This window comes from Pelophylax lessonae (genome assembly GCF_965119305.1).
Source record: "Pelophylax lessonae genome assembly, chromosome: 9".
NCBI classification, from domain to species: Eukaryota; Metazoa; Chordata; class Amphibia; order Anura; family Ranidae; genus Pelophylax; species Pelophylax lessonae.
Genome location: NC_138776.1, coordinates 106,808,971 through 106,953,149, shown reverse-complemented (window position 1 = coordinate 106,953,149; position 144,179 = coordinate 106,808,971). Strand labels below are relative to the sequence as shown.

At 41.9% G+C, this 144,179-nt stretch overlaps 1 protein-coding gene across 1 annotated transcript; it reads left to right on the top strand.

The window, feature by feature from the left end:
- Nucleotides 1–68,832: 68,832 nt before the first annotated feature.
- On the top strand, nt 68,833–140,131 carry STYK1 (serine/threonine/tyrosine kinase 1). The gene is made up of 10 exons (XM_082266815.1): nt 68,833–68,984; nt 87,527–87,624; nt 90,508–90,636; nt 104,903–105,148; nt 105,428–105,609; nt 122,746–122,829; nt 124,130–124,338; nt 132,943–132,983; nt 139,114–139,210; nt 139,439–140,131. Exons 2-10 carry the CDS (start codon nt 87,555–87,557, stop codon nt 139,641–139,643), a joined length of 1,263 nt encoding a protein of 420 aa, XP_082122941.1. The 5' UTR covers nt 68,833–68,984; nt 87,527–87,554; the 3' UTR covers nt 139,644–140,131.
- The last annotated feature ends 4,048 nt before the right edge of the window (nt 140,132–144,179 follow it).

The window sequence follows — 144,179 nt, the reverse complement described above, 5'->3', positions numbered from 1 at the left end:
CAATAGCAGGAGACCCCAGTAGCAGACTGTCCGACTCCTTCCTACAGTAGTCTATGAGGCACAGCTCATACAATGTTCCATCATTCCGATACAGTGGAATTAATGTATCATAGGTTTCTTGAGGGATATTGTTAATAAATATTACTGTCCCATTTTAAGTAATCCAAACCACATTCTCAGTGTCCAATAAGTAGTTGTCCATCATTTTCTCCGTCTCCCTGTGCCCCTAATAGATACAGGGGGCCTAATTCACTATAGCATCTAGTCGGCAAATGGGTGAACAAATGGTCACAAGTGACCGAAATCCATAGCAAACAACTAAATCTAGTTAGAAAAGGTATTCACTATAGCATGCGGTTAATATAGAGTCACAAATCAAATTCACTAAAGGTCACATAAATCAGTGACCGTCTAAATTAGTAGTCGTGGTAGAAGCAGGTGAATTACACGTGGAAATAATGTTGCTATAGTGAATCCAGAAACATCTGAATGCCAAACCAGCGTGGATTTGTGGGAGCTAGCAAATTATGTACTATTTATATATAAATTGCAAGTGTCAACCATTGATTCTCATTGTATAACTGTTACTTCCAAAAAAACATACATTTTAATTTTGAGTTGAACTCTTTCATTCCAAAAATAAATTGTCCTTGCTGGATTTTTAGGCCCCATGCACATGGGGCGTTTTTAACGCCGCTGTAAGCAGCGTCAGGCGTTTTCTTTTTGCAGCCTAAAAACGCCCCTCCATGTTATTCTATGGCCTCATGCACACTCAGACGTTTTTGAGCTGTAAGTGGCCTAGGCGTTTTTAAGCTGCAACAAGAACCCACGACCTGCGCGTTCTGAGGACCAGCGTTAGAGCGTTAAAAACGCCTGACGCTGCTAAAAGCTGAATAACTTTGCTATAACGTGGCTTAACGTGCGTTAAGCCAAGGTATACGTTTTTTTTTTCTTCCATTCAAAATCAATGGTTCCCTATGGGAGCCTATTGATTTGAATGGAGGTCGCACCGCAACACCCCAAGTCGGATCCGACTTGCGGGGCGACTTGCGCTGTGGGAATCTTAAGGGGGAACTCCACGCCAAAATGGGAAAAAACGGCGTGGGGGTCCCCCCCAAGGTTCCAAACCAGGCCCTTCAGGTCTGGTTTGGAATTTGAGGGTAGCCCCATGCCGAAAAAACGGCGTGGGGTCCCCCCAAAATCCATACCAGACCCTTATCCGAGCATGCAGCCCGGCAGGCCAGGAAAGGGGAGGGGACGAGCGAGCGGCCCCACCCCCCCCTGGACCACACCAGGCCACATGCCCTCAACATGGGGGGGTGTTGGTGCTTTGGGGCAGGGGGAGCTCTGCACCCCCCACCTCAAAGCACCTTGCCCCCATGTTGATGAGGACAAGGGCCTCATCCCCACAACCCTGGCAGGTGGTTGTGGGGGTCTGCGGGCAGGTGGCTCATCGGAATCTGGAAGCCCCCTTTAACAAGGGGGCCCCCCAGATCCCGGACCCCCTCCCTATGTGAATGGGTATGGGGTACACTGTACCCCTACTCATTCACCACATAAAAGGCAGTGTATGGAAATAACGACAGGAGACGTTTTGGATAGTTTATTAAAAATCTTCATCCGACTCTTCTTGTCTTCTCCTCTCTGGGGGCAAGGTGCTTTGAGGTGGGGGGTGCAGAGCTCCCCCTGCCCCAAAGCACCAACAACCCCCCATGTTGAAGGGCATGTGACCTGGTGTGGTCCAAGATTCTCACAGTGCAAGTCGCCCCGCAAGTCGGATCCGACTTGCGGTGTTGCGGTGCGACCTCCATTCAAATCAATAGGCTTCCATAGGGAACCATTGATTTTGAATGGAAGAAAAAAAAACGCTGCTAAAAGCAACGTGGCAAAACGTGCAATAACGCCAATGGAAAAAGCTACTGAAAGCACGTTTTTTCAGCTGCTTTTTCCGGCGACAGAACTAACTTTGACGTACGTTTTTTCTAACGCCCCGTGTGCATGGGGCCTTAGTGCCGGTTCACACTTGTGCGAGTGCCGGGTTCGCATGTAATATCGGAGCGCACTGCTCCGACATTACATGCGATCGGCTGTGCGGTGCGAGTTTAGCCATACAGTTTGTATGGCTAAATTCGCATCGCACCCGCAGCAAACTCGCACAGGAGGCATTTTTGCAGCCGCATCAGGATCGGATCGCACAGCGGTTCACACTTGTGCGATCCGATCCTGTGCGAACTGCACGATCGCACTGCGATATGCGATCAAACTGGGGGTGTCGTTAAGATTACATTGACACCCCCAGCGTATCGCATATGGCAGTGTGAACTGCCGGGGGTGCGTGTGCGATGCGGGAACAGGCTGCGAATTCGCAGCCTTCCCGCATCGCATAAGTGTGAACCGGCACTTAATGTTGCTTCTCATTCCTTTTTTTTTTTTAGTAATGTTTTTCTGTTTTTGGAACAGATAGTATTCTCTCTCTCTCTACACAAATATATATATATATATATATATATATATATATATATATATATATATACACACTGGACAAAATCATAAACACAACCCTTGTTTTTGCCCCCCATTTTTCATGAGCTGAACTCAAAGATCTAAGACTTTTTCTATGTACACAAAAGGCCTATTTCTCTCAAATATTGTTCACAAATCTGTCTAAATCTGTGAGCACTTCTCCTTTGCCGAGATAATCCATCCACCTCACAGGTGTGGCATATCAAGATGCTGATTAGACAGCATGATTATTGTACAGGTGTGCCTTAGGCTGGCCACAATTAAAGGCCACTCTAAAATGTGCATTTTTTTTTCACACAGCACAATGCCACAGATGTCGCAAGTTTTGAGGGAGCGTGCAATTGGCATGCAGACTGCAGAAATGTCCACCAGAGCTGTTGCCCGTGAATTGAATGTTCATTTCTCAACCATAAGCCGTCTCCAAAGGCGTTTCAGAGAATTTGGCAGTACATCCAACTGGCATCACAACCGCAGACCACGTGTAACCACACCAGCCCAGGACCTGCACATCCAGCATCTTCACCTCCAAGATTGTCTGAGACCAGCCACCCGGACAGCTGCTGCAACAATTTATAAGTATGGTGGGATCCTGCACTCAGATTTAAATGTTGGATGCTGATGACAAATGGGCTTGTCAACAATTTATGTGAAGCAGCCCTCACAAAGTTGACATTTCCTGCTTTGCATAACCCTCCACATGCCTAACAACTTACAACTTGAATTGTTTTGTTTTTGGTATCACTGATCATGGCCAGAAACTGGGACATTTGACCTTTTCTATTATACACTGCACAGATACATATGATTATGCAGCTGATGCATTCTTTCATTTGCCAAGAGTGTGTGTTCCCGATCAACAGGTGTGAGTACTTTAGGGATACATGAAGAGACAGAATTAATTACACTGGTGTGTGTGTCCTTTACTGGGTGGGTGTAGGTGTACAATCAATCCAACCTATGTTATATAAAGGCCTGCACTAGTGTGGTTTGCTTTGCATGAGAAGAGGCCAGATTATTTGCGGGCAGGGTGCTATAGTGTGCATAATGACCCACACTGGCTGTGGTTTGATGAATGTTTTGTCTGTTTGCTGTAATTGTTTTGCATTTTGGCCCTCAAAAGTGGATTTTTGTGTGTCTTTGTCCTGTGTGACCATGCATTTCTTGTTTGTGAGCATCAGCTGACCCTTCTCTTTTGATTGTTACTTACAAATCTCACATGTTAGATAACTCCTAATGTTGATCCAGTTTCCTAAATTGATTTTTTTTAAAATGAAGCTTCCTGCTAACCCTAACCAGAAATGTATGCGTGAATGGTGAATGTGCGCTTCTATTTTTTTTCTCAAATTGTATATCTTGTCTGTGTTGTTTGTTTAATCCTGTACTTACCCTTTTGATGGGGGTGGGGTGGTGAGAGTTGGTATACCCTGAAATTTTTGACATGGTAAGTGATCGCCTTATTTTTGTCCTTGCTGTACACTATGAAATGTAAGGTGTGTCCAATTTAAGTGTTTCTTTTAGATGGTAAGCTCTTTAGAGAAGGGCGCTTCTAACCATATTGTAAAGTGCTGTGAAAAACGTTGCAACATAAAATGCCAGTTAATTTTGTGGGCAAAGTAACTGAACGAAAAAATGAAAAAAACAGTGTTCCTTATATTCCAAATAAAATGTAGAATCAGTTTTGAAGTTGTTTTTTTTTGAGGTTTAATAAAATATTTTAGAAGTGGAAGATCTTGTTAACACACCTTCCAAACTCTTTTAAATCTACTTTGCTACAAAATAATTTTATTCTGCACACATGCAAGTCAATAAATGGATAAAGTGTAATCCAAAACTAAAAGAGCAAGCTTTTAACAGCTCCAATGCTGACTTTCAGGTTCCAATGATTTTTTGCTATGGCCTAGGTAAACTATTGAAAATGTCAAATTAAGTATTCATTTTCTCTAATCACCAGTTGGCCATCCCATAAACACCATTTTTTAAATCATTATTTGTAAAATAAGCGTATTGTACACATGTAAGAAGATGTTAGCAAATATGAATTTATTGCGATCGCGCATATCTTTGGGCAATGGTACACAACTGGTTGCCCGGGCCGAGTCCGGGCCTGGAAATGCATCCTCATGTGTGTGGAAAGATGTTCGAATGCACTTGCAAGTGTTGGTGCTGCTCAGAGTTTTCAGCAAGTTAACATGGTAAGATCACTTTTTTTATCATGAGGAGATGTTGCGGTAAGTGTGGGAGATGTCTTGGTGCTCAAGGGGATGTAGTGTTGGAATTTTGTTTTTAGTGATCCTCAGAACACACATCACTTCCTGATTCTATGCACTGTAGGCTTCCTGCATTTGTATATGTTCCTGTAACTAGAGTGTGGAATGTGAGTAATCATTTTAGCAAGTGCTTCACAAACTGTTGGCTAAAATCAAATCCTGTATAGTCATAATGAACTCTATGCACATGTAACTTAGCTAGCATCTTTCTCCACCTCATACATACAGGTCTTGTTTTTGGTGGCCTCAGCCTGGTGATGTTCACATGTCACTCAATCAAAAGTTCACCATTCACAGAAAATGCCACAGATGAGTCATCTCTTGTCACATTTTAACAGTTTTCCCTCACAGCCAGGGCCGCCATCAGGGGCGTACAGGCAGTACTTCTGTATGGGGCCCCGGCACATAGGGGGGCCCGGACAGCAGTAAGATCGGTAGGATGACAGCATACCTCCCAACCTGGGCAGGACTGTCCCGCTGTACAGAGGCTTTGTCCGGCATAATTCTGGTGATAAATGTTACCTTCTAGCTCAGAAGGACCTGCAGCAGTGGGAACATTTAGAACAGCCAGGGATTGGCTAACAAACCAGCTGGGTGTGCACTATGGAGCCACAATGAGAGACTGCACCTGTCAAATTCATGCTGTGATGTCGGTAATTGGCGGGACTACTACTCAGACCCGCCCCCTGTGTCAAGCAACACGTGCATAGGGAAGAAGGAGAAGGAAGATATGGCAGCCAGCAACAGAAATGTATTTTAGAAAGGTAATCATGTGGAAGATGGGGGACCTTTGGAGAAGATAAGGGCAGAGGAGAGGTGTGTGTGTTGCAGAGGTTGTAGCAGCTGGGAAGAGGTGCAGTAAAGAGGCATTTACATACATTCGCTACTATGTACAGCTTGGTATGGCACTACTCCCGATTTTTAACCACTTGTCGACTGCCTAACGTCTATCTACGTCAGCAGTCAGCCCCTCACAGGCAAAGTGACGTAGATCTACGTCGCTAGCCTGTGAGGCTCTAGGGAGCGAGCGCGCACCACCGGAGGCGCGCTCCCGCTCCGGCTCGCTCAAGGACCCCCCCCGCGCCTGTGAGCGGCGGCCCTGATGTCCGCCGCTCACTCGCGATTGTCGGTTACACCGGGAGAAAGGCAGACGGCTAATGTAAACAAAACCGTCTCTCAATCTCCCTTGTGTAACAGCACAGATCATACGGTCCTGATATGTAGGACTGTAGATCTCTGCTGTTACATCACAAGCCACATCCAATCACAGTTAGAAGCATGCCCCTAGGGACACACTTAACCCCTCCTTCTCAAATAAAGTTAACCCCTTCCCTGCCAGTGTAATTTTTACAGTAACAGTGCATATGTATAGCACTGATTACTGTAGTAATGTCACTGGTACCCCCAAAAGTGTCAAAAATGTCAGTCAAGGGTCCGATCTGTCCGCCGCAATGTTGCATTCAGTCCCGCAAAAAAAATCGCAGATCGCCGCCATTACTCGTTAAAAAAAAAAAACAATAAAAACAATAAAAATGACAAAAATATTTCCCTTAGTTAGTAAACGCAATAACTTTTGCGCAAACCAATCAAAATACGCTTTTTGCGATTTTTTTTTTTACCAAAAATATGTAGCAGAAAACAAATTGGCCTAAAATGTTAAAAAATTTAGATTTTTAAATTTTTTTTTTTGGGGGGGGGGGGTGGATTTCATATAAAAAAATGTGAAAAATGTTGTTATTTTTGCAAAATTGACGCTTTTTTTTGTTTATAGCGCATGATCAAAAAATCCCACAGGTGATCAAATACCACCAAAAGAAAGCTCTGTATGTGGGAAAAAAGGACATCAATTTCATTTGGTTTCAGCGTCGCACGACCGCGCAATTGTCCGTTAAAGTCACGCAGTGCCGAATTGCAAAATAGGCCCTGGTCAGGAAGGGGGAAAAATCTTCCGGGGCTTAAGGGGTTAACATTGGCCTCAATGGAGAATCTTGGTCAACTTGGTATGGCACTGCTCCCTGTCTAACATTTGCATCTATGGGAAATCTTGGTCAGCTTAGTAAGGCACTACTCCCTATCTAGCACTCTCCTGAACCCTATGCATATTGCACTCCAGAACCCTGCATTCTGTATCTAGCATTCTCCTGAATGTACTCCTGACCCCTGCACTCTGGACTGTACGTAATGCATTCCTGACCCCTGCACTCTGTACGTACGGGGATGGGGTTGTGAATTTGTGGAGGGATTTGGCGGGTTGCGCTGTGAGCAGTGATTGGGAGGGATTTCTGCTAGGAAGAGGGATTGGGAGAGGGGGTGATAATATAATTTTGATATTTCCGGTGGGAAATAGGCTGAATGGGGCCCCAGGATTTCTAGCGGAAGCCCTGCTCACAGCAGAGTGTGTCTGCATATGCATCACTTAAAGGCTAAGTTCACTTGTCATTTTGCTAAATTCCAGCTCCTCCTCTATGTAACAATATACCTCTGTTGCAAAACAATACACAATTGCTTTAATTGAGATAAGGCCTTATCTGCGCTTTTGCTATATTTCCTTAGAATTCTTCACCTCTTGCTGGTATGTAGATAGATATAGAAGGCAGTAATGCTGGTCATACACACTAGGAAAATTGTTCAAACTTTAAATGAATCCGTTTTTTTGTTTGTTTTTTTCACATATACCTAATGCAAACAGTTTGGACGAGAAACACATTAACCTTTCAATTTATTCTTCCTTTCAAAACTTGTTTTTTGGGCTTAAAAATGTCACAAACCATTACCGATTTGTGCCCATTAACTGGGCGAAAAACAAATGAACTGTCCGAATTTCGGCCAATTTTTCATATAGTGTATGGCCACCATAAGACACAGGCAGGAATTCATCAGCTAAACTCATTAGCACACATCTGTGGCTGTGTTCCCTCCTTCCAACAGATCCCAACCACCCTGCACCTCTTGACCCCTGATCGTGATTAGGTCTATTGGAATTATTGTGGGATCCAAACCCTATGTGACCTCTATTCACGTCTCAATATAAACTCCCCTTGAGAATCTCCAAACTGAATATGCTCTAACACCCCTTGATATTTTAAATTATACTCGCATCCGTCTCTGCCTAAACCAGTGATGGCGAACCTTGGCAGTGGCACCCCAGATATTTTGGAACTACATTTCCCATAATGCTCAAATACACTGAAGAGTGCATGAGCATCATGAGAAATGTAGTTCCAAAACATCTGGGTGCCAAGGTTTGCCATCACTGCCCTATACCAATACTATATGAACCATTGTTACCCTAGGAAAGGAATCTCCCTGCTCTACTTATATCTCCTAACCAGAATGTACCCTTCAGAACACAGACTATGTCCAAATGGGAAATGCAACTAAGGAGAAACGTCCATGATCGGCAATGGAAAAGGGCCTACTATAACACAAGTACTACTTTACACTGTTCAAACCACTGTAAAGTATAACTTAAATGTATTCATTTCAGTTATACTTCCATATATAATTAGAATATTAAATTACATATATATTATTCATTAATAATAATTATTTAGCAGTCTTGCAAATCATTACGTTCATATTGAAATCAGGTTTTTCTTAATTTCTGATGTCCTGACCTACCCAGTTAGTCTCAGTCCCACTCTTGCTCTGCTCAGTGTTTGTCTGGAGAGACCCCCCCCCCCCCAGCTCTCGAACCATAGTTGTTCACCTATTAATAGCAGGGAAAACTTACCATCACTAGATTGTGGAAAACCTTTAATGCAACCAACCATATCCTCCACAATTAATGTTTTAAATTACCAATGTGAAATTGAGTGGTTGTTTGCGTACAAATATTTGACCTATACCAAATTCTTCTCAGCTCAGAGCCCTGTGGTTACACAACCCCAAATGTATTGTAGTATTATGATATAAAATGTAACATTCGAGTAAAACATATGTATGGGCTGGCTTCCTTTTGTTTATTCACCAAGTTTCTTGCCTACTGCTTTCCTCCCTCCTGTCAGGGATACCACATGCAGGCATCCAGCAAGGGTGATCAGTTCAGTTGGCTGCACTAAGGAATCGGGACCCAGACGGATAAGGTGTAAATACCTTTATTAAGATACAATAAATTACACACTCCAATAACAACACCAGTAGACCATAAACAAGTAAACAAAATTTAAATGTAACAGTGCAAAACCCCAATAGTAACCTAACTAACTATATACAAAAGGATGGAGCAAACAATAGCAAGACAGGACAGGGACAGGAGACAAGGAAATCAGGGAGCCAGGTATAGGAAGCAGGGTACAGGGAACAGGACTCAAGATCAGGATACAGGTTTCAGGATCAGAGTCAGACAGGGACATGGCTAGCAGAGAAGATACTGAAGCACTGAGCCTCAGTGAAGGGCGGGCTTATATTCCCTCAGCAGTCCTCCTCAGGTGCAGCCTAATTAAAAGCAAAGTCCAGCTGCTGGGAGACACCCGCTTGTGGGCCCTGAAACTGCGCCCCTCAGTTCCAGGAACAGCAGGGCCACCAGCAGGTGATCCATGTAATAACACTGATCCTGACAGTTCCCCCCCCCTTTGAGGAGCGGCCTCCGGCCGCTCCATTGTGCTTCTACCCAGAGAGGTCTCCTCTCCATTTCTCAGGACTTCCTTGCACTCTCAGCGGGCAGAGGCACATCAAGCTGGGCAGCGGGCACGGGACCATCAAGCTGGGCAGCGGGCACAGGACCATCAAGCTGGGCAGCATGCACTGGATAAGCAGCCTGGGCAGCAGGCACTGGATTAGCAGGCTAGGTAGCAGGCACCAGATCAGTAGGCTGGGTAGCAGGCACTGGATCAGTAGGCACTGGATAATTATGCTGGGAAGTAGGCACTGGATCAGCAGGCACCGGATTAACAGGCACCAGATCAGCAGGCACTGGATCAACATGCTGGGAAGTAGGCACTAGATCAGCAGGCTGAGTAGCAGGCACCGGATCAGCAGGCTGGGTAGCAGGCACCAAATCAGCAGGCACTGGATCAGCAGACTGGGCAGCAGGCACTGGATTAGCAGGCTAGGTAACAGGCACCAGATCAGTAGGCTGGGTAGCAGGCACCGGATCAGTAGGCGCTGGATAATTATGCTGGGAAGTAGGCAATGGATCAGCAGGCACCGGATTAACAGGCACCAAATCAGCAGGCACTGTATCATCATGCTGGGAAGTAGGCACTAGATCAGCAGGCTGAGTAGCAGGCATCAGATCAGCAGGCTGGGTAGCAGGCACTAGATCAGCAGGCACCGGATCAGCAGGCTGGGTAGAGGGCACTGGATCAGCAGGCAACGGATCAGCAGACACTGGATCAGCAGGCTGGGTAGCAGGCACCGGATCAGCAGGCACCAGATCAGCAGGCTGGGTAGCAGGCACCAGATCATCATGCTGGGAAGTAGGCACTGGATCAGCAGGCTGGGTAGCAGGTAGTACCATATAAGCAGGCATCAGATCAGCAGGCTGGGTAGCAGGCACCAGATCAGCAGGCACCGGATCAGCAGGCTGGGTAGAGGGCACTGGATCAGCAGGCACCGGATCAGCAGGCATCGGATCAGCAGGCTGGGTAGCAGGCACATAATTAGCAGGCACCAGATGAGCAGGCACTGGATCAGCAGGCCGGGTAGAGGGCACTGGATCAGCAGGCACCGGATCAGCAAAATTGGTAGCAGACACCGGATCAGCAGGCTGGACAGCAGATAAAATGTATGTGTTGGGAAGAATCTCCTTTTCTTTTTAGGTTTAGATACAGGAATCTTTCAAGTGATTGCAGGGCTATGAATAAATTGTGAAGTAGAGGGAAGCGTAATGGCAGTACTGGGAGATGGTGGAAACAGAGAGACAGTTACAGAGGAGAATTTCTAAGAGGTTGCTAGGGGCAACAGAGTAGTAGAGGACGTTTTCACTGGATTAAATGCAGGAAAATTACAGCTAGTTGGGCCAGGATATGGACATGCAATTGGAAGCAAACCATACAGAACTGCAGCTGTGGTTTCTACTGATAACGGAGAGGGGAAACTTTGAGTAAACCAGTGTTCAGAGGCAGAGGTGGATTGGTGTGAGTTAGCTGATGCTGAATTGGAAAGATCTGACGAGGTTTAGAGTAAGGGCTGAGCAAAACCTAATATTTCTGTTTACATAATTGAACATTATGACCGAGACATTTTTACTGAAATTTTCCAAATGTGAACTTATTGCTGTTCTTTTGTATTTGCAAACCTTCAATAAAAACATATTGAATAATAGATCGTGAGTTCAGCACAAAGCTGAGAGCCTTAAAATGTTACTAAACCCACAACAGTAAAAACAGCGTAAACAGTATATGCAGTAAAGCGCTCTTGTTATACTCAATGTGGATCCTAAGGGGTTAATCCTCTTCATTGTGTATAAAGGCTGTTTGATCTTGTCTTCTCTGATCCTCCTCTTCTTTAACTGACTCCAACCCATCTCCTGATAGAACAGAGCATTAGGAGTCACTCTGCACATGCCCAGTTTGGTGTGTATTGCTAGAGAGTTTTTTATTTTCCTGGGGGGGGGGGGGTGCATGTGATCAGTACAGGGCCCATCAGCACTGTCCAGACAGAGGATCAGGGGAGAATGAAAACTCCTCCTACAAGCTTTAAGCAGACACTGATACAAGTCACAAGACTGCTATAACGGTTGATGAGAAAAGGTATTTAGCAGATTATATTTACTAAAATAATTGCATTTCCATGTTCTGTGTACTGTGGTAGAACAGATACAGTGAATGCAGGTTCTGGGTTTAGTAACACTTAAGGCTCGGTTAACATTGGTGTGATGGAAGACTTTGCATGTGATTCGCACCACACTGCTGTGCAAATCACATGCAATGTCTGTGTGATGCAAATTCAGCCATTCAGTCCACACCAATGCGATCTGATTCCTGTCCGAATTGACAGTTCGCACTGCGATATGTGAACCAATCTGGGGTGTCATTAACTTTGTATTGACACTCCCAGCAGTTCGCATATGGCAGTGTGAATTGCCTGCGAGTCGCGCGCGATGTGGGAACCCCCAGTGGATTTGCAGGGTTTCCCGCATCTCACCAATGTGAACTGAGACTTAAAGAGTAACTCCACTTTTGTTGAGAAAAAAAAATTCCCCTCTGGGTAATCTCTGTACATTTCCGGGATTTTAACACACTTTGTTGCAGATTCCTACCTTTTGTTATTCTGAAGAAATCACTGTTTTTCTCTGTGCCTCTGTGCTGGGTGGGTCAAATGGGAGTGGTTTCAAAATGATCTATCAGCTGTGGCAGCTGCAAAGCACTAATGAGGAAAGCTGCTGAGCCTGTATCCCTTTAGACATGTTCCTATTGGGAGTATCTCACCAAAAAGGACATTTTTATTGCAGGGGATGCCATCTGACTTGTATCTTAGGCAGACTTCTGGGAAAATTGGTGAGCCAATCACACAAGCAGGAAATTATGTTTCTGGGGTGTGGTCAGTGTACAATCTGTGTACAGAACAGCTCCAGGTAGCCATATTGCATTGCTTTTTCAGAAAATTACAACAGCTGCAGATTGAAAAGGAAAGGCAATTTTTAATAACATTCAATCACAATATGATTTATGTCGCAATTGTATACGCTATATTGTTTTTTCTTTCTTTGATGATTTTTTTCCCCATGAAAGTGGAGTTACCTTTTAAAGTGACGCTAAACTCTGGTTTAAAAAAAAAAAAATTCAAGTATGTAATATTAACTCAGGCAAGTCCCTTCTGTTGCTCTCAGCTTCCTCCAAATCTCCAAATGTATTTTTCGTTGCTGTGATCTGATGTCCTGTTAGAGGATGGTTACATTTGTTCTTCATGGTCTCGCTGTGTGTAAGGACATAGCCACCCCTCTCTTGCTTGCTCCTAAAATGGACTATGGACTGTGGGGTTTGTAGTGTGCATAGAACAGTGCACATGACTACAACTAATGTGCACTGCTCATTAGGCCTCATTCACACAGGGCATATGAATCTGCCGTGTGAGGGCCATGTTTATGGGGATGCACAGGAGTTCTGTGCATCCCTTGCATGCAGTTTCACTGCTGTTAATAGGGACGCAGCAGCTTCACAGGCCCAACTGCTGCTCCCAACGTGACATTTGTGTGGGTGAACACGGCCCTCACATGGGGTATGAATTTATACACCCCATGTGAACGAGGACTTACCAACAAACAGAGGTGAGGGGGTAAAAGGAAAGGTTAGGAAGCTCACAGAGAATGTTAGAAGGAGGCAGAAAAACTCAAAAATGAATAAAAAAATTGACTACAGGGCCATTAAAGAGGAAGTAAACCCTCCTCTGTAACTTTTACCTATAGGTAAGCCTATATTAAGGCTTACCTATAGGTAATGTAAATATCTCCTAAACTTGCACCGTTTAGGAGATATTTACCTTACATGCTGCCAGTGACGTCACTGGCACATGCGCTCTGAAGGAACGGCCGCTGGTGCCGTTCCTTCAGAGTCCCGTGACGTGACCGTCGGCTCCCGCGCGCGTGCACGGGAGTGACGTCACCGCGGCTCCGACCAATCAGATGGCCGGATGCCGCGATCCCGGAAGACGGGCGACTGGACATGTCGCCCGTCATACAGGTGAGCGGGCGGCACGGCGGGGGCTCATTGTAAGGTAAGTATTTCATAATGAGCTAGTATGCGATGCATACTAGCTCATTATGTGTTTCTCTTTCAGGTTGTAAAAAAAAAAAAAAGTTAAACGAGTTTACAACCTCTTTAACCGGTTGCCGACCGCCGCACGACTATATACTGCGGCGGTCAGCCCCGGCCAGGCAGAGTGACGTATGGATACGTCACTCGCCTGTCACTGACTTGCGAGCCTATTGCGGGTGGGCGCGCGCCCGCCGAGGCGCGCGCCCGCCGCGGCTCGTTCACAGACAAGTCAGTGCGTGTGTCCGGCGGACTCGATGTCCGCCGGTCACACTACGATCGCTCCTGTGAAGGGAGAAAGGCGGAGCGGCTTATGTAAACAAGCCGCCCGTCATTCTCCCTGGTGTAAAAATGAAGATCTGACGGTTCTACTATGTAGAACCGTTGATCTTTGCTTTTACACCAATAGCCATGTCCCTGCACAGTTAGAAACACGCCCCTAGGACACACTTAACCCTTCCCTGTCCAATAAAGTTAACCCCTTCCCTGCCAGTGTCATTTTTGCAGTAACAGTGCATATATATAGCACTGATTACTGCAGTAATGTCACTGGTACCCCCAAAAGTGTCAAAAATGTCAGTCAAGGGTCCGATCTGTCCGCCGCAATGTCGCAGTACCGCAAAAAAAATCGCAGATCGCCGCCATTACTCGTTAAAAAAAAAAACACCAAAAATGACAAAAATCTTTCCCTTTGTTAGTAAACGCGATAACTTTTGCGCAAACCAATCAAAATACGCTTTTTGCGATTTTTTTTACCAAACATATGTAGCGTAAAACAATTTGGCCGAAAATTTAAAAAAATTTTGATTTTTACATTTTTTTGGGGGGGGAATTTCATATAAAAAAATGTGAAAAATATTGTTATTTTTGCAAAAATTACACTTTTTTTTGTTTATAGCGCATGATCAAAAAATCGCACAGGTGATCAAATACCACCAAAAGAAAGCTCTGTTTGTGGGAAAAAAAGGACGTGAAATTCGTTTAGGTACAGCGTCGCACAACCAATTGTCCGTCAAAGTCACGCAGTAAAAAATCGCAAAAAAACCCCTGGTCTTTTAGCAGTTAAATCCTCCGGGGCTTAAGTGGTTAAATAGCGGATGCATATAAATTATTTTTAGAGAATAAATATAGTGTTTAGTGTTACTTTAGGAAAGTCACACCCTCTTCACCAGAGGCATGCTATTGCATCCTGAAATCTAGCTATACTGGACTACAAAAAGACTCAGAGGTAAAGCTGACTGATATTAGCAGGCCTTCAATTAGTACTTGAAAATGCCATAAACGTAAATTTATTCACATTTATTAAGCTAGTTAAGACAATATGGAATGCATTCACACAAACACTTGTTGTATCTTGGAGCTGTGCCTAACACCTTGCTGCTACTGTCACATTTCAGCAGAGGTAATTAAAGAATTTTAAAGGCCAACTGGCATTAACATTACACTTTACTGGAATAACTTCCTGAAAGATCACTCCTGTGCTTACGCAGATGTGGCCAACAAGGATGTTTCCTCTTTCAAGGTGTATTTGTTGTTACTAGGTTCACCCATAACGTTCTGTATACAATTGAAGTGTATGGTAGGGCTAGTTTAACCCCTTCAGCCCCGGAAAGTTTACCCCCCCATCATGACCAGGCCAGTTTTTGCGATACAGCACTTCATTTCGATGATACAGTAGTACAATGCGATCCAGTTGCTGTGTGGTTTTTAAAAGTAGTGCATGAACTATTTTTGGTGCAGTCTTGCCAAATTTCAGCTCATTCAAATGAAAGGGCTGAAATCGTACTCCTAGATCATATGTGAATTGTACAGGAACGCACAGCGTGTTTCTGTGGGATTCATGGTATGAACTTGCAGAAAAAGGCAAGGTATTGTTGCAAGGCCTACTGTAGTTTATTAAGGCTGCAAGCTAAATGCTTTAAACGGGTTGTGGTACTGCAAGGTATAATTTTCTTTACAGGGAATTCGTGTTTAAAGTTTTTTAATCAAGTAAATATGAAATATGTCATAACAATGTTTAATATTTAACAATTTTCAGCCACAGGTGGAGCTCTTGTTTGCTTTTTATGTGTTTACCAAGGTAAAATATATGGTTTTGCTAATAAAAAACTTCTTGTTTACAAAGCTCAATAGCTGGAGCTTAAAGTCCCACATATGTACACCTTTGAAAGAGTCAGAGGAATGACTTTATCAAGCGCCTCCTGCCTTCTCTGTTCAAATGGCTCCATACAAACTTTCAACTAGAGAGAGGCAGTCGCAAAGCAATTACTGTAAGGTTCTGTGACAATAATTGTAAAATACACATTTATACAAATAATAAAACATTTTAAAATCTATAAATGTTTCACAATTATCTAGTTAGCCACATCTAGTTTAACCAATAGATACTGACACATGTGTTCATTTTACCATTGTGTACTTTGCACTGTGTAAACATGGGACAGTGTGCCAACTTATTTGTATGTATTTTAAGGTAAATTATAAAGGTTTGGGGTTACTGACAGATACTTGAGCAAAGCAGAAAATGTGTGCACAGAGGGCAAGATAAAGAAAAGATACATATGGGGGAGGGGGGTGTAGAGGAGTCTGTAGTTCTTTGCAGTTCAGGAAATGTACAGATAGGTTTCACATTTTTGCATTGTGGTAACACAACACAGATAATGAACAACATGTGACGTATTGTGGTTCTATTCGCTTTGAATAGTACAGAAGAGGGTGGCAACGGAGATAACGAGAGGACAATGAAAGCAAAAGAAGGGCGCTCTGACCTAGTGCAATTCCATTATAAACATTTATTAAAGAATAAAAAGTAACTCACATAATACTCACAAACGCATCAAGTATACACACATGTCAAAAACAATTACAAGACACGGCAAGGAGACCAGATGGCATCCGTGATGGCTTGGCTGACGCGTTTCCCTTCTCTTGTTTTCATTGTCTTTCAGTATATTTGCATACCCATGGTCCTGAGATGGCAGCAAGACCCTAATCTGTATCTATAAGGATTTATTACACGTTTTTCTCAAGCATAAAACCTATGCACAGGAGAGTTCATTTCTTAGATAATGAGGGGAGCCAGGGGCTCCTTGCAGCTCAGGAAACATAAAGACTGGATTCACATTTCTGCATTGCGGTAACACAACACAGATAAAGAACAGCATTTGATGTGTTGTGGTTCCATTCATTGTGAATGGTACAGAAGGGGGTGGTAAAGGGGGGGTGGTGACAGTGGTCACTGTTTTGAAGGGGGCACGCTGGTCACTGTTTTGAAGGGGGCACACTGGTCACTGTGCATTGAAAGGGGGCACGCTGGTCACTGTGCATTGAAAGGGGGGTCACTGTGCATTGAAAGGGGGCACGCTGGTCTCTCTGCATTGAAAGGGGGCACGCTGGTCTCTCTGGATTGAAAGGGGGCACGCTGGTCTCTCTGCATTGAAAGGGGGCACACTATACCTTAATTACTGAAGGCCCCTTTCACACTTTTGCGACCTCAAAGTCACGCAATTTTTTACAGCGTTTTTTTGCTGCAAAGCAATGCCTATTACATTTTTCTGTTTGCGCACCCCAAAAATTTTGAGCACCAGCCACCACTGGTGGTGAGAGGAGTTAGGGGACTCTTTGCTGTAGAGGAAACATAAGGACTGGGTTTATATTTCTGTACTGCGGTAACACAACACAGGTAACGCTTAACATGTGATGTGATACGGTTCCATTAACTTTGAATGGTACAGAGAAGAGTGTTGAGGGCTATAGTAAGAGGAGTCAGGGGGCGCTTTGCAGTTTCAGGAAACATAAAGACTGGATTCACATTGCAATAACACAACCCAGGTAATGCGCAACATGTGATGTGTTTCAGTTTCATTTATTTTCAATAGCACCACAATGCATTGTTACAGTGATGGGCAACATAGCCGCACTTATCACAAATTTACCCAAGCTAAAAAATCATTTTCTGACAAAGTCAAATAAAAGAGCACTGCATACTAAAGTCAATTTTACATTACAAAGAACATAGGCCACAGAGGATCGGTTCCCAGGTTAGAAGTGTGTTGATTCTGTGACTCATTGCTAGCTGACACACAGAACTGTTAGGTAATGGAGAAGCCTACAGATGATATTTGCTCATTAGACCAGTGCTAAATATAGTTGTTACATAAAGCAGGGTATACACACATAGTTTTTTTTCTTTGCTCAATCAGTAGATTAAACTAAAAAAACTCACAGATCCCTGCATCAACACAATGGTGTACAGTAGATGAAGGGATCTCTTCTACTAAGCCACACACACTGATCTGTGCTGCTGCCATTGGCTGCAAATGGTGACTGAATGCTGGTGTTGCAGCAGGACCATTGGAAAGAAGCCGGTTAGTCGACCATGGTACACGCTTCTTAAATTCGTCCAGTTTCTGCTGAACCGGGCCATTTTTGGGTATGTGTATAGCCAGCTTTAGACTTCAACTTTAAATAAAACAGTGCAAGTATTGAGTGCACACTTCTCTAAGTATGTGCATTGTAAATTAATATTTCTCTTCCACTTGGATTTCTGTAGATGAATTTGTATAGATAGTAAGTAGGGCCATGCCAGTGGCAAAAAAGGCCATCGTAGGTGGTGGTATTGCAGGCTCGGCATCACTGATTAAAAATCTCTGCCAGCCACTCCACCTGCCATATAGACAGGCACAGCAACCAAGCTTCTTCAGTAACATAGAGCCTGTAAACAGCGCAGGCTCAGTATCCGTGAGCATAGAGCTGCTGGTTAGCAGTTGTAGTTTCTACTCTACCCAGCAGGTGATGTCTTGCTGCTCCAGGGAAGGAGTGGAATCCTGCAGAGAAAGATGTTCCCCTACAGCCTGTGTAGGTGTTGGCCTGCCCCAATTTTTGCACCTACTCTCAAGAACCAAAGTGTAAATAGTTGATAGAATTAAATATATATTTATTAGTACTTTCAATAAAATCGATTTAAACAATAAGTAAACATTTTCTAACCAACTTCAGCTTGTTCAATGAATCTTTGACAACAAAAAAAACTGGAAGCTAATTGGTTTCCATGTAGTGCTGCACAAGATTTTGCACTCTCCAATCAACCCCCTAGTGTGCTGCTTCGTTAAGTTGGGTACCCTAGAGGTGGTCCAGCATAAATGCTGGCCACAGTGTTTGACAGGCCCAGTGGCCAGGCAGGGAGCTTCGTAATGCTGAGCCTATGATTCTATCAGGCTCAGCATTACTGAGCTGCACTAAGGACAGTATGTCCAGTAAAGACACTCTAGTTCATGATGGCGAACCTTGGCACCCCAGATGTTTTGGAACTACATTTCCCATGATGCTTAACTTCACAGGTTGAACTGGATGGACTGTTGTTTTTATTCAACCTCAACTACTATGAAACTACACTGCAGAGTGCATGAGCATCATGGGAAGTGTAGTTCCAAAATATCTTTGGTGTCAAGGTTCACCATTACTGCTCTAGTCTCAGTGCTGCATCCCACCCACCTTGCCTCCAGTAGCGCCGCCTAAGTTGACTTTTTCAGTTGCCCTCAATGGCAGCATGGCCCTGATAGTAGCATTTATTGCTGTGGATAAGTAAAAGGATTTTGACAAAATTGATTCCACATATAATTTTGCCTATATTTTTAAGGGTAGTTAATATTATTTAGTGTCCTTCATTTTTGTTTTTCACCTTTTGTGTATTTGGTTATTATATGTGTACCATTGCTTTTTCCACCGTCTTCTTTTTTCTCTTTATGTGAAAAGAAATCTAAGACAAATGAATTGCCATTATTTGGCACAAGATCAGGCCCAGGTTAGTTGAAAGGGGCTTCTGTAAACCTCAGGAACCATTTAAAACTCATTGTACCCTGATTTCAAGGGATTTTGCTAAAATGCTGAAAGGTCACCATAATCTGCCAGTTTTCACTGAAATTTAAGGAAAATTAACTCATCCTAGGTATTATTATTATAGAGGGAGTGCTACAGAGTCCTCACTTTCATTTTCCATTGAGATTTACAAAAGCTTGGATACTTCTGAAGGAGTTTTTCCTTTGCATTTTTTCATGATAAAAAATAAGTCAGGCCAGCTAACCTTTTCTAACTCTTGAAGTTTTATTTTTTAACTACATAAACAACTGTCAAAGAAAGCTCAATTGGCGAAAAAGAATGTATTTACTTTTTCTAATCCCTTATACGTCTTTGCGAATGTACGTGTGATGTTAATTGTAAGAAGCTTGCGTAGAAGACTATGTTCATAAATACGCTTCTTCTACTCTTATAGCCCTCTGTTGTTTATGGGCACTGTAGCCACTGGAAGCATATGTTATAAGCAAATAGCTGCCCACTTGTCAAAAAAAAAATAAAAAAAAAAAATAAATAAATAAAAAAAAAAAAAAATATATATATATATATATATATATATATATATATATATATATATATATATATATATATATATATATATATATACTGCTCAAAAAAATTAAAGGAACACTTTGAAGACACATCAGATCTCAATGAGGAAAAATATTATGCTGGATATCTATATTGATATGGACTGGGTAGTGTTAGGAATGAAAGGATGCCACATCATTTAATGAAAATTAACATTATCAACCTACAGAGGGCTGAATGCAAAGACACCCCTAAAATCAAAGTGAAAAAATGATGCAGCAGGCTAGTCCATTTTGCTAAAATTTCATTGCAGTAACTCAAAATGGTTTGTATGGCCCCTACGTGCTTGTATGCATGCCTGACAACGTCAGGGCTTGCTCCGAACAAGACGACGGATGGTGCCTTGGGGTATTTCCTCCCAGATCTGGACTGAGCTCCTGAACAGACTGAGGTGCAACCTGGTAGCGTTGGATTGACCGAAACATAATGTCTGAGAGGTGTTCTATTAGTTTTAGGTTAGACGATCTGCCAATTCTTGTGTTCAATGGCAAATGCCAATCAAGCACCATGGTACTGGGCAGTAAGCATCGGGCCCACAAGAGGATGTCGGCTCCTCAGGCCACCCTCATGAAGTCTGGTCTGGTTGTTTGGTCAGAGACATTTACACCAGTGGCATGCTGGAGGTTATTTTGTAGGGCTCTGGCAGTGCTCATCCTGTTCCTCCTTCCAAAAAGGAGCAGAAACTGGTCCGGCTGATGGGTTAAGGACCTTCTACGGCCCTGTACAGCTCTCCTAGAGTAACTGCCTATCTCCTGGAATCTCCTCTATGCACTCTAGTAATGGCACAAATTCATGTGCTATCCTGGAGGAGTTGGACTGACTGTGAAACCTCTATAGGGTGCAGGCATTGTCTCATGCTATCAGTACTTTCACTGACCCTAGCCAAATGCAAAACTAGTGAAAAACTGTCAGAAAAGATGAGTAGGGAAAAAAAATGTCAGTGGCCTCCACCTGTAAAACCATTCCTGTTTTGGAGGTCGTCTCATTGTTGCTCATCTAGTGCACCTGTTGTTAATTTCATTAACACCAAAGCAGCTGAAGCTGATTAACAACCCCTCTGCTACTTAACTGACCTGATAAATATCCTAGGAATTTAATTAACTTGATGCTATACTCTGATTAAAAAGTTTTTTTGAGCAGTGTATATAGACATACAATATATACGTATATATGTGATAGATAGATAGATAGATAGATAGATAGATAGATAGATAGATAGATAGATAGATAGATAGATAGATAGATAGATAGATAGATAGATAGATAGATAGATAGATAGATAGATAGAGAGATAGATATACAGTAGTTGTTTTGGTATTATTGTATTTATTTAGGATGTTGTCTGTTTTTTATGCACTATCTTTGCTCCACGCTTATGAAAACTAAAGTGGATCTTCACCCTGTGATGACGTGTGTCCCATACACTGGTGGATCTGTGGCCTATTGGGATTTGATGGTGGATGACTGATTTTTTTTTATGGACTTCAGTCACAGAGACTTTTTTTATAATATTTGATTTGATTATTTCTTGTCTTTGTAATTGCAGTTTTTTTTTTTTTTTAATCAAGTAATGTTTTATTGAAAAGTAAAGGCATAGAAATCAAATTTTCCAAACAATTCCAAGACAGTCAATACATTTTTTTGAACATATGCAGAAAGCCATTCACATAACGTAAAACAAACACATTAGCGTGAATCTAGCTTGCCTCTATCTTAAAAGGACAGCAGTCATATATGAACAATAGGATCAATGTCCTTTCGTCGCCTCACCCTCTATCCAATGTATCATAGAATTCACCTGTCAGACGAGAACAACTTGTTATTTTATCCCTTTTGTTTTTTTATGGTGTTTCCAATTTTTTGATGATTTGATTTCATGATTAATTTCACTTTAATGCTGCAATAGGTATGAACCAAGGGTAATTTGGGTTTACATGACATATATGACATGTTTTTGAAGCTATTTTTTTTTTTTTTGCGCTTAGCTTTTTGTTTACTATTAGTAAAGTATACCAGCTCTGTTCATGGAGTGGGACTTTGATGGGACTTTTAATGTGACTTTAGTGCCAGAGAGTGTAAAATCTCATCAAGTCACATCAAAAATGAACTCCATGAACAGCACTGTCATACTTTCCTATTAGCTAAAAAAACAAATGCACAATGCATCAAAAATACAACACTTGCGTTTTTGGTGTGGATCCGTTGAAGTCTATTAAACGCAAAATGCAATCTGCTGCAGAGAAAAAAGTCCCTGACCCTGTCCAAAAAACGCACCGGCTGAAAACGCACGAGTGTAAACTAGATCCATAGGAAACCATGTTAAATGGACTGTAGTTCATTTCTGAAAAATGCAATACACATCCAAAAAAACGCATAGGTATGAACAAAGGGTAATTAGGGTTTAGATTTACCCTTAAGGCTACATTCACACCTGAGCGTAGCGTTTTTCGCGCGTTTTTTACCGCGATTTTTGCGGCGTTTTTTACCGCGATTTTACCGCGATTTTTACCGCGATTTTTGTGCAGGCGTTTTTAGATTGAATAGAGATCAATGGAAAACGCCTGTAATCTGCCCAAAAAGAAGCTCATGTACTTTTTTGAGCGTTGGGCGTTTTGTAAACAGCGTCAAAACGCTCAGATGTGAACAGGGGCCATTGAAATGAATAGGATTTGTCTTGTTGGGCGTTTTGAGAGCTGATCCTAGAGCAGAGAAACGCCCCAAAAACGCCCCAAAACGCCTAGATGTGAACGGAGCCTAAGAGAATCTGTTATGAATTAAAGACTGTGAGAAGGATCTGATAAAAACAGCCAATAAAGGTCAAATAGTACACTTGTCATGCTTACCAAAAATGTTTTTTGTATATTTTCATAGATACTAGGGCCAATTTTAGACAATAGTAAATTTAGCGTGAGTGTTTCGGCCAGGATTTGATTGGACACCGGTCAGGCTTATGTTTGTTTCAGTACAGTACAGTACAGTACTCTGCTTCCTCTATACATTTTATACAAAAGGTAGTTCTTACTGTTTCAAGGAAATGAGCTTTCTATAAGTAATATTCTACAATGAGGTAATAATGTGTATAACACCTCCCTATATAAGTAAAGTCAAGTGACATACTAAGTGATATTTTAACAAAGTCTGGACGTTGCTTGTGTAGGTGCAGCCATGTTTGTCATTCCAGGAGACAGGTCTGACCGGATTGTTTTCCGTAGTTAATTAACAATAGATAACCGCACTGTATTAATAATCTGTATAATTAACCATGCATGCTTAATAATCTCCGGGCTTCAGAAAGATAAGGGCTATATACTGAAACTGACCTTTTGCTATAGTTTAAACTTTGATGATGTTTTCAGGTTCAAAAATCGGAATCATCCTAGTTCACACCATTGTGTTCAGTTCCACTGTTTAAAAAAAAAGAAAAGATAGCAGCATGCATTCTCTTTGCAGTAGAATGTGCGTAGATGCATGTAAACATACCAGAAAGCACATAAACTCAATCTTTTAAGTGAAAAAAAAAAGAAATGACAAGTGCAATAAAAATCTATGCAAGCAAAATAAAATGTATGTAAGCATGTGTAAATGCACAGCGAATTTGAGATTGTTGTGTAAAATAGCCCCAATTTTCTGAGATCTTAGGACCATCTTAAGAAAATGGCTTTGTTTAGTTGTCCATTTAGTAATAATTAGAAAGAAACCCTTTTTCACTATTATTTTCCCCATCGCTGTGAATAGGCTTTCACAATTAAAATGAGCATATCAAATATAGTCTAACTTTATAAAAGTAGGGCTTTTCTTTCAGCGGGAAGACATGGGGTGGGAGGGGGGCTGCAGTTCTGGCACCTCCAGGACTGACTGTATGTAATGGCAAGGGGTGCTGGGGTGTGCTGTAGGGTCTCTTGATGCTTGCTGCTGGGGGATCTATTGTCACTGGAGGGAATCTATTTTTGCAGGAGGGGGTCTGTTGTTGCTGGGGAGGTCTGTTGTTACTGGCAGGGGATCTATGGTTTCGGGGGGTTGTTGGCGTGTCAGTTGTTGCTGGGAGGGATCTACTGTTGAGAGATAAGGTTTATTGTTGCTGGCTGCTGGAAGATCTGTTGTTACTGCCTATTGTCCTGAGGGAGGGGGGTGGTATATTCTTGTAGATGGTCCAATATTGCTGGGGATCTATTGTTGCTGGGGGTCTATCAATGCTGGCTGTGAGGGTATCTGTTGTTGCTGCAGGGGGTCTATTGTTCCTGGGAAGAGGGGTATTTTGTTGTAGGTGGTCCATTGTTGCTGGGGGGGGGGGTCTATTGTTCCTGGCTGCAGGGGATCTATTTTACTGCTTTTCTTGTTATCATTAACAAGTTCTATACAAATTAGTACCAAAAATGTTACTGTACTGTAGTCTCTAAAAGTTGTGGTCCTGGGAGGTGGGTAGGGTGTGGAACCAAGAAACGGTATTCGGAGGTGGGTAGGGGAGCGGAGACAAGGGGTGGCTTGGGAAGGGGGAGTTCCTACACCTATTCTCTGAGAAAAAAAGCCCTGCATAAAAGTATCCCATAAGTAAAAAACCCTTAGCCCAGCAGTTATAAAATGACGGTATATTTATTGGCACTCTATAGCTAGCCATACACTATACAATCTGATTGTACAATCTCCTTTAGATCTACCATCAACTATATAGTGGAAGAGCCTGCCTGATTCAATACATGTTTCATTTTCAATTATTTTTATTCAGAAATTAATCAGAAGTATACAAATCCAGCAATTTCAGCTACAGGTATATCAATTAACATCTTGGCTGCAATCCCGGGGAAAAATCTTTACAACACATAAAAGTACAAATTTTCAATAAGCATAGTTTATCTTTAACCACATTATAGGAATACAGGATGAAAGAACAATATTGATTCAATATATATTTATTGTAGAACAAAAGGCAAAACATTTTTTTTTCACCTTGGATAGAATAAGGAAGGGTTATAAGCCCTGTCAGTTTTTCTTTTGCCCTCTGTGTCTCATTGGGGAGATTTCTCTTCATTTGTTTCCCATAGCCACAGCAGGAAATGAGAGGAAATACCTCCAAAGTAATGGAATCTCTGGTTGTCACCAGGGTCAAAAGAACTAGCATCTCTATTGGAAGATTTCTGCTCTATTCTGGTGACAACCCAAAATTTGAGCATAGACAAAGCCTTAAGACACATATCCGTATAATGTCTCTTAACCACTTTAGCCCCGGAGGATTTGGCTGCTCAAAGACCAGGCCCTATTTTGCGATTCGGCACTGCGTGAATTTAACAGACAATTGCACGGTCGTGCGATGCTGTACCCAATTGACGTCCTTTTTTTCCCACAAACAGATCTTTCTTTTGGTGGTATTTGATCACCTGTGCCATTTTTATTTTTTGCGCTATAAACAAAAAAAGAGCGACAATTTTGAAAAAATAACAATATTTTTCATATTTTTTTATATGAGATTCTCAAAAAAAATGAAAAAATCAAAATGTTTTAACATTTTAGGCCAATTGTTTTTCTGCTACATATTTTTGGTAAAAAACATCGCAATAAGCGTATTTTGATTGGTTTGCGCAAAAGTTATCGCGTTTACTAACAAAGGGAAAGATTTTTGTCATTTTTGGTGTTTTATTTTTTAACGAGTAATGGCGGCGATCTGCGATTTTTTTTTGCGGGACTGCAACATTGTGGCGGACAGATCGGACCCCTGACTGACATTTTTGACACTTTTGGGGGTAGCAGTGACGTTACTACAGTAATCAGTGCTATAAATATGCACTATTACTGTAAAAATGACACTGGCAGGGAAGGGGTTAACTTTATTGGTGATCAAGGGGTTAAGTGTGTCCCTAGGGGCGTGATTCTAACTGTTAGGGGGCGTGGCTAGTGAAGTAATCACAGAGACATACGATCCTACATAGCAGGATCGCATAGCCTCTGTCATTACTTCAGGGAGAATGACAGACGGCTGTGTTTACATCAGCCGTCTGTCTTTCTCCCTCTCCTGTGGGAGATCGCGAGTGGCCGGCGGACATCAGAGCCGCTGGTCACACGCGCTGGATAGGCAGGGAACGATCGGGAGCGGGCCGGCGGCGGCACACTTACCCCCTACAGGCTCGTGGGTGAGCGACTTAGTACTACGTCACTTTGCCCAGGAGAGGCTGACTGCCGCAGTAAAAAGTCGTGCGGCAGTCGTCAAGTGGTTAAACCCAGCTTCTCATTTGAGAAGTTAGCAAATTTCCTGCAAATAGCTTTACAAACATGATCATCACCTCGACCAGTGATGGCAAACCTTGGCACCCCAGATGTTTTGTAGCTACATTTCCCATGATGCTCAACTACCCTGCACAGTGCATGAGCATCATGGGAAATGTAGTTCAAAAAACATCTGGGGTGCCATGGTTCGCCATCATTGGTCTAGACACTAGTAAAAAGGAGTGGAGTTATATCTGGGAGGGGACTTTCTGTCTTTTTTTTTTTGCCCGTATCCAATCACCTGAAGGTGTCAGCACAATTTTATTGTTATGAATTTGAAGATGCTCTGTGTTCACGGGACGTACGAAAAAGAAAAGCGTTTTGCCTTTAGTTAATGTTTAATGGATTGTGTAAGTTTGTCCTTACATTACATATTAACTCTAAAAGGGAAATATAGGCTGGTTGTGTTAGATTTTTATGGCTAATCACTATTGTCTCCTTCAAGATTTATCCACCTCAGGAATATTTTTCTACTCTTCCAGTCCATAAGACTGGGAAAACAAAAACAAATTATACCTTCTTCTTCTGCTTGGATGTCATGATTGATACATTTGAGGTTTCACATTTCTTTAAAGCAGAGCTAAACTGCATCTAAGCAGCACACACTAAAAACTCTATTTGATTATTTTTTATTATTCAAAGCAAACTCCCCCATCCATTCATGTCTCCTGGCTTTATTTTGCTGAGAAAGCACATTGAAAAACACCCCTCTAGCATTCCTGGCAGCAGCCATCTTAAGTAAGGGCGGATGAATTTACTTCCTGGAATCTGTAATTCACCTGCCCTTGGCTCAGGCATGCAAGCAGGAGGGTGTGCTTAGCTGATAAAGCCCCTCCTTCCTCCCTGAAAACTCCTGGGATGTATGACATCATTTGCCTTGGTGTGGCAACTAGGAAGTAACAGAAGAAATATTAAAAAATGTTTTAAAAAAAAGTAAATATAATATACTTTCCTATCTATTTACTAATATAAGCAGCATAAGTATAATAAATATTCAGTGTTGATTGAGAGAGTGAAGTTCTGCTTTAAGGTAGAAGCACATACAGTATCTCACAAAAGTGTGTACACCCCTCACATTTTTGTAAATATTTTATTTTAACTTTTCATGTGACAACACTGAAGAAATTACACTTTGCTGCAATGTAAAGTAGTGAGTGTACAGCTTGTATAACCGTATTAATTTGCTGTCCCCTCAAAATAACTCAACACACAGCCATTCATGTCTAAACCGCTGGCAACAAAAGTGATTGCACCCCTATTTGGACCCAATTTGGACATTTTTCACTTAGGGGTGTACTCACTTTTGTTGGGGGATTTGTGGGGGGATTTGAGCACAGAGTGTGGGGGGATTTGAGCACAGAGGAGTGTGTGCACAAAGTGTGTGAGTGTGTGCACAAAGTGTGTGGGGGGGATTTGAGCACAGAGGAGAACTAGGGAGGGGAAATTCCCATTGTAACTGGAAAAGTGTATTTGTGGGGTAATTTAGATAGATAGAGGTGACCTGGGAAAGTGGGGGGGGGGGGGGTTTGTGCAGAGCAGAGAGCTGGGAAAGTCAAGGGGATTTGTGCAGAGCGTAGAGCTTGTAAAGTGGGGGGGATTTGTGCAGAACAGAGAGCTGGGAAAGTGGGGGGGGGGGGGGGGATTTGTGCAGAGAGGAGAGCTGGGGAAGTGGAGGGGAATTTTCACAGAGAGGAGAGCTGGGGGGAATTTTAGCAGAAAGGACAGCTGGGGGTCGTAATTTGTGAGAAGAGGAGAACTGGGAGGGGGGGGAGCTTTGTGCGGAGGTGAGATCTGCAGAGGGCCGAAGGCAGGTTGTGCAAAATTAGAGCTGTGAAGGGTGGGGCAGGTTGTGCCAAGTTGAGAGCTGTAGGGCAAGCTGGGGACAAAGAGGTGAAACTTGGGGGGTGGCAAAGGTGAGAGCTGTGGATTGGGGTGAGCTTTAGATGGGGGTGCAGAAGGCAGGCAGAGATAATATGGATGGGCATGCAGAGGCGAGTTGTGGACTGGGCATGTAAGCTGTGGTTAGAGGGGTGCAGAGGTGGAATGTTGATGGGGGGCAAAGGTTAGTTGTAGATGTGGGGGTGCTAAGGTGAATTGTGGATCAGGGTGCAGTGTGGAGCTGTGGACAGGGGAAAAAAGAGGTGAGCTGTGGATGGGGGACACAGAGGCAAGCAAAGAGATAAGCAGAGGTGAGGATTTGATGGTTACTTTTGGGCGATAACCAAGGAAATTTTCAGGGGGGCTGTAAAGTATACAGAGTTAGTGACCAAGAGTATGTAATGAATATCACAGCATGCAGGGTCCAGTGGGGGGACCCTGCATGCAGGGTCCAGAGATAAGCAGAGGTGAGGATTTGATGGTTACTTTTGGGGGATAACCAAGGAAATTTTCAGGGGGGCTGTAAAGTATACAGAGTTAGTGACCAAGAGTATGTAATGAATATCACAGCATGCAGGGTCCAGTGGTGAGAACTTTGTAACACCTTGTACATTACATATTCAGAACTGCTATACTCCGTATGCTGTGCTGTATGTTACATATTAAAGACCTCTGGATGATATGCTGTAATGCTTTACTCTGTGCAATGCATTTTGCCTTACATACTCCTGAGCCCTGCACTCTGTATGCTGGACTGCATATTACATACACTTTAGCATTGTTCTCTGTGTGCTGGACTCTATGTTACATATTCCTGATCTCTTCACTCTGTACACAGGGCTATATGCTTCATATTTCTAAGAAAAGGGGACACTTCACATTGAATGTGAAAGTACTATCCTGTTTGTTCTGTATTTTGTTACATATTCCTATACAATGCACCTTGTGTGATATGCAGTTCTAGGCCTTAACTTATTACAATCATTTGGCGCCGCTGTACTTCTGTCCTCTAAAGAAGGTGTGTCTGGGGGGGGTGGGATTTGGGCGTGGTTGGGGTAGGGTTAGGGTGTGGTTAGGGTGGGGTTAGGGCGGGGGTTTGTGTGTGGTTGGGGCGGGAATTTGGGGGGGAGAGTGAGTTCATGCACCTTTTTCCTGAGAAAAAAAGCCCTGTGCATATTTATTACATTGTATTGCAATGCCACCATTGCAGCCCATGGGAACAAAGATTTAGTGTCAAATAATATTAATCATGGCAAAAGATGAATTATGTAAGTGGTAAGCATACCGATTCTTCACTATAAAAACAGCTAATTGTACAGTGATTTATTATACTGTAGCTGTGGGCACACAAATGTTTTTAAAGCTGTAATAAAGTATGTCCCATGATGTGCAGGCTGCTGGATTCTGTAGAAATCTCCACTGCAGGGCTGCCCTATATTCTTGCCACTGCTGATCTTGTGGGATTAACAGCTTTGGGTCTCCAGGCTCAGCTGCACTAAAGATGATCCAAGGGAGTCACTCCCCCTCCTGCGCTCTCCTCCACTCCTCCATTGACAAAAGTTATTTCACTGATTACGTGGCATGTAACACGATCTGTTCATAGGGGAGAGAATCCTATGAATGATCAGACTCTCCTCCATTCACAGAGCGTGTTACAGGCAGTGTAATCAGTGAAAGAACTTTTTCGAATAAAGAAAAAGGCAGGAGGGGATGTCTTCCTGTCGGATCACTTTTTGTGCAGCTGAACCCTGAGAACCAAAGCCGTTAACCCCCTCTGCACTAGAAGTTCAGAAGCAGAAACTAGATAGGACAGCCGTCGAGGGAAAATTTCTTCAGAAACCAGTAACCTGAACATCATAGGACATTCTTCATTACAGGTAAGTAATGTAAATAAAGCCTGAAGGGTAAAATGTTTTTTAGCTAAAGCTCATGTAAAAAAAATTAAAACAAATATTTGACTACAAAAAAATGATACATGAAAGAAACAAAACCAGAGAAAAAAGACATATAAACAGTACAGTAAGTACAAAAATGCATGCAGATGATCAGTTTGAACAAAAATAAATATAAAAAAATCTGTTTAAAAATTACCCTAAGGGTAAAGGTCCACCAAAATATCAAAAGATTCCAGAAATATAAATGATAGAATGGTAAAAAAAATGATATATCATATAATAAATATAGATAAATATGTCTGGAAAAAAGCTTTTTGAGACAAACAAAAATTAAATCACAAATTACTGGGGGGTCCTATTTCATTGTAAAAAAAAAATCTTCTTAAATGATGGGTCTTCTATCTATCTATTTGTCATCTAATCGTAGAATACTTTAGAATTGTATCAAGGCATCCTAGAATCTTACAGTATTGCTAAAAGAGACAGTTGAGGGCTATCCCTGCCCTTTCGCAGAGAAAAAAAAGTAATACAATGTATTATAAAAAAAGAACTATATCATCTCTATGAAAAAGTGAATGCAATACTTCTTCACCTTTCTTCACAGGATATGATCATATTTCAAAGACTAACAAAGAGGTAAAAGTAGACAAAGCAACGATAAAGAAACACGACTATCTCTGTTATGTCCCAATATACATGTAACAATATGTTTTCCGCAAAGGAGTTTCATGCGGCATTACTTACCTGAAAAATGTCTATTTTTGAAATTGTTGATAAGATCACATCCTCTTCTCAGTTTAGCTATTTAATCACTTGCCGCCCAAGGACATCCGTGTACATCCCTGAGTTGTAGTGGTTATACTGGAATGAAGCCTAAAGCTACAGGCTTCATTCTGGTATCTTTTTTTTTTTTTTGGTTAGCCTTCCACTGCCTTCTTCTGCCTTCCTGTGCTCTCCCGTCCCACCAGGGAACCCAGAATTGCAGCCAGAGTTTCTGCCAGCTGACTATAGAGAAAATCAAGAACAGGAACATCCCCAATCACCTCTATGGCCTAAGAGCAGGGCCATCTTTAAGGCAGGGCAAAAGGGGCTGCTGCCCTGGGCCCCATCATTGTTGTGGGGCCCAAAGCAGCTGCCTCATACTTGCCAACTATCCCTGTTTAAATTCCCTTAAAGTTTTAGTCCCATAGCTGCCCAGCTCTGCCCTATTGACATGTACAGATGACTCCCCTGCAAACCCTGTGTTTACCTGTAAATAACCTGCAATGATATGTAAATTGTGTGTAAATAGCCACGGACCAGCTGCATTGATATGTTAATAGAGGCAGCATTCATATGTATATCATGACACCCTGAGGTCATATCCACTAGGGATGATCGAACGATTCGGGTCGACCATTGGTTCGACCCGAACATTGGGTGTTCGAAATTCGGCCGAATTCCAAACTTTTTGCGGTAAAAGTTCGGAATTCGGTCACCCGAACCGCCCAAAATGCAATGGGACAGGAAGTGGACTTTAAAAGCCTGTGATTGGCCCAGAAACGTCAGTAAAAGCCAATGAGGGGGCTAGGAATGTGATTGGAGTGACTACGGGGACCAGAGGCTAATCAGGAGTGAATACGCCCCCCAGTATATAACATAGCCCCGCCTAACCTCTAGCACTGTATTACAGAGGCTTTGGAAGAGAGTGGAAGCAGTTGTGTTTCTCCTGCTGTGTTAAACAACGTTTGCTGCATAGCCGATTGCTTGTAAAGCTTCAGATCAGCAGAAGAGCAGTCAGCTTACAGAAAGATTGTCAGTGTAGTTAGAAATACAGCGATTGTGCTGTTTGAGTTAGAAAAAAATAAAATAAAAAAATGTAAAGGGACAGTGTCAGTTAGAAATTATCTTCTGCTGTATGGAGCTGTTCTTTTAGTGTGAGGAAAGGGATATGCAGTGTAGTTAGGGTACCATATACCACTATAGTTAGATTCAATAATCTAGTTTTTGTAAGGATACTTTTAAGTGTCAGGGTTCCGTCTAGTGAGCACGTTGCACTGCTGATATATCTACAGCAGGTATACGTGCTTGCTAGTCAGCTATTGTGCAAAAAACATTTCAGCGATACACACATCTGCTGTATTTAGCGACAACTTTGGGTCGCATAGCAGTGTGCGTCTTGCAGGTGATTTTCACATCGCACAGTTGATAAAGCCTCAGTGACAACTATACATAAATTAAAATTCATCACAAAAAAAATGATTATTTTTCTTAGAATTTCAGTAGCGCAGGGATGGTGTTACCCTCCTTTTATAAAGTGCAAATAAATAAAGTGCAAAAAATTGCATAAATAATCCAAAACATCCAACTAAGCAAGAACAGAGTCCTTCAAAAGTCTTTGTTTATGTAGTGCCAGAGCAATACACAATGCCTTTAATGCAGGGTCATTGGTGTCAGTTATAGGAACCTCCGTACAATGTCACCACCACCAGCTCTGGCACTACATAAACAAAGACTTTTGAAGGACTCTGTTCTTGCTTAGTTGGATGTTTTGGATTATTTATGCAATTTATGCACTTTATTTATTTGCACTTTATGAAAGGAGGGTAACACCATCCCTGCGCTACTGAAATTCTAAGAAAAATAATCATTTTTTTTGTGATGAATTTTAATTTATGTATAGTTGTCACTGAGGCTTTATCAACTGTGCGATGTGAAAATCACCTGCAAAACGCACACTACTATGCGACCCAAATTTGTCGCTAAATAAAGCAGAAGTGCATCTACATACATCTTTTGACTTCTTGAAAACATTTGTTAATAATAGCCCCATTGTGAAAATACACCCGTTAATTATATCCACATTTAAAGAGACAGCACCTTTTCCAAAAAAAACTCTAATCTTGTTCCCAGTGCAATGCATTATGTCCCCATCATACACATTGGCTGTGCAGTTGATTACGAGCAAAAGAAAGGCACGGTTAAGCAAAAAAGTCATTTTTGAAGGTTTGGCATGCTATAATTCTGGTTCTTGACATGCGACGGAGCTGAAACAGGTACACTTTTAGACCCCCCAGGCACTAAATCCAAAGAAATCTAATTTTTTTTTTCAATAATTTTTTCAATAATTGGCTCTCTATCAAAAATGACAATTTTTAAGAACTTTTTTTTGCCTGATTGGGGCATGACCCAGAACCCTAGGCACTTTTTAGGGGCATTTATTAGGTTTTAGGGCTTCAAAATGGTGTTTTTTGATTCCCGAAGTTCGGGTCCCATTGACTTCAATTCTGGTCGAACCTAACTTTTCAAAAGTTCGATCATCCCTAATATCCACCTTCACTTCTTGTTAATGCTGCCCACTGGGGAGGTAAAGGCTTGAAAGTCCTGCCTACAACTGAGGTCATTAAGCCTACCATCAGCCTGTTCTGCAAAGGTGAGCAAATTGGAGGGGGAACCTTTTTTCAAAACACCACGGTGGCACAGCACCCTGAATTTTGGTGGATGTGAATACGCACATCTCAGCAGATGCGTGAAGGTGTCATTAACAATTAAGGCCACTGCTGTGTACCAGGCGAAGGGCAGCACATTTCTGTGGTGTCAGGAAAGCAATTTTGCATGTTTTCCTGACACAATAAATGTGAATGCAGTCTAAATGTCTCAGTTACATTGGTGGTCAGTGTAAATCTTCTCATTACATTGGGCTTGGTGAAAAATCCTTTCATTCACACTAGTGGTCAGTGTAAATGTCCCCCTTACTTTGGTTGTCAGTGTAACTTCTTCATTACATTGGTGATCAGTGTACATTTCCCTTTACAGTGGTGGTAAGTGCAGAATTGCCCATACATTGGTGGTCAGTACAAATCTCTTCAACAATGGTTGTCACGATCCCAGGAGTCCTAGTATCCCTAGGAATTTTCTATCCATTGATGGGTCCCCTCACTTCCCCAGTCCATGATGTGCACCAAGAAACCAATCAGTGGGCAGTAATGATGTGCATTAACCTCTTGCAACCAATTATTGATCGGTAAGGATGTGCAGTAACCTCTAGCAACCAATCAGTGAGCAGTAATAATATGCAGTAACCTCTAGTAACCAATTAGTGAGTGGTAAGGATGTTCAGTAACCTCTAGACACCAATCAGTGAGCAGTGTTATTGTACAGTGATCTCTAGAAACCAATCAACAAGCAGTAGTCACGTGCTGTAACCTCGAGCAAATAAACAGTGAACCATAGTGTGTGCTGTAACCTCTAGCAGTCAGTCAGTGAGCAGTAATAACACACTGTAACCTCTGGCAACCAATTGCAATTGCTGCCTGATCTGATTAAGTAAACTGATTTTGAGTCTAGCTGCTGTTTATTGTATGTCTCAGAGAAGGTGGCAAGCGAAATTGCATGGGGGGCCCAATAAAATATTTGCCCAGGGTCCAATCATTATTAAAGATGGCCCTGCCTAAGAGACCAGTAGCAACGAGTATTTTGGCCCTTCCAGTCTCGGTTTTGTGTTTCCTGACCAGTTACCGGCCAATAAAGCAGCCAATCAGACCAATCTGAGTGTTGTCAGAGTGCTCTCTGCTCTCCCCTGCTACTGCTGCTGGCTGAAACTGGGGAGATCAGGTGACCAGACTGGTGCTGCTTGAAAATAGGTAAGTATATACATCATTCTTACACAGGTTAGTTAGCATAGGTGTTAAGAGGGTGGAGAGGACAGTTTTAAAGTAATTGTAAACGTTTTTTATTTCTTTTTTTATTACTGTAGCGCTTTCCCCGCAGGACCTGCTTAAGTATAACGGGTCCCGCACTCTGCCTTTCAACCCCAAGAACAAGTTCTGCCCCACTGGCACACCTGGTAATTTGAAAGTGTATGCACCTTTAAGGAACACACAGACACAATATAAATGAGTTTTGCCCTTTTACTTAGTGAATAGACAGATATAATTATGTCAGTCAGCTGAATCCTACCTTAACCAGCAGGATTCAGCAGGACTGATGCAAAAAAACAACAAGAACAATGAGTTGCAATATCAAAGAACAATGTTAGAACAACACTCTATGATTTAGAATGGTAACTGATGATCTCTATGATAATGATGCAATACTCAGATTAAAGACAAACTCTGGACTATTTTTTGTACAATCAATGTCCTAACTAGCAATACTGCAACAAAATATAGTGTGTCCCCTTTAAGAAGTAGTTTACATCAATACCCCTCCCTTAGCAAGGCCTTACTGTATCTTCACCGGCAGTTGGAGCTCATTAAGACTTTCTAGGGTGATTATAAAATAGCAGGAGGATCAGTTGTTAATTTGTAATCCCATAGGAAGTGATGTATATTGCTGTGTCTGCAGTCAGTGTGTAGATGAAAAGGTTATACTTGCGGTCAGAACCCGACACAGGCACCCTCTCCCTTGGATGTCCGTCCGTGAAGGCCCTGTAAGATAGGCGGTGTGCTCTCCCCCACGCTCCGGCGTCTGGGAACAGGCCAAGCCCTGCCTTCTCAGGATGTCTGGTCGACCTCCACCCTCTTCCTCTTCAGCTATACTGTGACAGCGTCCACAGTATAGCTATCAGCATCCGCTCCGTTGAGGCTGGGTTCTGCAAGCAGGACAGGCCTCGTGCACTAGGCCACAGCTTCAGCCAGTCCTTCACACACACAGCAGGCTGATGTGTACTCACTGGGTCCCGGAAGCAAGAGAGCGTTCAAGCTGTGGGGCAGATAGGTTTATACCCTCTTCCATGGTCCTCCGCTCCCCCACTGCTCCTTGGGAAAATACTCCCCCCAGCAATCCAGATAATGGTCTGCTATCTGTCCAGAACATACATCTCCCACAATCCTGTTCTTCCACTTCCTGTGAGAGGTTGATCTCTTCTGAAAGCAGTCTTAAAGGGGCACAGAGACAGCCTGAAGGAGCAGAAGGTAAATCTGCATTATCAATGAAAGGCAGTCCTCTACATTATAAACATGCCTTTACTTACCTGCTCTGTGCAATGGTTTTGCACAGAGCAGCCTCGATCCTCTTCTTATGGGGTCCCCGCAGGCACTCCAGGCCCCTCCTCTTTATCGGGTGCCCCTACGGAAAGCTGCTGTCCACTGGGGCACCAATGCAGGCTCGCTCCTGAGTCCCTCTGCTGCGTCCTTTGACTCAGACAGCGTGATTCGGCCCCACCCCCCACTCCCATATCACAGCCTTTGATTGACAGCAGCGGGAGCCAACTATCAATCTGTCCAATGAGGAGAGCAACAGTGGCTTGAACCGCTGTGCTTGTGCACATTGCTGGTTTGGATTGAGTTCAGGTAAGAAAAAGGGGGAGTCTAGGGGGGAGCTGCAGCACAGAAGGTTTTTTCACCTTAATACATATAATGTTCTTCATCAGATAGAAGTCAAGGTAGCAGGCACAACTCCCCCAGGTGGGGCAGGGGAATGGGACACACCGGTACAAAGTGGCAGCAGGGATCAGGTCTCCTCTGGGCAAAAATGATTCCAGCAGGAAATGGGAAGTCTGTGCAGATAATAAAGTAGAAACAAGGGGACCCAGAGTTTCCACATCCGGGCCAACAAAGTTCAACTTCAAAGGGAAAAAAACAGCTTTGCCAACGGGGCAAAAGAGTAATCCACAGCGCACCCACAACACGGGTGAACATAGAAGAGCAACACCGTGGGTACTGCCATGTAAATTTAGATAGAGACATAGCATTCCAGTCAGAGCCAACCTGTCATAGCAAGAAAACAGTAATCGCCTCCGGGAAATCAATATGCACCCCAGCACAAATAGGTGAACATCAGGCTGGGTTGAAAGCATCTGAGACACCAGCCACTTCAAGTGTCCATCGCCTCACGCTGTCGGGCCCGCAGAGATGGCTCGTTAACATCCAGCCAGTCAGTGGCTTCTCTAGCAGTGTTGAAAACATAGGTTTGACCCAGCGCAGTAATTCGCAAATGGGCTGGGTATAGCATGGCATATGGTAGTTGAACCTTTTGTAAACGTTGTTTGACCTCATGAAATTTGGCCCATTTCTTCTGAACCTCCACCGAGAAGTCTGGGTAGATAGACACCCGAACCCCATTAAATTTAATCACGGCCTTCTCCCCGGCCAGCCGAAGTACCTTCTCGCGGTCACGGTAATGCAGCAAACTAACTAGGACCGACCGAGGTACATTGCCAGGAACGGCCCTTGTATGGGGTACGGTGGGCTCTTTCCACAGTGAAGAGGGGAGAGAACATCTCCCTGCCAAAGATATCAAGCAGCCAGCTCTCCACAAACTCAGTGGAGTCCCTGCCCTCCACCTTCTGAGGGAGCCCCACGATCCTGATGTTGTTCCACCTGCAGCGGTTTTCTATGTCATCTGCCTTGTCCTGTAGAGCCCGCGCCAGTGCAGAGGCAGCTTGGGAGTCACTAATAAGAGAAGGCAGCCTGTCCTCCACCTCACTAATGCGCCTCTTCACTGCAGTAGTGCGTTCCCGCATTTTTTGTAAATCATGCCACAGCAGGGAGACCTCCTCCATTAGCCCCCCCAGTCTCTCTTTCACAGTATTCATGGAGGCTGTACATTGCTGGACTGCAGCGAGAATCTGGCTTAGGGTAGGCTGAGGATCCCCCTCCTGCATGTCCTCCAGAGCATCTGGGAGTGTATCAGCCGGAGAGCTGGAAGGAGCAGGCTCTGCAGCATTGTCAGTGTTCATGTCCAGCAACGTGCCGCTCCCTGCCTCTCCATCATCCTGGGTACTGGTGACCTGGGCATAGGTAAGCTTCTGGGTGTAATAAAGCATGTCCTTAGGACCATCCCTGCAAGCAGTTTTGCCAGCCTTACCGCTCTGCTACTTGCTTTTGTCCGCACCGTGCATCATCCCCCTCTGTAGGCCCGCCGCGGCGCCATTTTGGGCCTCGGAGGCTGCGCCGTCCTCCCTGCCTTTCCAGGTCATCATGGCTCGCAGCGCGGGGAAAAAGGTATCCAGCGATTCCCCGGGGCACAAGGAGGCGAACGGTGGCTGTCACTAGCGGATCAGGAACAAGATTGAGGATCGGTGAAAGGGTTACAGGCGGGAGCTCCGTGCAGCGTGTCCGCTCACATGCCCTGCTCGGGCCACTCCCCCCCACATATAATGTATTAAGGTGAAAAACCTTAAGGCTTTACAACCACTTTAAGACTAGTTTTAAGACTAGCTGCAATTCCACTTTAATGCAATTACAAATGCCCCTCAGTCCTCACCTTCCATCCGTTGTCACCACCACCAAATCCATATGCCGTTCCCTGAGCTTCCAGGTTGTAGAGAAGACAGTGAGGGTAGGGACTCCTGCAACTTTATATCATTTTGCCGGGAGCAGTGAGCAGGTGAAAATCTTGCTGGGTGCTTTTTGTTTGAATGGATGCACACAGCCCCAGCTGGGAGTTTGCATGTATGGGTATCTCCTCAACAGGCAGCTAGCTAAAGGAGACACCCAATAACATGAAGGCATGAGCAGTGATTTGGAGACCAGCCAAACAAGAATAAGACTTTAAATAAAGAGGGAGGGATAGAGGAGTGTTATTTAGGTAATTGACACAAAGATAAGATGTGGTATTTTATTAATGTTTGTAATAATTGATTGCCTAGTATATAGACATTTCACAAGGTCCCTCCATTTAGATGAGGATTGTCCCTGGACTTCTTATCTTTAAAGCAATTACTTTAATAATACTCAGAGTCTTGATGTCTATCTCTATAGCCCAATGATGTAATATGCCAAGATTATAGTATAAATGTGAAGTTAGTTGAGTAACAAGACATTAGTAAACCTCAGTATTTCACGGCAAATAAAAGCATTAAACAAATGTTCAGACTAGGATGACTGTATTCATTGACAAAAAGACTAATGATTTTAAAGTATAACTAAGGCTAAAACTTTTTAGTTGTGGATAGAATGCAGAGGGATTAAAACACCTGGCAGATTTTAATTGCCAACTGTGTTCCTGTTGGAGAGATTTGACCTTCTTATTTGTCATCTTTACCGTTATCACTGAGAGTGAAAGTGAAAGAAAATCCCTAAATTAGGTTTTTTACCAGAACAGGAATAGAGGGGAAATGTTCCAATGGGGACACTAGTTCTGGTGACAACAAGGGATTTCCCCAATTTTGAGAGCTTTCCTTGTACTTCTTATTTTGGCTCTGAGACAGGAAGTAAAGGGGAATCTCCCCAGTGGAACACAGATAGCAAAAAAACAAAAAAACTGACAGAGGTTATCACCTTCCTTACTCTAGCCAAAATAAAAAAATTTTTAGACTTTAGCTCTACTTTAAACTCCTTTATGGGAGCAATAAAAACATACGTGTACGCCTTCTAACCTCAGCATAGTTGTTAGCAGATAGCGCTAGACAGAACTCTCAATGTAAGAGAACAGCAGGCCATAGATTTTATTTTTTTAGGCATAGTATGACTGTTTTAAGCTCTAGAATTCCTCAGCTTCTATAAACTTGGCTCAGATTTGTATGCTTGTATGATGTTAGAGTCTGTAAAAGACTTGAGACTTGAGCGGAGGTTCACCTTCCAGCAGGACAGCAACCCTAAACATACAGCCAGAGCTACAATGGAATGGTTTAGATCATGGGTCTCCAAACCAGTTTACTGTCGTTCAGACTTTAGGAGGGCTGGACTGTGGACATTGGGAGTATAAAATCCCCCAATATTGGTATCATAGGGAGTAACTGTGCCCCATCATTGATGTCATTGGGCCCCATTGTTGGTGTCATTGGAAGGACCTGTGCCCCATCATTCATGTCTTTGCAAAGAATTGAGCCTTATCGTTAGTGTCATTGGGAGGAACTGTACTCTTTATTGGTGTCAGTGAATAAAATAGTGCCCCAAGGGCTCGATAAAAGCAAGCAAAGGGTCGTATCTGGCCCCTGGGCTGCAGTTTGGGGACCACTGGTTTAAATCAAAGAATTATCATGTGTTAGAATGGCCCAGTCAAAGTCCAGACCTAAATCCAATTGAGAATCTGTGGAAAGACTTGAAAATTGCTGTGCACAGATGCTCCCCATCCAATCTGACAGCGCTTGAGCTATTTCGCAAAGCAGAATAGGCAAACATTTTACTCTCTAGATGTGCAAAGCTGGTAGAGACATATCCAAAAAGACTTGCAGCTGTAATTGCAGTGAAAGGTGGTTCTACAAAGTATTGACTCAGGGGGGCTGAATACAAATGCATGTCATACTTTTCAGATACTTATTTGTAAAAAATAGTGAAAAACATTTATCATTTTCCTTTCACTTCACAGTTATGTGCCACTTTGTGTTGGTCTATCACATAAAATCCCAATAAAATACATTTATGTTTTTGGTTGTAACATGACAAAATGTGGAACATTTCAAGGGGTATAAACACTTTTTCAAGGCACTGTAAATCCAAATATATTGCCCTTTTTGGACAATATATAGACAATATGGACAGTATAAAGACAATGGGTTTGAGTCACTAAAGTCACGGATCACAAACTAAGGGTGAGGGTCCTGATTCCCCTATATAGATCTAGGATGCATCACTAGAGGGATCACCAACAGAGGAAGAGGGTCCTGACTCCCCTATATAGATCTAGGATGCATCACTAGAGAGATCACCAACTAAGGAAGAGGGTACTGATTCCCCTATATAGATTTAGGATGCATCACTAGAGGGATCACCAACTAAGGAAGAGTATCCTGATTCCCCTATATAGATCTAGGATGCATCACTAGAGGGATCACCAACTAAGGAAGAGGGCTCTGATTCCCCTATATAGATCTAGAATGCATCACTAGAGGGATCACCAAAAAAGGAAGAGAGTCCTGATTCCCCTATATAGATCTAGGATGCATCACTAGAGGGATCACTGACCAAGGAAGAGGGTCCTGATTCCCCTATATAGATCTAGGATGCATCACTAGAGGGATCACCAACAGAGGAAGAGGGTCCTGATTTCCCTATATAGATCTAGGATGCATCACTAGAGAGATCACCAACTAAGGAAGAGGGTCCTGATTCCCCTATATAAATTTAGGATGCATCACTAGAGGGATCACCAACTAAGGAAGAGTGTCCTGATTCCCCTATATAGATCTAGGATGCATCACTAGAGGGATCACCAACTAAGGAAGAGGGCTCTGATTCCCCTATATAGATCTAGAATGCATCACTAGAGGGATCACCAAAAAAGGAAGAGAGTCCTGATTCCCCTATATAGATCTAGGATGCATCACTAGAGGGATCACTGACTAAGGAAGAGGGTCCTGATTCCCCTATATAGATCTAGGATGCATCACTAGAGGGATCACCAACAGAGGAAGAGGGTCCTGATTCCCCTATATAGATCTAGAATGCATCACTAGATAGATCACCAGCTAAGGAAGAGGGCCCTGATTCCCCTATATAGATCTAGAATGCATCACTAGAGGGATCACCAACTAAGGAAGAGGGTCCTGATTCCCCTATATAGATCTAGGATGCATCACTAGAGGGATCACCAACTAAGCAAGAGGGCCCTGATCCCCCTATATAGATCTAGCATGCATCACTAGAGGGATCACCCACTAAGGAAGAGGGTCCTGATTCCCCTATATAAATCTAGGATGCATCACTAGAGAGATCACCAACCAATGAAGATTGTCCGGATTCCCCTATATAGATCTAGAATGCATCACTAGAGGGATCACCAACTAAGGAAGAGGGTCCTGATTCCCCAATATAGATCTAGGATGCATCACTAGAGGGATCACCAACTAAGGAAGAGGGCCCTGATTCCCCTATATAGATCTAGAATGCATCACTAGAGGTATCACCAACTAAGGAAGAGGGTCCTGATTCCCCTATATAGATCTAGGATGCATTACTAGAGGGATCACCAACAGAGGAAGAGGGTCCTGATTCCCCTATATAGATCTAGAATGCATCACTAGAGGGATCACCAAATAAGGAAGAGGCTCCTGATTCCCCTATATAGATCTAGGATGCATCACTAGAGGGATCACCAACTAAGCAAGAGGGCCCTGATTCCCCTATATAGATCTAGAATGCATCACAAGAGGGATCACCCACTAAGGAAGAGGGTCCCGATTCCCCTATATAGATCTAGGATGCATCACTAGAGGGAACACCAACTAAGGAAGCGGGCCCTGATTCCTTTATATAGATCTAGAATGCATCACTAGAGGGATCACTAACTAAGGAAGAGGGTCCTGATTCCCGTATATAGATCTTGGATGCATCACTAGAGGGATTACCAACAGAGGAAGAGGGTCCTGATTCCCCTATATAGATCTAGGATGCATCACTAGAGAGATCACCAGCTAAGGAAGAGGGCCCTGATCCCCCTATATAGATCTAGAATGCATCACTAGAGGGATCACCACCTAAGGAAGAGTGTCCTGATTCCCCTATATAGATCTAGGATGCATCACTAGAGGGATTACCAACAGAGGAAGAGGGTCCTGATTCCCCTACATAGATCTAGGATGCATCACTAGAGAGATCACCAGCTAAGGAAGAGGGCCCTGATCCCCCTATATAGATCTAGAATGCATCACTAGAGGGATCACCAACTAAGGAAAAGTGTCCTGATTCCCCTATATAGATCTAGAATGCATCACTAGAGGGATCACCAACTAAGGAAGAGGGCTCTGATTCCCCTATATAGATCTAGAATGCATCACTAGAGGGATCACCAAAAAAGGAAGAGAGTACTGATTCCTCTATATAGATCTAGGATGCATCACTAGAGGGATCACTGACTAAGGAAGAGGGTCCTGATTCCCCTATATAGATCTAGGATGAATCACTAGAGAGATCACCAACTAAGGAAGAGGGTCCTGATTCCCCTATATAGATCTAGGATGCATCACTAGAGAGATCACCAGCTAAGGAAGAGGGCCCTGATTCCCCTATATAGATCTAGAATGCATCACTAGAGGGATCACCAACTAAGGAAGAGGGTCCTGATTCCCCTATATAGATCTAGGATGCATCACTAGAGCGATCACCAGCTAAGCAAGAGGGCCCTGATCCCCCTATATAGATCTAGAATGCATCACTAGAGGGATCACCAACTAAGAAAGAGGGTCCTGATTCCCCTAAGAGATGCAAGAAAGGAGAGAGCGGTGCCAGCTTAGTATAGTACAAGTTTATTTAACACTGTTAAAATTGGTGACTCACTGTCTGAGGTTGGGTGAGACCGGTACACGAAGACTGTTAGGGTCATCCATCTTCCTCTTCCAGGATAGTGGTCATAGGAGAAGGTGGTGAGGTTCCAGAGGTATAGCCGAGCCGCTGTGGGGCTGCTAGTTGTCACTGGCCGCGGCGGAGCATGCACAACAGGGCTCCGGCTGCCGACTTCTGATCCCTGATGACATCACTTCCTGGCAGGAGAAAAATAGGGGTTGCACGCGTTCGGAGCATCCGTGCTCATTCGTCAGGCGATGGGAGTGTCTCAGGTGGGGCAGGGAATTTATACCCTGTTGCCGGACTAATTGCAAAGACATCTGTCTGTGGGGGGGCGGAGCCAAAAGACTCTAAGAAAGTCATCTAAGTAAAAACACAATTGGGGATACATGTCTCTAGGAAATCCATAAAAGTACATAAAAATACATGATGGTATTACATAAAAGAGGACTTATAAGAATAAATCCCATAAAAACAATACTGACATGGCCATGAGGAAAATAGATCGGTAATGTGTGTATACATCTACATGAAAAAACGGTATTGGAGGGAAAAAATAAAAATAGAAATAAATGTAAAGATAAAAAAAAATATATAAAGATAAAAAAAATATATAAAGATAAAAAAAAATAAAAAAAAAAATTAAAAAAATAAACATAAAAATAAAAATATATAAATAAAAATAAAAATAAACATGAAAATAAAAGTAAAAATAAAGTAAAGATAAAAAAAATAAAAAAAATAAAAAAAAATAAAAATTAAAAAAAAAAATAAAGATAAAAATAAAAATAAAAATAAATATAAAAATGAAAATGAGAATAGAATACACACATATACATATACATATATATACACACACATACACATATAAAAACATATACATATATATATATATATATATATATATATATATATATATATATATATATAAACATATATATAAAAATATTGATGGGAAAAAAAATATATATATGTCACTGATAGGGAATGATGTGTGAATGTATGAGGTGTCACAAGTATATGTGCAATATTTTAGAGTGTGATATTGATTTCTAATCCCTCGTTTAGGCCTCCTGGCGCTAGAGTGTCCAGGGTATAAATCCAGTAGTTTTCTCTGGTACACAGTCGCTTGAACCGTTCAGCAGGGGGAAAGTGTGCAGGGATGGCTTCCAATACCCACACTTTGAGTCCATCGGAGCTCTTGGGATGATACTCAGTAAAGTGTCGGGGGACGCTATGTTTATTGGAACCTGTTTCAACAAGGTTCCGATGCTCTCCAAAGCGTTTGCGTAAGGTCCGTATAGTACGGCCTACATAAAGTAGGTTGCAGGGGCACACGAGGCAATAGATGACATATTCCGTCGAACAAGTGTAGAAGTCAGTGAGGTGATGGGTAGTGTTGAGCGAACACGGACTGTGTAATTGGATTTTTTGTACCCGAACACGGACACGGACACTTTACTGTATGTTCGGGTAAAAATCCGTGTTCGGTCGTTTTATTTCCGGGTTTTGCATGCTTTGGCGCTCTTTTCATGGCGGGCTTTCAACAGCCAATCAACAATCGTTTAACTGGTGTGCCTTAAGCCATCCCAGCCATGCCTGCAAATGTCTCAGTAGCTGTGATTGGCCGTCTGAAGCATGTGACCAAGTCTTTATAAGTTCGAGGCAGCCGCAGCGGCGTCATTATGCTGCTTAGATTCAGGGACAGAGCACACATCAACGTGCTGGCTGCTGATTAGGGAAAGATAGGCAGGAAAAAACCATTTGTGTCCGGATAGAATTGAGGGACAGGTCGGAGTGTTTAGGCAGGGCGAGTTGTAGGCATTTTAGGGATAGAGTCTGCTGAATTATATAGGGTCAGTGTCTTCTACAAACTACAATCGATATTGCTGTGTGGGGGGTGGGGTCTGCACTCAATCCTGATCTACGATCTCTTCTCAATCCTGTTAGGGACAGAGTCTGCTGAATTTTAGGGAAACTGTGTTCTACAAACTACAATCGATATTGCTGTGTGGTGTGGGATTGGAGATAGGCAGGTGTCAGTGATCCACATCCATTTTTCTGTGTGTGAGCTGCAGTGAACACAATCTTTTTGGGCTGCAGTGAACACAATCTTTTTGGGCTGCAGTGAACACAATCTTTTTGGGCTGCAGTGAACACAATCTTTTTGGGCTGCAGTGAACACAATCTTTTTGGGCTGCAGTGAACACAATCTTTTTGGGGTGCAGTGAACAAAATCTTTTTGGGGTGCAGTGAACACAATCCTTTTTGGTGTGCAGTGAACACAATCTTTGTGGGGTGCAGTGAACAAAAACCTTTGTGGGGTGCAGTGAACACAATCTTTTTGGGGTGCAGTGAACAAAATCCTTTTTGGGGTGCAGTGAACAACATCCTTTTTGGGGTGCAGTGAACACAATCTTTTTGGGGTGCAGTGAACAAAATCCTTTGTGGGGTGCAGTGAACACAATCTTTTTGGGGTGCAGTGAACACAATCTTTTTGGGGTGGAGTGAACAACATCCTTTTTGGGGTGCAGTGAACAAAATCCTTTTTGGGGTGCAGTGAACAAAATCATTTTTGGGGTGCAGTGAACACAATCTTTTTGGGGTGCAGTGAACACAATCTTTGTGGGGTGCAGTGAACACAATCTTTTTGGGGTGGAGTGAACAACATCCTTTTTGGGGTGCAGTGAACAACATCCTTTTTGGGGTGCAGTGAACACAATCTTTTTGGGGTGCAGTGAACACAATCTTTGTGGGGTACAGTGAACAGAATCTTTGTGGGGTGCAGTGAACACAATCTTTGGGGGGTACAGTGAACACAATCTTTGTGAGGTGCAGTGAACACAATCTTTGTGGGGTGCAGTGAACACAATCATTGTGGGGTGCAGTGAACTCAATCTTTGTGGGGTACAGTGAACACAATCTCATACTGAAGGTTTGAGGGTGCTGCCTGTTCCATACTCCCCCTACTCCTCATCTAGCCTTTTAGGGGTACAAACAATAGTAATTGGGGCCTAGTGTGGTTGTGTACGTGTGATATACATACACTTTTTTGGGATCATATTTTCTATTCCGCTATTTAATCAAAAACCTTTGGGGATCAGTTAAATTGGGGGATAGTCTGTGTTGGTACGTGTGAGAGAGATCCACCTTTCCAAGTTGTTGGGGTTCATCTCATACTTCTGAAGGTTTGAGGGTGCTGCCTGTTCCATACTCCCCCTACTCCTAGCCTTTTAGGGGTACAAACAATAGTAATTGGGGCCTAGTGTGGTTGTGTACGTGTGATATACATACACTTTTTTGGGATCATATTTTCTATTCCGCTATTTAATCAAAAACCTTTGGGGATCAGTTAAATTGGGGGATAGTCTGTGTTGGTACGTGTGAGAGAGATCCACCTTTCCAAGTTGTTGAGGTTCATCTCATACTTCTGAAGGTTTGAGGGTGCTGCCTGTTCCATACTCCCCCTACTCCTAGCCTTTTAGGGGTACAAACAATAGTAATTGGGGCCTAGTGTGGTTGTGTACGTGTGATATACATACACTTTTTTGGGATCATATTTTCTATTCCGCTATTTAATCAAAAACCTCTGGGGATCAGTTAAATTGGGGGATAGTCTGTGTTGGTACGTGTGAGAGAGATCCACCTTTCCAAGTTGTTGGGGTTCATCTCATACTTCTGAAGGTTTGAGGGTGCTGCCTGTTCCATACTCCCCCTACTCCTAGCCTTTTAGGGGTACAAACAATAGTAATTGGGGCCTAGTGTGGTTGTGTACGTGTGATATACATACACTTTTTTGGGATCATATTTTCTATTCCGCTATTTAATCAAAAACCTTTGGGGATCAGTTAAATTGGGGGATAGTCTGTGTTGGTACGTGTGAGAGAGATCCACCTTTCCAAGTTGTTGGGGTTCATCTCATACTTCTGAAGGTTTGAGGGTGCTGCCTGTTCCATACTCCCCCTACTCCTAGCCTTTTAGGGGTACAAACAATAGTAATTGGGGCCTAGTGTGGTTGTGTACGTGTGATATACATACACTTTTTTTGGATCATATTTTCTATTCCGCTATTTAATCAAAAACCTTTGGGGATCAGTTAAATTGGGGGATAGTCTGTGTTGGTACGTGTGAGAGAGATCCACCTTTCCAAGTTGTTGGGGTTCATCTCATACTTCTGAAGGTTTGAGGGTGCTGCCTGTTCCATACTCCCCCTACTCCTAGCCTTTTAGGGGTACAAACAATAGTAATTGGGGCCTAGTGTGGTTGTGTACGTGTGATATACATACACTTTTTTGGGATCATATTTTCTATTCCGCTATTTAATCAAAAACCTTTGGGGATCAGTTAAATTGGGGGATAGTCTGTGTTGGTACGTGTGAGAGAGATCCACCTTTCCAAGTTGTTGGGGTTCATCTCATACTTCTGAAGGTTTGAGGGTGCTGCCTGTTCCATACTCCCCCTACTCCTAGCCTTTTAGGGGTACAAACAATAGTAATTGGGGCCTAGTGTGGTTGTGTACGTGCGAGATACATACACTTTTTTTGATCATATTTCCTACTCCGCTATTCAATAAAAACCTTTGAGGATCAATTGAATTGCGGGATAGTCTGTGTCGGTACGTGTGAGAGAGATCCACCTTTCCAAGTTGTTGGGGTTCATCTCATACTTCTGAAGGTTTGAGGGTGCTGCCTGTTCCATACTCCCCCTACTCCTCATCTAGCCTTTTAGGGGTACAAACAATAGTAATTGGGGCCCAGTGTGGTTGTGTACGTGTGATATACATACACTTTTTTGGGATCATATTTTCTATTCCGCTATTTAATCAAAAACCTTTGGGGATCAGTTAAATTGGGGGATAGTCTGTGTCGGTACGTGTGAGAGAGATCCACCTTTCCAAGTTGTTGGGGTTCATCTCATACTTCTGAAGGTTTGAGGGTGCTGCCTGTTCCATACCCCCCCTACTCCTCATCTAGCCTTTTAGGGGTACAAACAATAGTAATTGGGGCCTAGTGTGGTTGTGTACGTGCGAGATACATACACTTTTTTTGATCATATTTCCTATTCCGCTATTCAATAAAAACCTTTGAGGATCAATTGAATTGCGGGATAGTCTGTGTCGGTACGTGTGAGAGAGATCCACCTTTCCAAGTTGTTGGGGTTCATCTCATACTTCTGAAGGTTTGAGGGTGCTGCCTGTTCCATACTCCCCCTACTCCTCATCTAGCCTTTTAGGGGTACAAACAATAGTAATTGGGGCCCAGTGTGGTTGTGTACGTGTGATATACATACACTTTTTTTGGATCATATTTTCTATTCCGCTATTTAATTTAACTGGGCCTCCATGCGAGACCTGTGTGCCTTGTTGCGCTGTTTTGAGTACTCCACCAACATGGCCAGTGGCAATGACGCCGTTCTCAGCTTAACTATCCCACTTCCATGCCTCCTTGAAAAAACAATTCGGGCGATGATGGAAGAGGATGTGGCACAGGATGAGGAGGAGGAGGAGGATGAAGAGGTAACATTTCCAAGGCTTTCAGGGCAGTCATTCGCAAGGGGCTCCGAGGGTGGGTTCCTGCACACGCAAACGCCAGGGACGCAATTGTCCAGCAGGGGCACAGTTCTGGAGGATGAGGAGGATGAGGAGGAGGAGGAGCTGGAGGAGGAGATGGAACCATGTTCACAGCAGGGTGGCACCCAGGCCAGCTCATGGCCATCACTGGTGCGTGGCTGGGGGGATACAGAGGACACGGACGATACACCTCCCACAGAGGACAGCCCTTCGTTGCCTCTGGGCAGCCTGGCACACATGAGCGATTACATGCTGCAGTGTCTCCACAACGACCGCCGAGTTGCCCACATTCTAACTTGTGCTGATTACTGGGTGGCCACGCTGCTGGATCCCCGTTACAAGGACAACGTACCGTCCTTAATTCACTCACTGGAGCGCGATCGCAAGATGCGCGAGTACAAGCGCACGCTGGTAGACGCCATGCTGCTGGCATTCCCATCTGACAGCGGGGCCACAGTGGAAGCACAAGGCAGAGGAGGAGGAGGAGGAGGTCGCCAACGCAACCAGGGCACCGCCAGCACCTCAGAAGGCAGGGTTAGCATGGCCGAAATGTGGAAAAGCTTTGTCAGCACGCCACAACAAACAGCAGCACCAGCAGCTCAGATGGAACGTCTTAGCAGGAGGCAGCATTTTACCAACATGGTGGAGCAGTATGTGTGCACACGCCTACATGTAGTGAATGACGGGTCTGCCCCCTTCAACTTCTGGGTCTCCAAATTGGGCACATGGCTTGAGCTTGCCCTTTACGCCTTGGAGGTGCTGGCGTGCCCTGCAGCCAGTGTATTATCTGAACGGGTATTTAGCACGGCTGGGGGCGTTATAACAGACAAGCGCAGCCGCCTGTCCAGAGACAATGTGGACAAGCTCACGTTCATTAAAATGAACCAGGCATGGATCCCACGGGACTTTTCCGTACCTTATGCAGAATAGCAATGGATACCGACCTTACCCACCCATTGTTCCATTTTTGCTCTTTCTCACTCTTTTGGGGTGTACCCTCATTTAAAATTTTTGAAAAGAAGCAGTGTTGGCTACCTCGTCCTCCTCCTCAGGGCCAGATTAATGTAGGGGCTATTGGAGCTGCAGCTCCAGGCCCCTACCTTTTATATAGGCCCCGGGTTGGCCATATTCACTGTTACCGCTCTTCTGTCACTTGTAAACACAGAAGTCTGGCTTCTATGCTCGCTTCCCCAGGCAGCACCCTCAGAACCTCCCCACACAGCGTGAAGGCCGGACAAGGAGGGACAGTTGGCGATGCATGGATGTGTTTATGGGCTTCAGAGACAGCATCCCATGTTGAATTAGGCATGCATGGCTGCACCCTTCCTCCTCTGGGTGCATGGCAAGGCACGGCCCTTAAGGCCCTTCAAAATCCTCAGCACCAAGCCCATGATGCTGTTAATCCGGCCCTGGTCCTCCTCCACCGCCGCTTCCACCTACACCGCCCATAGGTGTGCGCAGCCTATTGCATTAAGGTGTGCACCCCAAAGTTGAAATACACATGCATGTGTTTGCCAGCAGGGAGAGTAATGTATCGGGGCCATGTACCTGTAGGCAAGGAGAAATAGAGCAGAGCAGGTCCCAGGGAGATCTTTCCCATCTCCTCACTGGCAATGCTATGTGCCCTAGGTGATTAGGGTGTGCCCAGGCACACCCAGCACACCCTGTGCGCACGCCTATGTCACCGCTAGGCTTGTGACGGTATCAGATTTTCATGCTGCGATTAATTGATTAAGGTTTTGCCACGGTATACGGTATTATCACGGTATTCTATTATTAAATTTAAATTATTAAATTTCCACCTCACTTCAATTTCATTGCTGAATTTAGGGGCTTTGGTTCACTTATGCACATTATTATATAGTCAGTCAGTACAGACTCTGTGAACCAGGCCTAAAATAGGTCATCAAGCAGTGTCTGGCCTAACTGGTGATAACTGGTTCTGGCGCTCGGCTCCGATCCGATGGCCTGGTCATTAAGAGGGCAAATCCTTGTGGTCAAGAAGTGGTTAAACCTGAAGGAGGTGTTGTTTATAAATTACTTTACTATTGCTTTAGGCCTGGTTCACATGTATGCGGGTTGGTGGTTCACATTTGCACAGGCATAGCAGCCCATTGATTTGAATGGGCTGCTATGCCCTCATTTTCCGCAGAAAAAAGGTGCATGCAGCATTTTTTTAAAATTCAGTGGCCTTGAAATCCATCCTGCTTTTGCACCATGCGACTAACCTGCAGTTCCTGCTCTGGCAAGCTTTCTGCATTTTTTGTATACGTGGGCACGGCATTTAAAAATAAACAGTTTGCGTGTGCAGCAACGGCAGGTAAGTCGCATGGTGCAAAAGAAGGATGGATTTCATGGCCACTGCATTTTTTTAAATTCTGCATGCACCTTTTTTCAGCTGAAAACGCAGGCATAGCAGCTCAAGCCCATTCACATCAATGGGCTGCTATGCCTGTGCAAATGTGGGCCCCCAACCCGCATACATGTGAACCAGGCCTAAAGCAATAGTAAAGTCATTAATTGGTTAAACCTGCAGGAGGACCGGTGTTTTTATCTATTAATGACTTTACTATTGCTTTAGGCCTGGTTCACATGTATGCGGGTTGGGGGCCCACATTTGCACAGGCATAGCAGCCCATTGATGTGAATGGGCTTGAGCTGCTATGCCTGCGTTTTCAGCTGAAAAAAGGTGCATGCAGAATTTAAAAAAATGCAGTGGCCATGAAATCCATCCTTCTTTTGCACCATGCGACTTACCTGCCGTTGCTGCACACGCAAACTGTTTATTTTTAAATGCCGTGCCCACGTATACAAAAAATGCAGAAAGCTTGCCAGAGCAGGAACTGCAGGTTAGTCGCATGGTGCAAAAGCAGGATGGATTTCAAGGCCACTGAATTTAAAAAAAATGCTGCATGCACCTTTTTTCTGCGGAAAATGAGGGCATAGCAGCCCGTTCAAATCAATGGGCTGCTATGCCTGTGCAAATGTGGGCCGCCAACCCGCATACATGTGAACCGCCAACCCGCATACATGTGAACCACCAACCCGCATACATGTGAACCAGGCCTAAAGCAATAGTAAAGTCATTAATAGATAAAAACACCGGTCCTCCTGCAGGTTTAACCACTTCTGGATCGCAAGGATTTGCCCCTTTAAAGACCAGGCCATCGGATCAGAGCGCCAGGACCAGTCATCACCAGGTAGGCCAGACACTGCTTGATGGCTATATAATAATGTAATGTGGGCTGCTAGGCGTGTGTGTGTGTATATATATATTTATTAGAGCTGCACGATTCTGGCCAAAATGAGAATCACGATTTTTTAGCTTGGAATAAAGATCACGATTCTCTCACGATTCTCTGTGTAACAAAAAAAAAAAAAATTGGGATAACTTTACTGTTACGTTTTTTTTTTTTTTTTTATTCATTAAAGTCTAATCATTGCATTTGAAAGACTGCTGCGCAAATACAGTGTGACATAAAATATTACAACAATCGCCATTTTATTCTGTAGGGTCTCTGCTAAAAAAATATATAAAATGTTTGGGGGTTCTAAGTACTTTTCTAGCAAAAAAAAACTGATTTTAACTTGCAAACAGCAAGTGTCAGAAAAAGATCCAGTCTTTAAGAGGTTAAACTTCCTTTCTCCCTGGCAGAGGGAAGGAAAAGATACAAATGTAATCATTTTTGTTTATAGTTAGGAGACTTAATGCTGAAAGGTGTTAGCTGAGTGAGTGAATGAGTCATCCAGCTCACTGAAATGTATCAATTCACAAGTCAGGCAGACTTGACAGAGAAACTCGGTATTTTAAAAATGCCACAATAACAATACCGTGGCTATGCAATACCGCGATATATCGAATTACCGAAAACCGGCATATGTCTAGTCACCGCCACATCCACCACCACCTCAACCTCCCTCCTACTCCATATGGGCCTCGTCCTTCAGAGATGAAGAAGAACATTGTTTTATTTTTCTGTTTTTTTTTGTTGTTTTAAGTTATTTCCCTATCCACATTTGTTTGCAGAGCACTTGCCATGCTCTTAATTACGTTTTGCTGCCATTTGCAGCACTCTAGCCCTTTCCTTTGGTGTTTTAGAGCCATTTTAGTGCCTTAAAGTTCGGGTCCCCATTGACTTCAATGGGGTTCGGTGTCCGGGAAAAGTTCGGTAAAAGTCCGGGACACGGACCCGGACTTTTTTTTAAAGTTCGGCCGAACCCGTCGAACACGGACATCTAGGTGTCCGCTCAACCCTAGTGATGGGTTTTTCCATTGTTTGTGAATTCCTTTAGACCGTGTCTCACATGTTTGCATGTTAAGCACCTGGTCTTACAACATTTGTACATTCCCTTGATTTGGAGAAAGGAGGTGAGTGATGAGTTAGTTTTTGGTCTAATGGAGCGGACCTGGCTTGGTGCTATTATAGTTTTGAGGTTTTTTGCGCGCATGTATGAAAAACGGGGGCGCTCGGTGAGGTCTGCACGTAGGTAAGTGTCTTCCTTTAGGATTGCCCAATGTTTATGGAAAATGCGTTCCATGTGCTTGAATTTACTGTGAAACTGGGTAGTGAATCGTGCAGAGGTGGGATGATTGTTTATTTTCCTTGTATACTCCGCTCTACTTTTCTTTAAATCTTCATGCAGGTAGTGGTCAGAGGCTTTTGTTATGAGTTCTTCAGGATAACCCTTTTCAAGAAATTTCTGTTTGAGTAGTGTTCCATGGTGGAGATATGTTTGGGACTGAGTGCAATTGTGTTTAAGGCGGCAATATTGGCTCTTTGGTATGTTCTGAATCCATCTGGGGTGGTGACAGCTATTGTAGTGCAGGTATGAATTTCCAGCGGTGGGTTTGACATAATTCTGAGCACTGATTGTATTATCATGATGGTATAACTCGAGGTCCAAGAAAGTGAGTTTTTCGGCATCTGAGACTGATGTGAAGGAAAGCCCCATCTGGTTGTTATTGCAGTGTTCGAGAAATGGTGGTATGAGGGAGGCAGGGCCATCCCAGATGATAACTATATCGTCGATATATTGACCGAAGAAGATGAGATGAGAAGCAAAGGGATTGTTGTGCCAAATGTATTGCTGCTCCCAGTAGCCCATAGTTAAGTTGGCGTAACTAGGGGCAAAATTGGCCCCCATGGCCGTGCCTTTGATTTGGGTGTAGAACTCGCCATTAAACTCGAAGTAATTGTGGGTGAGACAATATTCCTAGAGATCCAGGAGAAAGTGTGTTTGCCGGGGATTGAGTGCAGATTCATCATTCAAGAAGAAACGTACGGCCTGAAGTCCAATGTGATGTGGTATAGATGTATAGAGAGAGACTACGTCCAAAGATAGCCAGAGATATGATGGTTGCCATGGGTAAGAGGATAATAGGTCTAGTAGATTGATGCCATCCTTAACATATGACGGAAGTTGTTGGACTATCGGTTGAAGGAAATGGTCCATAGGTGTTAGATTGGAGGCAGGGTGTGTTTGGTCATGGGATGATTGGCACATGCGGCGTATATCAGCGTGGACCACTTGGTAGAAGCTTTGGATGTACGGACCTTTAGCAAATGTGGGGTAAAAAACTGATTTGGGCCGAAACGTAGTATGCTGTATGGGTGGGGAACCAGGTAGGTTTTGGGAAAGAATGGAGACGTAATCATCAGTATCGCAAGTGTATAGATCTTCTAAATTCTCTAGAGCCTGTAGTTCTTGTGTATTGAAATGATAGTTCTGTTCAGTGGTGGGAGAACTGTCAATATCATCTATATTGGGTATTGGTGATTCCTTTATACTGTTTTTGTTAGCTTGAATATGGAAGAAGCGTTGCACCGTAAGGTTCCGTATGAATCTGTTCAGATCTAGGAAAAGGGTGAATGGATTGGGAGCAGCTGTAGGCGCAAAAGTGAGTCCTCTGGCTAAGAGGGATTTTTCAGATGTGGAGAGGGGGTGGTTGGAGAGGTTGAAGATTTTCATAGTCTGCGTGACTTTTCTGGTCTGTCCCTGTCTACGTTTTCCCCCTCTTCTACCTCTGCGATGAATTTTCTTTTTGAGCAGGGTAGGGGGGTTTGTACTAAAAAAGACTGGGGGGAAGAGGGAGCTGGTAAGCTTATAGGAGGTGTGTTGGGTGTAGCATTAGGGGGCTCCTGTGATTGGGGAACTGAGTTCACTCCTGTGGTAGGAGGGTCAGTGGTTAATACATGGTATTGCGTGTCCTCTGTTCCTGAGCTGGTTTGGTTGGGTGGGCCGGGTTCAGATGTATGGTGTTGTTGAGCTGTGGGCATGATATGCTGTTGCCCAGTATTGTCAAGTGGATGGGGTGTGCTGGAATCTATTTTTGATCTGGTAGCCTTTTTGCTCCTTTGGCGAGGGACTTCTGCTTGACGACTGCATGGTGTAGAGCAAGGTTGGGACGGAATAAGGGGTTTAGGGGGGTCCTTTCCACGTGGTGGTAGGTTGCTGGAAGAACAATTGGTCTGTTTGGATGATGCACGTACCCTCTTGAGTAGCGAGGGTGTGGGAACAGGGCGACAGTCCATGAGGGGGACTGGGCCTATGGCGGTGGTGGATGGGAGAGAAGATTGTGTGGATTGCCGGCTGACAGGGCGACAGTCCATGAGAGGGACTGGGCCTGTGGCGGTAGTGAGAGGGGGGGACTGTGTGGATTTCCAATTGAAAACTTTTTTCTGAGCATAGTCATCTACATCCCTTCGTATTTTCTGCAATTTGTTTCGAAGGAGGGAATCTTCTAGAAATTTTGTGTTTAATTTAAGTTTTCTGAGCCAAGAAGATGGAAATGGAGAAAAGTCTTTTTGGAGGGAAGAAATTAGCGTTTGAGTTTTGGAGATGAAGGAATGGTAAATCCACACAGTCCCCCCCTCTCACTACCGCCACAGGTCCAGTCCCTCTCATGGACTGTCGCCCTGTCAGCCGGCAATCCACACAATCTTCCCTCCCATCCACCACCGCTATAGGCCCAGTCCCCCTCATGGACTGTCGCCCTGTTCCCACACCCTCGCTACTCAAGAGGGTACGTGCATCATCCAAACAGACCAATTGTTCTTCCAGCAACCTACCACCACGTGGAAAGGACCCCCCTAAACCCCTTATTCCGTCCCAACCTTGCTCTACACCATGCAGTCGTCAAGCAGAAGTCCCTCGCCAAAGGAGCAAAAAGGCTACCAGATCAAAAATAGATTCCAGCACACCCCATCCACTTGACAATACTGGGCAACAGCATATCATGCCCACAGCTCAACAACACCATACATCTGAACCCGGCCCACCCAACCAAACCAGCTCAGGAACAGAGGACACGCAATACCATGTATTAACCACTGACCCTCCTACCACAGGAGTGAACTCGGTTCCCCAATCACAGGAGCCCCCTAATGCTACACCCAACACACCTCCTATAAGCTTACCAGCTCCCTCTTCCCCCCAGTCTTTTTTAGTACAAACCCCCCTACCCTGCTCAAAAAGAAAATTCATCGCAGAGGTAGAAGAGGGGGAAAACGTAGACACGGACAGACCAGAAAAGTCACGCAGACTATGAAAATCTTCAACCTCTCCAACCACCCCCTCTCCACATCTGAAGAATCCCTCTTAGCCCGAGGACTCACTTTTGCGCCTACAGCTGCTCCCAATCCATTCACCCTTTTCCTAGATCTGAACAGATTCATACGGAACCTTACGGTGCAACGCTTCTTCCATATTCAAGCTAACAAAAACAAAAACAGTATAAAGAAATCACCAATACCCAATATAGATGATATTGACAGTTCTCCCACCACTGAACAGAACTATCATTTCAATACACAAGAACTACAGGCTCTAGAGAATTTAGAAGATCTATACACTTGCGATACTGATGATTACGTCTCCATTCTTTCCCAAAACCTACCTGGTTCCCCACCCATACAGCATACTACGTTTCGGCCCAAATCAGTTTTTTACCCCACATTTGCTAAAGGTCCGTACATCCAAAGCTTCTACCAAGTGGTCCACGCTGATATACGCCGCATGTGCCAATCATCCCATGACCAAACACACCCTGCCTCCAATCTAACACCTATGGAAAAATCGGCTTTAAAGGAACTCATGAAAAACCCAAATATCATCATAAAATCAGCAGATAAAGGTGGTAGCCTGGTCGTTCAAAATAAAGCTGACTACATTAAAGAATCCATCAGGCTTCTGTCCGATAGCTCCACCTACTTAAAACTCACCAGTGACCCCTTGCCCGAATTCAAAGTGGAAGCTCATTCCCTCATTGAAAAAGCGGCAAAGGACAATGTCATCACCTCCACAGAAGTGTAATTTCTCAAACATGACTTTTACCATAGGCCATATTTTTATCATCTCCCCAAGATCCATAAAGATCCCCTTCATCCCCCGGGCAGACCCATCATTGCAGCCATGGAGAGTGTCTCCAGTTATTTTTCCATCTATATCGACCATTTCCTTCAACCGATAGTCCAACAACTTCTGTCATATGTTAAGGATGGCATCAATCTACTAGACCTATTATCCTCTTACCCATGGCAACCATCATATCTCTGGCTATCTTTGGACGTAGTCTCTCTCTATACATCTATACCACATCACATTGGACTTCAGGCCGTACGTTTCTTCTTGAATGATGAATCTGCACTCAATCCCCGGCAAACACACTTTCTCCTGGATCTCATAGAATATTGTCTCACCCACAATTACTTCGAGTTTAATGGCGAGTTCTACACCCAAATCAAAGGCACGGCCATGGGGGCCAATTTTGCCCCTAGTTACGCCAACTTAACTATGGGCTACTGGGAGCAGCAATACATTTGGCACAACAATCCCTTTGTTTCTCATCTCATCTTCTTCGGTCAATATATCGACGATATAGTTATCATCTGGGATGGCCCTGCCTCCCTCATACCACCATTTCTCGAACACTGCAATAACAACCAGATGGGGCTTTCCTTCACATCAGTCTCAGATGCCGAAAAACTCACTTTCTTGGACCTCGAGTTATACCATCATGATAATACAATCAGTGCTCAGAATTATGTCAAACCCACCGCTGGAAATTCATACCTGCACTACAATAGCTGTCACCACCCCAGATGGATTCAGAACATACCAAAGAGCCAATATTGCCGCCTTAAACACAATTGCACTCAGTCCCAAACATATCTCCACCATGGAACACTACTCAAACAGAAATTTCTTGAAAAGGGTTATCCTGAAGAACTCATAACAAAAGCCTCTGACCACTACCTGCATGAAGATTTAAAGAAAAGTAGAGCGGAGTATACAAGGAAAATAAACAATCATCCCACCTCTGCACGATTCACTACCCAGTTTCACAGTAAATTCAAGCACATGGAACACATTTTCCATAAACATTGGGCAATCCTAAAGGAAGACACTTACCTACGTGCAGACCTCACCGAGCGCCCCCGTTTTTCATACAGGCGCGCAAAAAACCTCAAAACTATAATAGCACCAAGCCAGGTCCGCTCCATTAGACCAAAAACTAACTCAACACTCAACTCCTTTCTCCAAATCAAGGGAATGTACAAATGTTGTAAGACCAGGTGCTTAACATGCAAACATGTGAGACACGGTCTAAAGGAATTCACAAACAATGGAAAAACCCATCACCTCACTGACTTCTACACTTGTTCGACGGAATATGTCATCTATTGCCTCGTGTGCCCCTGCAACCTACTTTATGTAGGCCGTACTATACGGACCTTACGCAAACGCTTTGGAGAGCATCGGAACCTTGTTGAAACAGGTTCCGATAAACATAGCGTCCCCCGACACTTTACTGAGTATCATCCCAAGAGCTCCGATGGACTCAAAGTGTGGGTATTGGAAGCCATCCCTGCACACTTTCCCCCTGCTGAACGGTTCAAGCGACTGTGTACCAGAGAAAACTACTGGATTTATACCCTGGACACTCTAGCGCCAGGAGCCCTAAACGAGGGATTAGAAATCAATATCACACTCTAAAATATTGCACATATACTTGTGACACCTCATACATTCACACATCATTCCCTATCAGTGACATATATATTTTTTTTTTTCCCATCAATATTTATATATATATATATATATATATATATATATATATATATATATATATATATATGTATATGTATATGTTTTTATATGTGTATGTGTGTATATATATGTATATGTATATGTGTGTATTCTATTCTCATTTTCATTTTTATTTTTATTTTTATTTTTATCTTTATTTTTTTTTTTTTTATCTTTACTTTATTTTTACTTTTATTTTCATGTTTATTTTTAATTTTATTTATATATTTTTATTTTTATGTTTATTTTTTTATTTTTTTTTTATTTTTTTTATCTTTATATATTTTTTTATCTTTATATATTTTTTTTTTATCTTTACATTTATTTCTATTTTTATTTTTTCCCTCCAATACCGTTTTTTCATGTAGATGTATACACACATTACCGATCTATTTTCCCCATGGCCATGTCAGTATTGTTTTTATGGGATTTATTCTTATAAGTCCTCTTTTATGTAATACCATCATGTATTTTTATGTATTTTTATGTACTTTTATGGATTTCCTAGAGACATGTATCCCCAATTGTGTTTTTACTGAGATGACTTTCTTAGAGTCTTTTGGCTCCGCCCCCCCACAGACAGATGTCTTTGCAATTAGTCCGGCAACAGGGTATAAATTCCCTGCCCCACCTGAGACACTCCCATCGCCTGACGAAGGAGCATGGATGCTCCGAACGCGTGCAACCCCTATTTTTCTCCTGCCAGGAAGTGATGTCATCAGGGATCAGAAGTCGGCAGCCGGAGCCCTGTTGTGCATGCTCCGCCGCGGCCAGTGACAACTAGCAGCCCCACAGCGGCTCGGCTATACCTCTGGAACCTCACCACCTTCTCCTATGACCACTATCCTGGAAGAGGAAGATGGATGACCCTAACAGTCTTCGTGTACCGGTCTCACCCAACCTCAGACAGTGAGTCACCAATTTTAACAGTGTTAAATAAACTTGTACTATACTAAGCTGGCGCCGCTCTCTCCTTTCTTGCATCTCTCAGGGCTTCTCCACGCTTCAGCCGGCTGCCGCGGACTATAGCTTCCCTACAGTACCAAACTTTGTTCCCCCCCCCACACAGCCCCATAACCCCCCCCCCCTCCCATCCACCCACATTCCTTGTACCACCTTGGGATATTAGAAGAGCGCCATGACACCCCTCACTTTCCTGATTCCCCTATATAGATCTAGGATGCATCACTAGAGGGATCACCAACTAAGCAAGAGGGCCCTGATACCCCTATATAGATCTAGCATGCATCACTAGAGGGGTCACCAACTAAGGAAGAGGGTCCTGATTCCCCTATATAGACAAGAGAACGGTCGCCCAGGCGGGACTTTATATGAGGTTGCCACAATAGTCATGAAGAGTCAAAGAGTAAAATTTATTAGTAGAGTAAAAGCATACAATCGATATAAATGTATAGCCATAAGTATAGTTACAAAACATGTACAGCATGTAGAAAACAATTGACAAAATAGCAGCAAATTGCGCATGATGACAGCATTGCAGCATCCGTGTAGCATAGTATTGGGTATATCTTGTATTGTAAACTCTACGCGTTTCGTGGGTCTAATATGCCCACTCATCAGGAGTATATAAGTAGGTCTGTCTAAAAGTAAATAATAAAAAATAAAATATCAATATTTGCTGTGCGTTTATATTGGCCAACAACTGTGAAGTTTCAACAAATGTATGACCCAAGTGGGGAAACAACACTTACATTGGGCCAAATCAGATTGAGAAATGCTGCCATGAGGTGGGGTGCCAACGTCTGATCCGGGAGCTGAAGAGACAAGAGTACCCACAAGAAAATGGGGAGCCGGGCAAGGAAACATGAGTGATGGAAAATGTGATATGACACTGGCTGAAAAATGCAAGAAATAGTATATCAAAGTATTAGAGTATGGGCTGTATCACATAGTGAAACATAAAAGTATTCAATGTACAAGGTATGTTCCAGCAGAAACAGTGTCAACATTAGAGAAGGAGAAAAAAAAAACGAAAGAAAGCACCGAAGAAAAATGCAGATCCCCAGAAAAAGTGCTGATCACAGTGTAACCAATGACCAGGAATAGTGATGAGAAAGCTGTGATGAATAAAATAAAGTGAGGAAGATGAGCTCATATGGTTTCATAAACGCTGGTTGAGTAAGCATAGTATCTCAGGATATTGAAAGTACAAAAAAGTATCAATATAATAAAGATGATACAAATAAAAATATATAGTAAAATTGAGACAGGTGTAGAAACCATAGAGTAATGAGCTCGCAGGGTGGTGCCTGTTCTAAGGACAGCAATGCTGGGAGTAGTGAGAGACTGAAAGAGTGAAGTGTCTAAAAGAATGGGAAGTGGAGATGGTGAAGGAAGTGGTGGGAATTAGACAAGGTGTGTAATTATGTCCACATAGTGAACCCATTGGAGAGAGAAAATATAGGATATCAGTGCATGAGAGGACAGAAGTGCATAAAAGTTGAGTTCCTCACCCGAATATCCACATAGGTTGCACGTAGATCTTGTCCCTAGCGCCATGTGTATGGTAGGACAAACCGAACTTGTTCGTCAACATGGAAAAAGCCAGCACAAGCTGGCAACCATGACCATAGATGTTACAACCATAACTAGCACATGTAGACGCTGCAATTGCAGCGATGCATGTGACCAGCAGGAACATGACGCCGATATATAGGTGGCTCCACCCTAGAGGGGAGGAGACAGCAGGGGAGGAAAACCTCCCCATAATATATCGCAGCTCCCGGAGCAGATCTGCACCTACCACCAGGGGGAAGCGCATAAGCCATTAAAATGCAGGTGCCGAAGTGTACCTGCAAAAACGCATGGTAAAATGAATAATTGATGCAATGTGTACAATGCTTACATGAATTGATGCTGTAATGTTACATCGGTTAGACTAAAGCAATGCGAGACCAAAGGCGGGCAATGGGTGTCTTCCACCCGGGAAATACTGGTAAAAGAAAACTGGTCTAGCACTTGCAATTGTGTACATCTCCATCCCTAAAATTTTGTAAAGACAAGAGAACGGTCGCCCAGGCGGGACTTTATATGAGGTTGCCACAATAGTCATGAAGAGTCAAAGAGTAAAATTTATTAGTAGAGTAAAAGCATACAATCGATATAAATGTATAGCCATAAGTATAGTTACAAAACATGTACAGCATGTAGAAAACAATTGACAAAATAGCAGCAAATTGCGCATGATGACAGCATTGCAGCATCCGTGTAGCATAGTATTGGGTATATCTTGTATTGTAAACTCTACGCGTTTCGTGGGTCTAATATGCCCACTCATCAGGAGTATATAAGTAGGTCTGTCTAAAAGTAAATAATAAAAAATAAAATATCAATATTTGCTGTGCGTTTATATTGGCCAACAACTGTGAAGTTTCAACAAATGTATGACCCAAGTGGGGAAACAACACTTACATTGGGCCAAATCAGATTGAGAAATGCTGCCATGAGGTGGGGTGCCAACGTCTGATCCGGGAGCTCCTGTTTCTGCTGGAACATACCTTGTACATTGAATACTTTTATGTTTCACTATGTGATACAGCCCATACTCTAATACTTTGATATACTATTTCTTGCATTTTTCAGCCAGTGTCATATCACATTTTCCATCACTCATGTTTCCTTGCCCGGCTCCCCATTTTCTTGTGGGTACTCTTGTCTCTTCAGCTCCCGGATCAGACGTTGGCACCCCACCTCATGGCAGAATTTCTCAATCTGATTTGGCCCAATGTAAGTGTTGTTTCCCCACTTGGGTCATACATTTGTTGAAACTTCACAGTTGTTGGCCAATATAAACGCACAGCAAATATTGATATTTTATTTTTTATTATTTACTTTTAGACAGACCTACTTATATACTCCTGATGAGTGGGCATATTAGACCCACGAAACGCGTAGAGTTTACAATACAAGATATACCCAATACTATGCTACACGGATGCTGCAATGCTGTCATCATGCGCAATTTGCTGCTATTTTGTCAATTGTTTTCTACATGCTGTACATGTTTTGTAACTATACTTATGGCTATACATTTATATCGATTGTATGCTTTTACTCTACTAATAAATTTTACTCTTTGACTCTTCATGACTATTGTGGCAACCTCATATAAAGTCCCGCCTGGGCGACCGTTCTCTTGTCTTTACAAAATTTTAGGGATGGAGATGTACACAATTGCAAGTGCTAGACCAGTTTTCTTTTACCAGGATTCCCCTATATAGATCTAGGATGCATCACTAGAGAGATCACCAACCAAGGAAGATTGTCTGGATTCCCCTATATAGATCTAGAATGCATCACTAGAGGGATCACCAGCTAAGGAAGAGGGTCCTGATTCCCGTATATAGATCTAGGATGGATCACTAGAGAGATCACCAACTAAGGAAGAGGGTCCTGATTCTCCTATACAAATCTAGGATGCATCACTAGAGGGATCACTAACTAAGGAAGAGTGTCCTGATTCCCCTATATAGATCTAGGATGCATCACTAGAGAGATCACCAGCTAAGGAAGAGGGCCCTGATCCCCCTATATAGATCTAGAATGCATCACTAGAGGGATCACCAACTAAGGAAGAGTGTCCTGATTCCCCTATATATATCTAGGATGCATCACTAGAGGGATCACCAACTAAGGAAGAGGGCTCTGATTCCTTTATATAGATCTAGAGTCCCTCCCCCATACAATTAGAAAACACTCCCCTAGGCTCACACTTAACCCTTTGATCACCACTGTGTTAACCCCTTCCGTGCCAGTGTCATTATTACAGTAACAGTGCATATTTTTAGCACTGATTACTGTAGTAATGTCACTGGTCCCTCCAAAGTGTCAAAAATGTCAGTTAGGTGTCCGATCTGTCTGTCGCAATGTCGCAGTCCCGCTAAAAATCGCAGATTGCCACCATTAATAGTAAAAAATAATCTGACATAAATCTTTCCCCTAGTTTGTAGATGCGATAACTTTTGCGCAATCCAATCAAAATACACTAATGGCGATTTTTTTTTTTACCAAAAATATGTAGCAGAATACAAATTGGTCTAAGATGTTAAAAAATTTAGATTTTTAACATTTTTTTTTTGAGAATGTCATATAGCAGAATGTGAAAAATATTTTTTTTTCAGAATTGGCGCTCTTTTTTTGTTTATAGCCCAAAAAATAAAAATCGCACAGGGGATCAATCCCACCAAAAGAAAGCTCTATTTGTGGGGACAAAAGGACACACATTTTATTTGGATACACCATCGCACGTCAGCGCAATTGTCCGTTAAATTAAGGCAGTGCCAAATCGCAAAAAATAGCCTGGTCATTAACCACTTACCGCCCGCCCGCCGTCATATGACGGCGAGACGGTGCGGCTATTATCCTGGGCGGACGTCATATGACGTGACCCAGTAAATGCACGGCAGGCGCGCGATCGCGGGCGCGCCGCCGTGCACTGCCGGTGTCGGCGTGTCCCCGGGACACAGCCGGTCACCGGCAGGGGGGAAACAGCCAATAGGCATGGCTGTTTCCCACGTGATCGGCTGTGTTCCAATGACACAGCCGATCACAATGGAGGCGGCCGGGAGATGACCGCGCATGCGCGATCGGGAGCGCGCAGCGCGGTCATGTCGGTGGCACTGTGTTCCGTAGGAACACAGCTGTCACCGGCGGTAGTAAACAGTCACTGACAGTGACTGTTTACTAAGTGATCGGCTGTGAATCCATTCACAGCCGATCACAAAATGTAAACACAGAGCAGTAACTCAGTGTTACTAGCTCTTCTCTCCTCATACAGTTTCCAGTATGAGGGGAGAAGAGCTAGAAATAGTGAGTTACTGCTCTGTACACATGTAAAAGTAAAATCACAGTAATAAAGGTCCCCACACAGTCCTCAGCCCCCCCCAATGTCACCTGTCACCCAACAGTCACCTCATCAGTGCCCAGTAATTGACACCCATAACGTTCACATGTGAGCGCAGCGATCGCGGGCAAAATCACCGCGATTCTGCCCGCGATCCGGAAATCATTGCAAATTGCGGGACGCCTGTGCGTTGCCCGTGATTTGCAATAGCACCCCAAACGCTGTGCGATGTTGCCGCCATTTCCGCCTGCCAAATCGCAGTAACATCGCGCAAACATCGCATGACGCCCAAAAAAGTACAAGAGTTTCTTTGGGGCGTCATGCGTTGTTTGCGTGATGTTACCGCAATTCGGCAGGCGGAAATCGCAGCAACATCGCACAGCGGGCAACGCACAGGCGTCCCCCCATTTGCAATGATTTCTGGATCGCGGGCAGAATCGCAGTGATTCTGCCCGTGATCGCTACGCTCACATGTGAATGTAGCCTAAAGTTCACCGGTCACCAGAGACTGCCATCAGTACCGCCGTGCACCATCGCCCGTCACCTGTCACCCATCAGTGACCATCGCCCCGTCACCTGTCACCCCATCAATCACCGTCACCTGTCACCCCATCAGTCATCGTCATCTGTCACCCCATCAGTCATCGTAACCTGTCACCCCATCAGTCACCGTCACCTGTCACCCCATCAGTCATCGTCACCTGTCACCCCATCAGTCACCGTCATCTGTCACCCTATCAATCATCGTCACTTGACACCCCATCAGTGATCGTCACTTGTCACCCCATCAATCATCGTCACATGTCACCCGGTCAGTGATTGTCATCTGTCACCTCATCAATCATCGTCACCTGTCACCTCATCAATCATCATCACCTGTCACCCCATCAGTCATCATCACCTGTCACCCCATCCGTCATCGTCACCTGTCACCCCATCAGTCATCGTCACCTGTCACCCCATCAGTCATCGTCACCTGTTTGCCATATACATGCAATCACTTACTGACCGCCTAACGACTATATGCGTCGGCCATTAAAAGCTAAATACTGGGGTTATGGCAGCAGATAACCCCCATAACCCCGGTATTTTTTGAAATGGCGGGCGGTCGGCTTTCAGATAAGGGTAGTCCCAGTGGCGGATTCGCCGCGGAATTACCCTTACGGTGCAGGGGAAGAGGTGCCCCCCCCCCTCCTGCCGCGTCCCAGACGTTTTCCCAGCTTACCGGACCCGCCGGCAGCGGGGAAAACTATCCGGTCCCGGATCCTCAGAGACAGGAAGTCGAGTGAGGGCAAGATGGCCCTCACTCAACTCTATGGTTTTGGAGGACCGGAGCTACGTCAAAAGATGTTGCCTAGCAACCGGTTTAAAGGGCCGCTTTTTTTTTTTGCTTTTTTTTTTTTCCTCTTTCAACAATTTTTTTTTTTTCTTTTTTAGTGTAGTTGTGAGGTGTGAGGTCTTTTTGACCCCAGATCTCACAATAAAGAGGACCTGTCATGCCTATTTCTATTACAAGGGATGTTTACATTCCTTGTAATAGGAATAAAAATTATCAAAACATTTTTTTTTTTAAACTGTGTAAAAATAAAAAAATAATAAATAAAATAAATAGGAAAAAAAAAAAAAAAAAAAATTAAAACGCCCTGTCCCCGTTAGCTCGCGCGCAGAAGCAAACGCATACGCAAGTCCCGCCCACATATGTAAACGGTGTTCAAACCATACATGTGAGGTATCGCCGCGATCGTTAGAGCGAGAGCAATAATTTAAGCCCTAGACCTCTTCTGTAACTCTAAGCTAGTAACCTGCAGAAATTTTTAAAATGTTGCCTATGGGGATTTTTAAGTACCAATGTTTGGCGCCATTCTGTGAGCATGCGCAATTTTGAAGCATGACATGTTGGGTATCTAATTACTCGGCGTAACATTATCGTTCACATTATGGAAAAAAAATTTGCTAAATTTACTGTTTTCTTATTTTTTAGATCAAAAAAGTGATTTTTTTTTCAAAAAAATCGCATTTGGAAGACTGCTGCGCAAATATGGTGTGATAAAAAATATTGCAACGATCTCCATTTTATTCTCTAGGGTCTCTGCTAAAAAAAAATATATAATGTTTGGGGGTTCCAAGTAGTTTTCTAGCAAAAAAATGATTTTAGCTTGTAAACACCAAGTGTCAAAAATAGGCCCAGTCTTAAAGTGGATAAATGGACAACTTTGTGTAAAGCGCTACTTGGATGTTAAGCCTATGTATGTGGCCAGGCTGTGAAAAAGTGTTACACATGTGGTATCGCCATACTCAGGAGGAATAGCAGAATGTATTTTGGGGTGCAATTTTTGCTATGTACATGCTATGTGTTAGAAATATTGCATAAATGGACAGCTTTGTGTAAAAAAAAATGTGTTTTCATTTTCTTTCCACATTTTCCAAAAACTTGTGGAAAAAAATGACATATTCAAAAGACTCATTATGCCTCAAAAATTATACGTTGGGGTGTTTGCTTTCCAAAATGGGGTCATTTTATAGGGGTTTCCATTGTCCTGGTGCTCCAGGGCCTTCAAAAGTACGATAGGTTGTCAGGAAATTATATGTGAAATTTGTGCTCCTAGAATGCCGGACGGTGCTGGTTGGATGTTAGGCCTCTGTATGTGGCCAGGCTGTGAAAAAGTCTCACACATGTGGTATCGCCATACTCAGAAGGAGTAGTAGAATGTGTTTTGGGGTGTAGTTGCAAGTATACATGTGCTGTGTGAGAGAAATAACCTGTTAATACGGCAATTTGTAAAAAAAAAATAAAATAAAAAAAAAAATCTTCATTTTGCAAAGCATTGTGGGAAAAAATTACAACTTCAAAAAACTCACCATGCCCCTTATTAAATACCTTGGAATGTCTACTTTCCAAAAAGGGGTCATTTGGGGGGTATTTGTACTTTCCTGACTTTTTAGTGTCTCAAGAAATGAGATAGGCCTTCAGTACATCAGGTGTGATCAAGTGTGATCAATTTTCAATGATTCACACCATAGCTTGTGGACTCTATAACTTTCACAAAGACCAAATAATATACACTTACTTGGGTTATTTTTACCAAAGATAAGTAGCAGTATAAATTTTGGCCAAAATTTGTGAAGAAAAATTACTAATTTGCAAAATTTTATGACAGAAACAAAGAAAAATGCGTTTTTTCACAATATTTTCAGTCTTTTTTTATTTATAGCACAAAAAATAAAAAACCCAGTAGTGATTAAATACCATCAAAAGAAAGCTCTATTTGTGTGAAAAAAAGGACACAATTTTTGAATGGGTACAGTGTTGCATGACTGAGTAATTCTCAGTCAAAGTGTGAGAGCGCTGAAAGCTGAAAATCGGTCTGGGCAGGAAGGGGGTGAAAGTGCACTGTAGGTAAGTGGTTAAGGGGGTTAATCCTTCCGGGTCTTAAAGTGGTTAAAGTACGGCAGTGCCGAATCACAACTGTTTATAGCCCAAAAAAAAAAAAAAATTGCAGAGGTGATCAAATACCACCAAAAGAAAGCTCTATTTGTAGGGACAAAAGGTCACACATTTTATTTGGGTACACCATCGCACGTCAGCGCAATTGTCCGTTAAATTAACGCAGTGCCAAATCGCAAAAAATAGCCTGGTTATTAAGGGGGCAAATCCTTCCGATCTTAAAGTGGTTAAAGTACGGCAGTGCCGAATCACAAAAAATGGCCTGGTTATTAAAGGGGCAAAACCTTTTGGTCCAGAAGTGGTTAAAAAAAACGCGTCGCACCAAACTTTACGGTGCTATGGTACCATGTCTATTGGCACATGTGAAAGTGCTCACATTTGTAAGAATGATGGGGGTGCCAATGAGAATTAATAGCACTGCTGTACATCTGCAAAGGGGCAGCACATTTTTGTGTGTTGTGGGAAATCATGTGACTTTATGTGTGCTCCCACAACACACTGCTATAAAAGAAGCCTTATTAAAATCAACCCCTTAGACTGGACAGGAATACTGTGTCTGAGTTTTGTCTTTGTTAGGCTCAGTGTTATTTGTGTTGGTGTGTCCTATACTCTGGTTTGTGTATGTCACTTGAGTTGTATGTAATGCACCTTGTAGATGGCAGCAGTAGTCTGCCTGTAGTGCACGCAGAGGAGGGGTGTGGAGGCAGCCAGTACATCAGAGCCAGAAAGACTCGTCGGACAGGTGTGAAGTCAGTGGAAATGTGATCACAGACGTGTATCCTGGGACCTTCCTGTCTGTCTGTCTAAAGAGAGTCACCAAGGAGGAGGACACCTGGATTGTACGGGGACAATCAACAGAAAATATCAATCTTTGGGGAATCATGGTTCCCAGAAAAGGACAGACACCTGGAGAAGGTAAGAGGCGGATATGGGAAGAGTGAAAATGAAAGAGTTTACTGATGTGCTCGGCACATAGCTATACACCGATTCCACACAAATGCACTGGGGTTGATTTACCAAACAGTAGTGGCTGTTTACTTGTCAAAGTGAATGTCAGTAAATAAAGGGGACCGGTGTTCACTTTGAATACCCAATCATTTGTAGGGAGTATAAAAAAAATATATATATTTTTGCTAGAACAGGATTGACTGATTGAGGTGAACATAACGTTGCCTTCTAAACCAAACTCAATACCAGTGTTATGACATATTACAGTACTCTTTTAAATTTTTTTTAACACTGTATGTTCATTTTCTTGAGATAAATAAAAATGTTTTGTTAAAAGAAAAAAAAAAAAACAAACTCAATCAATTACTCATTTTGGCAAGTTAACGTTCACTAATCCTTTAGTTAATCAACCCCAGCGTGCCACTGTACCATATATTGCACTAATGTATGAGCCTGGTGCTGTGTACAGTACAACCCTAAGGACTCATTTACACTTGCATTAGCCCCCTAAAAAACAATCAATGGTCAATTGCTTTTTACAGAGCATTTGAAAGGCAGTGAAGAGACATCATGTCACCTGTTTCAACTTCTAAAAGCCTGCACCACTGTGTGAGGTGGTTGCGGTGCAGCCCCAGTCACTTAAATGGGTCACGTTCAGTGGATGGTACTACCGGACGGCTGCAGCAGAGTGTTTAATTATTACTACAGCTGTGAAACAAAGAATTGTGGCTGCGGCATGTGTACACCCTCATCCACTGCCTTTGCAGCTTAGGGGGGAGCAGTTGGAGGGTGTTAAAAATGAGGTCCAACTGTGTGTTTTTTTTTCACTGACCCCCCAAAGGCAAGTGTAAATGAGCCCTTATTAAACATCAGTTGAAAATACACTTATTTGAAAGCATACAATAATATTTTGAACCGGGTTTTTAGTTCTAGGGTTTTATCTACTGTATTTGTATGTTTGATGGTATAGCTCTATAGATCTTATTATATACAATGTTGATCAATTCGTTCCCTATCATTTATAATCTGTGTTTGTGTGTGTGTGTGTACAGTACTTATATATATATATATATATATATACACCATATATAGTTACATATTTGATGAGGTTAAAAAAAGACACCAGTCCATCCAGTTCAACCTATAATGTGTGTGTGTGTTTATGTCAATAGTACATCTTATACCCCTGTATGTTGTGATCCTTAAAGTGATTGTAAAGTCTTATAAAAAAAATAAAAAACATGTTCTACTTACCTGCTCTGTGCAGTGGGTTTTACACAAAGCAGCCCAGATCCTCCTCTTCTCAGGTCCCTCTTTGCTGCTCCTGGCCCCTCCCTCCTTCCAGTGCCCCCACAGCAAGCAGCCTACTATGGGGGCACCAGAGCCGAGCTGCAGCTCCGTGCGTCCATTCAGACACGGAGCTGCCGTTCGACCTCACCCCCTCTCTTCTGATTGGCTAACTTACTTTGATTGACAGCCGCAGGAGCCCATGGCACCGCAGCTGTGTCCAAGCCAATCAGGGGGGGAGAGTCCCCGACAGCCGAGGGACTCCTGGACATTGCTGGACAGAGAAGGACCTCAGGTAAACATTAGGGATTGCTGGGGAGACTGCTACACACAGGTTTTTTTTTTATCTTAATACAAAGAATAAATTAAGATAAAAGAAACCTTCTGACTTCACAACTCCTTTAAGGTCCCCGACTAATAGGTTTTTGAAACTATCGACGTTTCCTGCTGACACCACTGCTTGTGGAAGAGAATTCCACATCCTTACCTCTCTGACAGTAAAGAATATATGTTGAGTATATATGTTAGAGAAACAAAGCAAATGCATATGTGTATGTAAACTATTGGGTCCCCTGTAAACATACATAATACTATTTTCTGATGTATATATGCAGGATCTTGCTGTCAGAGGCCTGGGTTCTTTAAAGACCTCACATATTCATGTGTACAGACAGAATTATGTGAACAGATATACATACATACATACATTTATTTTTCCTATTCTAGCTGCCAGCGTTTTATTTAATGTATACATGTCTATATGTACATGTGTATTCACACATATACTGTATGTGTAAACTACTGCACTGAAACATAAAATGTTATCATTTATTTATTTTTTTATTTTACAGCTCTGAACACATCGGTGCTTTGTGGATCTTTTGTCCCTTTTGGTAACAATGCAGCTGTGTTCAGATCTATAAAAATGCTGCACAGCTACAAATGTGGCATTTTTGTGCTTTTGTGCCAGAGGCCCTGATCAGGTGATAAGATATGGTGTTTAGAGTACAACTAAAAGCAACATTTTTTTGTTTATGTTTTGGATAGAGTGGAGAGAGATTAGAATACCTTTCAGTTTTTGCTTCCTTTGCCACCATTAGGGAGATTGACCTTCTCTATTTGTCCTGTGTACCATTGTCATTGAAAGTGAAAGTAAAAGAAATTCCCAAATTTTGGGATGTCCTCAGAAAAGTAATAGAGAGGGAAATCTTCCAATAGGAACCCTAGTTCTGGTGACCTGGGGCCGCCAATGGAATTCCTTAATTTGCAGGGATTTCCTTCCACTTCCTGTTTTGGCTATGGGACAGGAAATGAAGGATATCTCCCCAATGGGACACAGATTGTAAAAAATAAACCGACATTGGGACAAAGATTGTAAAAAATAAACCGACAATGGCAATCACCCTCTCTCTCCCTATCCAAAATGAAAAAAAAAAAAAAAAAGTTTTTTCTATAGATCTACTTTAAATCACTATTTAACTAAAGTGTTTGTGATGCATGGACTCTTTTTAAATGAAAGTATTACTGGGGATGTGCTAAATGAACAGTATTTAGTTGCTTTTGTTTTTCATCATTTTTGGTAAAGTGTTTATGTACACATTAAATGTAGCTGTAGGTTTCTATTTCTGACTGGTTTGTAGTGAAAGATGAGAGATATTGTTGAGTACAATGTTCTCTATACCTGTCCTCATGTATGTAAAATGCATACTTACTGGTGTTTTTTTCGTTTTTGTTCTTTTTATATGTGACCATTATTTGTAACTGGTTGTGACATCTCAATAAAAATCCTACTTGATTTAAAAAAAAAAATGTAGCTGTAGGTAACAAGAAAATGTACATGTTTGCTATGCAAGTATTTTTTTTTATTTTTTTCCTAATTGCTATTAGCATTGATCACGATTTTTGACCCCAGACCTTTCCTCCCATAGTTACAGACTTCTTTATTTAATTCAATTATGTATCCAATTGCATTTCCCTTTTAAGTTGATTTAATTCCATAAAATCGCCTTTGATAAATTGGGATTTAATTTGGTAGCAGATTCAAATATGTTGGTTTTTATTTTTTAAGGTTTCAGTGAATGAAAGTGGAAAGCATTGGATAAAAAAAGGTTTCCAGTTATTCTCCTAATTTACAAAACTAGCATGGGATTAATCTAACCCCAATGCAACCCCAGATATTTTATCCAAAAGACACAAGGATAGGGCATAAGTGTTCATTTTAAATAACAAAGTATAGCCCAGAATTAGGATTTGCCTTTCATTATTTTCAACTGTTAACTTCAGCGTACAAAGGTGAAAAGAATCTGTTTGCCTGTTTCATAGGTGTAACATTACATTACGATCAAGTGGGGTTTGGGCACAAACAAGCAACTTTAAGACAGGTTTGTTAACAAAAAAAATGAGGGACATTGTGTGTGTGTGTGCTATGCTGTCCACACTATAAGCCCAAATGTCATCCAGAATGTTATAAGGGTTCATTTGAACTCGAGCAGTAAAAAGGGTTTGTTTCTTTCATTTTTCATTTAGATTTTTTCTTCATGGGGGCTAGATCAGATCAGAAGGGGAACTACTGAATTTGATCATTATTTATAAATTCATAATTTAAATTGTAATTCACTATTATTATTGTAATCTGTTATTAAAGTGGAGACCACCTGATGATCTATGATCTCTTTCTATGTGACCACAGTCTGGTAGCCTTGGGATTACTTTGGGGAGTTTATTATGTCACAGAAAAGTTTGATTTTTGGAGGCCCAGATATGTACTTATTTTCTCTATTTGGATAATGCCATTATTTGACAAAATAATACTGTACAAAAAAAACAAAAAAACAACAGTGTTCCAGTAATTGGCTTGTGTCCTCCACATCTGTGTTAGGAGGAATTGTCCTGTATTGTAACTATTTACTGCCACCATCTCATATATATCTCATTAATAGACCCTTTACAAACTGTGTTTGAGGCTTATGCCTCGTACACACGTTCACATAATCGTACGACTTATCGTTCGCATTTTGCTGCACGATACTAATATCAAATTCAACAATGGGTACTAAGGGTATGATTTTTTTCATACGATTCTGGAAAAGCTTCATGGTTGCATAGCTACGTATCAGATAGTGCAAAACAAAAACAATGGCAGCCAGGCTCTTTCCGGGTTTTTCTTGTGTTTCTGATCATACGCGGTCTTTGTCTATCGATTTTTAGCGGACGCATACTGTACTGATTATATGATTGTCATTCCCTAGGCTATCGTACGACAAAAGTTTTCGTGTTTGTCCCTTCGGATTTTGTTGGACGAACTGTAGTGATTGGCTGTTGAAAGCTGTGTACTAACGATCAGATTTTCTTGCGATCAAGTCGAAAGCAATTTTTTTCGTACGATTATCTGAACGTGTGTACGAGGCATTAGTAGCACACACTAACTCTGGAAGGCCTCACAATGTTTTCTAAAGGCTACGTTCAGCTTTGGCACACCTTCCAATAATGTGACCACACAGACAAAGGGCCCCAGAAGGGTAAAACAAACTAATCAGCTTTTAAAATTGATAACTGTAGATGCCATACCTGTAGGCGATTTTGTGTCTAAATGAAACCTTCCTGAAATACTCCATCTTTGCTTCCATTTTCATCCAGGCTAGTTTCCAGGATGTTGCAGCCGTTGGATGCCCACCCCCAGTACCATAGGAGCGAGCTTCTCCCTGTCAAAAAAGCTGCACCAAGGGTAAAGCATTTACAGTCATCAATATTTAAAAAGTTGAGCTGTTTGGTTTAAGTCTACATTCAGTAAAAATGAAAAAAAAAAATGATATCTGATGTCTTTCCTTTGCTGCTGAGTCTGACTACTGCATTGGTTGGAATCTTCATTCTCTGACACTACTCCCTCCACCACCGCTGTAATCTCCTGGTACAGTGCGGGTTATAGAGCCAACAGACCTCATCAGGAGTGCTGATTATGCCCATCTTTTCCACCTCTCTCCTCCATTCATAGAAGCTGTAGTACATTAAAAATCTATCTATGAATGGACTATGGGAGAATCAATAAAAGGTCCACTTCCTCCAATCATTGATCACATTTCATTCATAGAAGCTATTGTATGACTTCTATGAATGAAGGATTTGGGTAGAAAAGACAAGCATAGTTGTCACTTTTGATGAGAGCCTGTTGTTTCTTTTAACACCTGCCACATAGGGAAATATGGTCACAATGGTGCAAGGGATCAGAGGTGAGGATTGATAGTAAATAAACTTAGTCTTTAACATACCAGGGTCCCTTGTCTGCATGGTCACCTGATTTGAAATGACGTGAACATTAATACAGCAGCAACTTTAGCATTTGCAGAGTTACCCAGACTGTCTTTTAGTACTACTTTTAAAGGGTTGGTCAATGCAAAATACATACAGTATATCTGTTTTTTGTACATACTGGATAATTTAATCAGCAGCCAGTTTATGCTGGTTTATGCAAACTGTGTTTGAGGCTCCACATATTCACACATACTGCAGCAAATATTAGAATGTTAATTCCTTATGTTGGCTCTTTGAGAAGTGAAGGTTTGGTGTTCTCATGTTTGAGAATGTTGAAGGCTTTAGTGTTCTCACGTTGTCATGTTTGAGAATTGAGCTAGGTCTATGTAATAGATTTTGTATTTACCCATTAATGAGCATTGGAAGAAGGTCAACAATTATGAGAAGCATAATTACTTTATTAGCTCTGGTTGTATTTGCCCCCCCCCCCCCCTCCCCCAAATCAATGCTAGACTGACAGGCATGATAGTGTAGAATCAAAGCACAGATTTAAAAAAAAAAAAAGTAAGAGCAGAGCTGCTATGACATCCTACAAAATGCATGCCTAATGCATAGCTCATCATATTGTCTACAACACATTGCCCTGTAATGAATTTGTCTATAAATAGGGAGAACTAATGATGAACTGGGCTGGGCTATAAGCAATGAACAAACTTGGCACGTGCAGTGTCTGCTTAAGATTCTGGTCATGCTTGTTTAGAATTATGTTGAGACATGTGCTAGTTTTAGTAGGGAATGTGTTATGATATTTACGTATGTTATTCGTCAGCATATACTGTATATACACAATATATATATATTGGTTGGCTGGTTGTTCTTTGATGTGGCTGTATGCTCTTAGATGTGGCTAGTTGTCCTTAGATGTGGCTGGTTTAGTTTCTCTTTATTCCTACTTCTTTTCCTTTATTTATATTAATAAATAAAATATTCCTTTATATTAACACACAATTCTTGTCCAAGGATGTCATCAATCATTAACGTATCTAGGAAGGAGCAGTGCTGTCACCCTCAGCTGCTCTCCTGATCTGGACTAAAAACACCTTACTCTCCCCCCTTCACCTGCATAATATAGGAAGGAGGTGTTCTGTAGTTTACATAAAAGAGTTGGTGAGAGCTGATAACATTGATTGAGGTTTCAGTTCAAAGAACACAGGATTTTTGGCAGGATCCACAGTTTTTTTTTCTATGAAGGGACACAGGATTCAAAGACAATTGTGTTATATTTTTGTGCACTGGAGGAATTTGACACTGGCAACACACAAAACAATGATCAGCCTTGTATAATCGCTTCTACCCCCTCTCTCTGTTTCACTTCTCTTTCTCCACCCATTCTCTGTTCTCACCTTTCAGTTTGGGGCAGCTTCTTCCCAACATCTGCAAAAGATATACAATTCCACCTTGGTTAGTCCTTGCAGTCATCTAGAGTGACCTAGTCAACTTAGGCCATTTTATCCTTTTCTGTTGTCAACAACCGGATTGTAAGTAATAAAAGTTTTACCTCTTTTTCTCAATTATCCTTTTTTGGCCCCCTCCCAGCAACTTTTTAAGTAGGTCTTAATGCTGGGAGGAGAGATGATTTCCCAAACAAGTGAACAGTTTGATTGGCTGCCTCAGTGGTTACATGACTGGCAGCCCATCCCTTATCTCCCAGTCATAAACAGTGGTGCCTGTAACAGCTTAGTCACTATGCTGGGCACTCATTCCCATGGGCACAAAGGGGCAGCACATGGGTGTTGCGGGCCCCCCTTCCTGCCGCTGCACATGTGGTTTATGTGGTCAGCTGGTGGTAATTTGTCTCTGTTAAGCAGTGCAACTTGTTGGATATCATGCCTAATGGGGGCAGTCCTTCTGTATTGGTCTCTCCAGCTCACAATTCACTAACAGTTCAAGGCGGCATGCAGTGTACCTGCTCATGGATCTGACAATAAAAGTTTGGACCATTGATCCCTGCTTGAGGCTTTATGCTCCGTGGAGTCTCCCTTAGCTCCATCAGGCCCCCTTCCTGGCTTTATCTAGGGAGGAGTTCTTAGCAGTTATGCAAGAGTTTTCAAATTGTAACTATGATTGCTGACTGAATGTCGAGGCTGTAAGCATACTTCAAAACCTGCCCCTCCAGATTTATTGTCTGACATACCCGCAGGTGTAGCGGACTCTAAACCTTTTGCTGTAGAGTCTCTATCTGATGAGGAATCTCACAAATTCTTTTCCGGATGATTTTATTCCTGAGGAGCTGTAGGCAACTACGATTGCTCCCAGACTTAAAGAAACTATAATGGTTCTTAATGTGGTGCATACCACTTCAAAAATTGAAGAGCAGCCTGTAGCTTTTAGTAGTGCAGTTACTATTCTATCCTGCCTGAAATGCCTCAAGACTTTAAAAACCTTTAGGCTCCTTTAAAACCGGTGGACTCTGCCAGCAGATCCATCTGCTCAGCGGGGAATGTGTCCAAAGATCCCAGCCAAGCAGGCAGCTGACAGGTCTGTGTCCACTCCGCTTATGCAGAGCAGACATAGCCCGCTTTCCTCTATGGGTTGTCAGATGGAAACAGACTGCCTGCCCATTTCTATCCATCTGTCATCCGATCCAATCTGCCAGACAGATGAGGATCAGATCCCCATAAATCTGCTTTTAGCAGATAGGATGGGATCGGATGTCGGCAGGTGTCAGCAAACACATGTCCATTGACATTCATGGCTCCATAGAAGGCAATGGATGGTCCGATCGGGTCTGCCAAAAAAACTTACAGGTAGACCTGATCGGTCCACCCAGGTGAAAGAGGCCTTTTGGTACACACCTTACACAAAGGCATTCTGTATGAAGACTGAAGAACTCCTGATAAACTATTCACCCTACCAAAACCTTTTACAAGCCAATATCCTTTCAACCCATTGCCAACAAGTGTACAGATATATGTGGCTTTACGGAGGTAGGTCTTTATCCATGGGGCCGCATACATGTGCCCATGCGTTTGTGCTGAGAGTACTCTCCCAGCACAAGGTTCTCCTACTAATGATTGGGGAACAGGACCTGATTGCTGTGATAGCCTCTGACTGGCTATCACAGTTATCAATTACTGTACAGCCTAACCCTGTGGCTTTTTTTTTCTTCTCTTGAATGGAGAAAAAGCTGCACTGCATATCTGTTCCCTCTTGCTTAAGGAAAAAACTGTAAAAAAAAATGAAAAGAAAGAATTGTTAGATCAGGGTTTGATTTAGGTCAGTGTTAGGGTTAGGGTCATTGCTAGGGTCAAAGTTCATGGTCAGAGTCAAGGGTCAGGATCAAATTTGGGGTCAAAGGTCATTGCCAGTATATTTTAGGTAGGATAAAAAAAAAGCATTTTTTAAAAATATTTTAGTATCAGTGTCAGTTAGTGTCAGTGTGTTTTAGGTAAGATAAAAAAGCAAAATGTGCACCCTTGTTTCTTGGCCCTACTACAGGTACAAACAACAAATAACATATGCATGTGTGGTATCGCTGTGATCGTCAGGAGTATTATTTTGGGCTGTTCTTTGGCAGTAGATTATGGTAATAATATGAAAAATACAGCTGAATTTAAAAAAATAATACGTTTTTACTATTTTGTTCCAGTTTTTCTTTGATAATAATAACCATTAAAAAAATTAAAAGGGGTATTTGTTACCATTTACCACTAAATGAAAGCCCAATTTAGTGGTAAATTCACCTGGATACATTAATCAGTTAAATATCTTCTATCCCAGGTTTGGACTTTACATTCTAGGAGCTGTCTAACTCTGGAATTCTGCATGAGAATTCTGGGATTCATGGTAGTTTCTTTCAAGGCAGTTCCGTTTACTCAGTTCCACTCCAGACCTCTTCAACTCAATATTCTGTTGTCATGGAACAAGCCAGTTCAGTCTTCAGGTGAACATATTCAGCTGACACCAAGAACCAGGTTATTTCTGGCATGGTGGCTCAGGAACCTGTCTCTGAAGTCAAGAAAATCCTTTTTTCAATGTCTTGGAAGATCCTAACAACAATGACAAATTGAGGAGTTCTAGATACCTTGTTAATGCAGGGGACATGGATTGCAGAGGCATCCTGTCTCCTTATCATTAATCTCAAGCTCCAGGTGATTCAGTTGTCCCTACAATGCTAGACCTCTCGACTAAGGGTGGATCGATCTGGACTCAGTTGTAATGTACATCACTCATCAGAGAGGAACCAGAAAGGACTAGGAGAGATTAAATGGATTCTCTACTGGGCAGAATTTCATGTTCCAGGCTTGTCAGCCATTAATGTGCCAAATGTAGCAACTGGCAGGCAGGCTACATCAGATGGCAGCGCCTGGAACCTGGGGAATGGTCCCTATATGTGGAAGTGTTTCAGGATCTGTGTCACAGGAGGGGAATGCCAGATATGGACCTCCTGGACTCCAGGTTCAACAACAAACTGGACTGGTTTGTCTCCAGGTGTAGAGATCCTTTGAATAAAGCAGTGATTACTCCAGTGGCTCTGTAGGATCAGCACAATCTGATTTATGTCTTTCTCCCTCTGAAACAACTTCCTCATCTGTTCCACAGGATCAAAATGGAGGGCATTTTAATGATACTCATTGCTCTTAATTGGCCCAGGTTAATGTAATATTTCAACCTGATCAAGCTGCTGGCAAACACCCCATGAGCTCTTCCAGATCAACTGTATCTTCTATCTTAAGGACCAGCTTCATGGTTATCTGGCTTTAATGGCATTGCTTTTGAAGCCCACATATCTAATTCTGTCATTCCTACACTGTTAAAAGCTAGAAGGTCTACCTTTCACACCAGCACACATGGAAAGCATACTTTGTGTGGTGCAAAGAATGATGTTTTCATCTCAAGAAATACTCTGTGGGGCAAATCCAGACTTTTTTGCAATTGGGCCTGGATTAGCATTTGGCCCTGAGTGCCATCACTCTTGCAATTTTATTACAAAGACTGCTAATCTCCTACTCTTTGGTTAAGACTTTTGTACAAGGTATCTCTTATGTACCTCTTCCTCAAAGACAGCCTATTGAACCTATCGGGGACATTTCACTTTCCACCATTACTCAAAAGGTTGCTTTCCTTGTCGCCATCACCTCTGCAAGACATGTGTATGAGCTGGCAGCTTTGTCTTGTGCAGAACCCTTTTTGGTCTTACACAAAGATAAAGTAAGATGGTGTTGAGACCTCGAGTCTCTTTCCTGCCTGAATCAGAACATCGTTCTCTCATCTCCGTCCAGGTCCAGTACATCAGAAAAAAATGTATCTTCATTATCTTAATGTAGTTTGTGCTTTGATTATTTACATTACAGCTACTGCTTCCCTTAGAAAGACTGACTTTCTTTTTGTTATCCCCCATGGTCCCCATAAAGGCGAACAGCTTTTTATTCCAGGATTTCATAAGGGTGGGTTCCATCCTTTCCTGGTAAAGCTCACTCTGCTTGATCTGTGATTGCCTCTGGGGATTTTCAGTATTAGGCAACTGTTTTGCAGATTTGCAGGACTGGTTCTCTCTATACAAATTTTTTTACTGGGTGGATGTTCAGATCTTATCTGATACAAGCTTTGTGCTTAAAGTCATTCAGGTAGCTATTTGAGCTGCAGGTAGACACCAGTTTGCTTGCTTAGTTAATGTTTTTGACTGTTGTCCACCTCTCAGTTGTTGCTTTTGAACATCCCAATTGTGGTTTAATCTTGTATCCCTTGATAAATTGAGAAAGAAAATATGATTTTTGTACTTACCATTTCCTGGAGTTCATTAAAGGTCAGAGGTCTCCACTCTGTGTTTTTAAAGCATGCTGTGAGTGGGAAGAGTTATACCAGGCTGGTCACTGTTTTTTTTTTTGTGTTGCCAGTGTCCACATTTTCTAGTAGGTAGCTTTGAATCCTGTGTCCCTTATTGAACCCCAAAAATATGGATTTTACACTAAGTACAAAAACATTGTTTGTAGAAAGTGTTCTTAGCCTGAAAAAAGGAAAACAAATGCAGCCGCCACATCCAAGGACTAGAAAGCTGCAATATGTTACATTTTTGTTCTTGGGTTGATATGTAATTTATAAAAACTAGGGCATTTCAAAATGTTGAAGAAAAAACAGTTGCTACTTTTACAGAATGTCAATTCCATTTGTAGACTCAAACTGTAGCAGCCCAGCAGTTTTTCCATCAAAGTTGAGTTTCCTCTCACACCTCCTTAGGCTCCCTATTGATCAGTACCTCAGCCAAAGAGGAGGTGGAGCCAAATTCAGCTTTGACATAAAAAAGTCAAGATGGAGTTGAGAATAAAATGACTTATGATTTAAAAATCAAAATGGACAAAGGTAGAATGAAACATTTACTTGTACAACACCGATGTAGCAGAAAATATTTAGAGAATTAATGGGGGTAAAGAACAGTTACACTGCTGCAAAGCTGTTCTTTTAGTTTAATATCAGAAGAATAACTAATGTACCATTGGGTGCACTTGTAAAATGGTGACATTGTGAAACAAATGTTGGACAAAATTGAAGATTATGTGAAAAAATCATTTTAAATTTACATGAACATACTTATGTGAAATGACTTACTGGCTTACTTATGGAAAAGCACTTTTAATAGGAATTGTCTAGAGTGGGCATTTTCATCTTATTTTTATAATTAAATAGATCTCTCTCTAAGTATTTCTTAAACCAAAACTTTTTGCTTTATTTCAGATAGTAGTGCATGCTTAAAACCCCTGTCAAGTTTTTTTTTTGCCATCTGTGTTCCATTAGGGAATTTTTCCTTCACTTCCTGCCCTGTAGCCACAACAGAAAGTGAGAGGAAATATCTCCAAACCGAAGAAAAGTCTCTCTTAGAGAGTTGTCATTGGAATAAGTGTTCACATTGGAAGATTTACGCTCTATTCCAATTCTGGGGACACATCAAAATGTTGTTTTTTTCCCAAACGTACTATATTTTATTCTCCAGTGACAACAGGACAAATATAGAGAGTGAATCTATCTAGTGGGGATAGCAATAAAGTTCTAACTCCTCGTCACTGTATCCAAAACTAAAAATAAAATACGATTTTGGCTTTGGATACACTTTAAGATCACCATGTTCATACTACTTCTAAACAAAAGATATTTTAGATTTAAAGAGAAGTGCAGTGCTAAACCACAGACTTATTTTATTGGCCCCCTGGCCTATTGGAGATATGGCCAATTTCCCACCTTTCCCATGGTTTGTGTTTGTTTCTTTGTTTTCGGCTTTATTGTTTTGCCTAAACCTCTTACAGGATAAACTATTTGCTAGAATTTGGTTTTACATTCACTAGTTCGTAACTTCCTAACACTGGTTCATGACTTCCTAGGATTAAATGTTGTATCATTCTCAAATCTTGCAATATGTTTCTAACCTGACATGGAAGCAGATTATTTTTGATAGTCAGCTTTACTTATTAGTTATATTTGGCATGCCAGAGGTTCCAACCCTTTTACTTGCATGCTTGATAATGTTTGTTGTTTTATATGTGTCATAGCAGATTACAGCATATTATTAGTTGCAGAGCACATAGTAAGGCATCCATCCTTGGAATATAAGTAAAATTACAAAAATCAGGGATGTAATTGTGTTCAAACTAATGGGTGCATCAGGGTTAAAGCCAGAAAACAACCTTAGACAAATTGTGACACACCAGTACCCTAGATTTTTCAACTGTCACAATTTATCAAGGTGATCTCTGGATCCAAAACATGGATTTTCTTTGGTTCAGATATGCTGTAGTTTAGGGAAGAGTTTATGTGCATTAAAGATGAAGGTTAAATGCAAACATCAAAAATGTTTCCATTTAACGTTCATTTGATACTTTCTGTTATCTCCCAGAGATTCTAATGGTGAGATATCTCCACCCTGTCAATGTAGGCCAAAAAAAAATGTCCCTCTTTGGTACCTACAGTATGTTTTACAGATTATTTGTTTATTTTTTTCTACATTATTTAGAATCCAGCAGAATCCATCATTTGACTTTGAAGTAGCCTTTGGTCAAAACATTGTTTTGGCTCTCTGTACAGTGTGTGCCCTAGATTTAGGGTGTAGTCACATTAGCAGTTTGAACCGTACCTTGGCATGTTTCGCCCCCTTGGCCTTGCTCATTTAGCCAGTTTGATTGCTCTGAACTACACGTGGGTACAGTTCAGTGTACTGTGCCCAGGACTACTTGGAAGAAGTGGTCTGGGGCCCAGTTTACTTGGAATCCACTATGATTCGCTTCAGTGTGAGCATAAATAATACCCAAAAACACAGAACTCGCAAAGATCCAGGTTTGGGTGGAAGATGTGATGATATAAGAATTCCTGGGAATACTTCCTTTTAAGCACAGTGTGAGTGTAGACCAGCAGGAGAGTGGGGACTACTATGCTCAGCGTACACCCTCAATTTTCAAGTCATACACAGGCCTAAAGTTCAAAATAAATACTGTAGGATTTGTATGGCCAATAATCAAATTATTTGTTTACTCTAAGAAGTGCATCATGAATGAAATCAATATCTGGGTGTTTGAAAGAGCATGTTTGTATCTGTATCTTTTGTCTATAAGTACAACCCATAAATTACCTCTATTTCTACATCTGTCATCCAGGTAGAATATCTGCTGACACTGTGCAAATAAAGGTAGATCCACATACATAATGTGTTTCCTGAATGTGTCAAAGGTCACATGACGTAATTAGATTTGCTTTGTGACATTTTCATTAACTTTAGTAAAACCTGGAGTAAGCCAATAGCTATTAGGCATGTCCCTGTACACTCATTTTATGTGGTGTATAAAAAATAAATGGATTCTTGAAAGAGAATTGTTAAATTGTCTTCATAGAGACTTCAAGACATTCTGAGGGGTTTAACTTTGGACACATGAGCTGTTTACATTGTAACAAGAAGCTAACTTATGCATATTGTATGAAGCCCTTCCACCCATGGCTATATAGATTTATTTATTCATGGCTTTGGGTTAAAAATCACAGTATGTTTGCTTCAGCTGGAGCATTCTAGTGATGGTTTCATGTGAAATTTTTATTATTTAAAAGTGCCAAGTCACAATGCTGTATCATGCAAGGCTTTCATAAGAAGATCTGATGAGAAATATAATTATGACATTTAGAAAAATTTAATAAGACTGTTGTTTTGGGTGCCCAAGGATGTTTGCTTAACTGCTTGCCAAACGCTCTATAGCAGTTTTACTGCTACAGGGTGGCAGCTGTGCGCCGGATCACGTATATGTACGCGATCCGACACTTCCGAGTAGGGGGCGCACACCCGCTGACCATGAGGCAGAGAGACAGAACTGCAATGTAAACAAGGCAGATCGCCGTTCTTACAGGAGGGATGGGATGGAATTTGTGCGGAACTTGGAATTTGTGTCCCTGCAAAGCAGGAAATAATAAATTCTATCTCTTCCCCTAGTAAAAGCACCTAATACAGTACAGTAAAACACTAGCTAGGCACACAGTAACCCCTTTAATCGCCTCTGATGTTAACCCCTTCCCAGCCAATGTCATTAGTAAAGTGATAGTGCATATTAATTTAGCACTAATCACTGTATTAGTGTCACCAGTTCCCAAAAAGTATCAAAAGTGTCAGTTCGTTTCAGAATGTCTGCCGTAATATTGTAGTCCTGCTATAAATCGCTGATTGCTGCCATTACTAGTAAAAAATAAATAAATAAAAATATCCCATAGTTTGGAGACGCTATAACTTTTGCGCAAACCAGTCAATATACACTTATTGGGATATTTTTTTACCAAAAATACGTAGCAGAATACATATTGACCTAATCTTATCAAGAAATTCGATTTTTCAATTTTTTTCATTTTTTTTTATGTTTCATAGTAGAAAGTAAAAAATATAGTTTTTTTTTTTTCAAAAATGTCAGCTTAGTTTTTGTTTATAGCGCAAAAAAAAAAAACCAGAGGGGATCAAATAACATAAAAAGAGATCGCTATTTGTGGGTAAAAAAGGACATAAATTTAATTTGGTTACAGTGTCGCACATACGCGCAATTGTCAGGTAAAATAATGCAGTGCCGTATCACAAGAAATGGCCTGGTCAGGAAGGGGGATAAATCTTCCGGAGGTCAAGCGGTTAAAGGTTCCAGTGATGGAAATCTAGTCCTGGTCTTGGTAGACTTATGACCTTTATGGTCCACGCACGCTAGGAAGCAGAAAAAATTCCAGAACTGCTGGCAGAAAAAAGAAGCAGAATAAACGCTCAAATGGAGCATATTGTACACGCATTTAGGCGTCTTTACGCGTGTTAAGTGTTTTTCCCCAAAATACTATAAAAATGTACACTTAAAAACAGTTGACTTGCCTAAATGCCACATTTAGATGCGTTTACATGCATTTAGGCTTGTCAAGCATTTTTTCTTCCTGAAAGCTCCTCTCAAAAGCGCACACGTGATGTTGTAAACTCTCCTCTAGAAATATGGACTGGTATAGATTTGCTTCTACTGACTACTGACAGAAAAAAAAGGCCAAAAGCCTGTATAAGCAGGCCCAGTATGCATGAGGCCTTAGAGAAAAAACATCCTCATGTCATCAGCTTTGGGCCTGCATATAAACCAGGAATTCCCTAGGAATGAATAACATCAGTAAGACAAAAGGTACACATATTCCAAGCATAAACAATGCAGGAGCCAAAGTATGACTGGAATGGTTAAGTAGTTATTTTGTGTGCACGTGTAGGTTGTTATTTTACAAGACATTACTAAGTGATTCTTTAATGTATTGTAATTACTTAATTCCTTGACTTTGGTCACATGATGAGGTAGCACGTTTTCATCTGCATGAATAAATGTAATTATTGTGTGTCATAGAGAAATATTGAAAATCATTGAACATTTATGTAAAGTTAACATATAAGAAGGGAAACCACACAGGTACATGTTTATTTTCATTTGTCCATTAATTTGTGTTAAAAAATACCAGTATGTCTTGATATAAGAATTACTGTTATGTATATAGAAATAATTATTTAATATTTATTAGAAATTATTAATTATATAATTTCTAGAGAATTATTTATCTTCTAGATTGTAAGCTCTAACTAATTCTTCCTGTATTGAATCGTATTGTAACTGTATTGTCTTCCCGCACATTGTAAAGCGCTGCGCAAACTGTTGGCGCTATATAAATCTTGTATAATAAAAGGAAAAGGGCATAATTATGCTCTCCATTTTCCTCATGGGGTAGTGACAGGGCAGGATAGGGTATTAGGTTATAGTTAGCTAGTTAAGGTATAGTCTGTGAGGGAAAGGTCAGATGAACTTTTGACCTGGCTTTCAAAGGCTATCTGTTTTCCCGCTCAAAGGGCTTGTATCTAGGGAGATTAAGTGGTCCCCTGGTTCTTCCGGCCCAATTTTCCCCTGTATCTGGGAGATTTGGGTCCTCACCCCGATTCCCGCTTGAATTTGCCGCCTAAAGGGCTAACTGGTTTAGGCTGGTCCTCAATTTATGGCTATTTAAGGGGGCTCACTGCCGCCTATCCTTCAGACCACCTCAGAAGAATCAAGAAGAAACTACTTTCTCCCCCCCCTCTCCCTTGGCTGTCGCGGCCAAAGTTTATTATTTGTGGGTCACCTTTGTTGCACAGGGGGACATGTATGTTTGCGTTTTGGAGTTGGATACATTTTATCTTGTATTTTATTTATTTACCACCTGGATCGTGGGGATCGGGTGTGTAAGCCCCCATTCACACTAAGGCGATCTGTGAGGCGACCTGGTCGCCTCACAGGTCGCCGCAGGTCGCCTTCCATAGGGAAGCTGCGGACCCATTCTAATAGGAGCGACACAAGTCGCTCCGACTTAGAAAAAGGGTCCGGAGCTTCTTTGGGGCGACCTGGAGGCGACCGCCATAGACTTCAATGTTATGAAGTCCGCGGCGGCCGCTCCGAGGTCGCGGCGCGCTGCTCGCACCGCGACCTCGGAGGTCGCCACCCGAAGTCGGATCGCCCCTATGTGAACGGGGCCTTATAGTGTTATGCATGTTATTGTGTTTTAAAATTTATTTATTTATTTATTATTCAAACAAATAATAAACGGCCGCGGCCTATAAAAGTTTTTATCCAAACAAATGGTGTGTGTCTATTTATTTTAGGGTAATATTTATTATAGTACTTAAGAGCCGGTTCACATTAGCGCGACTTGTCAGGCGACTTGTCAGCCTGACAAGTCGCGCTCCCTCCCGGTCCATTGACCGCTACAGGACCCGTTCTAATAGGAGCTACACAAGTCGCTCTGACTTAGAAAAAGGGTCCTGTACTATTTCGGGGCGACCTCGGAGCGACTTGCATAGACTTCCATTATGTGAAGTCCCTGCAAGTCGCTCCGAAGTCGTGGTGCAATGTAATGCACAAGTCGCCCCCGAAGTAGTAAGGAGTCGTATCGCCTCAGTGTGAACCGGCTCTTAAGGTGATCCTGTCTACTGCCCCATAATAATAATAATAATTATAGAAATTTAATATTTAGCCAGCATTTAGTGATACTCATTGCATTTTTGAGTTGACTATATATACTGTATAGTTAAAGTGTATGTAAGCCCAAATCTATTTTTTTATTATTTTAGTATTTTTTGTCATCATATGCCAGTCATTATGTTTTGACGTGACTTCAAGCAGCAGGCTGACAACACAAAGCTACTGCCTCACAATGAACAGCAGCGTTTTCACCCTGCCATGCAAACTCCTTCAGTTGGCTAATGGGCTGCTTATCTGATAGGAGTGATAAGCTGCCTAACAACACACTATAGAAGTGCACATCGTTTCTACAATTATATGTATATGTAGAACTATGGTCCCATTAAAAAAATAAAATAAAAATGTGCTGCAACACCTAATTTTTACAGCATCAGCACTTACAGTTTTCTCTTAGTCCCTCTGAAAAGTCCCACAATGTAACTTTGTGTTTTTGTAATTATGCAGGCTTTAACAAGTAACCCAGCATTCAAAGATGGAAGACCTAAAGATCCGACTTCCAGCTCGAACTTTACTGGATTGTTCCAGCAATGACCAGCTCTGTGGTAAGCTGGGATCTCTGCTTTGAATTCATATACCGTATGTTTTATATATTTCAATAAAATTTGGCAAGTTGCAGCCTTTTTGGGTTATCTTAGCTTGTAAAGAATTACAGAACAGTCAGAGACAGTTATAAAAGCTATAGAGATGTGTTGGCATGTTATAAACACTTAGGGCCTATTCACACCAGATGCAGTTGGATGTGTTTTTGAATACAATCCCACTGCATAGATAGTCAGAAGTCTAGGTTATCCTATGGACAAAATTCCTAACTTTATGAAGAAGTGCAGTGAAAACAATAAAGCAAGCTACATGTTTTCATGCACAAACGAACACAACGCATGTAAACCCACTTACACGGTGCAAAGCACAGCACTGAGACCCGGTGACTGTTTGCTCAGGCACCCGGGAACTAGACCATGGGAGGAAGGGGAGGGGCTAATTGTCCCAATACATGAAAGTACTGGAAAATGTATTTTTTCTCCAGGTGGCCTAACTGAGTAGTGGGGGAACAAATGAAAGGTAAATATGGCGGTGGAGGTAATTTTTATTAAGGCCCCTTTTACACTTGTGCGACTTGTCCTGTGACTTTGGACTGCAAAGTCACATGACAAGTCGTACTTCATGATTTTAAATGAGTACCTTTTATATCTGCGCGATTTCAAATCACAGCGACTTCAAAGTAGTCGCTGCAATACTTTGGTCTGACTTTGATGGGTTTTGAGGTCCATAGACTTCAAGAGTACACAGGCATTGCTTCAAGTCCAGTCAAAATGGTGCCAAAAAATTGCGGCAAAATCATGTGACTTTTAGGTCGCGCAAAGGTGAAAGGGGCCTAAAGTGGATCTTCACTGCATCTGAGCACCAAAAATGCTATTTAATTCACTTTTAATATTCAAAGCAATCAATCCGTGTCTCTATGCTTTATTTTGGTGAGAAGTCTCTTTAAAAAACACCCCCCCCCCCCTAGCATTTCTGACCATGACCATCTTAAGAGAGTGCTTAGCTTAGAAAACCCCTCCTCCTCTCCTCCCCTCCGGAAGACTCCTGGAATGTATGATATCATTTGTCTAGGCGGGAAGCCAGGAAGTAACTGAAGAAATGTAAAAAAAAAAGTTGAAGCAAATAAATATGGTATACTTTCTTATCCATTTACTAATGCTAGCAGTATGAGAATTAAAAATTATTCATGCTGATTGGGAGTGTGAAGTTCCACTTTTAACCACTTCCCGCCCATCATATAGCAAAATGATGACCGCAAAGTGGTTGCACTATCCTGACTGGGCGTCATATGAGCGGCGATCAGTGGTGCGGTGTGTCACACTGACACACTGCATCTCCGATCCCGGTAAAGAGCCTATGACGTAGGCTCTTTACCATGTGACCAGCTGTGTTCAATCACAACTGGTTACATAGTAAATAGGAAGTGCCGTTGATCGGCTTTCTTCAGTTCACGCCTGACAGGCGCGAGTAGAGGAGAGCCAATCGGCGGCTCTCCGGACGGGGGGTGGGGGGGGTGACTGTGCTGGTAATCAGAGCATTGATTTCCAGTGCAGACCCTTGGGGGATGCCACTAGAGCCACCAGGGATTGCCCACCCATGGCCACCAGGGATGCTCACCCATGGCCACCAGGGATGCCCACCTCTGGCCACCAGGGATGCCAATCAGTGCTCAGGGAGCCTGTCAGTGCCCTCCTCATCAGTGCTGCCCATCATTGCCATCTGTCAGTGCCACCCACCAGTGCCCATCATTGCCATCTATCACTGCCGCCCACCAGTGCCCATCATTGCCCATCAGTGCCGGCTATCGGTACCCATCAGTGCCGCCTATCGGTACCCATCAGTGCCGCCTATTAGTGCCCATCAGTGCCGCCTATTAGTGCCCACCAGTGCCACCTATCAGTGCCCATCAGTGCCCATCAATGCTGCATATCAGTGCTACCTATCAGCACCCATCAGTGCTGCATATCAGTGCCGCCTATCAGTGCCCATCAGTGTGGCATATTAGTGTCTCATCATCAGTGCCACCCCATCAGTGCCTCCTCATCAGTGCCTGTCAGTGCGGCCTCATCAGTGCTCGTCAGTGCAGGAAAAAAGTATTTAGTTACAAAATTCTATAACATAAACAAAAAAACTTTTTTTTTTTTCAAACTTTTCGGTCTTTTTTTATTTGTGTAGCAAAAAAGAAAAAACCTTGCAGTGATCATATACCACCAAACGAAAGCTTTATTTGTGGGAAAAAATTACACAAATTTGGTTTTGGTACAGTGTTGCAATTGTCCTTCAAAATGCAACAGCGCTAAAAGCTGAAAATTGGCAAGGGCAGGAAGGGAGTGAAAGTGACCTGTATGGAAGTGGTTAATGTATTGCTTTGTTCTGCCTGCTGAAAGCACATCTTTGCACTGCGTTCCTGTGCGATTTCTGTGTTTTCCCAGGCAGTGAGATTTTGCAGTCCTTTCATTTGTATGGTCCTCAAATCATACCGGAAAATGCACAAAGAATAGTGCATGCACTACTTTTGAAAAGAGCTCTGCACCAAATTGCATGGTACTGTGCTATCATGCCATTTGCCCACAAATGTAATACGTTTGCAATTTGCATTTGGGGTGCCGTTAACAATATATTGGCACCCAAAGCAAAATGCAAAGTCAATGTGTTTTGAGCGTGGTGCCAGAAATGCACACAGAATGTACCTTTCCCCTACTGTGTTCATTGTGAACTGGCTCTAAATTCTGGCCAAGGAAAATGAACATGCAGTGGCATATAGATAGATACACATTATATTGAAAACAGCTATCTTCTAGTACCAAAGATTGCTACTTTCTCTGATTGGTAAGTCAACTTCTAATAAATGCAACCATTCAAATTTCTTATTCATTCCTTTACAGTTGTCAGAACATATCAGTATGAGGTGATTGTGGTGCCTGTCTTCCTAGTTGGGATTACTATCATTCTGCTTGCCCTTATTCTTTGGCTTCGGTATCGAGCATGGAAATCCACAAGGAAACAACCCCAAGGTAATTTGATTCTCTGCGGTGAATGCACCATAAACTCCCCAAAAAATTGCATTCTTTCATCTTAGATAATATGAAAAGATACATGTGTGTATGTGTATATATTACTCCTTGATGCAGAGGCACCACTCACTTAATATTTCAAAGATGGTATTAGCAGTAAGGAGTTTACCCACAACTTCAATATATAGAAAACCTGTATATCTGCAGCACCATGTACAACTTAGTTGAACACAGTTTACATGCTAATGTGTACACCAGGTTCAGACCTCCAAGGATTCTTCTTCAGGTAACACAAGTGTGTGGATTACACACAATGGGGGGGATTTACTAAAATTGGTGCACACAGAATCTTGTTCTAGGTTTTATTGTCAAAGCTCAATTGAACAAGCTGAAGTTAGAGATTGGTTACTATGCAAAGCTGCACCAGAGTCTGTGTGCACCAGTTTTAGTAAATGTCCCCCAGTGAATTAAATAGAGATTTGACAGGAAACGTGTACAACCTGTATCAATGTGTAGTAACAACCAACAAAGCCTTAACAGTAAAGACAAACTATTAGTGCTTCTAGTAAGTATTGCAGTAGAACTACACCAACATGGAAAGAAATAAAGGTTCATAAGAGGAAATTCAATAATGCATTTGAGACCTTTTTCTGGCAGCACAGTCACTTTAAATGTCCTGCTCCAAATTCCTGAAAGCATTGTGATTGTTTTGTTAATGTAGGACATATTAAGGTAGTTCTTCCTTGTGTCACTTTCTCACTGTTTCGCTATAGCTGTGGCGAATGAAAGAATGAACCTCTAGATCGAAGATAACAAAACTGGAGGTATTTAAGCTCAAAAGTTGGCGGGGGGGGGGTTGTGTATTTAACTTTTTTAATTGGGTTGGAAATTACTTAGAGCATCCTAGAAACCAATGGATGCAGACAAAACACTGACAGTAGGCAGAGCCTGCTACTGAGACAGCAGAAGGCGGTGGGCAGACTCCATAGCCATTATTGGGCTGGATAGCAGCTTTGGAATCTGTTCACTGCTATCTGCTGTCAATCACAGGCAAGACAGATGTGATGGGGAAATTTTCTTCGACCACTCAACAACTCACCTCCACTGCCGTTGCACCTGTTGGGTAGGATCATGGTGAGGAGCTCAGAGACACCAGTTCCCCACCAGTTCCACATTCCTTGTGATTGACAGCAGACAGCAGTGGGCAAATTTCATATCTGTTTTTGGTCTTAATAGCAGACAAGGAATCCGCCCACTGCCGTTAGCTGTCAATCACAAGCAAGATGGACCTGATGGGAAACTAGTCTCTCAGATTTCTTCATCAGGCTCCCCCAACACCACAACAAATTATGTCTTCCATGCACTTGTGTGTGTGACAGGTACAGTGGGCAGGCAGGGAGCTCAGCGTTACTAAGGAAGGAGTATCCAGTTTCCAACAGGTACATGAATCTGTCACAAGCACCGACAATTGTGGCGCATAAGGCAAACAGAATATACCAAGGTAGTATCACTAGTATCACTGCATCATATCAAGTAGACAAATGCAAATAAAAATTGACATTCAAACCCTTCGGCTAAATAGTTTTTAAATCTGCAATCCAGCACTGTTCTCTTACTTTGACATAGGAAATATTACTTACTATTTATCCTTTTTACTTGTATGAGGATATGTAAAAAAAGGAACCTTTCTTTTCATAGTGGAGTCCTGTAAACATGAAAGGCATGGAAGTTAACTATTTTGTTTGGGATCAACAAAGGTTAGTGTAAGTGGAAAAGTGGTTGTAACAAAATCACGTACAAGCTATCACTACTTTTGGAGATTTGTAAGTCCAGTTCTATCTCAAAATGCCCCAATGTTTTCTTCACATTGTTAAATATATTTTCTTGTTGATGAAAGTATGAAACTAATGGTATCCATGCCTTATATTCTGCTGATTCCTACTACTTAATAATTCCACTCTGTCCATAGCAGCTACCATCTGACTCCAATAAGGTTATGGAATAAACCCTAACTCTGAGCTTTTCTTCCATCTTCAGTAGGCATTTATTTCTAATGATAGGATCAATAACAACATGTCCTACACTAACCATTTGACTACGTAGTATAGATTTAATACTGCAGGTTGATGAAACCTAGAGTGTAAAAATAACTGATTCCAATTACTTACAAGTCAGCATCCAAATGATTATCCATTTTGTCTATTACGACATGCAAGAATGGTATGGAACTCTTGTTGACTGATAGATTATACTTCAAACCTGGTATCATAGAAATATGTGCCTGATCAAAAGCAATTAGACATGTACTCATCTCCCCATGTGACAAAGCTCAGGTTAGGGGTTATCCCATAACATTATTGGGGTCAGAGAGAAAAATAGTAGCTGCTAAGGACAAAGTGGAATTATTAGGTGGTATAAATCAAGAGAATAGAAAGCCAAGGATATAATTTGTTTCACAGTTCCAGCAACACTCAGAAATATGTAAGATTGTATAGAAATACTGAAGCATTTTAAGAAGGAGCTATCCTAATATGCAAGATTTTCAGAGTCCCCCCAACCTTAAAAGCCAAGATAAATCAAATAATGTTAAGGTGGTACATGCTGATTTTGTGGTAACTACTATGCCAAATACACTTACTATTCTAGGTCCTAAAAAATAGTTAATTCCCATGCCTTTCATGTTCACAGGACTTCAGCATGAAAAGAAAGGTTCCTTTTTATATATCCTCATACAATTATAAAGGATACATAGTATTAAGGTTTCATTTCTGTGTCTTTTATATTCAGAGTGCTCCAGCAAGATTTTTAATAAATCATCATACTGGTAAAAAGCTACATATTAGGGGAGAATTCACTTGACAAAGTGTGATTATAATGCACATATTAAAATTCCCATATGGGTTGTACTATGTGTAGGAGCCAACACAGAAAATGAAGGACAGCCTGGCCAAACATAAATATTCCTTTCAGGCACCACAGTTGAAATTACCCTTGGCGTGATATTTTATACAACATAATCATTCTCAATTGAGATTTCAAATAATTGATCACATCCCTCAATCACGCTGAGGAGGCAATATGATGCTGGGGGATGAGGAGAGGGGTTGAGTGACCTTTTTCCTTTGCAATCTTTGAGCAAAGCCACAGGTCACTTTAATGTTTAAATACCACCCAAATTCTACCTTCAACGCAAATGTTTAAAGTGTATGTAAACCCTAACAATGAACTTCTTTTATTTGCTCCCATTTGTTTTGTTAAATATCTCAAAAAAGCATTTTGTTGTATCAATTTGATAAGTGGCACAAAATGACTGTTGATCCCTCCAGAAATCTTGTGAGCTGGTAATTTCCCCTGCTCTCTGCCTGTGCTGGCTGTTATCAGTTCCATTGTAATAAGTTCCCTCTGTGGACTACAGAACATCTTCTCCTATTTATAAAGAAGAGGAAGAGAGGTGATCTGTAGTCCTACACACATCGTAGGGTGAGAACACTTCTCCCTACAGTATTCTGAGTGATTACTGTTACTCAAAGACCCCAATGTTACCCAATGTGTTACTGGCAGGATCACCAGGACCACTGGTGAACTGGAATATATTACATTTTTGTTTTTGGGTTTAGCTACACTTTAACCTTCCAAATATCAGCACTAATACTAACCCTAATTTAACTCTTAAAATGGAAGTGTAAGCTTACTATAGTTAATGTTAAAAATGTTCCCTCTCCCTCCTCTACTTCAGTGCTGTCGCACAATTTAGAAGCTCCAGCTCCTCTGTGTCAGAGAGTGGTGGCTGCAGGGGAGCGCCAACAAAGGGGAGGTAATTGGAGTCAGTGGGTGACAAAACGGCCCAGGGAATTCAGAGCTGCTGTTGAGTACTCACTGATGCTGTTACAAAGGTTAGGCAGCATAGGTGGGGTGGGGGTTACAAATCATTGGAGTCAGTGGGAGGAATAGTTCCCAATAGTGTTTATTAGTTGGAGGAGTGCCCCTATCATTCGTGTCAGTGGGCGAAATGGTGCCTCATTGTTTGTGCCATATGTCAGTGGGAGGCAAAGTGCCCCAAAGGTGGGAAAAAGCAAGCAAAGGACCATATCAAGCCCATGGGCCACAGTTTGGAAACCACTGCTCTAAAGCATTATACTAACTGAGCAGTTGCCCTCATGAAACATAGGGGTTGATTTACTAAAGGCAAATAAACTGTGCACCTTGCAAAGTTTAGTTGCACTCTGCAAGAGTAGCTGCTCCAGAGCTTAGTAAATGAGAAGAAGCTCTGCTGACTTACATCACCCAATCATATGAAAGCAAAAATGCTGTTTTTTTTTATTTTTTTTTATTTAATTTTTCTTGCACGTGATTGAATATCCTTTCCAAAGAGAATCTTCAGCTCATTTACTAAGCTCTGGAGCAACTGCACTTGCCCAGTGCAACTGCACTTTGCAAAGAGCGCAGCCTATTCGCCTGTAGTAAATCAACCCGATGGTGTGTACCTCCCGCTCAGTCACTGTGTCAGCAATTAGGAAGGCGATATCTATCCTGAAACATACATGATGTAATATACAAAGTCCACCCAGATCATAAACAGACATGCCCCCACTGAGAGGAAGAGGGACAGGAATGAGGCTTTGGGGTCACATGAATGCTGGAAAACACATAAAAAGTTAAATAATCTTTATTCTTTAATTAAAGAAATTTCTTTAGTAAAAGAACATTATTATTTTATCTGAGGAAGTATACCTAACCGTAGCAGGGCTAAAGGTATCTGCGGTCAATGAAAACTGTGTAAATGCGGCCTTACCTGTGTTTGAAGTTGAAAGATGGCTCTGGAATTTTTGGACTGTTGTTGTCATACTCTCCAAAGCTTTTATGTCAGATTTAGAAACAAACATACATGTACATTTTTGGTATTACTAGTATTGGAGAGATGGTGTATGTAGTGTGCTTTTTTTTTTTTTAGGCGGGGTGCAAAGAGCTTAATGCATACCTTTCATGTACAGATAAAAAATCATTAGAAAACCCCTACTGCATAGCAGGTACCCCTGTTGCTATGGCTTTCTTGACAGATCATTCTTTCCTGCTTTCTGTATCTGATCCTGGATCCCAACCCCCACTATTAACTATATACCAACATTTCTGAAACTTGATATTAGCATAGGGCTAGGTGTTCCCCCATTGCCCATATGAGTTTGAATCTGTGGGTCGCTCAGTGCAGAATGAAAAGTAGAGGTAAGGGTTTAAAACACCAAATCATATGCCCAAACCCTGTTTTTTTCCCCTTAAGTCCAAAGTACTGTTTTATTAGGGGGGTACCAAGTGGTATCAGAATGATCCTGCTATTTAGTATTTCCGGGTCATGACCTAGGAAAGTATGGAAGTCACTAGATCAACATGAGAGATCAGCAACAGCTGGCTCCATATTCTGTCTGTACAGGTTTTCTTTAGTACGTCAGTTGCGCTCACTGCAACTGCAATGCCATTTTTAGGGACCCTATCAGGGTGATAGTCATCTATCACAGCCAAGGTTCCTACCCATTGATGCAGGGTGCCATTGATAGACCTGGGGCAGACATGTCACTGTGTTGCAGAGATGTGCACTTCCTAATAACTAGCATTGTTTCCTGAAGACAGATAGGGATGGGCCCCAGTGCAGGAAACCTGGATTTAAGGTAACAGCCATTGTGACCGGTTCTTTTTTTTTTTTTTCAAAATTATTTTTATTGAAGTTTTCAGGTTACACAAGTAAAGGTAAAAGTGTGGTCCATATAGAGTAGACAGTATTCACAACATAAAGGATAGTATAACGTACACATGAAACTGGTAACAGTAATTTGGTTAAAAAGAAAACAATCCACGCAACTGATAGTCCTTGTAGATGACACTCAGTTAACTGTGGGATCCACTCTTCCCCCTCCGGGAGCTCACTGTGCTCCAAGGGAGAGAGTAGCCCCAGATGAATAGTAAGTGTGACGAGTGTCAGAGAGATAACGTGTGAAGTGTTTTGAACGTATTTGTTTGCCGCTAAAGGATCATTAGAAGTCTAGATTATCTTGGAAAGGTTAGTGTGTACAAATATTCAAAAAATATGGAATGCTTCACGAACCCGTGCGTCATCCTTGTGCAGGGGTCATGCTAATCCTCTCTGTATCATTCCAACTTTAGTATATGTCCTGCCGAAGCAAGGACGTGACTGGTTCTTTTATGGCAGTGAGAGTCATAAAGTGGTTAAACTGCATGCTGAACACATTTTTCTGTAAATATGTAAAGACGTTAGGACTAGGCCTGATGACATTTTAGATAAAAAGCAGAGGAACATTTTCTCTACTATTCTCTGTTTCTAAATTCAGCAAGATTGACTCTACAGAGAACATAGTCATAACCACAGATGGGCAAATCATTTATCAGTTGCAATGCAAGATGAAAGATATGTACATTATTCTCACAATCCCTTTACCACTGAGCCTGCCAACAGCTGCCCAGCCATGTGCAAATTGTATGCTCATTTAAAGAAAAGCAAGGGGCAAAAGGGACAACATTTCAAGTGCCGTGGAGTCTTTATAACATGGTAAAAATAGCATATGAGTAATAGCAAGTAATGTCAACATTTTCACAAGTGTATTGCTATTAACAGTACACCTCCAGAATATTCTCAGAGTTTGAGAGCAAGAAGGAAAGAAGACCTACAACAATCTAGTTATTATATAAGTATCATTTAAGAAAACATGGTGTATACACCTTTATATTCTCAGTAAGAAAGATCAGTACTGTGAAGGTCCTCTAGTGATCTCCTCTTACTGCTTGATCTCCAAATACCTGTCTAAAATGTATAATCCAACTAAACCTATGCATCCTAAAATTCTATCCACTACTAATCCTAAAATTGATGTATCCTACTGAGTTCATATTGAAGCCAGTGGAAGAGCCAGCCGGAGGAACTTGCTGGATCTTTAATGGCTGCACAGTATAACACTGGAGCTGAACCTAATGCCTCGTACAACACGCATCGATTATTGGCCGTGAATTTTCGGCCAACGTCCGATCGGCCGATTTTCGGCTTGTTAGTATGATGCTTTCGACAACCGACTCCGACTTTTCGGCCAAATAAAATCTGGTGTGCAGGCTATAAAATTTTTGTTGGCCGTCAACACAACGGCCGATTTTCGGTCAGTCAGTACAGATTTCGGCAGACAAGAATCTGATGAGCAAGACTGGGCATGCTCAGAGAAGAAAAAACACACGGAAAGTAAACCAGCACATGACATCACTTCTGAAGTAGATTTTTGTTGGCCGAGAAAATTTGTGTGCAGTCTAGGCACATTCCAACCAACAAAACACCACTTGGACAAAAGACGACCGATCGGTCGGCCGATAATCGCTGCATGTGTACGAGGCATTAGATTCAACATCTTGAGAGAGAGAGGAGCTTACATGTATAGTATATGCTGGGCATGGCTAGGATTTATTTTCTCTTTTTGGTGAAAACATTAGCTAGGTTTTTTGATGCAGGAAACACAGGGAAGTTGGCTGAGGCCAGTTTGAAACCTGAACTGTGGTATGGGTTCTTGCCTGTACAAAAAAAACCCATTTGAGTCTATCTATCTCAAGAAACAGCAATATTAAGACTACTGTTCTTAATATATTTATATACAATTATGTGGAGAGTATGATCTCAGTGAGGATAATTTTTTTCTTTCATTAAATTAATTTTTGTTAGATAAAATTAGTTTTTAGTAATACTATAGCATTTATTTTGGGTTAGTTTGTCAAATTACCTAGAGTACCAATTTAAAATACTAAGCTGTTCAGTCTACAATTGTTCTTTGTCCTTAGTCACCAAAGGATGTAATCCAGCCTCTTAAACTCATGACATTACACAGCTGGTTTGATTGTTATTCACCTGTAAAGGCTACCATAGAAAAAGTTTTTTTTGTCAGAAGCCTATTAATAATGTGTCATTTAATCATAACATGAAATCCTTTATTCCTATTTGGTTCACACGCATACAATACCTGAAATTATTGTAGAAGGAAAGTGAAAATATAAGTGATACCTTAAAGAAGAAAATGTGCTGCGAAGAGTTACTAGAGAAGATTGAATGCCAATGCCAATACCACTGAAAGCTGTTTGCTATCTGTGGATTCATTGGGAGTCTTTAAAGAAGTATTAAAGTGTTACTAAACCCACAACAGTAAAATCAGTCTGTTTATGCAGTAAAGCATGCTTGTTATACTCACTGTGGAACCTAAGGGGTTGCTCCTCCGCATTGTGTAAAAGGCTGTTTGATCCTGTCTTCTCTCATCCTCCCCTCCATCCACTATTCCCAATCCATCTCCTGATAAGATAGAGCCTTTTAGAGGCACTCTGCATATGCTCAGTTTGGTGTGTATTGCTAGAGACTTTTTTTTTTTCTTGGGAGGGTACCTGTGATTAGCACAGGGCCAATCAACACTGACCGGATACAGGGGGTCCTACAGCCTCATAGGACAGTCAGAGTAGAATGAAAACTTTCCCTAGAAGCTTTAACCAGACACAGATAGAAGTCATATTTGTATTATCATGTTCTGTGTATTGTGGGAGACCAGATATAGTGAATGCAGGGTCCTGGGTTTAGTAACACTTTAAACCCTGTTCAAAAAGAAATAAATAATCAGCGCTAAGGCTCCATTCACACCTGGGCGTTTTTGAGTGTTTTTCAGCTCCAAAAAAGCTAAAAAAAAACGTTCCAAAATGCCCAACAAGTAAAACCACATTCATTTAAATGGCCCCTGTTCACATCTGAGCGTTTTTCAAAATGCCTGTAGCTGAAAAAAGTACATGAGCTTCTTTTTGGGCTGATTACCAGCGTTTTCGATAGATGTCAATGCCTGCCTCCAAAAACGCCTGAAAATCGCAGTAAAAATCTCAGTAAAAACGCGGTAAAACACTACGCTCAAGTGTGAATGCAGCCGAAGGTAAAAAAAAATAATAATAATTTAGAATAAAGCATATACTGTTCAATTTGTGATACCAATTATTTAAAATTTCTTAAAACATAAAAATAGAGCTAAATTCAATTCAGTACGTATACTACAGTATGCAACTTTAAATATATAGCATCAAATTAAAATCATAAAATAATAAGTTGAATAAGTATTAAATAAAATTCATATATATTAAAGTGCAATGTGCAAATTGTAAGCCAAGTCCACAAAAAGCCACCAAGTTATTTGAAGCAAACAATTCCAAGGGAAAAAGTCAATTCTTTTTGATAACAATATCCATATCCTGACTCTATAGTCAGCACTGAGTCAGCTAGTCCCCTGACGAAGTCAGTTCCTGACAAAACACGTAGGGGAGGGGGTCATTGTCATGTAACCAGTCTCTCCTCTAATCACAAAATTTTCTCCACAGCATAATGTAGAAAGAACACTGTGGGAAAAAGGCAGTGATGAATAACTGATGCACTATGGAGTAAACTCTAAAAGGCATAAAGCAGACAAAGATATCAGCTCTCTTTTACAAATGGGTTATATAAGGTCTTCCAGAGGCATTTGCTTAGTCAGCTTTCCTTTCACCATGAAGTTTTACTCTTCCTGCTGCAGTCTCCAGAATTAAAATAAATGACAATCAGAAGATGAGCATGAAAATCCTTGTGAGAACTGTGGCAGACTTGGTGTGGATATTTTGACACAGAGGAATATAAGACATCAGCAATTTATCCAAAAATACATTTTTAGCGGGTTCACCCTTTAATGTTCCTCTGTCTGTCTGGCCTAAAAATCGCATCTTTTGCAACTATAATACGTGACTCTTTACCTAATAATAATGTATGTAAATCCATTTTTTTTTTTTAGTTCTGAATAGTGTAGGAAATTGTTATAACACCTATCATGTTTTTCTCTGTCTGTGTTTTTTTTCACTTCCCATCAGTGCAGGAAGTAAATGCAGATCCTTCCAAAGAAGTGGGATATATCCCTTTTTAGACAATCTTCACCAAACAGGTTTACCCCTTGGAAGATTTCTCCTCACTTCCTTTTCCTAAGTTACTCACATATTTTGCATTTCCAAGCATTTTCTGTACCAGAGACAGCAATATTCAATCTACTAAAGATAGTGAATCATGTGTAACTGATTTACTAACTTCACTGAATGGTATAGGAATAGTTAATTTCTGAAAATGCTATGTCAAAGTTACGTGCATCGTAAGTAGACACAGCAGTTGCCAATCAGCAGGTTCGGAAGCCGCGATGGCTGCTGGGACCCACCAATCATTTAGAGGAGAGTCAGAACGGCGTTCTGCCTATGTAAATAAGGTAGATCACCGTTCCGTGAGGGAGGAAACCTTAAAGTGGTTGTAAACCCACTTTAATGACTTTTACCTATAGGTAAGCCTATATTAAGGCTTAACTATAGGTGCTGTAAATATCTCCTAAACTTGAACCGTTTAGGAGATATTTACAGTGCATGCAGCCAATGATGTCATCGGTGCATGCGCTCTGAAGAAACGGCCGCCCGTGCCGTTCCTTCAGAGACCTGTGCCGTGACTGGCGGCTCCCACATGCATGTGCGGGAGTGACGTCACGCGGCTCCGGCCAGTAATACAGCTGGAGTCCGCAGACTCGGAAGAAGACGGGTGAAGATGGATGCGCCCGGGAGCAGGGACAATGCAGGCTTTGTTGCAGGTAAGTGTCACATAATGTGCTAGTATGCGATGCATACTAGCACATTATGCATTTACTTTGCAGATAAAAAAAAGAAAAACGTTTTTCAAGAGTTTACTTTCTCTTTAACATGAACCTGTGCTTTGTCCATGCAGGGCAAAGCAATGCAACCACGTAGCTTCCCCTCTCCCCAGCAGCCCATACTCACCTTCCCTTTGATCCTACACCACTCCTTCCTGCCATAAGGAGTAGAGAAATGCTCCAGGTATGGTATGGGGGAGAATATGACTTACTAATTTTCATCTCATAAAACAGTATTGGTGTTGGTGATTGGCCCAGCACTGTCAGTAGGAGGTATGGAGAGTGTCCTTAACCCCATTTAAGCTCCAAGTCACGACCTAGAACCTACATAAGTCTTCCCCCGTTCATCAATGTCACCTGGAATGAGGGGTAAATCCAAAATGTTGACTTGTTGTCACAAGAGCAGGAAAAGTAAGAAAACTTTTGACATCTGTCCATAAGAGATATCCCTCAGATTGGAAATATATCCCATCTTATTCAGTTGACTCTACAAGAGAAATTTCCCTAATGAGACACAGATAGCACAAAACAGCAGTTTTAACTCTCCTGTACTCTAAACAATATATGAAGAAAAAGTTTTGGCTTGAGATATAACTTAAATCTGCCATATATGCCTTTCAAGGTGATGGCTGTGTTAGAACTGGATTTAGGATCTGTATGAGATCACATTGTTAGGGGCTTAGAACTATTTAGGTCTCTTGCACACCGCTGCCTAAAATGTAGCATTTTTAGGCATTTTTTTTTGTACTAATGTAAATGTAGACCTTTGTTTTCAATGTGCCTATATATCACTGACTCCTGTTTCCTCAGTGTTGCTTTCCTGGTATTCACAAAAAAGAGTTAATAGTGGACAGTGCAGTCTCCAGTCAGTCTGTTTATTTGGAGACGAGTGGGGAGGAGGGAGCAGAGGAGTGCCTTTTTTTTATCTTCGGCTACAGTGCTGTGTGTTTCTGTTGATGCACACAATGTAGGGAGACACAACTCTAGTCCCTAAAGCAAGGGTGACTCCAGAGGATGCTGAAAGAAAAGGAGCCACCCCCACCCTGAAACACGAAACCTTTGGCAGCAGTCATGGCACCAGCTGAAACTGAAACCTAGAAAAGGCTTAAGATATAAAGAAGCATCATATCCAGGAAGTGATTAAATCAGCTGCTGATAGTGCTTAAAAAGTATGAGCATTTATTTACACTTTAAATAAAAGGCTTGCTGATTGTGTCATCTCCATCCTCAAAGGACCTAATCTTTACAAATTTTTCAACAGTTTTAAAGGTTTAAGCCTAGTAGACAGGGGCTGAATGTCAGCTACCATTGGCCGGTTCATTAGAAACTGGCCAACATTCGGCCCGTGTGTATGGGAGCCGGTTCAATCTTAGTCTACCTAAGATTTTTAGGTTCCCAGATATAAGCAGCAATATGGCCTTACCGCCATACCACCACAAGTTTAAAACAAACTGATGTGCTTTATAAATGTACTTCACATCCGGCTTGCTTCAGGACTCGGGTCTGCCATACATTCCTTTCAAGGTCTGTGTGAAATCACGCTGTTAGGGGCATTTTTTTTTTGTACTGATGTAAATGTATACCATTGTTTTCAATGTGCCTGTACATCAGTAAAAAAAAAAAAAAGAAATCTGCATTGATTAAAGTAAAGCTAAAAGAATTTTTGTGTGTTCGTACACATACATGCAAATACACGCAAATGCTATACAGCCCATCCTCGCATTTTTTTCTGCCAGGAATGTCTGGTGTTCATATATCAGTACAGTGTGCAAGTATCTTAAGGGCTCATGCACACTGCAGCTTAAAAAAAAAGCTGTTTTTACAGGCAATTGAGCATTTATTTCTCTGCCTAAAAGCTTGAAGAAGCTTGTGCATTTTTGTGCTCTTTTGCAAATTTTTATTGAGCATATTTGAGCTTTTTTTTTTTTTTATATAACAAACCCTTCCCTTAGCTAATTTTTCCTTTTTTTCTGTGTGTTTTTGAGCTTTTTTGAGCTTTTGTTCGTGCTTCTTCACACATTTCACACATTTGCACATTTGCACATTTTCACGTGTTTTTATGGACCTAGGGCTCATGCACACTGCGTCTTAAAGCGGAGTTCCGGGCACAAAATCAGTATTTTTTTTTTTGTGCCCCTCCGCTAGCTACACATAACCTGAAAAGGAATTGGATAGTTATTTTTTTTTTTTTTTGTACACTCACCTTGTAATCGAAGATCGTAAATACTCACCTCAGGGTACTTCCTCCTCCAGCGCCGCGGCTCACCCCGTCACTTCCTGCCTCGCGATGATTCCTGGGAGCTGAACGTCATCGCTCCCAGGAATCAATGCGACGGCACCGGCCCCGCACGTCACTTCCGGGCGACGCCGCATTCCCCTGCTAAACAGCTTCTGGGCATGCCCAGAAGCTGTTTAGGAATGTGGCGCCGCACCGGAAGTGACGAGAGGGGCCGGTGCGGCGCATTCTGGGAGAAGAAGATGCGGAAGAAGACACCGAAGAGGACCGCGCCGGCTTCAGCTGCCCACAAGAGAGATGGAAACGCTGTGGAAGAAATTTTCAAAGTAAGTATTTCTTCTTGCAGGTAAGTGCGAACCGGGACAGATCAGAGGCTAGCCATTGTGGAATGTGCTAGCCCTGACTGTCCCGGGGGTATGTTCAGCAAAAAATGAGATCTGTGCCCGGAACTCCGCTTTAAAGGAGTTCAAAGAAGCTGCTCCTACCGGCTTTTGAGCTTTTTTGAGCTCTATTTTTTTTTTTCAGCCTGGATACTCCCCTCTATGTTAGCCAGTGTGTCTATGCACACTATGGCTTTTTCAGGAGTTTACAGGCATATGAGCTTACAGGCAGAAAAAAACCCACCAAACTTGATTGAGAGGATCATTTCAGCAGACAGGATGCATAAGCACCAAAAAACGCATGAAAAAGCGTGAGGGAGCTAAAAAAAAAAGTGCAAAAGAGCACAGAGAATAAGCTGAGGGGACGGTTTGTAAAAAATAAAAAAAATGCTTATGCTCACAAAAGCTCAGAAAAAGCTCAAATAAGCTTGAAAAAGCTCAAAAATGCATAATAAAAACGCTTGAAAAAGCACAAGCTTCTTCGAAGTTTTAGGCAGAGAAATGAAAGCTCAAATGCCTGTAAAATGCCTGTAAAGCAGCTTTTTTTTTTTTTTTTTTTGCTGCAGTGTGCATGAACCCTAATAGTAGTGATTGCCTTTTAGTAGTTATGAGGACTAAGGAAAGTATCACATTTTGTAGGAGTCCCTAATGAAGAGAGATTTTGTGAGTTAAGGATAATTGGCTTCATGGAAGACCAGCAGGATCTGGGTGCCAGCAAAATACACTATATGTTTTTTTTTTTTTTTTGTCTTTTGCCTCTTTGACTTATACATAATTCTACCCATGGAAGAAATCACAAACAAAAAGTGCCACAAGTAATATGCATGAGATTCTCCAATTCCCCAATTTTTGTTAGATTAAATCAGTGATATGCCTTTGCACTCGAAATGATGCCCTCTTGCACTAGACACTGACCTTTCTACTGTATCTCTGTTTAGGTCAACTTTTCAAGCAGGAAAGCCATGGAGTTGTAAACCCAGGGATCTCATTGGATGAACTGTCATTGGAGGATGTGCTGAAAACAAAGGATCCCTCTCTTGTAGCAATGGAGATACCATTGGAGAGAATCAGGCAACCTATGCAGCTAATAGGGGAAGGAAGGTTTGGTCCCCTCTACAAGACAGCTCTAAAAGGGCAAGATGCCCTCTCAGAAGACAGAGAAATTGTTTTAAAACAACTGAAAGGTAGGTGCATACAAAATCAGACTGTAGAGCATATTTAGAAATACATGTGTACGATAAAGGTAATGTCACTAGAACTAACTAGAAATCTGAAGGTTTTATGCAAAAGATGTTAAAGGGGTTCTCCACTTTCCGTAGAAATGTTCTACAGGCTATCCTGTCCTTAAATGTTGTCACCTGTAGTTAAAGGTACTATCATTATAGCTGTGTTCAATAATTTGACCTATATAGTATATTTTTTACAACTGCACATTTAACTCTATTTTTTTTGCTGTTTCTTAGACAATGCGGAGCCAAACAATGTCCGTGATTTCCTGCAGAGGGCAGCATTTCAGGCCCAGTTGGGCACACATCCTCACTTGGTGGACATGATTGGGTGCTGCTCTATTCAGAAGCCTTACTATATGGTGCTGGAATGCGTGGAACCGGGGTCACTTTTGCAGTTTCTCTGGGACTGTCGGAGGGTAAGAAAAAACCATACTGTTTGTGTGTTCACTAGCTAAATCAGTTTCCAAACTACATGTAACCTTATTATCAGTGGTAGATCCTTCTTTTAAATGGTGACTTTTTAGGTGTTAAGCCTAGAGATAATACTTAAAGTGTCCACATATTTTGGATTTTGACGACACCTTTGTTGCTAAAAGTATTGCATTGTAATTTCAATACTTTTAACAACAAAGGTGCGAACAAAGTTCCATAACTTGTGACAGATTGAAAAATGACATCATTAAGGGATGGAAGTACTAATTCAAACAAAGAGAAAATATTGTGGAAAATGATATTAAAAAAAAAAAAAACTTGTAGATAATGGTAATTTTAGAAATCTCTCAAAAATATATAGTATTCATGGTTAAGGTGCATATTTTAAAGTAAAAAGACACAGCCTTTTCTTATATTTTTTTGATGTTTTGTTTTTTCTTTTTCTTTTCAACTTTAAAAAGTAGTGCATTTCTTGTTTTTTTCAGTGCATAACACTGCAGACCACAGTGGTGTGAACTGAACAAAGCAGACTGCCTTGTCTGTGTGTTGGGACTGTGCTGTGTGTTGCCATGTGTTCAGCACCACAAAGCACCGGGTGTGAATAGGCCCTAAAGGTTATTTTAGCTACTAACAGTGTTTCAACTTTCACAGACTTGATTGGTTAGCAAAGTGATAGCAGTGAGATCTGCTTACTTATGTGACCCCTTAGGTCATTTTTATTATACTTCCCTTTATGATCACATTCCTCAGAACCTTCTTTAAATGTCCCCCATGTCATGCACCACCAGGTGTCCTTGTTAACCACTTCAATACCGGGCACTTTCACCCCCTTCCTGCCCAAGCAAATGTTCCCCTTTTTTAGCGCTGTTGCATTTTGAATGACAATTGCGCTGTCATGCAACACTGTACCTACACCAAATTTATGTAATTTTCCCCCCACAAATAGAGCTTTCTTTTGGTGGTATTTGATCACCTCTGTTTTTTTTTTCCTTTTTGCTAAACAAATAAAAAAAGACCGAAAAGTTTGATAAAAAACAACGTTTTTTTGTTTATGTTATACAATTTTGTAAATAAATAAGTTTTTTCCTGCACTGATGAGCACTGATGAGACTGCACTGACAGGCACTGAGGAGGAGGCACTGATGGGGTGGCACTGATAGGCAGCACTGATAGGCGGCACTGATAGGCACTGATATGTGGCACTGATAGGTAGCACTGATATGCAGCATTGGTGGGCACTGATAGGCAGCACTGCTGGGCACTGATAGGTGGAATTGATGGGCACTGATGGGCACTGATAGGTGGCACTGATGGGCACTAATGGGCACTGATAGGCGGCACTGGTGGGCACTGATGGGCACTGATAGGCAGCACTTATCGGCACTGACGGGCTACACTGATGGGCACTAATGGGCACTGATAGGTGGCACTGGTGGGCAATAATGGGCACTGGTGGGCGACACTGATAGATGGCAATGATGGGTACTGGTGGGCAGCACTGATAGGGAGGGCACTTGCGGGCAGCACTGATGGGGAGGGCAATGGGGGGCTCCCTGAGCCCTGATTGCCATCCCTGGTGGCCATAGTGGGCATCCCTGGGGTCATGGGTGGGCATCCCTGGTGGTTCTAGTGGCACCCCCCCGAGGGTCTGCACTGGTAATCAATGATCTGATTACCAGTGCCGACCCCCCCTTGTCAGGCACGAACTAAGGAAAGCCGATCAACGGCTCTTCCTGTTTACTATGTGACCAGCCGTGATTGGACACGGCTGGTCACATGGTAAAGAGCCTACGTCAGTAGGCTCTTTACCGAGATCGGAGATGCAGGGTGTCAGGGGGTGTCAGGGGAGGGCGCACAGAGCTGTATTATCCTGCCGCCGTCATATGACGTCCGGTCAAGATAATACAACCACAATCCCGCCGTCATTTTGCTATAGGGCAGGCGGGATGTGGTTAATTAAGGTCTCTCCCATGTTTGAAAATGTCTACCCTTGCCAAGTAAGGATAAATGCTGACACCCTCTTAAATGAGAATTGTGATATTTAAACAAAGACAAACATCTAAACTCATTTCCCTGCTGCAGAATTGGCCCGATGCTGCAGCTGTCCCTCTCCTGCTCCAAGCCAGAGAAATGAGCGATCACATGACCACTGATGGCTCAATTCTCAGTCTTCTTTGAGCAGAGAATGGTGACTGTCAGTCACTGCTGAGAGCCCGAGGCAGCCGCTCCCACCCTCTCCCCAGCCTGGTGCTGCAGTGGGTGCTCTCTGCTTCCTGGAGAAACAGGTGAGTAAGTACACTCCTGTGACCCAGAAGAGAAGTACAGCCAAAAAAGCTTTGGCCATACTTCTCTTGTAAATGATTAAATTATATCATCTTCCACATTCAGTGCTACAGCTGCCAGTATTACTGACTCATGCCAAGGTGGAAAAGAGACCAGCTAAGAGCAGGAAGAGTATAAATACAAGCGCCAAGAAATGGGAACATTTTCATACATTTTTATATCACTATTAAAGTGAATATCAACATTACTTTACATTATACAGGATTTCTATAGCAGTGCAAAAAATGTGTCCACGCAACAGAAAAAAAAAAAACTAATGGGATAACAAATGTAGCTATAGAGAAGCTAGCACACACCTCTTTGTGTATCACTCACAATTAAAGTAGAAGTCCACCCTAACACAAAAATTCCTGCATCTAGAGACATCCATGATCTAACTCTAACCTATCTAGCCCTATAAAGAAGAAATCAGTATACATACCTTTTTTTTAAGCCAATCAGATCTGGTCTTCAGCGGCGGAAGCGCTGCAGAGGACACATCCGACAATGGAAGCCCCGTAGTAACTTTATGGGTGACATCACTTCCCAATCATTTCACAGCCATTGTCGGTAGTGTCCTCTGCAGCGCTTCCGCCACTGAAGACCAGATCTGATTGGCTTAAAAAAAAGTTTGTATACAGTACTCATTTCTTCTTTACAGGGTTAGATAGGTTAGTGTTAGATCGTGGATGTCTATAGATGCAGGGATTTCAGTTTTAGGGCCGGTTCACATTATTGCGAGTGCGGCGATCGCATGTAATTCGGAGCACACTGCTCCTTCATTACATGCGATCTGATGTGCGGATGCGAATTCAGCCATACACTTTGTATGACTGAATTCGCACTGTATCCGCACCAAACTCGCACAGGACCCTTTTTTTCAGCTGCATCAGGATCGGATCGCACAGTGGTTCACACTTGTGCGATCCGATCCTGTGCGAACTGTCAGATCGCACTGCGATATGGGATCAAACTGGGGGTGTCGTTAACATTTAATTGACACCCCCTGAGTATCGCATATGGCAGCGTGAACTGCCAGATGTGCGTTTGCGATGCGGGAACAGGCTGCGAATTCGCAGCCTTCCCGCACCCCACAAGTGTGAACCGCCACTTAGGGTTGACTTACACTTTAAAATAGTATAAAACGTAATAGTTGTGCATCGCTAAACTTAATAACATGCAATATTGCTGAAACCATACTCAAAACTAGGGATAGACCGATATGTTTTTTTCAGAGCCAATACCGATACCGATATTTTGTAAACATTTAAAGTTTTGAAAAATAAATGCAATTTTCGACACAAATCTGGAACTGAACATGTTAATTTTTGTTTAATGCTTAATGGCTGGCTTGCTGCCACCCTGTGGTGGGTGACTGGCTGTCTGGCACCCTGTGGTGGATGGCTGGATGGCACCCTGTGGTGGGTGGATGGCTGGCTGGCACCCTGTGGTGGATGGCTGGCTGTCTGGCACCCTGTGGTGGGTGGGTGGCTGTCTGGCACCCTGTGGTGGGTGGGTGGCTGGCACAGGGGCTGTGGGTGGCTGACTGGTACAGGGCCTGTGGGTGGCTGGCTGGCTGGTACAGTGCCTGTGGCTGGCTGGCTTGCTGGTACAGTGCCTGTGGCTGGCTGGTACAAGGCCTGTGGATGTGGGTGGCTGGCTGGCACCGGGCTGCTGTGGGTGGGTGTATGGCTGTGATACATGGGTGTATGGCTAGACTAGTCCCGACTCCAGACGAGGCTGTCCAAGGCGAGGGAGGCGGCCTGCATATCAGTGCCCATCAGTGGTGCATATTACTGCCTCCTTATCATTGCCCTTCAGTGCCGTCTCATCAGTGCACATCAGTGAAGGAAAATGAATGAAAAATCACTTATTTACAAACTTTTCTGATAGAAACATTTTTTTTTCCAAATTTTCTTGTTTTTTTCGGGTTTTTATTTTTATCAAAACATTTAAAAAAACAGCGTTGATTAAATACCACCAAAAGAAAGCTCTATTTGTGTGAAAAACTGATAACATTTACTTTGAGTACAGTGTTGCATGACCATGCAATTGTCATTCAAAATGTGACAGCGCTGAAAGCCTGGGCAGGAAGGGGGTAAAGTGCCCAGTATTAAAGCGGTTAAAGTAGATGGTGTCTGTTAGTGCCAACCCCAGACTATGCTTGCCACAGACTGCTCTTGCCCCATAAAGATCAACTAAATCTATACTGAGATGCAGTAGAGGTACTACTTTTCATTTAATTGATCAGAGTTTATTAATGACACATGGCTAGCAGAGCAACATGCTACATATTGGACAATTCTTCTCTTTATTGCAGCTACAGTCCATAAATATACTACTAGTTAATGGTGTGTATATTATGATTTTTTTATTTTTTTTTTACAGTGTGTTGTCTTTCTGGGCTTGTCCCATTTATTATGTACGGAATATAACTTTTTACTTGTCTTGTCTAGGCTTAGCTTGTATATATAAAAATGTTGAAGGCTTTCATGTGTCTTACAGGAGATAAATATTGTGTTTGTTACATGCTTGTGAAGTGGTGCTACTTTGGGGTTACAGTGTACAAGTCTATATGTGCTCCAAGGTGTGCTGGAAGTGTAAAGGCTATTGATAAACATGAGATGTCAATTGTGTTCTTCACGTGTTCATCAGGTGATTGTAGCCCTATTAGTTCACTTGTAGCAACATAGTTAGTCACTATCTTTAATACTTTTTTATTTGCACGAACAGATACATAACAGTTAGGTTACAACAACCTTTGGTGTAATCAAGATGAGAATAAAAGCCACAAAATTAGATAAAGAGTAGAGAATTAGGCTATGGAGTCCCGGAAGGGAGAATAGTCATACCTCTGTGAGGAAGGCCAGGTCCACATTTAGTCTGTTTGCCAAAAAGATTTATCATTTGTAGTTCAAAGGTTTCCTTTCCTGAGTATTTTTTAAGTTCCCTTTAACCACTTAAGCCCCGGAAGATTTTACCCCCTTCCTGACCAGGGGGTTTTTTGCGATTTTTTACTGCGTGACTTTAACGGACAATTGCGCGGTCGTGCGACGCTGTACCCAAACGAATTTGACGTCCTTTTTTTCCCACAAACAGAGCTTTCTTTTGGTGGTATTTGATCACCTGTGCGATTTTTTGATCATGCGCTATAAACAAAAAAAGAGCGTAATTTTTGCAAAAATAACAATATTTTTCACTTTTTTTTATATGAAATTCCCCCCCAAAAAAATGTAAAAATCCAAATTTTTTAACATTTTCGGCCAAATTGTTTTACGCTACATATGTTTGGTAAAAAAAATCGCAAAAAGCATATTTTGATTGGTTTGCGCAAAAGTTATCGCGTTTACTAACAAAGGGAAAGATTTTTGTCATTTTTGGTGTTTTTTTTTTTAACGAGTAATGGCGGCGATCTGCGATTTTTTTGCGGTACTGCGACATTGTGGCGGACAGATCGGACCCTTGACTGACATTTTTGACACTTTTGGGGGTACCAGTGACATTACTGCAGTAATCAGTGCTATATATATGCACTGTTACTGCAAAAATGACACTGGCAGGGAATGGGTTAACTGTATTGGACAGGGAGGGGTTAAGTGTGTCCTAGGGGCGTGATTCTAACTGTGCAGGGACAGGTCTCCTAGTGTAAAAACAAAGATCAACGGTTCTACATAGTAGAACCGTCTGATCTTCATTTTTACACAGGGGAGAATGACAGGCGGCTTGTTTACATAAGCCGCTCTGCCTTTCTCCCGCTGTACCGGCGATCGTACTGTGACCGGCGGACCTCTGGGCCGCCGGTCACACGCCCGCACTCCTCTGTGAACGAGCCTCGGCGGGTGCGCGCCTCGGCGGGTGCGCGCCTCAGCGGGCGCACGCTCGCCCGCTATTGGCTCTAAAAGGAGTGACAGGCGAGTGACGTTAATTAACGTCACTCTGCCTGGCCGGGGCTGACCGCCGCAGTAAATTTACTTGCGGCGGTCGGCAAGTAGTTAAGAACCAAAACTTCCATATCTTCCATACAATGACCTGGTTGTAAGATTTGATGTCCACAGAGGTGTGCGAGGTGTGCAAATCCTCTTCCTTGTGTTCTTTTATATTGTGTCTGTGTAGATTAATTTTTTGTAAATTCTGCCCTGTTTTACCAGTGTGGCATCCTTGGTTGCACTTGTTCCATTAAATGAAGTACTCTACACTACTGGAAATGCAGCTCCAAGATCTTGTAATACAAAAGATTCCTTTTTTGTGTGACACTTTTTTTTCTTTTTTTCAATATGTTTATTGAATATCGTAATAAAAAGGACATACCAATAAAAAAATTAGCCTGCAAGGCTAAAAGGTGTAAATGAACAAGTACAATACTAATAATCAAAACCCCTCAAAGTGATTTGTGATAATAATGTGAGACAGAGAGAGTATAATTCAAACTCAACATATGACCACAACAAATAGCAAAAGCTTCTTACACTCTCTAAGCCTCTTGTCGTAAAAGGCCCCGGAGATCCCAGGCTAGGGGAAGGGAGCATCACCAGGGCTCCTCCAACCCAATGGAAGTCAGGCACGCCACCCCCATGGGATCAAACTGTGGATGTGGAGACCCCCATCAAGGATTTCTGGAGACCCGGAAGGCTTCCCCCCCTCTGGCTCTCATTTAGAGCCACCGGTCTAGCTAATGTCAAAGCCAGGGTTGCTTGTATGGTACAGAGAGGGAGAAGAGAATTCAAAGAATCAAAATCACTTGTGTTTGGCTATCAAAATATAGGAAAATGAGTGGGGAAAAAAATGAATAATTTCCCCTTTGGAAACAAGTGTTCAACCTTCTGAGCACTCCATATGGTAGCATGAGGAGCAGAAAAAAGATTTCACAATTGGAAGCAAAAGAATAGATGAAGAGTAAAGAGAGAAATAAGAGGGGGGAGAAGCCAAGTGGCTTTTAGAGAAGGAAAAGTCAAAGAGCAAGGTGAGGGGAAGTAGGTCTGCCGGGAGGGTCCTTTTGGGGGATGCCATGCCCGGGTACAGGGGTACTCCAACATAAAGCGCCCACGGTTCCCAGATTGCTTCGAACCTTTGCATTCTATCCTGAATTTTGGCAACAAGTTGTTCCCGGGAAATGATCCAGGAGACTTTCCGCTTTGTTGCTGATGTTGAGACGGAGGGTTTCTTTCATGCTCCGGCTATCGTAATTTTAGCTCCCAAAAACATAAAGAAGATCAAGGTCTGAGTATGTTTAGGGGTTTTTATCTACCCAGTGGTTCAAAATGGCCATAGTGGGATTCTAAGGAACAACAACCCCAGTAACTTTCCATATTAGGTCGAGATATTTGTTCCAATAGCCTCTAATACGGGGGCAAGGCCACCATGTGTGAAACATGGAGCCAACTAGATTACACCCTCTGAAGCACAGGGGAGAAGCATTTGGGTAGATCCTGACAAATCTGACAGGGACATGATACCATATAGTGAGTACTTTTACATTCGCTTCTATTAGAGATATGTCCATGATACCTTTGAAGGAGCGTTGGAATGACTGGAACCACTCGCACGGGTCCCACTGTATATCCAAATCAGATTCCCAGGACTGAGCATAGAATGATTTATCTGCCTTGTCAGCCAGGGCAGAATATATAGTAGAGATGCCTCCCCTCTGATCCATAATTTTGGAACACCATTGTCCATAGGTTGTAAGTTTGGGGGGGGGGGTCAGGTTTGTCTAGCCAGATAGAGTGTAGTAAGTGCGAAATCTGGGACAGTCTAAATTTCTCACTGGGAGGCATTTTGAGTTTACTCATACAGTATCCAAGAGAAATGGGATCCATTGAGTTAAAGTGTCCTATCTGAAGAGTCCTCTGTTGAGCCACCAATAATAGGCTTGTATATTCAAACCCAGGGGAAAGGAAGGGTAATTGAACTGGTGGGATAGTGGTTTGGTACTAAAGATTAAAGAAGCTTGTTTATATAGAGCATCACACAATGCCTGAGTGAGAGAGGGTGGGGGCGAGGACTGTGGGTCCCCATTTAGGAAGATTCCAGAGCAGAAAGTCTATAGTGTGCAGGGGAACTGCTTGTCTTTCCATAGCAATACATAGCAATAATTGCGCAGCCTGACAATGGGTAGGCCCTGCCCCCCTTGACATTTCAGTCGGTAGAGGACTTCTTTAGGGCAGTGATAACCCTTCCTCCCTCAGACAAAGCGGATGATTTTCGATTGAAATTTGAGAAGTAGCGTTTTCTTTATCAGGATGGGGAAGGACCTGAAGAGGTACAGAAGACATGGTAGAAAAGTCAACTGGTCTACTAGCTGCAGAGGAACCGAGATATTCAGTGCTACAGACTTGGAGACATTTACTTTTAAGCCTGAGATAGAACCAAAGTCTTGGAGCAGTTGAAATACATAAGGGGTGGAGAGCAGGCGGATGTGATAAAGAGCAGTAGGTTGTCTGCGAACAACGTGCATTTATGTTCCTGAGGACCACACAAGACTCCTTTAATATCAGGATGCGATCTAATGGTGATTGCTAAAGTTTCAATAGCTATTGCGAAACTTAGAGGAGATAAGGGACAGCCCTGTCTGGTCCCTTTTTTGATGTTAAAAGAGTTAGAATAATGACCCATCAAATGGACCTGTGCTTTCAGGCAAAATAGTAAGTAAGTAGTAGTAGAGTAAAGAGTAAATAGACTGAATGATTCCCAAGAATTTAGAGCCAAAACCCCATCTTCCTAGTATTTCAAAAAGATAGGGCCAAGAGATGGAATCAAAGGCCTTCTGGAGGCCAATGGACAAAAGAAAGCCTTCCTGCGGGGTGCCCCATTCCGTTCCAAGACCGTGCTCATGAAATACATATACAAAAGTCCAACAATAAATTAGTGAATTCTGTGTACAAATCAATGTGTTCAATAGGTATATAAAGTGGTCAAAAATAAAGTATAGTGGGATCTTTTTCCTTCAGACCACCAGCCACTCATGTTCGTGGGTCAGCGCTCTCCTTCACCAACACCACATGCACGTCCCACTTACCGAATGTCAAAAACCGCTTGAGATCAAGGGTGATGTTCTCATACACATATCCACATAGCGGACCGCCAACACACAGATGGAAACCAGGCAGGTATAGAGGAAGAATAGGAAGCCTTTATGGTGTAGTATGTTTGTAATCCATTTATTTAAAACAAATAATAACTTACAGTTTTAATAAGCAGTTTACAGCCGAGTGGACGCAGTTACAGGCTGGGAACAACGTTCCGCGTTCCACCTGCATTCCAGATACCAGAAGTGACTTAGTGGCTTATCTCAGACCCGATGCATTTTGTAAGTAGCGTCTGACGTCATCAGGAGTCATGTGATCGCCGCCGTCAGTTCCCTCTTCATACATACATCGGTAAACATCACAGCTAATCGAGTTCAATCATCTTAATCAAAGCTACCCTATAGGTCGAGCGGGATAACCAATATGATGGAATGTAATTTACCTTACTATTGGTCAGTATATCTAGTAGTGCTAACTTTAAATCACTGTCCAGGGGGTTTCCATCTCAAAGGGAGTTAAAAAATCAAGCCATATAGGGGGGCAAGGAGAAGCCAAATTTCTTATAATTGGGGACCGAAAACTGTCAGGCCCAGGTGCTGAGCCTGGTCTGAGAGATTTAATGCCCAAAAAACAACACAAATCACAAGAGCGCTAGAAGACAGGCTTGTAGGTGGAATGGAGCCCAAAAGTGAATATTCATAGGTAACTGTACAAAGACAGGAAGGAACTCCACGATGAGTAATATAAAAAGCCAGTGTTTATTGTGACAACAGCTTAAAAGGTACAATTTAAAAACATTGGATGGCAGCCGAAATGGAAAGCCTTACTGTCTTTGTACAGTTACCTATAAATATTCACTATTGGGCTCCATTCCGCCTACAAGCCTGTCTTCTAGCCCTCTTGTGATTTGTGTTGTTTTTTGGCCTTTTTCTCTCCTTCCCATGAAGATGCTCCTGAGCAGCTAAGACATATTAGGTTGTGTTATTTCACCACCATCTTTTCAGCAGGTGCCAGATCTTTTTCTGTGAGAGATTAAATGGCCTCCAATATCTCCTCTGTGTAAAGGGTTTATTGAGGAGTTCCCTATGGGTTTGTGTGATTTTGGGTAGGGGGAGATCCCTAAAGAAAGTCTCCAACTTATGTTGGGCAAGAGAAGATTGTGAGTCATACATATTAGAATAGAAAGTTTAGAAAGTTTTCATGATATGGATAGGGTTTTGGGTTAAGTCCCTGATGAAGTGTGAATTTTGGGGAAGGATAAGGTTTGCGGTCTAAGACATAGTTTGTTTGCCAAGTTAGAACCTATATTGTCCTTCTGTGAGTAGAATTTAGCACCAGTCCATCTAATGTGCTTTTCTGCTGCTGTAGTCAGACCTAGATTTAATTTCACCTTGACAGAGTCTAGCTTAGCCAGGGTGGAAGGGGTAGGGTTACCTTTGTGACATTTGCTCAGATCAAGGAATTCCTCATTCAGTTTCTGGATTTCAGCTCTGCGTTCATGTTTCAGCTGAGAAGAAATTTGAATGAGTTTCCCTCTCAGCACTGCTTTGTGGGCTGCCCAAAGTGTTGTTGGCAAAACGCTGTGATTGTCATTGTCTGTAAAATATTCCTTAAGAGCTTTTTCTAGGATTGTACATTGTATGGGGTCACTCAGGAGGGCCTCATTGAGATGTCATTTGAATAGGCCTTTGTCCCATAAAGAGCATCGGAGGGAAAGTGTCTTCATTAAGTGGTCTGATAGGGGTGCGTCTCGAATGTTGGATGTTATGGCTAGGGTAATAGAGGAAGATCTAATGAAAATATGGTCTATCCTGGCATACGTGTGATGTGGGGCAGAGAAGTGCGTGTAGTCTCTGGCATGGGGGTTTAATTTCCTCCAGATATCTATCATGCCAAGGGAGTGAAGATTATTCGCTATTTTTAGGCTTTGTGTGGGGGGGAGTTTTGATTTTGGAATCCCCTTGCTTAATTTATCTAATGAGAGATCAAATGCTGTATTGGAGTTGATGGTGCTCTGTAAATAGTGCTTCAGTGTTTGTGTCAAGATTTCGAAAAATCCTGCTTGGCCTTTATTTGAGGTGTAATAGAAAACAAATGCATAGATCTTTCCATCAATGTTACCCATCACAAACAGGTAACAACCCTGCAGATCCCTGATCCCTGACTTCAGAAGGGGAGAAATTGAAACGTTTGGAAAAGAAAATTGCTACTCCACGTGTCTTGTTTACGGCATTAGCTGGGCAAAATTAGGGGAAGCTCTGGTGAAGGAAGGAGGCGTTGTAAGAGATTGGGAAATTAGTTTCCTGTAGTAGAATAACATCTGTCTTTAGGGTATGATATAATTTAAATAATTTTCGCCATTTTACCAGGAATTATGAGCCTGTACATTGTGGGATATAATCTGCATGATCATATTGGAAGGTGTAGATTTGGCCATGGATCAGAGGTTTGGACAACTCAAAATAGAAAAAAATCTCACCCAGTGAAGACAGGTCGCCCTGCCAAGCAGTGCATCCAGAGCCTTTCCAATGTCTCAATCATGCGAATCGATGTGGGAGGGGTTCCAGGCAGAGCCTAGGAAAGAGAGAGGTTAGAAAAAGAAAAATAAAAGAGGTAGAGGCGGGGACGCAAAAGACTGCAAGACAACAATTAGAGAAACAATGAAACCAAAAACCCAGTAACCCACCCAGGTGAGGAAGGGTCCAGCCATTTCCCACCAAAAAACCTGAGAATGGTGATATCCCCAAAAAGTGGGGAACATCAATCTGCCACTGAGAGCAAAACATAAACGCATCAGCGGCAGATTGAGGCGCATTTTATTTACTTTGTTCACCCGTCTAGAGATATAATAGATAACTTCAAATACACAGAGCACTGTTCTTTAAAACATGGAGGGAATAGGGCCTGAACAATTGTCGCCAAGCTGCTCCTTAACCCCTGTCAAGCAATCAGATAGCAAAGGTTTCTTTGTTACCCGCCTGGAGCATCAAAGGGGCAACTGCACAGGGTCAATCATAATATTCCGTAAAGTAATGTATCCAGTGAGTATAGTGGGTCTCAGAGTTCGCCCCACCAAAAGGGAGAACCCTAGGAGCAATCCTGGATGACATCCCAGCTGTATTTTAACAACAAATATGCCCAAGAATAACTAAGAGAAGGTATAAGAAAAAACTTGAAACTTTAAGACTTTGAAATATTATATTATAATTAGTCTTTGAACTTGTCACACATTGGGGAATAGAAATTGTTCCGATATGAGAAATTTAGACGAAATGGAAAGGACCATCTGCTAATTATCTCCTTTTGAGCCAGAACTTGAAGGAGGGGTTTCAGAGAGCGATGTCTTTGTACGGTAAAGGGGGAGAGGTCTGCAAAGACCTGGACCAGATGTCCCTGAATAGTGAGCCCATCTGACTTCCTGGACAATTTCATTACCTTTTCCTTGACAGAGTAAAAGTGTGGTTTAACTATATTGTCTCTTGGTACACACCATCAGATTGCATTGGTTGCATAGCTCTGAGCACTCTGTCCAATTCCAAACAGTGTTCTGGGATGTCTGGGATTAAGTCCTTTATGAAGAAACAAATTGCATAGTTAACTTTTACTGATTCAGGGAGTCCTCTGTCTCTGAAGTTGTATTGTCTAGAACGGTTTTCAAGGTCATCTCTTTTGGGCAATGCAGTTTCCAACTGATCCTGGATATCCTGTATTCTTGAAGTGTTTTGGTTAATTCTGGCTACAGATTGATCCGCCTTCTTTTCCATGACTTCCATCCATGTTCCCAAATGTTCCAGTTTAGCATGGATGGAGGAGGTGATCTGTGCAGCTGTTTGGGCCAGACCCCTGGATGGCATTGTGGAAAATGCGGCTATCATGAAAGGGAAATCAGTAGGGGTGATATGGGGATTGTGGGCCCCCTTCTCACCTGCATCTGGGGGGGCATCAGGATAAGGTCTGTAAGGTAATGCTGGCTAAGGAGCAGCATGGGGTGATTACTCACTGTGGCATGTACAATAGTAGTTATTGCAGGGCTCGAGGCGTCTTGGTCAGCTATGGTTTCCTCTGTATCACAGTCTGTGCCTCATGTGGTAGCAGCTGCCATCTTGGATAGACTGGCCTGCTACGGGATGTGGTCCATCTGACTTTATAGGTTCCTCCTAGCAGAGCCTCCGGACATCAGATTATTCCCCTGGCGTTAACAGGTTGATAGCTGGTGGAGCGGGACAGGAACGAGTGTTCTGAAGGCTGTGGCTGGGATCAGAAGACCGGAGCAGTGCAAAGCTCCAAGGCTAAGCCGCCATCTTGGAGTCCTCTGTGCATGCACCTCTTGTGTGACACTTTTTAATAGATTGATGTGGCTGCACAGTTTTTACGTTTATTCTTGCAAGATTTTGTTTCATTATTTGTGTCCCTGTAGTCAGAGTAGGATTTCCTGCTGAATATTTTTTGTCTGGGGTTGAGTGGTTGTCTGAAAGCAACCATTGAGGGTGGTTGGAAGATTTCTTTCAGCATGTCATCCTCTGTTATGATGGGTTGCCGCTTTTTTACTCCATCTAAAACTGGATTGTATATGCTTAAAGTGGATGTAAACATGATTCATGAAATTTGACCCCTAAGTAAAAATGTCCAAATTGTTCCCAATTAGCCATTTTACCTCCCTGATGTCTTGTGACTCCGTAGGGTTACAAGGTCTTAGGTGTGAATGGGGAGCAGGTGTGTTAAATTTGGTGTTATCGCTCTCACTCCTTCAAACTGGTCATTGGAAGTTCAACATGGCACCTCACGGCAAACAACTCTCTGAGGATCTGAAAAAAAAAGTTGTTGCTCTACATAAAGATGGCCTAGGCTGTAAGAAGATTGCCAAGACCCTGAAACTGAGCTGCAGCACAGTGGCCAAAACCATACAGCGGTTTACCATGACAGGTTCCACTCAGAACAGGCCTCGCCATGCTTCAGCATCATATCCAGAGGTTGTCTTTTGGAAATAGACGTATGAGTGCTGCCAGCGTTGCTGCAGAGATTGAAAGGGTGGGGGGTCAGCCTGTCAGTGTTAAGACCATACGCTGCACACTGCATCAAATTGGTCTGCATGGCTGCCTGCCCAGAAGGAAGCCTCTTCTAAAGATGATGCACAAGAAAGCCCGCAAACAGTTTGCTGAAGACAAGCAGACTAAGTACATTGATTACTGGAACCATGTTCTGTGGTCTCATGAGACCAAGATAAACGTATTTGGTTCAGATGGTGTCAAGCGTGTGTGGCAGCAACCAGATGAGGAGTACAAAGACAAGTGTGTCTTGCCTACAGTCAAGCATGGTGGTGGAAGTGTCATGGTCTGGGGCTGCATGAGTGCTGTCAGCACTGGAGAGCTACAGTTCATTGAGGGAACCACGAATGCCAACAAGCAGAGTATGATCCCCTCCCTTCGGAGACTGGGTCGCAGGGCAGTATTCCAACATGATAACAACCCCAAACACACTTCCAAGATGACCACTGCCTTCATAAAGAAGCTGAGGGTAAAGGTGATGGACTGGCCAAGCATGTCTCCACACCTAAACCCTACTGAGCATCTGTGGGGCATCCTCAAATGGAAGGTGGAAGAGCACAAGGTCTTTAACATCCACCAGCTCTGTGATGTTGTCATGGAGGAGTGGCAACCTGTGAAGCTTTGGTGAACTCCATGCCCTACAGGGTTAAGGCAGTACTGGAAAATAATGTTGGTCACACAAAATATTGACACTTTGGTCCCAATTTGGACATGTTTACTTAGGGGTGTACTCAATTTTGTTGCCATTAATGGCTGTGTGTTGAGTTATTTTGAGGGGACAGCAAATTTACACCATTATACAAGATGTACACTCACTACTTTACATTGTAGCAAAGTGTAATTTCTTCAGTGTTGTCACATGAAAACATATAATAAAATATTTACAAAAATGTGAGGGGTGTCGTCACTTTTGGGAAATACTGTATCTGTAGTGTTTACTTATCTCTCTCCAAATCCCTAAGCCCCGTGTCTCTGTTCTTCTTTTATCAGCAGGATAACTTCTGATAAGTTCTCCGAGATGGGAGATAAAAGCAGCTGGAAATTTGTGTTGGGTAGGTGCTATAAATAGATTAGGAGAGAGCTGGTTTATTCACAGCACAGCTCTGCACATTTCTTCCTTCCTCTGCCTATCTGGAGGGGGGGATGTCTGACTTTCCTCCAATCAGCTGTCACACAAGGTATGCCAAGACTTCACTCCCACAGCTGAAACAGGAAGAAAAAAAAATCTAATACAATGTCTAAACAGTATATAAAGCTGAAGACAGCAAACATACAAATAAAACATATATAGGGAGATTTGTTTCATCTCTGTGTATCTGAGACTGTTCTGTTCACTTCACTGGGTATAGGAGAGAGTTTACATCCACTTTAATACAGGTACACAGATTTTTGTTTTTTTATTATATCAAGCACACATAGAGTAAAATAATTGACAATTAATGCAATAAACTTGAGAGCGTATACGATTTTGAGGGGTTTATGATACACAGAAATAACCTGGTATTATGGGAAGTAATACAAAGAGAAAAGATGAAAGTTAACTTGAGCGTGCCATGATCCTTGTAACAAAATCTGGAGGTATAAACAAAAATATTGCAGTGTTGCGCTAGTCCTACAGATATATACAAATCAAAAGGTATCGGTGCAAGACGTACCTGGCGAGACCTGGGTGTGGTCCAGTGAGCAGCCCTGCTGATGGGGGGCTCCAAGTGTGGCCCTTCTTAACCCCACCACAACGGCATTCATCCTCGCCGATGACGCTGGAAAGCGACACTGGTGGATAACGTGACACGGCCTGCGCTGCGTGGTGCTCTGTGCAGTGTGCGTTCCAAAGGGGCGTGTTTAAACAGGTTTATTAGACTTAAAAAGGGGCCACTTACACAATGTAAGACGAACAATCGCTCATCTGGTGCAGCATTGGTGATCAGCAGCAGCTCTGGAAACCAAAAAGATGGCCGCCTTGTCCTCCGGTGTACTATGCGTCACGCCAGCCAAACTCCGCCCACATGTTTCGTCGTGAATAGACGTCATCAGGGGGCGTGGCTAGCGGTGCTATTCACACAACTTATATACCGGAGAAGGAAGGTTTGCAAATCAGTGTAAAGGAGCAGGAAGCTTGTTTAAACATGCTGCATCATGAGGAGTGTTTCCTTTTCTCCCTAATTTGAGGTCTGGTGTCAGGCTACAAGATAAGGATTGTTATGGTGGCTGGTGTGGAGTATCCAGGAGACTTAGTATATCGCTGGGCTGACCTCTGTAATGGAGGTCTGTCTTTCTGGTAAGAAGCTTGTACACCTGGGTGATTGTTGGTGGTGGCCCCTGGATTAATATCTTGATTGGAATTTAACCTCTATTCCACCTCGGTTTGTGGACTATACGAACTGCTATATGAACTGCTCATATTATTAAGCGCTGCACCTACTGCTTTTTATTTCTTCTGTATCTGTTATTCAGGATTTGTGTCAGCTGCTTTTTTTGCTTTGAATTTGCTGGGAGTTGCGCAGTATATGCTCTTTATTAATGATCAATTGAGGACAAAGAAATCAGATAGCAATGAGAAAGTCCCTACCCTGTACAGATCACAATGCTATGCTTGTTTGGAATGTAATAATCCTCACTATACCCCACTCCCATTACGCAGATGGGCAATAAAGGATAATTGACTGACAAGAGTGCACACGTATGTGTCATAAATGGTATTTTATCCATGTTTTCTTTTATCTTTCAGGATGTTATGTCAGTGCAAGGAATACTGTATGACATTACAGAGTGCCAAGTTTACATTATCGCTCTACAGATTCTGTCAGCACTGGTATGTGATTTCAGATTTCATTTTTTTTTATGCTTTGCCAACTTTTAAAAACAAGGTTATCACTAGACAAATAGAAATGGTGTTTTTACATGTGCTCAAACTTTACTGTCCACTGTGCTGGTAAGTCAGCAAGTGCAGTACAGATGGAAGGTAATGCTATACTGAAGAAAGGGATAAGCACGTAATCCGACCTATGGCAGGATTTGACAGAAATGAAAAAAAACTTGTCGTCAAGATTTTATAAAAGCAGAGGTGTGACTAAAAATATCAAGGCCCATAGCAAAATTTAGATGGGGCCCTTATTAGTAACTGGTTGCTTCTAAAACACATCTATTTATATCCTTCATCCCTAAATGTTGCTGATCAGAAGTGTGATGTGCCCATAATATACCCATATTTTCCCCCTCTTAAAGTTCATGGTCAGAAGTTAGCAACCAATGCACCACTACAGGGTTCCTATTTATACCCATTAACACTGGGGGTCGCTGTTTCTAGACACTAACACATTGGGGTTTATTTACTAAAGCTGGAGAGTGCAAAATCAGCCTCTTGGTTTTATTTCCAAAGCTTAATTAAGCAAGCTGAGGTTATAAACTGATTGGTTTTTATGCAGAAATTAGCCTGATTTTGCACTCTCTGGCTTTTGTAAATAAACCCTATTGCAACCATGCAGACTAAATGAGTCACTCCACAGTCAGATTCAAGCACAGACTTGACTTCAGAATTGGCAGAGCCCATGCTTTGTACTAAATGAGAGTTGATCAAATGAAACTAAGCCACAGTTGGCAGGTGGCCCAGTTTATGATCAATGCATAGAAAAGTCTGCACTTCTCAATCCCTAAGCTAGCAATTTCACAATCCCTCCTCAGAAAATGGACTAGCGCTCTCTGATCTTGGAGCCCCATGGAAGCAGCATGGGCTGCTATATCTTAGTTAAGCCCTTGTGTTAAAATCTACCCATAAGTATGGCATGACACACTTTTTACTTTCTTCAGTACTACTTTTACCTTTTTATTTAGGTGTATATATAAAATCCAACTAGTCCATTCATGATGAACTGTTGATAGTATTTCATGCTGCCAATGTATGAATTATTCAGTATTTTGAAGCAACCTCCATATTGGTTCATACTGCTGTAGTGTGTTAATGGCAGCCCAATGTTAACATATTGTGCTTTCTTGTTTTTTTTTTTTTTGTTGTACTTTTCTTGATTACATTGTTTCACCACTGCCTTTTTTTTTTTTGATACTTTGTAATATAGTTAACATGTCTGACCATAACCACTCTGGTTCCTCCACAGGAATATCTGCATGAGCATAATCTTGTGCATGGAGACGTAGCAGCAAGAAATGTTCTTATTCAGCATAATTTTACTACTAAACTGACTGGCCTAGGAGGAGCCTGTGAAATGCACTCCAGAGGATCTTTTCCCATCCGACGACCTATTCCTCTAAAATGGATGGCTCCAGAGCGTCTCCTTCATTTGTCTGCAACCAGCAAATCTGATATGTGAGTTCTCATTAGTAGTCTTTTTCCTAACGAAACCATTGCGCAACAACAAATGATAAAGCTTACATGTTCTTACGCATGCTATTATTTTTTGTATCAGCAAATTGAGATAAAAGGTTCTTGCAAAGGCCATTTAAAGCAACAGTGCAAATGTACAGTAAAGTCAGCCTGATATGGAGGGATTTTATTTCCTGCAGGAAAGAAAATTACTTGATTTCCCCATCAACACAGTCATTGTTGATAGGGGAATCCTTCCCGTGGAGCCACTGTGTTCTCCCAGCGGGGGGTATAAGTGGCTACAATAGCTGCTGGCAACAATCACATGTAAAATCTCACAGGCTGGTTGTGCCCAAGTTGATCGATTGATCAATTAACTTAACTTGGGTACATTCAGCCTGCCTGTACATAGTTTGAATCTCTGCTGAACCAGACGAGATTTGAGCTGCCTATGGCAAGGTTAAAACAGGAATAATCTCCTTCACAAGATAACTATATAGCACGTGGCATGATTTGTTGAACCCTGTGTCTCTAAGAAAAAAGGCCTTTTATAAAGGTGCATGAAAGGGCAGCTAGAATAAATAAAACACTTTTCTTTGGTTGGCAGTGTTTATCAGCCTTTGCCAACCAGGGTTCCTCCAGAGGTTGCTAGGGATTGACCAATGGAGTGACCAATAACACCAATGATGTCTTCAGCTATCTGTAAAGGGAGTATTTTTTCCAATTGAACCCCAAAATAATACACATTCTTCCTAGTGACCAACCTGCTAATGCTGTGAGCTGTAGGTATATATTAGCAAGGGTTCCTTGAGACCAGAAAGTTATTTTAAGGGTTCCGCAAATTTTGAGAAAGACTGGCTTAAAATGGAGCTCCACCCAAAAGGGGAAGCTCCAAGTGTCTGCCCCCCCCCCTCTGCTGCCACATTTGCCACCTTTTAGGGGGTAGGGGGGAGCGGGCACCTGGTTTTGAACTGACCCAGAAATTTGGTCCCCTCCTCCTCACCCTGAAGCCAGTTCAAACACAAAGCACAGCACGCTCCCTGCATGCACAGTAGGAAACCTGCTGTGAAGCCGCAAGGTTTCACCACTGGTTTTCCCTAGTCTAGATGGTGGTGGCAGCACCTGATTAAAAAATCGGCTCGGGTGAGGACAACGCTGGATTGTTGGAGAGGTAAGTACCCTAATAATAAAAGTCAGCAGCTACAGTATTTGTAGCTGCTGACTTTTATTTTTTTCTGAAGGAGCCTGGCGCTCCTCTTTGAAAAAAGCAAATACAACATATCCTGACTTTCTATGTACTGGTTGCTAACCTCGCTTTACCAACTTTAACTTGCTCTAGTATCTTTTGCTACATTGGCCTACTTCTCTAAGCCTCTTCTGTTTATTTGGGGTTGCCAAGGTGTGATTTGTATATCTGGTTATAACTGCTCCTTTCATTTGGTACTGTACGTACAAACGCACCCAATGCCAATTTCTGTCTTTCTTTCCAGATCTTATTCTCACCTAAAGACTTGGTTTTGCTAGGTATGCTATTATCTAATTTACGAATCTTGGCCTTTTTCTGAACTCACTGCCTGCCACCTGGTACCTTACATCTGTCTGCATGCCTCTGCCAACTACACACTGTCTCACTATGCCCATTTCTGTTTATCTTGGCACTCATGCCACTCTGTTTCCTGAAACACCCTCTCCCCATCTTCAGGGTGTGCCATCCTAAAAAGGTGATTAGGACAAGGTCCTCCATCACATCAGCCCTTCCACCCACATACACAATAATCATCTTATTTTGTAGCAGCAAATAAATATTTGCGGTAAATATCATTGGTAGCCAGTTCCTGATCTCTCCTAAGATAACATTGTAAAAAGATTGTAAAAATCAATGTAAAAATATGTACTACACTACTTGAACTTTACAAACTTAAAGACTTGTAAAACTTCCTGTTCAACAACAAAAGACATTGCCATAAAAGGGCTGATCTGTATGAAATTTACCATTACCTTGTCTTTATAAATGTATTCAGTAAAAAGCAATGTAAAAATATGTACTGCACTACTTGAACTTTACAAACTTAAAGACTTGTAAAACTTCCTGTTCAACAACAAAAGACATTGCTATAAATGGACAGATCTTCATGAAATTTACCATCACCTTGTCTTTATAAATGTATTCAGAAGTAAAATAACCTGGGGTTTACTGTCTACATTTTCATTACCGCTAGTTAGAGTGGAACTTTAGTCAGAAAATGAAGTCCCGCTAGATCACTTGAGCTGGCCCATTTTGTAGGTATAGCTAAGTAAAAATAAGTGCCTATACTGTTTAAAATAGAGTAGTACAGCAGTCCCCAACCTTCCCAGCACCAGAGACTGGTCTCGCAGAAGACAACCCCTCCAAGGACCGGGGGGGGAGGGGGGGTTGGGTCGGATGGAGGTATGGGGTTGCAGCCCAATTGTCACCTGCTTACCGATATGGCCTCAATGGCCTCCATAAGAGTCTGAATGCAGCTAAACTGCCATGTACGCAGCCCAGATCACCTGATGGGCTTCTCCTGGAGGAGTTTACTCACCTATGTATTCTGCCTGAAGGAAATGCTGGGACATGTAGTTCCCCTGGAGGGGCCTGCTCCACTATGTATACTGCCAAGCAAAGCATGCCTGCTTTGTCCTCCTAGTGGGAAGTATGCTGTTTGAAGTTAATGCTGGGACATGTTGTCCTCCTGGAGGAGTGTACTCAGCTAAGTATACTGTATAAAGTTGATGCTGGGACATGTTGTCCTCCTGGAGGAGTGTACTCAGCTAAGTATACTGTATAAAGTTGATGCTGTGACATGTAGTCATCCTGGTGACCACCTGGTCAAGTTAAAGAACTAGATGATCTACTAGTTGAAGAAATAGCTAAAATGACAATGAAAGGAGAAGTTATCATTATGGGAGATTTCAATCTTCCAGATATAAACTGGAAAACCAAAATAGCAAGTTCTACCAGGAGTACAGATATTCTAAATTCCCTACTGGGGTTGTCTCTGCAACAAGTGGTTGAGGAGCCAACCCGGAGGGAGGCCATTTTGGATTTGGTATTCACAAATGGGGATTCGGTATATGATGTCATTGTAGGCGAAACCTTGGGATCTAGTGATCACCAGTCAGTGTGGTTTAATATAAGAACTGTGAAAGAATCACACCACACAAAAACAAAAGTTTTAGATTTTAGAAAAACAGACTTTTCAAAAATGAAATTAGTCATAAATGAGTCCTTATCAGACTGGAACGGATTACATGGAGTCCAGGAGAAATGGGACTACTTAAAAGGTGCACTATTGAAGGCAACAGAAAATTGCATTAGACTTGTCAGTAAAAGCAAAAAAAGGAAGAGACCACTGTGGTACTCAGCAGAAGTGGCCCAAATCATTAAAAATAAAAAGCTAGCATTTTGTAATTATAAAAAAAACCCAGAGCAATGAAGATAAGGAAATCTACAAGATTAGGCAGAAAAAGGCCAAGCAAGTTATAAGAACTTCTAAAGCGCAGGCAGAAGAAAAACTAGCTCAGTCTATGAAAAAGGGGGATAAGACATTCTTCAGATATATAAATGAAAAAAGGAAATTAAAACAAGGAATAACTAAATTAAAAACAAAGGACGGAAGGTATGTAGAAGAGAATAAAGGGCTAGCCGACTGCCTTAATGAATACTTCTGTTCAGTTTTTACAAAAGAAAAAGAAGAAGGACCTCCACTTGAAAGGATGACTAATGAATCGTTTGATGCATGTGTCTTTACAGAGGAAGACGTTCTAAGATTGCTGTCTAAAGTGAAGACAAATAAGTCACAGGGTCCTGATGAGATACACCCAAAATTATTAAAAGAGCTTAGTGGTGAGCTGGCAAAACCATTAACAGATTTATTTAACCAATCATTAGTAACAGGAGTCGTCCCGGAAGATTGGAAATTGGCAAATGTCGTGCCCATTCACAAAAAAGGTAGTAGGGAGGAATCGAGCAACTATAGACCAGTGAGTCTGACATCAATAGTAGGCAAATTAATGGAAACCCTATTAAAGGATAGAATTGTGGAACATCTTAAATCCCATGGATTGCAAGATGAAAAACAACATGGGTTTACTTCAGGGAGATCATGTCAAACAAATCTTATAGATTTTTTTGACTGGGTGACTAAAATAATAGACGGTGGAGGTGCAGTAGACATTGCATATCTAGATTTTAGTAAGGCTTTTGACACTGTCCCACATAGAAGACTTATCAATAAACTACAGTCATTGAGCATGGACTCCCATATTGTTGAGTGGATTAGGCAGTGGCTGAGTGACAGACAACAGAGGGTTGTAGTCAATGGAGAACATTCAGAACAAGGTCATGTTACCAGTGGGGTACCTCAGGGATCTGTACTGGGACCAATTTTGTTTAATATCTTCATAAGTGATATTGCAAAAGGCCTCGATGGTAAGGTTTGTCTTTTTGCTGATGACACAAAGATATGTAACAGGGTTGATGTTCCTGGAGGGAAATGCCAAATGGAAAAGGATTTAGGAAAACTAGAAGAATGGTCAGAACTCTGGCAACTGAAATTTAATGTGGATAAGTGCAAGATAATGCACCTGGGGCGTAAAAACCCAAGGGCAGAATATAGAATATTTGACACAGTCCTGACCTCAGTATCTGAGGAAAGGGATTTAAGAGTAATTATTTCAGAAGACTTAAAGGTGGGAGGACAATGTAATAGAGCAGCACAAAATGCCAGCAGAATGCTTGGATGTATAGGGAGAGGTATAAGCAGTAGAAAGAGAGAAGTGCTTATGCTGCTGTACAGAACACTGGTGAGACCTCACTTGGAGTATTGTGCGCAGTACTGAAGGCCATATCTCCAGAAGGATATAGATACTCTAGAGAGAGTTCAGAGAAGAGCTACTAAACTAGTACATGGATTGCAGGAAAAAACTTACCAGGAAAGGTTAAAGGACCTTAACATGTATAGCTTGGAAGAAAGAAGAGACAGAGGGGATATGATAGAAACTTTTAAATACATAAAGGGAATCAACTCGGTAAAGGAGGAGAGCATATTTAAAAGAAGAAAAACTACCAAAAGAGGACACAGTTTTAAATCAGAGGGGCAAAGGTTTAAAAGTAATATGAGGAAGTATTACTTTACTTAGAGAGTAGTGGATGCATGGAATAACCTTCCTGCAGAAGTGGTAGCTGCAAATACAATGAAGGAGTTTAAGCATGCATGGGATAGGCATAAGGCTATCCTTCATATAAGATAGGGCCAGGGACTATTCATAGGATTCAGATATATTGGGCAGACTAGATGGGCCAAATGGTTCTTATCTGCCGACACATTCTATGTTTCTATGTTTCTATGCTCAACTATGCATACTGCCATACAAAGCATGGCTCTGCTCTGAACATTCTCAGTTGCTCTCTATTTTTTAGCACTGTGCCAAAAATGTGGAGGCCAATCTACTGACAGCCTAAAGTTTTACTGCTGCTTGGGGCTATGGGTTTCAGCAAAATGGCAGCCTCCAGTAAGAAGAAAAAGGACCAATGTTGGAGGCAATTTACAGCACACAAGTATTTTGGTAGCATAATTTTTAATGTGGAATGTATGCTCCTTGCTAAAGAACATTCTTTTTTTATAAATTTTTTATGGGTAATGTTCCACTTTAATTTATTATATAGAACTTAGATAATCCCATCCACATAGCATCTAATGGATTACGCTGTTTGTATGAAATGTGCACATTATTTTATACGGTATTGCAAGTAGTGGACGTTATAACTAAGTTAAGGCAAAATAGCTAAATAAACAATTGGAATTGGAATACACAGAGTTGTATAAAGTACTCCAAACCCATACTTGAGTAAAAGTACAAGTGCTCGATCAAAAAGTGACTTGAGTAGAAGTGCAAATGCTCGATCAAAAAGTGACTTGAGTAGAAGTACTAAAGTATTCAACATTTTTTGTACTTAAGTATTCCAAGTAGTTTTTTAAAAAAATTTTGCTACTCAAGTACTGAAAGTAAAAGTACCAGTAGTTTTGAAAAAAAAAATTGCTACTCAAGTACTGAAAGTAAAAGTACAAGTACTGTGTTATGTAGTTATTAAAGAAAGAAGTCAAAAGTTTGAACATCATATTGTTTTTTATTATTTCAAATGCAGCTTTTATTTATACATATAGTAGCATTTATTTTCGTATGCGCTGATAATACACATGTTTTGAGCTTCATGAAACCTGCCATCTACTGTTCTGGCAGTGGTAATTTTTTATAATTGTAACGAGTAATTATGCAGCACAAATAAAAATATCGGAGTAGAAGTATTGAAATCATTGAAAAAATGTAGTGAAGTAAAAGTAGGAGTAGGAGGAAAAAAAATCTACTCTAGGAAAGTACAGATACCGCCTTTCGGTACTTAAGTACAGTAGTGAAGTAGTTCTACTTAGTTACTATACATCTCTGGGAATACATAGCATATAAGCACTGCAGCACAACTGATTGTCTCCTTGTGTTGCTTCATTCTGGGCTTAGTTGTACAGGGAAAGCAAGAATACCTGCATTAAAAATACATTTAAAGCTGAAAAGGGGGAAAAAAATGTACCCTTTCAGTGGGCTCCTTCCCACTGCAAAGAATAATTATTGCATGTTGCATCATCCCGAACAATAAAGGGCTGCCCATAATCCCATGCACCAGACAGCGGTGTAGAATGTCAGCTTACCATATCACCATATTTATCATCCCCTAGTCAAATGAACAGTTAACACTTGCAATGGGAGGGGGGGCGCCCACCATAAGGGGATAGCTTTTTCTTCCCTGAAGATTGGGGTCATTTTGAATATAGAGCTGCATTAATTTGTACTTTTTATATATGCCTAAATTTCAGCTTTAGTTATTGGATTTTCTGTTTTTCTTGGACCCTCATGTCCTCTATTGTGGACAAAGCTTTACTATCTTTACTATGCTACAAATAGACTTATGCAAACTGGCACTGCCTGTAAAATACTGTGACAAGTGGTTACATATGTCAGATTCTATGGTATCTACTTTTGCATACATGTCTTAGTAGATGTAAATCATATGTTTACTATGTTGTTTAGTTATGCTGGATGTTTTTGTTTGCATAGTGTACTGGAAACTATTATTTCCCTTGTGGGCTCTTTAAGCTGTAAGGAAGGCTGTCAGGGGATGGGAAAGTGAGTCCATGGCAGCAAATGGGCATTGGGGATAGAATCACTTTTCTGTTTTGTAATCATAAAAATCAGTCCCCATTCACACTAAAGTGATCCATTGTGGTGCTTTAAATGTATTATGGAATGCGTTGGTGTGCGTCACATTAGGCCAGCCCATTTAATTATGGTGCTGGTATGGTACTGGGCTGCCAATAGATGAAAAAATACATATGGCCTCATTTTCAAATGCAGCATACCACGATGCATGAGTTGTGTGTTTTGACTAGCCACTGTGTGTGTCTCTGTACAGTGTGTTGGGACGTTATTCACAATGAAGCATAATTGCATTGCCATGCATTTTGGCAATGCATGTTAATATGCAATGCCACACCATACACCATACAAGTGTGAATGGGCCCAAATGGAGTCTTAATTCAAGTTTACTGCCATTATATATTTTTTTCTTGCTAGTAGTACTATTTGTAACTTGTAGCGATTAAGTGCCCTTCTATCTCAACCAGAATGAGATAGAGATTTTAAAATGTTGAATCGGAAGCTGTGTATTGAACTTTAGTTACATGGGAACTACAGTGTGAAAAATAAAGTATAGTTAGTTGCTTACAGGGCTTTTTTTCAGCGGAAACGCAGGGGAACGCAGTTCCGGCACCTTCGGAACTGACTGTATGTAATAGTAAGGGGTGTTGGGGTGTGCTGCAGGGTCTATTGATGCTTGCTGTGAGGGGATCTACTCTAACTGGAGGGGATATATTTTAGCAAGGGAGTCTATTGTTGCTGGTGGGGGATCTATTGTTGCTGGGAATGGGTCCTATGTAGCTGGGGGGTCAGTTTTTGCTGGGAGAGATCTACTGTTGAGGGAGGGATCTATTGATGCTAGCTGTAGGGAGATCTGTTGTTGCTGCCAGAGTCTATTGTTCATGGGGGGGGGGGGATTTTGTGGTCCATTGTTAGGAGGATCTATTGTTGCTGGCTGCAGGGGATCTATTTTACTACCTTTCTTGTTATCACTCCCAAATTATTTACAAATTACTTGGCACCACAAAATGATATTTGGTTCTGTATTGTCTAAAAGGGCAGTATTGGGAGGTGGGTAGGGGATGGAACCAAGGAATGGTGGTAGGGGGTGGAACCAAGGAATGGTGCTCGGAGGTGGGTAGGGGGGTGGAACCAAGGAATGGTGCTCGGAGGTGGGACCAAGGAATGGTGCTCGGAGGTGGGTAGGACCAGAGAAAAGGAGTACCTCGGAAAGAGGGGAGTTCCTGCACCTATTGTCTGAGAAAAAAAGCCCTGGTTGCTTATAACATTTAACTTATTGCTTTACAAACCATTTCATTATATCTATATTCATTTAGTTTTGTACTGATGTGTGTGATCTAATGGTTGTTTTTTTTTTTTTCCTTTTTGCTCATTTAGATGGTCCTTTGGAATTCTTCTTTATGAAATGATAACTTTAGGTAAGTGTAAATATCTGTTAAGGTAGATCAGGCATTGTAAAACTCTTGACATTCACAGACATGACTAGGCATGATGGGAATTGTAGTTTCTGAACAACTGGAGGGCCATAGTTGGAAGATGAAGACCCCTGAGGTAGATGATGATGTACTTGATAATAATCATGGTGATAGCTATGATGGTAGTTATTATATTATTCTCACCAATTTTACCATAAATGCTCTTATGTGCAAAAGATGGAAAGAAGTCTGTGCTGGCCATAGCAATCCAGTTTACATTCATAAATTCTAGCTGTCATTTTCTGGCCAATGTTATGGAATCACTGTGTTACTTATTAATTAAATGAGGAAGCTGGAGGTGCTGAGAAGATATAGGAAGCTCCAATCAGGATATAGGAATTTAAATTACAAGACGGTTAGGTGATACAGAAATCCAAAGCTTTTGGCAGGTAAATTAGTGACTGGTGCATTTAACTGCCTCTTTATTCTGACTCACCTTTGCAGCTGTGTATAAAATTATAATCCACTTCCCAGTTAACCTTCTTTGTCATGTGAATTGTATGGTATTCTATCACCAAAAAAAGCTACACAATGTCACCTGTCTCCTGGTGGTGGCAGAAAAAAAAGGTAAAAGACACTTAATAAATGCAAAAACATACAATTTTAAAATTAGAAGTGTAACCCAAAGTAAGTGCATCTACATATACTGTAGCTCTTTATTGAATTATTATTTTGCTATGTCACCAATCTGAAAGTGCAAGCAGTAATGTTCAAAGTACAGCAATGTATACTAGTCAGAGATTAAGTTTCACTGATATGACTACTATATATATATGGTTTTTGTGATTACCTAACTTTGTACATCACCTTTGGTCTTTGCCTTTGCCTATTAAAGGTGAAGTCTATGAAAAAAATGAAAATGCATCAATATGTGACTCACCTAATCACTTCGATTCTTTAAGAAAGCCATAACCATAATGTTAGAATCTTTGTTTTCCCAACTCAACTAATAGGCTGGATTTGGGAACAGTGCTCGGACAAGGTCATCCAGCGCTCAGGGCAAAGATGCCAAACTGTACTCCTCCCCAACCCCCTGGTTCATGATGTGCAAGTTAGAGGATCCTATGCCCAGTGGTCACTTGGTTGTCAAAATCACTGCCACTGTCACTACTCCTGCCTGCCTTGTACCTGGGGGAAGGTGCCCCCATCCCTACAGTAAACCATCATGCCCAGGGCAGATTTCCCTCCTGCCCACCCCTTGTCCCAGCCATGGTTGGGAGTTACTGCTTTACAGCCATTTTCAATCTGGTCCATAATTTTCTCTTGGTTTTATGTACTCTGTAAATTGACAGGAAAAGTGACCAGTTACATCCTACATGAGCAGTATTGTCCAGGGTGCTGCCAAGACCCCATCCACATGACAACACCCATGCACACCAACATGATACGTTAGCAGCAAGGGCTGCTAGGACAAGTAGTCCAAGAAACCGCAGTGAAATCACTGTAGGCTGTTTGCTTGCATGTAATACAGTCCCACAGATTGGCATTTTTAGAGAATGAAGGTGATTAAAGAACAGGTGTACTTTTAGCTTGCTTATGCTTCATTAACTGCCTTCTGTCTATCAGCGCTTATAGCCTTTTTTATAATCAGCTAGAAAACCATTGTCTTCACAGTGCAGCATGCCCACTGCTCAATGAAGCCAAATTTATTAGAGTCATATTAAAGTGATTGTAAAGTGTCGTTTTAAAAAAAAAAAAGTAACAAACATGTTATACTTACCTGCTCTGTGCAGTGGTTTTGCACATGGCAGCTCAGATCCTCCTCTTCTCGGGTCCCTCTTCGCTGCTCCTAGCTCCTCCTTCCTGTCAAGTTCCCCCACAGCAAGTAGCTTGCTATGGGGGGCACCCGAGCCAAGCTGCAGCTCCATGTGTCCATTCAGACATGGAGCTGCAGTTTTGCCCAGCCCCCTCTATTTCCTAATCGGCTAACTGACTTTGATTGACAGTCGTGGGAGCCAATGGAGCCATGACTGTGTCTCAGCCAGTCAGGAGGGAAAAATCCCGGATGGCTGAGGGACTCGTGGGCATTGCTGGACAGAGAAGGGGCTCAGATAAGTGTGAGGGGATGCAGGGGAGGCTGCTGCACACAGAAGGCTTTTATCCTAATGCATAGAATGCATTAAGATAACAAAACCTTCTGCCTTTACAACTCCTTTAAGTTTTTGGACGTTGTATACCATGTAGCATTCAAACTCAGTAGTGCACCAAAATTGAATTCCCAACAACACCTCTTCTTATACCCAGTGGGGTTGATTTACTAGAGCAAAAGCATAAAAAATTTTTACTCTGCAAAGTCCAGCTAGACTGGGTGCATGCGCAATAGCCACTGCACACCTAGGTTTGGCTCTGGAGGCTCCTGGGGTCCTTAAGCTGTCAGTGGGATTCACTGGACACTACCCACTATTCAATCTTACAGCAGCCATGGTGGAGGAACGGATTTTATGATAAATGCCCCATCTCTTATTTTATCATGCGAGCACTAGTGATGTCGCGAACATAAAATTTGCTGTTCGCGAACGGCGAACGCGAACATCGGCGAATGTTCGCGAACCGGCGAACATTGCGAACCGCCATAGACTTTAATAGGCAGGCGAATTTTAAAACCCACAGGGACTCTTTCTGGCCACAATAATAATGGAAAAGTTGTTTCAAGGGGACAAACACCTGGACTGTGGCATGCCGGAGAGGGATCACACAAAAAAAAGTTCTTAAAAATTGTAATTTTTTGATAGAGAGCCAATTATTGGAAAAATTAAAAAAAAATTAAAATAAAAAATTTCTTTGGATTTAGCATCTGGGGGGTCTAAAAAGTGTACCTGTGAAGTTTCAGCTCTGTAGCATGTCCGGAACCAGAAAAAAATACGAATTAGGGTTAGGGCTAGGGTTAGGGTTAGGGCTAGGGTTAGGGTTAGGTTTAGGGTTAGGGTTATTTTTATGGCTAGGCTTAGAGGGTTAGGGTTAAGGTTAGAGGGTTAGGGTTAGGTTTAGTGTTAGGGGCTAGGGTTAGGGTTACGGTGAGATACTTAGGGTTAGAGTTAGTAGCCCTACCCCTACCCCTCTAACTCTAACCCTAAGCACTAAAAATAACCCTAACCTTAGCCCTGACCCTAACCCTAACCCTAACCCTAGCCCTAACCCTGATTCTATTTTTTTTTCTGGTTCTGGACATGCTACAGAGCTGAAACTTCACAGGTACACTTTTTAGACCCCCCAGACAATAAATCCAAAGAAATTTTTTTTTTGTTAAGTTTTTTTTTTTTTTTTCCCAATAATTGGCTCTCTATCAAAAATGACAATTTTTAAGAACTTTTTTTGTGTGATTTAGTGTCTAGGGGGTCTAAAAAGTGTACCTGTGAAGTTTCAGCTCTGCAGCATGTCCAGAACCAGAAAAAAAAGATAATTTTTCAGTAGAGCAGGGATGGTGGGAACCCCTTTTACACCTATATGTTTTTTTTTTTCCTGGTTCTGGACATGCTGCAGAGCTGAAACTTCACAGGTACACCTTTTAGACCCCCCAAACAATAAATCCAAAGAATTTTTTTGTGTTAAGTTTTTTTTTTCTTCCAATAATTGGCTCTCTATGAAAAATTACAATTTTTAAGAACTTTTTTTGTGTGATATAGTGTCTGGGGGGTTTAAAAAGTGTACCTGTGAAGTTTCAGCTCTGTAGCATGTCCAGAACCAGAAAAAAAAGATAATTTTTCAGTAGAGCAGGGATGGTGGGAACCCCTTTTACACCTATATGATCTTTTTTTTCTGGTTCTGGACATGCTATATATATATATATATATATTAAAAAAATACTCAAATACCAGCCCTCAAAGGGGCTTTTGGGGACAATATATATATATATATATATATATATCACATAACAAAAAAAATTACACAAATACCAGCCCTCAAAAGGGCTTTTGGGGACAATATATATATATATATATATATATATATCACAGAACAAAAAAAATTACACAAATACCAGCCCTCAAAAGGGCTTTTGGGGACAATAGATATATATATATATATATATATATATATATATATATATATATATATATATATATATATATATATCCAAAAAAACCTCAAATACCAGCCTTAGGAAGGGCTTTTTGGGGTGCTGTCCTTACAGCAGGAGTGTACCAAGAACACTGGCTAACAAGACCGGGAACTGTCCCCAGCTATAACAGCAGCAGCAGCACCAGCACTTTCCCTGCTCTCAGTAACACAGAAATGATCTAAGATGGATGCTGCCCTTGCTTATTTATAGGAGGTGGGAGGGTGTGGGAGGGAGGTATGCTGATTGGCCTGGAATGTGTCTGCTGACTGTGATGTTCAGGGTCAAAGTTTGCCTCAATGATGATGTATAGGAGGCGGACCGAACATCGCATATGTTCGCCCGCAGCGGCGAACGCGAACGTTCGAAGTTCGCCGGGAACCGTTCGCCGGCGAACCGTTCGGTACATCTCTAGTGAGCACATCGAGTTATGTCTGCTTCAAGATAAGTTCAATAAATGGGATTGCACTAGGATGGCTTGCATGCTCTCTTCTTTGTGTTATTGTTGCACAACTTCACCACTTCGTCTCATTGACTGAGCTAAGTGAAATATCGCTCTTCAAAGAGGAAATTCACTTAGGTTACTAAACAAGGTTTTGCTGGCTTCTATTTTCTCCTCAGTCATTTGCATTTAAAACTTTTTTTTTTTTTTAACGTGCATTCTTTGCAAAGTTAATGTTTACTTTGTTTCACCTTATTCATTACTAAGTGAAAATTCACTTTGCAAAGTTAAAATTCACTTTAAAAGTAAACATGCAAAGCAGGAAGTAAAAAAACAGCACCTTGCTTAGTAAAAACAGCACACAGCACAGACAGTAATGGGCCATACACACTATACAATTTTCTTTAGACTTTTTCCTTTAGATTTACCAAAACCATATAATATGAGGTCAAATCTAAACACTTTCAATTTATATGCAATCAGGCAGGCCCATGCACTATATGGTTGAAGGTAAATCTAAGGCCCCTTTCACACTATCCGTCCGTCGGACGTATTGCGTTTTTCTCAGCGGGGGATCGAGCCGCCGATCCCCCGCTGAGCAGCAGGAGGACAGCTGTGTCTCTGCGCTGTGTGCGGAGACACAGCTGTCAGTTCCCCATGCATCTCTATGGGGGAAATCGGATGGGAACAGACCGTCGGTTCGTATTTGACGTATCGGATCGGATGTCAGCGGACATGTCTCCGCTGACATCCGATCCCCCATAGGGATGCATGGGGGGACCGTTCAGATCCGCCAAAAAAACGGACAGGCGGATCTGAACGGTCCGCCAGTGTGAAAGGGGCCTAAAGGAAATCTAACAACAAAAGTTGTATAGTGTGTATCCAGCTTTACACATGCTGGCCACACATTTAACCCCTTGATCGCCCTAGATGTTAACCCCTTTCCTGCCAGTTTTATTAGTACAGTGATATATTGCATAGTGCATATTTTTCGCACTGATCACTGTATTGGTGTCACTGGTTTCCAAAAAAAAGTCAAAAGTGTCAGTTAGGTGTCCTATTTGTTTGCCACAATATCACAGTCCCTCTGTAGATCGCTGATTGCCGCCAATACTAGTAAATAATAAAAAATAAATATAAATTCCATAAATATATCCCAAAGTTTGTAGACGCTATAACCTATGCCTATTGGGATTTTTGTTTACAAAAAATATGTAGCAGAATACATTTTGGCCTAAATTGATGAAGAAATTAGATTTTTAAACATTTTTTATTGGATGTGTTTTTCAGCAGAAAGTAAAAGTACAGAAAGTATTTTTTTTTTTTTTTCGAAATTGTGGGTCTTTTTTTGTTTATGGCACAAACAAAAAAGCAGAGGTGATCAAATACCACCAAAAGAAAGCTCTATTTGTGGGGAAAAAAGGACATCCGTTTTATTTGGGTACAGTGTCGCACAACCGGGGAATTGTCAGTTGAAATAATGGAGTGCCGTATCGCAAAAAATGGCCTGGTCATGAAGGGGGTAAATCTTTCGGAGCTAAAGTTGTTAATCATGTCCTCTCACTCTTTATTTTCAGGTGCTCCTCCATTCCCAGAGGTTCCTCCTTCCAGCATCTTGCAGCATTTGCAGCGGGGTAACATCATGAAGAGGCCCTCCAGCTGTAAACAGATTTTGTAAGGCACTAATTAATATTTATATTGCTTTCACATACATTTTTATGGTAATATCTTTGATATATTAGTTGAAAAATGAAAATGCTCTGGTGTTTCCTTCAATAACTAATTAGATATTAGCTATCATTTTCTAATTGCTGAGATGTGATTGGTTCAATGTTTTTTTTTATGACAACTGTTATGCGTTCTCTGATTCATGATGTCTTTGTCTAATCATTTGTTTTGCAGATACAACATTATGAAATCTTGTTGGATATGGAAGGTATCTGACCGAATTTCTCTTTCTGAACTGCGTAAGCGCCTAGAAAATGGGAAGAAAACTGCAACTGACAGGACAGTGCTGCAGGTCCCTGAGCTTGTGGTACCTCAGCTGTATGAGGATGTAGCTGGGACAGAGCCTATGAAAATGGAGACCGATTACACTGTTCTTTAACAGCATTGTCTTCAAAGACTAATTTTTACACTGTTCTTTAACAGCATCATCTTCAAAGACTGATTTTTACACTGTTCTTTAACAGCAACGTCTTCAAAAACCGACTTGGCTGGTTACAAAATGACTTGAATCTATTTATTTATGTGAACCATCATTTTTCCTTTTCTTTATTTTTTTTTACATATGAAGGAATATTTTTTGTGTACTTAATATGAAAATATAAAAAGAACTCTGATTTAATCATGGGGATGTTACATTAACATTTCTGATCCTATCCGAGCGGTCCCTGGACAGTAGGAAAAAGATCATTCTTAATTCTGACAACTCTCTGTCGCCTCATCAGCAACTCTGATTGGAGGAGACTTATACAACTATGCTCTGCTGTCACATTTCTCAGTGATTTTTTTCTCATCTCTGTTTACAAAGTTATTTTTTTTTTATGTTTGTGGATTGATGGAAATGCTTCAAATTTAAAGTGAACGTATACATAGAGTTTATAAACCAGTAATAGCTGTCCTAAACTAAAGAAAAAAAGTTTAAGCCATAAAGGTATATATGAAATGCGCCTGCATTACAATTATGATCCTGTTTTAGAACTGGTTGAGTTGGGAGTTCTATTAATTGAGTTGGGAAAGCTTAGCCTTTTAAAAAACAGGCTGTAATAGTTAAGTGTCTTTTGCACATTTAGGAAAAGGTGGATCCTGATCATTCACTGTATCAAAAAAGAAGCACCCCTCCTATGCTTCTGGTTGGGGTACAGCGTTTTCTCTGACAACAGCTCATCTAATTATGTATACTGTCCTGTGGACCATTTTATGTACTGGACTTTGCTTTTATTGACTATGTACCAGTTGCCTGGCTCTCACTGACTTCAATACTGTCATTGCAAAAAACAAGCACTCAGGTAGAAGAGTCAGAGCAAAGTCAGAACATCTAGGGGGGTGATTAAAAAAATATGGAAGTCACTGAAGTAGCATGACAGACCAGTAAGTAGTATTTTTTTAGGATTAAAGGTCAGCAAGGCAGCCTAAAATGGCAGCCTGTCAAGGCAAAATTTCTCAAATCTCTGGAATACATGCACATTTCCCTGAGTTTTATCCCTTTGCACGTTCTGCAAGTGAAGAAAAATAACTGTTGATGTGCCAGATAGATAATGTGCTCCTGCCTTCCGGTTTCACACAATAACACAGCTCTAAATCCCTAAGCATGTGGTGTCAGCCCTGCCTACTTAGGATTAGAAATGATGCAGGCCTCTCCTTATCTCCTCCCCCATCCTCAACTCTGTAACCCCTCCTCATATTCATAACCCCTCATTGAGAACTGGAAGCTATCAGCTCACACAGTTTCTGGTACAATCAATAGGTACTTATTGAACAGATATAACAAAACATTTTCATTAGTATATTTAGCAAACCAAAGGGGGCGGGGGGTAATAAGAGAAGTTCATTGCTAGGGTTTACATAAACTTTAATACAAGTTTCCTTTAACAAAAGCAATGGAAAAGTCTGGTTTGGTTTAGTTGCAGCACCTTTGAATCAGCGGTCCACTGTTCTGGAAACTCTGTAGCTGTATAAATCTATGTAGAATTTTTTTTTTCATTTTCATTTTTTACTATCTGAAGTCCAGAAGCTATTAATCATTTGTTTTTAACCCCTTAACAGTGGCTGTACACAAATATGTGGCAGCAAGGCTGTGGGCTTTAAAGTCAGACACATACTGTATATGCATACAGCTTGTGTCACTTCTTAGTGTTAGCACCTGTAACCTTCCTGTCAACTAGAGCTACTGGTCACTGTTTACAATCAGAAGTCGAGGAAAGGGCTTCCAATCACATAATTACTGTGACTGCCAATCACATGACTGCGAAACCCACGTAACTCCCACGTCCGCCGACTGGAAAAAGGTTAATTTAAATATCTCCAAATGAGCTCTTTGTTTCATACACTTAGGAATAATTTACAGTTGGATGCTTTCTATTCCTTTATTAGGCACTTGTTTAATTAAAAGTCTAATTATAAATCTTTTATTGAGAGCATAGAATATAGATCATTTTCTTTTCTTGGTTTGACTTCTGTTTTCGTTTTAAAATCAGACTCAGATATGGACATTAAAATTTTTTTTATATACTAAACAAACAATAGTCGTCACTGATATCTGCAGGCACTGTGGGGCAATTCATCTTCAAATTATACAACAGAGGCAGTGAAATGGCAGCCAATTAGGGCACTACGTTGTCCAGATTAGCATATTTGCTGCAGACAGCTGAGGACAGTGTCTACCTGTCTAATGCACTGATCTGGGTGGTGTATGACCCTAATCAGCCATGTGCATGATCCCTTAGGATGAATTACTACAAAGTGTCCACAGCTACATAGGTCAGTAAAGCCTTGTTATAAAGCTCAATTTCTGTATGTTAAGAATGTGTAAGTTATTGTCCATTGCCTGGTAACATGTTGATTTTAAACCCTGGACCCCTTTTTTTGGCCTGAAATAAATGATGACCTTATCTTTATAGCTCCTCCCAATTTGTGCTGTCTGGCCACTCTTGGCGTTGGGGTGGGGGGCAGTAAGTAACCACTGATGAATAAGGTTAGAATACCTACTCTATTAGATATTGTTCCCTTCTGGGATAAGAGGTGCTGGCAACTTTCTTTGGCACTGCTTATTTGCTCAGCCTTTCTTTCTAGATCCTGTGAGGTATGCTGCCCTGAGGGTGGTGGGGTCTTGCCTGAATCTCCTATCTTCTTCTAATGCACACAGGCAAATTTTCTTGTAATTGGATTGGCCGTGTCTACAGAATAAAAGCTTCAGGTCATAAAATGGCTTCCTTCACCTTTCTGAAACATATCAGTAAAGTTATTAAGACTTTAAATCAAGTCATGTATAACTGATGGATGAAGTGGCATTTATTATTCAGTACCCTATAAAACTCTAAGGGGATTTTCATCAAATTTCAGGCACTGCTTTGCCCCAAACCCTGGCCTCCACCTCCTGTAAGATAATCTTTCTAGCACTATTGTTCATAGTGTACTCCCTATCATAAAAGTTTAATTCCAGGGAACTTGAAAATCCTTTTTTCTTTAGTGGGACTATGACCTTGCTGCTAGAGTTAATTGCTTGTTTAGGTCTAGGGGGCATGGAAATTTAGATTTACTTGTCTGATTCTCCGCTCCTCCAAGCTGTTAGACCAGTCCACGTAGGTCTTCTTTATGCTTTGGGGGTCTAAGGTTGTAACATCATCAAGGATGGTGCCAGGTAGACAACCCTGCATTGCACACAGAGAGACAGTTTACCGTGGAGCATGGGTGAGTACAATCTGATGTAAGAGCAAAGGATCAGGTAAATAAAATTACTTTTACTCTACTCTAGATAAAATGAGCAGTTACCCTTGCAGTATGGGCACAGCCCCATGCAAGGATTAATTTTCAATTTCCCCGGGGTTGGTGAATGGGGATCAGAAATTATACCAGCAGGTGGCACTATAGACAAAAGAAGTGAATAAGAGGAAAGAGCTCTTCAACATGGAAGTGTCCAAAATTGTCCAAATTTAAGGACATTGAAGTAACTGAAATATTTGTACTGATAATGGATACCCAACGACATTACAAAGGGAACCTAAAAAATATATATGCAATATTATTATTGCCACCTTATTAGCTAAGGAAGAGACCACAAACTTTGGCACCTTAATCTCAGGCTGCTTAAATATTTTGAAAAAAATGAATGTAGCATTTTTTGTGTATGTTCAAACATGTTATATTTAATAAAATATTTTTGGTTGCTTAATATTCATGTATGTTTTTTAATTGTATTTATGCTCAAATTTAAGATTTTACATAGGACACACAGGTGCAGGTTTAAGGTGGCAGGGATTCCAAAAGTACAGCCCAATGACCTGCTAAAAGATTAGATCCTCTAGCGACTTATACAACACTGCGGCCAGACCATAGAATGCTATCAGCTGGTAGCTAGGGCCCATCGTTTGCACAGCATAGATAGTATGCCACCACTACAGTTTAAAGGGTATCTAAACCCAAGAAAAAAAAAAATGTAACACATTGAAGGTTTTCAGTACTTAAATGTGAAGGCTGCCTAAGTTTTCTTTTTTTTTAGGCCTTTTTTCCTTTTTTTTGCACTGATGATCCTGCCAGTAACACACGTCCTGTCCTAGAATGACAACTTTCACCTTCCGTGCTTTTTCTATGGTGGAATGATAATAATATAATTATTTTCCTAGGAAGGGGCATGTATCACGACTACAAAACACCTCCCTCTGTTCTCTATATCCTAGTTGGGAGGTGTTCTGTCCATAGAAGTAAATTGGGTGGGGCTGATAGTGCTGCTTAAAGTAACATTAAACCCTCAGCAATTTTTAGCTTAACACATTAAGCACAATAAATTAAACTTTCCTCAGTAAACTGTTTGTTTCAGTCCTTACCCCTTACCACTTGTGGTTTACAAATTTTAGTGCTGCTGACTCCTGCAGTCTCAGCACTGCTTCCCTGAACTTCCAGTCTTCACAGGAACAAGATAACA

What these genes read in the sequence shown, in the direction of transcription:
- STYK1 (XM_082266815.1), top strand. Translation starts at nt 87,555, where the DNA reads ATGGAAGACCTAAAGATCCGACTTCCAGCTCGAACTTTACTGGATTGT. An exon ending in GCAACCAGCAAATCTGATAT is followed by an intron (nt 124,339 to 132,942) that starts GTGAGTTCTCAT and finishes TTGCTCATTTAG; the next exon opens with ATGGTCCTTTGGAATTCTTC. An exon ending in TCCAGCTGTAAACAGATTTT is followed by an intron (nt 139,211 to 139,438) that starts GTAAGGCACTAA and finishes TTTGTTTTGCAG; the next exon opens with ATACAACATTATGAAATCTT.